Source organism: Oryza glaberrima, chromosome 12 (genome assembly GCF_000147395.1).
Source record: "Oryza glaberrima chromosome 12, OglaRS2, whole genome shotgun sequence".
Lineage (NCBI taxonomy): Eukaryota > Viridiplantae > Streptophyta > Magnoliopsida > Poales > Poaceae > Oryza > Oryza glaberrima.
Window position 1 is genome coordinate 4,088,871 of NC_068337.1, and position 125,878 is coordinate 4,214,748.

Below are 125,878 nucleotides of genomic sequence, written 5' to 3' on the forward strand. Positions count from 1 at the left end.
ACTATTTAGCAGTTTGAAAAGCATGCGCGTGGAAAACAAGGAGGAGGAGGTGGGACCTACTCCTAGCGAACGCGCGGAAAAGTGTTTGTTGGTTGATCATTTATTTGATTTTTAACGCAGAAAGAACTACTCCCTCTGTCCCATCCGGATATGTCCCATCCGGTTCTGTATATCCTGGATGGAGGGAGTAATTAACAGATAAATTTAATAACATCGTATAATTTGTACTTAGCTTAATAACATCGTATAATTTGTACTTAGCTCTGGCTTCTAGTCGTTTCGGACATCTGCAAGGTCTCCGATGCAAATATTTTATTATTCTTTTCCTAACTATGTCTATAAAACCTGTTAAAAATATAACCGTATGAAATTGCTTTTTATGAAAAAACTACCAATTTCCCTTTTTTTTTTCGATTTGAATCGATTCGTGCTCCCGTGAATGCGAAAGTTGTGAGAACAAAAATTTAGCACACGAAAAATCTACCTATTGTCATGGTCGGTGTGTGCAGCAGCCAAAGGAGATGCTAAATGACACCATGGTTCAGCAGTTAGCTGAGCTAAACAGGACTAAACTATAGTAGCAGACGTTGCATGGACAAACTTTACCGAATATATTCTCGGTTGCCTGGAGATTTGTAGCAGAGTGAACAACTAGTCGGACAGCCTACGGTGGCAGTAAAATTATTTTGTACTGATAGTAATCATTTGCATTCTATTAGCTGTAAATTGACATGAAGATACTGAAGTGAATAGATGGCTATGGCCTTATTTAGTTCGCGAAAAGAAATTTTTTAACTATCACATCGGACGTTTGACCAGATATCGGAAAGGGTTTTCGAATACGAATGAAAAAACTAATTTCATAACTCGTCTAAAAACCGTAAGACGAATTTATTAAGCCTAATTAATCCATCATTAGCACATGTGAGTTTCCATATAAACTATGCAATTAGTTTTTTATTTTATCTATATTTAATGTTTTATACCAGTATTCAAATATTCGATGTGACGTTCTTAGGAAAAATATATTGGGAATTAAACAAGGCCTATACTATTGATCAGATCTTCGAATAAGCAAACTACAGTGACTACTCTGCACTGGCAGTTTGGCAAGTACTCCACTAACACAATTTTTGCACCCAAAAAGAAAAAAAATAAAAGGAAAAGAAGAACAGAAAAGTAAACCCGGAGAAGGCGCTGACCACACAAGGCGCCAACTCCTCTACCTCCGCCTATATATTCTCGCCTCACTCCCCCGCCATTTCCACAAACACTCGAGCTCACACTCATCAAATCCTCCAACAACTCGATCCATTCGCAGCTAGCTAGCACTAGCTGCGAGCTCTGAGCAGCGGCGAGGTGTGTCCGACATGGCGTCGGGGCAGAAGGTGGTGAAGCCGATGGAGGTGTCGGTGGAGGCCGGGAACGCCGGGGAGGCGGCGTGGCTGGACGACGACGGGCGGGCGCGGCGGACGGGCACGTTCTGGACGGCGAGCGCGCACATCATCACCGCCGTCATCGGCTCCGGCGTGCTGTCGCTGGCGTGGGCGATCGCGCAGCTGGGCTGGGTGGCCGGCCCCGCCGTGATGCTCCTCTTCGCCTTCGTCATCTACTACACCTCCACCCTCCTCGCCGAGTGCTACCGCACCGGCGACCCGGCCACCGGCAAGCGCAACTACACCTACATGGACGCCGTGCGCGCCAACCTCGGCGGCGCCAAGGTCACCTTCTGCGGCGTCATCCAGTACGCCAACCTCGTCGGCGTCGCCATCGGCTACACCATCGCGTCGTCCATCAGCATGCGCGCCATCAGGAGGGCCGGCTGCTTCCACCACAACGGCCATGGTGACCCGTGCCGCAGCTCCAGCAACCCTTACATGATCCTCTTCGGCGTCGTGCAGATCGTCTTCTCGCAGATCCCTGACTTCGACCAGATTTGGTGGCTGTCCATCGTCGCCGCCGTCATGTCCTTCACCTACTCCGGCATCGGCCTCTCCCTCGGCGTCGTCCAGACTATCTGTACGTCCATTAATTTAATCCTTCTCGCACATGCAGATAATCTAGTTCTTGTCTTTGCTGCTCGAGATGCATATGCTAACCGTGATGAGCTGTGAATTTGCAGCCAATGGCGGGATCCAGGGCAGCCTCACCGGCATCAGCATCGGCGTCGGCGTCAGCTCGACGCAGAAGGTGTGGCGCAGCCTGCAGGCATTCGGCGACATCGCCTTCGCATACTCCTTCTCCAACATCCTCATCGAGATCCAAGTGAGTGAGACTCAATTTGCTCTGTTTTTTGTCTCTCTGAACGAACAAGTTTTGCTCATCGATCGCTGCTTGCTCTGTTTTGTTTTGTTGTTCAGGACACGATCAAGGCGCCGCCGCCGTCGGAGGCGAAGGTGATGAAGAGCGCGACGAGGCTGAGCGTGGCGACGACGACGGTGTTCTACATGCTGTGCGGGTGCATGGGCTACGCCGCGTTCGGCGACGCGGCGCCCGACAACCTCCTCACCGGCTTCGGGTTCTACGAGCCCTTCTGGCTGCTCGACGTCGCCAACGTCGCCATCGTCGTGCACCTCGTCGGCGCCTACCAGGTGTTCGTCCAGCCAATCTTCGCCTTCGTCGAGCGCTGGGCCTCCCGCCGGTGGCCGGACAGCGCGTTCATCGCCAAGGAGCTCCGCGTGGGGCCCTTCGCGCTCAGCCTCTTCCGCCTGACGTGGCGCTCGGCGTTCGTCTGCCTCACCACCGTCGTCGCCATGCTCCTCCCCTTCTTCGGCAACGTCGTGGGCCTCCTCGGCGCTGTCTCCTTCTGGCCGCTCACCGTCTACTTCCCCGTCGAGATGTACATCGCGCAGCGCGGCGTGCCACGCGGCAGCGCGAGGTGGGTCTCACTCAAGACGCTCAGCGCGTGCTGCCTCGTCGTCTCCATCGCCGCCGCCGCGGGCTCCATTGCTGACGTCATCGACGCTCTCAAGGTGTACAGACCGTTCAGCGGATGATTGGAACGTGACGGGCACGTGTGCTCGTTAAATTATTTCTTACTATCTCTGTACCAAAATATAGCAAACTAGTATAAATAGGACGAAATTTGGGTAGTTCTCATGTACGAATTCATCGTACTAGGAAATATCTCACATTGTATTAAGTTGCTATATTTTGGGACAGCATTAGTACAATATTACACAAAGAGGGGAAAAAAAAGAGAAGAAATGTAACATTTGGCGTTTTTCATTGGAGACCTTGAAAAATCTTGTAATTGCAGTAAACTGATTTCCCGCCGTTGTGATCATTGCATTTCCTTTGCGAAAAAAAAAAGATGTAAATAGATGGCTGGAGGTGCTGTTTGTAATGTCAAATGCAGTTGTAGTGGGGTACTATAATAATATAATTCTTTTTTCGAATGTAATCTTAATGTTGTTTTCACTGTACAACCTGTTGTGAGTACGGTGAAAAAAATCAAGAAAAATATGAAGAGGCCTAGAGGAGCGAAAACATACATATCCTTGTATTTGAATGTCTCAACCATCAAGCATGCCACTCTCGGATGCAAATCCTTTGTATTAATGTTGACGCTGATATATGAATCTGGACCCATACGTCAGTGTCTGCTATTACATTAATAATACTATTGACAATCCCCACTAGCCACTCTTACCTCTATAGTTTTGATAATTGCAAAAGGCACAACCTTTCATGCCTCCACATTGCAAACACACTGTACAAGAGTAGAGCTTGTTGTTAAAGCTCCCAACAATCCTCTCCATCCAAATAAGCCCCTTCGTACAAATTTTGAGTAATGGAAAGGACCGGACAGATAAATCTACTTTCCAAAGCAATATCAATGTTCGGATGTTCCAAACAAACAAACTCTTTTGGTAGAATTTTTAGCATGACAGAAAAACTACTACTTGTGAAATTATCCTTACCGTAAAGTTAGACGAACCCCATACACTATTCACCTACAATAATCCAAATATCTTTGAGATGCCAACAAGAACAGAATCTGTTGAGCTGATTTCGAATTTCACATGACACGATTCGACAACATACAAGTAGTGGGACATCGTCTTAACGATTAAAATGCTTCATCCTATTTCGCAACTTGCATTATTAGTGCCTTCTATCATCGCAAAAAAGATAAAGTATGACAACAAAATCCCAGTAAAAACTAGAACCCTTCTTCTAAAAAGAGCAAATCATTGAGATGATTCTTTTTTTTTCTTTTGCGAGGAAATCATTGGGGGATTTTGATTTCTCTTGACCATATATGCTACTGGCCTGTCCATGGTGGCACATCAAGCAAAGATGCCTAATAGCATGCCTAGATCTCTGGAACAAATCATTCTGGAAAACCCCATTTGCAGAGGAATATCTCCATCGATCTCTCTCAAAGTGGAGAATCTTAGGTATAGACAGATCGGTGATCATGATAAGCCTCTCTTTACATTTTCTCTCCAATGGAGGAAACGGGTGGTCAGACTAGTAGGACAGACAAATGCAGGTACTAGTCAGGCAAAGCAACCTCATCTCGACCATTTATGTTGCTTTCTCTTTGGACCCCTCTTTAGGAATTTTCAATTTTATGGAACATGATATTGGAAAGAACGGCTCAGCATAATTTTGGAAATCTTTGCCGATCTATGATATGGCATAATACATGTGGGTTTAGTTGTCTCCTTGTGAAGTTTCAGAAGTTTGGGTACTCGGAAATTGACAAAATTTACCCAATCATCTGATGAATTCGGATTTACCGTTGCGTGTCACCTTTCCTGTGATAGTAAAGTTACGCGTCTATATACTACCTATTATGATTCGATATAAATTTTTATAAGATTCAGGATGATGTATGGACACGCTTTTGCGCGTGTGTAGCGAGATGGTGGCTAGTACAAGCTTGCACATGCCACACATGCTAGGGTAAAGGGATATCATCGCAATCATAGTGATGGCAACAACAGCATCAATAAAACTCGCACCACTTCTTCTACTACTACTACTACTTCCACAGAACTTAGATAAGTCAAGGTTCACTTCATTATATTCCTTTACACAAAAAAGTGCACTAGTAAAATTAATTACTAGTACTAAAACATAGGCATCCCAAATTTCTAGTGATCAGATTAAATGGCACACTAGGTTAGCAAGGTTGCTAGCTAAGCTAGAAGAAAGGTATGGTCACTAATCGGTAGTGTGGTACCATTGCATGTGCCGGCAAACAGTGGATAAAAAGTGAGTGATCTCTATTCTCTCCACTCCACCGAGTTGCTTGCCATACAGGAGTGTCTCTTTTTGATTGAACCTTTGGCACTAGCTAGCTAGAATGCAGGAGTGGGGTTTTTAGTTCATATGGAAGTCAACCCCCATTATATATTACTCCCTCCGTCCCTAAATGTTTGACGCTGTTGACTTTTTAAAACATGTTTGACCATTCGTCTTATTAAAAAAAATTATGTAATTATTAATTCTTTTCCTATCATTTGATTCCTTGTTAAATATACTTTTATATATACATATAGTTTTACGTATTTCACAAAAGTTTTTAAATAAGACGAACAGTCAAACATATTTAAAAAAAGTCAACAGCGTCAAATATTTAGGGACGGAGGGAGTAATTGGTTTGCTCACCTTTCTATCTGTTGTCAACAGTCAACACGCCTGCTTGAGGAAATCATGGGTCAACGGGTAGTCCATTGCGAAGACATATAGAAGTCAAAATAAACCATGCCTATACTTGCCTAGGAGTGTATATGCGTTTTTAGTTCATGGAAATCAAACCCAATTATGTAGGAGTCAAAATCACTGCTGCGAGAGGTAATTTGTAAGGAACGTGGCTCAAATATTTTCGTCACATCAAGCTTATTGTTCTTTTAAGATTATTCACTGGATTATTGAATCCGGGTGTTCACTTGACGCTTTAAAAACACGTTTTCTCAAAAACTTAATTTCTTTTGTGGCACTTTTAGAACGCTTGTTTTAAATTATTATTTGTTAAGTTTATTTCTTCAATTTTTTTAATTTACCTCTAGAATCAAATAGATAATTCACACAAAAAAATCTAGTTTAACAGCAGCAATCCTATTAAAATAATTGATACGAATTACCATTAAAACTAGATCCCTCATAAAGAACTAATATAATGTCAAATATTTAAGAAAAAATATAATAACTATTTATACCTATAGTAATTTATTTTTACTTTTAGGAGATCCATGCTAACTAGAATTGGACAAATATATACTTTGCCGCTTCTTTGCCTCTCACAAAGCATGTATAGTAAAATTCCTTTCTCACAGTGGCAAAAGGTTAGTTCCTATAATCATCTGGCTTCTTTTGTTTTTTGTGAGAATCATCTGGCTTAATCTAGCTTATAACTATTCGAAGAACAGCATGCACGTAGAATATATTGAGTTCATCATAAGGGAATATTATAAAAAAAAGTGATGTTTTACAGGTTTGTTGATACTCCCCCGATTTTAGTCACCCAATTTGGCCATAAATAACGTTCATATAGGCATGTATGATTGGAATTCTCTCCCATCATTCATTAATTCCATTGGAACTTTTAATTACTGAGGAACACAGAACCGAGCTAAGCACCAACCGAAATTCAATCGAGCAAGGTAGCTAAGACACTAGCTAGGGAATGCAATTAGGCAATTTACGCGTGGATGCTTTCGAGTTCCACAAGTAACTAAAAGGTTCCACTTACATGCAACAAGCTAGCTAGCTAACATGAAGAATGGTCTATTGTCACAAAAACAAAAGTACTATTTGGAGCAAAATTAATCGTTTAGCCTACCACCAAATTAAGCTTATTCAATCAATTTGTTAATTTCATCCTCTTCCCGATCGATCGATCGAAGTGATTGATCCCAATTAATTATGCCATCGGATGACTTTTCTTGCAAAGCTACGTGTCCACCTGTCACTAGAGCCGTGCATGGTATACCCTAGCTCCATATAATCGATCGATCAGCTGCATGCACGCATGCATGCGCGTCGTCGTCGATTCTGATCTGGCCGTACGTCGCCGTCGTCTTCCTTCTCCGATGTCCCACCGGAATGATGAAATTAATAGAGCCCGCAGACGCCGCACGGTGGACCCCACCCCACGAAGCGGTCAATGATCCGTCAATCACTGCCTCTCTATTTTAATAGACGACACCATTAGTTTTAAAGACATATTTGATCATTTGTCGTATTCAGTATAATTTATATTTTACACATTTGTATAAAACTTCTGAAGAAAATAAATGGTCAAACATAGGTTAAAAACCAATAAAATGGAGGGAGTAATTGTTGATTAACCTGTCGCCATATTAACGCCATTGATTTGCTGGCGCGGGAAGAGAGATCAGCAGTGTACTCCGGTCAACTGCATGCGGCACAGTCGACGACCAGCGAGTCAAACGCGGACGCGGCGGCCGGATGGCCGCGTCGTTGGGGATTTCTACCGGATTCGGCAGGGATTCCGGCTGATTCGATCGATCGATCTCCTCGTCGTTTTCTTTCTCTATCTCTATCTCCCGCGGTTCGCGTGCCGTGCCGACCAACTGCACCACGTCCACCGCTGCACGCGCGCGCGTCCAACGCTACGGACCGAGAGACCGACCGACCGGTGATGTCACCGCACAATGTCGCGATCGACTAGCTACAGTACAATATGTACGTGTAACTGCCTCTGCTAGCTGCCTGCAAGCTGTACTCTACTCTACTGAACTAGCAGTAGCTATAGCTTATATCTAGCCGTGTCGTATTTTGTGGTGTGTTTGTTATGCCTACGCGTACATACACACTGCATATGCTCGCCTGGCTTACCCTAGATGCAAAGCTACGTCCTCGGTCTTAGAAAAAAACCAAATTTAATTTTGAAAATGGTGAATTTGAACAAACTCTTATCTAAGGCCTAGCTTGTTTATATCCAAAAAATTTTAACCAAAAACATCACATCAAAAGTTTGGACAAAAACAATTGCACAATTTACACGTAAATTGCGAGACGAATTTTTTGAGTCTAATTATGCCATGATTTGACAATGTGATACACAGTAAACATTTGGTAATAACGGATTAATTAGGCTTAATAAATTTGTCTCGCAGTTTACAGGCGGAATCTGTAATTTGTTTTGTATTAGTCTACGTTTAATACTAAATGTGTGTCCGTATACTTCAAAAACTTTACTCCAACGAACTAAACACACCTATTCTCAAAAGTTATCTCTCAAAAAGTTATCTCTGCTCTTAAGATAGAGGGCCCGGTAAGTAACGGCCGGCCTTCCATCGATTAGACATGCATGCATGTTTGATACTCGATCCCTCCGGTGTACATGTGCACCACCAACATAAAAAAAAAGTGATCCACCCGCTATTTTATTGTTTTGATTATTTGCCCAACTTAATTTGATACTCTCTCCGTCCCACTAACTCTAATAAATATTTTATTATATATTAAATTTTATTTTGTGAAAATAATATTATATGGTTGTCAACTAAATTTAATTTTATATGATTATGATTATGTGGCTACAAACATTGCAATATATTAGAAATTTAAAGTTGAAGATTAGTTTTTAACACTATGTCAATTTTGACCGTGACTTATTAAGTGGGATGGAGAGGGAAGTATCTAATCTATGCAAGGTAGTATTATTTTTTTCCACATCGATTGGCAAGGTGATTATATTACTCCCTCAACCCCAAAATATATACAAACATTTTTAGAGTTGGACACCAGCACTTAAAAAAGTAGGTGAAGAATGATTGAAAAAAATATTGTGATTGTTGGTCACTATAATAAAAACCTCTGTACAAACACTTTTGTAATAGCGATATCCAAATTTAGATATATGATGCCAAAAGTTATTATATTTCAGTACGGAGATAGTATTACGTATTGGAACACATGTAGCTCGTGGGATTAATACACTATAATTGTTAATTATTTTTTTGCACCGAATTAACAAGACCTTGCAGTTTCCACCCGAACTGCCCTAGCACCCGTTTTATCGGATTGTATATATATGGATCGTCATCGTGGGGATTAGGACGGCCATGACGGCGGCCAGAAAGATCACCTTTCTAATTTACGCGCTCGATCGACAATTAATTTAGCTAGTAGCTAGTAGGCACGAGTGTAAATTAATTAATTATCTAATAGAAAGAAAGGCACAAGTGTAAATTACAGTCGTGTGTGCTGTGATTACAGTCGTGTGTGCTGTTGCACACGCATGTAGCGCGCTTTACTTTGATGGAATCAGTGAGTAAAATATGTGCGCTTTTTTAGCTTTTAATGATTGGTTAATGAATTTAATTACTACCTCTTTTCCACAAGGTTTGCATCTTTTTTTGTGCTTTATTTTTGTTTCCACATATTATGGGGCTAGCTAGTGACCTATTTTGGGCTTTCTTACTAAAGAATATATGCGACTTATCGATCTAGTCGACAGCTGCAAGTTTTTTATATACTCTATCTGTGAAGGAGCTTGATCACTGAATTGAAGATGTAGAATTTTTTTTTTTTTTTGAGAAACTGAAGATGTAGATCACTACTGCATCTGCAGTGACGTACTGTTCCAATATCAACTGCAAACTAATCAATCGATCGATGTCTATCCTAAGTTCCACGCAACTTACAAAAAGCTACCTAGCCGCATTTATGTAATTGCGTTGTTAACTGAAAGCAAAATGATTGACCTTTCAACATTCTTAGGAAGTGAAAAAACAGCCGATCAAAACCAAATAGGAATATCTAATTAATTAATGCCCATTGCTGCCTTTTATTTGTACAAAAATGTGATTTCGATTCATTTTAGACATTGAACCCCATACACACATTTTTATGAAAGTTTTTTTTCTCGGGATCGACTACATTTTAGGATTCCTATAATTAATGCAGGAGGAATTCTTCATGTTAACGCTCCTCTCTGACTTACACTTATTAGAGTAGAAAAATTATTTACGATATTGAGTTATATACATTGACTAGTCAATTCACTCAAAAGATTAAGATTATACTGAAAAAACATACATAATCCACTAGTGTCTTTAGTTCTAGACGTCAGTTTCCGAAGGTGAATTCTAAACACTCGAGTGGATGTCTACTTGTTAAGTGCATGTCAACTAAATGATCATGAAAAAATTTAAAAAATTTTACAAGATAGATTGATATATAATATATCACTACACAAACATGCAACTCAAAATTCAACTTTTATAAGTTGTAACAAAAAGAACAAATTTAACTGTGAATATACGTATACTAATCAGAATTTGATTTGTTATTTTTGTTATAAATTGTAGAAGTCGAATTTGAACTTGCATATTTGTGGGGTAATATATTACATATAAATCTATCTTGTCAAATTTTTTGAATTTTTTTCATATCCATTTAGTTGACATGCAATAAATGAGTGGATGTCCACCTAAGTGATTAAAAGTGTTTCCGTTCAGTTTGAACATTTTTCCATATCAATGTACAAACAGGTTGCACAACTTTTAATCAACTAAACTCCACAAAGAATTCTACATACGGCACGACCGCACGAGGTCAATACGATGAAAAATAAAGTCCACACTTTATATCCCATTCATATACGCTAACTCTCATTTCAGTAAGGTTGTTGAGAACTTTAAGAGTTGGACAGTGTGCATGCATTGCTGTGCTAGCTATGTGTTCTTACAACTTTTCAATGAGCTGAACAAACTTAGTTAGATGAGATGTACAGTATCTATCTACGGCCATATGCAAATCAATACCTAACGTAGTACTCCCTCCTTCCCTAAATGTTTCACACCGTTGATTTTTTTAAACATGTTTGACCGTTCGTTTTATTCAAAAACTTTTATGATATGTGTAAAACTATATGTATACATAAAAGTATATTTAACAATAAATCAAATGATAGAAAAAAAATTAACAATTACTTAAATTTTTGAATAAGACGAACGGTCAAACATTTTTAAAAAAGTCAACGGCGTCAAACATTTTAGGATGAAGGTAGTATAAAGTTTTTTTTTTGGAAAATAAGTAATCGGCAACCACATGTAGTACGTACACCGGCATCTTAAAAAGTGCAAACTTATCTGGAGATAAATAGCGTTCAAAACAGCTGCATGCCAAGAATATATTTGTATATCGATTCGTCGATTAAGTGAAGCAGAGACAATAATACTCTCTCCATTTTAAAATGTTTGACACCGTTAACTTTTTAGCACATGTTTAACCGTTTGTCTTATTAAAAAAATTTGTGAAATATATAAAACTATATATGTACATGAAAGTATATTTAACAATGAATCAAATGATATGAAAAGAATAAATAATTACTTAAATTTTTTGAATAAGACGAATGGTCAAACACGTACTAAAAAGTCAACGGTGTCAAGTATTTTGAAACGGGGAGTATAAATATAATCCTGGAATTAAAAGAGATGGTTTAGAACTTTGCTGCTGGACCGTAGTGTATATGTACGCCCTGTCGCTTGTCATCGAAAAGGTGAGACTGATTGCTGGGAATCGAATCGTCAAAAGGTGACGGCAACTTGTCCGGTCTTGAGCTATATCATTGAGGAGACGATAATTAATCAGATGGAGCTAGCCAAGAACAAATTCGATGGTGTGATCCGTTTTCAACACACTTTAAAGTCAAAAAGTTATGGAGGACCATGCACTAATATATGGCCCTAGCAAGTTTGTACAAGTTTTCCTACCAAGAGGCACATCACAAGGATTTTTAGGTGCATGGCACCGATTTTTATTGACCCGTCGTCGCTAAACCCTAGTACATGTTATGTTTTGAAGACGATGTCAATATTTGGGAATGATTAGGTAGTAGTATTAAGTAGCAAGTTGTTTAATAGGGCCGGGTCACCTAGCTAGCTAGTGGCGAAGTTACCATGTTGCTAGTGTGGAGTAGTACAACATATTAAAGCGGGAGATGGCGATCTTATCGCTTGCCCAACTTAGTATGTACTACAAGCTGATAAAGAGATCCACCATCATATACATATCATATCCGACCTTGCAACTGGCAACTGGAACGATGGCGATAGCAATTACTAGAGTTCACCGCGTCTAGGTACACTCAATACATATGATTTAACTTGAGAACCGTATGTAATATTCCTATTATAAATAAATGGTTATCTGCAGATACTAGCTATGATAAAAGGTTTGCATATGATTTCCATTGACTACCTATGATTAAGCGTTTACACATGATTTTCTAGTAGTGTACAACCATAGTGATTTAGGGACTCAACCCTACCTAGTAGTATCGGGCTATATACTGTTGCTCTTGTCGGCACACTAAATTTGACCATTAACCATGTATGAGCATCACTGAGCTGCAAAGATCGTCGTACTTTTTGCGTTGTTCGACAACAAGAGTCAACTCCCGTTACCCTCTTCTGTTTGTTGTCGTCAATGCACAAGCTAGCTAGCTAAGACCCTATTTAGATGGGACTAAAACTTTTAACTCTCTATCATATCGAATGTTTGAAAATTAATTGTAAATATTAAACATAGACTATTAATAAAACTCATCCATAATCTTGGACTAATTCGCGAGACGAATCTATTGAGCCTAATTAATTCATGATTAGTCTATGTGATACTACAGTAAACATTCTCTAATTACAGATTAATTAGGCTTAAAAAAATTGTCTCGTAAATTAGCTTTTATTTATGTAATTAGTTTTGTAAGCAGTTTATATTTAATACTCTAAATTAGTATCTAAATACATAGACTAAAGTTAAGTCCATGGATCCAAACACCACCTAATACTGCTACTCCAGCTTATAAGTCGGGCAGTCAATAACTTGCCTCCAACAATATTGGCAAGGATTGGCATTTAGCTTATGTTTAACCTTTCTCTTATATTAGGCTCAAAGGCAAGGATTGGCATGTCAATTTTTTAAAAAACACTATAAAGGAACTTAGTTTTATAACCCTGAACCTTTTTTTAGAAAACTAACCCTGAACTTTTAACTCAGGGTTAAGTATCCAAACCAGAAGTTCATACTTATATCCAAATTTTAATCATAGATTTTATTTCGGGATCACAATTCCTCCTGAGATCGAAATTTTTGTTAATCCTCAGTCGATACTATGAACTCTTTGGGTTGTCATTGACATCTTTTTTCTGCATCCGTGATTGTGGATCTAATGGTAAAAAAAAGTGACTGAAATTTGCCAATTCTCAATCACCTGACACATAATCGTCAATCACTCCCTTTTTATCTTTCAAAAATAAGAATTTGAATGTAACATAGCACACCATAGCAACCATAAACGAACACTCAAATATTGCTTTAGTAACCAGTAAATTCTAAAATTCATTTTTTGGCTCCGGCTCAATTATAATACGCCAACCTCCATACAATCTGGGTTCAATTTTTTTCCCCTCTACATGAAGGAGCAAAATATTTTACCCCTCTGTACCTGTTTGAGCGCTACAAAATGCTCAGTAGTTACATCCCAGTATTTTACCCCTCCAAGGATTCTACTGCTCCCTTGTACAGTTGTACACACTTTTTACTGTACGTCCATAGACTGTAAAAAAAGAAAATTACTGTCCGCTTTTTACCAGTGGATGCTCTGCTCAAAGCAGCAAGAGAGAATCATCCGCTGAACGGTCTGTACACCTTGAGAGCGTCGATGACGTCAGCAATGGAGCCCGCGGCGGCGGCGATGGAGACGACGAGGCAGCACGCGCTGAGCGTCTTGAGTGAGACCCACCTCGCGCTGCCGCGTGGCACGCCGCGCTGCGCGATGTACATCTCGACGGGGAAGTAGACGGTGAGCGGCCAGAAGGAGACAGCGCCGAGGAGGCCCACGACGTTGCCGAAGAAGGGGAGGAGCATGGCGACGACGGTGGTGAGGCAGACGAACGCCGAGCGCCACGTCAGGCGGAAGAGGCTGAGCGCGAAGGGCCCCACGCGGAGCTCCTTGGCGATGAACGCGCTGTCCGGCCACCGGCGGGAGGCCCAGCGCTCGACGAAGGCGAAGATTGGCTGGACGAACACCTGGTAGGCGCCGACGAGGTGCACGACGATGGCGACGTTGGCGACGTCGAGCAGCCAGAAGGGCTCGTAGAACCCGAAGCCGGTGAGGAGGTTGTCGGGCGCCGCGTCGCCGAACGCGGCGTAGCCCATGCACCCGCACAGCATGTAGAACACCGTCGTCGTCGCCACGCTCAGCCTCGTCGCGCTCTTCATCACCTTCGCCTCCGACGGCGGCGGCGCCTTGATCGTGTCCTGAACAACAAAACAAAACAGAGCAAGCAGCGATCGATGAGCAAAACTTGTTCGTTCAGAGAGACAAAAAACAGAGCAAATTGAGTCTCACTCACTTGGATCTCGATGAGGATGTTGGAGAAGGAGTATGCGAAGGCGATGTCGCCGAATGCCTGCAGGCTGCGCCACACCTTCTGCGTCGAGCTGACGCCGACGCCGATGCTGATGCCGGTGAGGCTGCCCTGGATCCCGCCATTGGCTGCAAATTCACAGCTCATCACGGTTAGCATATGCATCTCGAGCAGCAAAGACAAGAACTAGATTATCTGCATGTGCGAGAAGGATTAAATTAATGGACGTACAGATAGTCTGGACGACGCCGAGGGAGAGGCCGATGCCGGAGTAGGTGAAGGACATGACGGCGGCGACGATGGACAGCCACCAAATCTGGTCGAAGTCAGGGATCTGCGAGAAGACGATCTGCACGACGCCGAAGAGGATCATGTAAGGGTTGCTGGAGCTGCGGCACGGGTCACCATGGCCGTTGTGGTGGAAGCAGCCGGCCCTCCTGATGGCGCGCATGCTGATGGACGACGCGATGGTGTAGCCGATGGCGACGCCGACGAGGTTGGCGTACTGGATGACGCCGCAGAAGGTGACCTTGGCGCCGCCGAGGTTGGCGCGCACGGCGTCCATGTAGGTGTAGTTGCGCTTGCCGGTGGCCGGGTCGCCGGTGCGGTAGCACTCGGCGAGGAGGGTGGAGGTGTAGTAGATGACGAAGGCGAAGAGGAGCATCACGGCGGGGCCGGCCACCCAGCCCAGCTGCGCGATCGCCCACGCCAGCGACAGCACGCCGGAGCCGATGACGGCGGTGATGATGTGCGCGCTCGCCGTCCAGAACGTGCCCGTCCGCCGCGCCCGCCCGTCGTCGTCCAGCCACGCCGCCTCCCCGGCGTTCCCGGCCTCCACCGACACCTCCATCGGCTTCACCACCTTCTGCCCCGACGCCATGTCAAACACCTCGCAGCTACTGCGAATGGATCGAGGTGTTGGAGGATTTGAGGAAGTGTGAGCTCGAGTGTTTGTGGAAATGGCGGGAGAGTGAGGGGGAATATATAGGCGGAGATGGAGGAGTCTGAGTTGCCGCGTTTTTTTTTTTTTTCGTTTCTGTCACTTGCTGCAGTACAGCACGACAGCACAAGTGTCCTTTTGGCGCGTGAGAGGATGGATGGATGGATGCACGAGAAATGTGTGGTTTTTTGTCTTGTGTGGTTAGGATAGGAGACACAATGTTAGCTACTTCATCCGTTTCACAATGTAAATTATTCTAGCATTTCCCATATTTATATTCATGCTAATGAATCTAGATATATATAGATATATGAATGTGGGAAATGATAAAATAACTTACATCGTAAAACGGAGGAAGTAGTTAGTACTGGTATTTTGTTTCACTTTAAGGCTTGGTTTGGGAGGCCTAATTCCCGGCCTATCATTCTACAATGGATTAATTACCAGTAAACTACATGATGTACCGGTGTAAAGAAAATGGCCTTTTCTCCGGTACCTACTCAAGGATCATAAAATCACATCAAGACTGAGAGGATGAAGAAGATTTTAGAGATGTTTGAAAGTGATAATGGATGAAACTGAGTTTATCACAATTATTAAATGGCACAAACGAAAAATTAAATGTTAGAAAGTTGTTTTGGAAAATGTTTTCTTACTAGTGAAGTGTAAGAAATGCTTAGGAGATTTTCCTTTTTTTTAAAACAGAGAAGCATAGTTTGGAAGTTTGGGAAGTGTGCCTATAATCATAAAAGAGAAGGCCTATGCTTAAGTGAGATAGCACTGATGTGGTTTTAAGTTGGCACTTTATATGTATAGATTATGCTTTCGGTATATAGCCACGCTTCTTACAAAACTCACAACACTATGAATGAACTGATTCATCAAGTATAAATGCCACTAAGTTTTGCTAACCACAGCTTCGCATCCATGGATATCACACATTTAATTTCCACCTATTTCTGTAGCTTTAATGATCAACCTGACAAAATGGAAGTAAATTCACGTGGATAATGTGCCAAAAGAATAAACAGAGTGACAGAACAACACAGCACAAGTCTTATTCTAGGACAAACAATGTCTGTACAAGGTACGACTTGTATGTTTCGATTTCACCCACAATCAATGTCACGTGCTAAGAGTTTTTTAAAAAAGGTCAGGTGCTATCACATACTCTCCCTGTCCAAAAATAAATCAACTTCTGAATTTAAACTTTATTTCAAAATAAATCAACTTCTACCTTCTCATCGAAAAATTTTATTTCTTAAATACCCCTTACCTATATATCCACCAATACCAATTTACTATTAATAAGGTGTATTCTGGTACTTTATCTTCTTTAATTTTGCATTGGAAAGTTAGGAGTTGCCTCTTTAGGGGACGGAGGGAGTATGTTCTCGCTTAAAAGTGGTTAAAAACTAAAGTAAAAAACTTGCTTGCTCGTCTAGCTTTCTCATGTTGTCATGGAGCTGAGACAAGCCGAGTCAAGCAACGGTTTTATACTCATCTCATAACAAGCCGATTATGACTTTGTAGTCATCTGGTTCATTTATTATTATGTGTCCTAATTTAATATATGGATTTAGATCTACAATAATATATAATAGAGCAGTATATCAGTCAAAAGGAAAATGAAGTACATATTTGTAAAATAAAATTAACCCTAAAAGTCTACGATAAAATAGACACAAGAGTGTTTATAAGTTATACCAGCTACTACCTTTGTTCACAAATATAAGACTTTCTAAAGACTGTCGGTAGTATTACCTATGCAGTAATATATAGTCACTGACGTATGAACCCGGTCCACATGTAAGTGGTTGCTTCTACACAAAGTACTGCAAATAATCCATGTCCGATCATCTGCCCACAAATATATATAAAATTTTGTAGCTTAGAGTATTACTTTTCACTCAAACCACCTCTCAAAAGTTCTTGTATTTGTTGTTGCATTTGGGCATAATCTTTCATAATTAAGTAAACTTCTAAGGGCATCAAAGTAATTTTAAATTAAACTTAATTTATGCTAAAACTCCAATTAAAGAAAGCCTTATATTTATATTTATGGATGGAGAAAGTAAATAAAAGCTGCATATATATATCTTGCGGCTGGCCCATACATATGCGTTAATTATTTCATTAATAATTCAAAAGCTGGAGACAAACAAAGTTCTCTAGCTTTTGATTTGAGAATCTATAAGCAGTAATAAGCACAGTTTTCTGTTTTCGAAAGTGCCAAAGCGAATATTAATTAGATGACAAGATTCGTTTATGATAAGAACCTTCAATTCCATAAATCCCATTTATATAAGACGTCTCATTCATTATCCATCAAGTAAATTATTTTGGCACGTTTAGTTTTATCCTTAGTTGGTGCGTGGGGCGAAAAAAGAAACCTTAAGATAATATCGCTTTTATCTTTTTCTTTACAGTCCACTTGAGTTTAGAGCATCTATACATAGATGGTAATATGGCAGGGTTAATTATAAGTAGCATCGTGCATTCGTGCTCCAAAGTAATTTGGATGCGTTATTCACGTGACTTCAATTCTACATGGCAGTTATAAGAGAAAATCTCTTATATGCCACTAGAATTTGACCAGTTTCTTTATATGCCACTTAAAATTAGCTTCCCTTATATGTCACTAGTTCAAGTTTTTTCACCCTTTTATGCCACTCCCACCACTATAGTGTTAGTTGACTGTTAGTGAAAGGTTAGTTTTTTCGTAAATGACCAATATGCCCTCTCAACTAAAAAATGTGTAAACTTCAAAAAATCATAACTAATTTATTTTAAATCCTTTTTGAGTGAATAAAATTTTGTTAGAACCAGTGAAAAATGCTCTTTATATTAAAAATATTGTTGGAAACTGCATGTTTCATGCTTACATTGAAAATTTATTTGTAATGGTAATGGCTATAATTGCATGTGATGCAAAAAAAAAATCAATTTTCATATATTGTATCCAGTAGCTATATTAGTACTAAAATACCTATTATTGGTTGTATACTAATTCTTAAGGGCAAATGCGCCTTTTTACAATGAAGTTAACGGTCAACTGACGGTGGACTGACGGCAATGGCATAAAAGGGAGGAGAAACTTGAACCAGTGGCGTAAAAGGGAGAAGCCAATTTGAAGTGACATATAAGGGAGCTGGTTAATTTAGAGTGGCATATAAGGGATTCTCTCCACTTATAATAATTTTTTTACGAGGACCAGAAAGTGAACAAAACTAAGTGAGGAGTGAAAGTGATTGGTACAGTCAGGAAATAAAATAGAGATGATTGTGATCAGTTAAGATAAAAAGTAAATGAAGAATAGATGTTTTATTCTTTTGGATAACAGTTTGGCTTGGGTACCCGACCAAAGAAGAAAAATCGGACACCTATGATATAATTGAGATTTTTTATAATATACTTAGGTTCAAACGTGTATTTTTTTTTCTTGAAACATGTTTTAATGGTTTGAACCAAATTTTTAGGAGCCTAAGAAAAAAAAAACTTAAGTTAGCACAACTATATGTTTCAACGTAAGTTATTGTTGTGTTTTATAAAAAAACTGAAATTTATAATGACTGATCTTCTCTTGCATCGTGTATAGCTTGATGTTTGGTCAACTAAAATAATTGAACGCCCATTTTCTCCGTATGGTTTGTACATTCCTTCAGGTTTTTCTTTTACAAATTTTTGAACGATATTTTGAAACGGTGGAGCAGCAATCATCGGTGCGGGCCCGGCACGCGCAGAAGTGAGAGGGTCCACCGTACGTCTGCCTGCCGCGTGGGCCCTAATGTCCCGTCCACCGGTTAGTTTCGCGTCACGTTGTCTTCCTCCGCGACGCGACGACGACTGCGAAACGCCGCGTAATCCTGTACGCACTCCCCCGTGACACAATTCGTCGTTTGCTTTGGTATCATTATTTTCTGAGAAAATTTTTTATATCTCACTGAAGTTTGGTATGTTTCCTTATACGTTATTTTAAATTTTCCCTGATTGTTTTTATTTAAAGTTTATCCACATTAAACTATATACATTCATAATAGGTGCATAGCACACATAATCACTTAGGCCATTTATAGTGCAACAAGCTGTCATTCGGCTAGAGCGGTCCACGTTGGCGAGTAGCCCAAATTCACCGCCACGTTACAGCATGGGCCTACAAAACTCAAGCGCGTGTAACCAAAGTTGGTCACCCGTTCTTCGACGCAATCGAGACTAGCGTGGGGAAACGAGGTCGTGGCGCATTGTCGAGACGTGGGCTTTGCCGTGCCATTCCTCCAGGTGGAAGAGGAGAACGACGCCGACGGTGGAGGTAGGGAGAGTGGCGCCGGCCGGCGGTTGGGTGCGGAGGTGGATGGCGAGGTCAGAGGCAGGGAGGTAACGGCAAAGGGAGAGGTCGGAGGTGGCCGCCACCACGAGCTGTCGGTCGGGGGAAGGGGAAGCTGCGCCCGCGGTGGTGGGGAAGGGGAGGAGAGGTGTTGGCCACCGCCAGATCCGCTCCGTCACTGAGGCCGCCGCCGGCGCCGACGCTTCGCCCTGGGCCAGATCCGCGCCGAAGAGGGAGCCTCGTCACCACCCTTGCTCGAGCCCATGCCGCTGAGCTCGTCAGCCCGCGGGCGCCGGAGGGGAGAGGCGGCCGTAGAAGCCGGCGGGGAGAGGACCGCGCCATAAGATCTGCCCCGCCGAGCTCCCGGGAGGCCGCGTCGACGCCGGAGGGGAGACGACACTGCTAGCCGCCGATCGGAGGAGGAACAAGAGGAGAGGTGGAGCCCACTCGTCGCCGGCGCTGCTTGGGCTGCGCGCCTACCGCTCCGCGGAAGAAGAAGAAAAGGGAAAGAGATTACTGATGCAGAAGTAAAAGTGAAGGAGAGATGTGGTGGGACCCACCGCTACATGTAACTTGCATTGTGGAGCATGTGGCTAGTATCGCTCTTCATCTATGTGACATTTGGTGGCGCATTGTAAATGGCCTTAGGCTGCGTTTGGCTTTTCTAGTTCTCATCTTCTCCTTCCTCGTTTTCCATACGCACGCTTCCCAAACCGCTAAACGGTGTGTTTTCTGCAAAAAATTTCTATAGGAAAGTTGCTTTAAAAAATCATATTAACCCATTTTAAAAGTTTTTTTAGCTAATACTTAATTAATTGTACACTAATCCATCGCTCTGTTGTCCGTACGGGAGGGTAAGGGTTCCCAACCATTACCTAAGAACACAGCCTTAACCATGTTTATTACTGGATCAATTTGAGGAAAAATATTTGTCTAGAAAAACAAATATAGCGAAGTGAGGGTGTGTTTAGTTCACACCAAAATTGAAAGTTTTGTTGAAATTGGAACGATGTGATAGAAAAGTTGGAAGTTTGTGTGTGCAGGAAAGTTTTGATATGATGGAAAAGTTGGAAGTGTGAAGAAAAACTTTGGAACTAAACACGGCGTGAGCGTAGCTCAACTGGTCACGTTTTCCTGTGATGAAATTAGTCCATCCAGATTCGTTTTAGACTTAACATGGGTTCTTGCATTTACGGCTAATTATTCTTTCAATAATATGTGACTACTCGTCGACAGCGAGACAACCATGGTGATTTCGTTAATCTCAAGATATGCTGATCAATCTTTCAAAGATGCTCATAGTTCGAAGGTGCTAATAGGGGTCAGGTATGTATGGATACAAGAAGGTGCTAATAAATATTTTTTATAGAAACAAGAAGTCAAGTTGTGTTTTGGATCCAGAACGACTTTCTTTATAAGTACGGAGGGAGTACATAAACAGCATATTTATATTTGCTTCATGGATAAAAGGCGCAGTTACAAAATACTAAATTAGTTTGACTACATGTCAAAGAAGAACTTAAAACGGAACATATTACTATACATATGTACGCAACCATGGAAATCGACATCGTCCATATCTGGTCAGTATCTCTTACGAGATGTCGACTGCTTGACCATGCATATAGAAAGTTGCATGAAAACAGACCAAACTAATGAGAAAAACAGTATAATACGATTAATTACGTTAATTATTATATGTACAAAACATGCCATACGCAACCGAGTATCATATATAAAGTGTGAATTTAAGATATATATAAGTCACCATGCTTGTGTTGATGCCACCAACACGATAAGATCTCCTAAAGCCTTGTTGTGTTAACAGGAGTCATCAACCATCTTAAACTTGAGAAGCTCCTGATCAAGATGGCTTTAGAAATTAAAACCGGATAGCAGTCAATTAAGATAAATTGGGTACGTAAACACCCGTGTCGTGGGTGAAACAGAAGATTTTCAGAATAAAACTACGAAGAGGATTCATGCTCTCGTGGCGAGGACGGACGACTCACAGCGCAAACCGATAAAGATGGATGAACTAGGCTAAAAACTATAGGGAAAAAGGTGAATGTGATATTGAAAGAATGATTCAATTAACTAATTATGTTGATTATAGATTGTGTAGTGTTCAATTGAATCAATCATAGCTCTTATAAAGAGATTGGTCTTGCCTCCACAGAGTTTTCCACGTCCTACTAAATTTAGAGATCAACTAGAACTCAGAAAACGTCGAACCCAAGTAAGAAAACACAAGAAACATCGTAATTGGACTCAGCCGGACTGACCGTATGCCACCGGTTGGACCGGCTTGTGAGGAAGGCTCTAATCTTTTTTCAAATTTAGCCGAAACTTGCTATACTTTTTTTTTCTAGATGTTAAATTTAGGTGTCAATAACTTGCACGAAACTTTCTATCTGTTTGGTGGATCCGTGGAAGTTGGCTAGCTTGTACGTTCGAATTTCCAATGAATATATCCATTTCATATATAGTGGCCATATAAATGGATGGATGGAATCTATGATGACCAGATAGTTAGATAACGTCTATCAATTATATAGGAATATAATGCACACGGGTGCACGTTCAACTAGGGTGACCGTGTTCTTAATTGAGGTGTTCAATCGTGCACTCTCCCCGTTTCCAGAACGTAAAATGTTTTTTTATTCTAAGTTAATTTTTTGTTAAGTTTAACCATGCTTATAGCAGCATATAGAAAAACGTATTAACATTATAGCATCAAAGTAATTTTATTGAATCCATAGTTCAACATATTTTTATACGGTTTTGCTATATTTGTGTCGCCACAAAATCTCGTCGATTACAGTCGATTTTTCAGCCCTTTGATTTGCTTTTAGATTGGCGCTGGATATTATGATTTGTGTATGTGTTGTTTGCGATCCGCGCCCGACTACCTGCAAGGCTGCAATCTATCATCAATGTATTACTGATCGAGAGCAAACACAAAGTAACGTGTTCAACTGATCAATGTATTATTGCCAAAGGTCCTATCATTAACGTGTTCAACTGAGCAAACAGGCAACTTTATTGCTGTAATTATATATTTATACAAATTTACACGGCAGTTACATCCTACTTACATACCACTTACATATGTAATTTTGGACTTACATATGTAATTTTAGGGCTTACATATGTAATTTTGGAACTTATATTGTAAATACACTAAAATTGCATATGTAATTTAGTGACTTACAATGTAAATACATGCTGACTATATTTTAGTAAAAAATATGGCGTCATAAATATAGTTACTCCCTTTTTATATTATATTAATTTGTTAAATTAGTTCTGAAAATGTTACTATATTTTACTATAAACTTATATAAACTAAATTTGGCTTAATTACAAAATCAAAACATCTTACATTCTGAGATCACAGGAATACAAAGTAACAAAATATACTCCCTAGGAAAAAGAATAAAAGATAAGTGCCCACTATCTTTACAAACGCATCTTTGGTCCATTATTGGTATGTTCATATCCACTCGATAGAGATAATGTAGCGAAATACTCCCTCGTATCTAAATATTTGACGCCGTTGACTTTTTTAAACATATTTGACCGTTCGTCTTATTCAAAAACTTTTATGAATATTATTTAAAAATTTGAGTAGTAATAGTATATTTAACAATGAATTAAATGATATAAAAAAATTAATTACTTAAATTTTATAAATAAGACGAACGGTCAAACATGTTTAAAAAAGTCAACGGCGTCAATATTTAGATACGAGGGAGTAACTAATTAAGATCGATTGCATGCACGTATATGCAAGCAAGCATATATCGTATGGTAGATAGATCAAGTTCAAGAGACTTGAAGCAGGTCCAACAAAGCTGCGCCCCAAGTAGGTGACGACGACGAGATATGGAAACAAATGGTTTAGAACTAATTCGCTGTTGAATCGTAGTTCGCTCGTGCAGTCGCTTTTCGTGGAAATCTGCAGCGATATGATGATAGATGGAGTAGATCGAATTTTGGTCAAAAAGGTTCATCACAACTTGCACCGCATGAAGAACAGCAGCACTGTCTCGATCTAGATAAACTAATTTAATTTAACTACTGGTACTAAATCACTATGTTTAGTTTAAATTAAGTTACTTTTCCTTCATCTTTGGTAAGGCAGCCTGCGAATTCAGCAGCGTCGAACCTACGTAGATGCATGAACCAATGCTCCAAGTCGTCCGTCCGTGTGTGAACGAATGACTGCATGGCTAGTTCCTTATCTTCCGTACCTAATCAAAGAACAATTTAACCCATCTTTATAGAAAGTTCATCATACAAATGGTTAGTTAATGTAAGTCGCACGATTAGGCTCTTCTTTAGTTCTAAACTTTTTCTTCAAATTTCCAACTTTTCAATCACATCAAAACTTTCCTACACACACAAACTTCTAACTTTTCCGTCACATCGTTCCAATTTTAACGTGAACTAAACACACCCTAGATATAGGCTACAAAGTTTTATTGATGACGTGTTTTGGCTAGAAAGTCATTTCAATCAGACTCGTACGGTCATGGCAAAAACCACTTCTTTACTAGCCAAAATTATCTAATTTAAACCAATTATATAAAAACATACTAATATTTCTAACACAAAACAAACATATTATCAATATATATTCAGTATTAGATTTAAGATATTTGCTCCGGTCCAGCAAAAAGTGCTTCGAGGTACGGTACCTCACGGTACTAAATCGTTTTCGATCGTTGGATCTAGCTGGACAGGACGGGCATTGTTAGTTTTAACGATCGGAAACGATTTGGTACCATGAGGTATCGGTATCTCGAGGTACTTTTGGTTCGACCGGAGCAAATTTCTAGATTTAATTATACTAATTTGATATTGATAGTGTTGCTAATTTTTATTATAAATTTAGTTAAATTTAAAAAATTGATTGAAAAAAATCAAACAACTTATAATATAAAATGGTGGGAGCACCACACATTGACTTCGTCTAAGAAAGAAAAAACAGTTAATGTGTAAAATATACAGGCAGTTGACATGGCACAATAATCTTGTCGGTAAGAAATACGCTCATTTCTAGAAAACTGATTGGCTAAAATAAGGGCCTGTTTAGCACAGCTCCGTCTCCAGTTCCACCTCTTTCGGAGCTATAGCCTAACCAAACAGTTTTAGCTCCACTTAAAATGGGAGCGGAACTGGGTAGAACGCTCTCACAAAATGAAACTAGAGAGGTGGAGTTGGGTCTAGGCAACTTCACAAGTCCACTCTAGACTTAACTCTTGGAGCTAAATTTAGAAATTGGAGCTCTACTAAATAAGCCCCTAATTATTTTGATTTTGTACACAAAAATTAAGTGTACTATAAACGTTGATATAACGTCCTTAAAATTTAAGTCACAAAGTTACTTATTTTCTCCGAAATAAAAATATGGTACTCCCTCCGGGTTGATAATACTTGTCGTTTTGGACAAGGACACGGTCTCCAAAAAATAACTTTGACTATTATTTTTCATTATAATATGTATAAATTTGTTAATAAATATATGATCTTATTAAAGTACTTTTTATGATTAATCTATACATGTAGTCACCATATTTGAAAGATAAATATTTTAAAAATGATTCATAATCAAAGATTTTAAAGTTTGATTTCACCCTTATCCAAAACGACAAGTATTATCAGCCCGGAGGGAGTAACATAATATAAGATATGTCACATTCATCGTAAAATATGATGATATGATATAAAATGTCACATTCTAATACTACTACTCCCTCTTTCTAAAAATCTGAGACATATTTCATTCTTTGGTTTCTCCAAAAATCTGAGTCATATTTGTAGCCACTCTGTGTTAAATTAAATTGGTAATCGGAAACCAAGAAACCATTCTAGCAACAATTGGTTGCATGTTCATTGGTTTTGCTACATAGTAAGTGAGTTAATTGCTTCTCTGTTTTGATGAAAAACTAATAGATATTAGATTTTTGGAAGGAGGGAGTACGATAGAGATTGTACGCAGGAAATATATCGATAACATTCGAGAGCGATGAGAGTAGAGTAATACAGGATTATATTATTATAGAGATATAAGATGCAATAATTGTCCACGGACGAAGTGATGATGCGGTAGAGCGACGATAATGACGTGGTGGGGCATGCGAGTCTCACACGGACCGATCGGAATTCTGGGTCAAACCGAGTCGCCTTTTTGCAAGTCAAACGCGTCCACATCAGCCAGCGCGTGGTGCAGTGTACCGTACGGTGGCAGTTACTGCCATTGTCTACCAGCTTGACGTCATTGCTCTCAGCCGGTTTGCAACTTCTTTTTTCCCTTTTCAGTGTACAAGAAAACCCCCTAGGTATATAGTAGTACTCTATTTTGTTGACAAACGACACGCTAAAAAAAATTCAGACGGTAGAAAATGAACACATTTCTGAAAATCACTATAGATTATATTCATAGTGAAAATATCATCGTACCATCAAATCTGTTTTCTTTATATCCGCATCTCAGGGACTCGAGACGATCAGATCTACACCCTAGGATCCCACGGCGCTGGATCTGGCCATCACCTTGCCCAGCGTTGCCCCATAATCATCGTTGCCCGTGATCATCGTCATCGTGGGCAGCGCCCTCCGCTTGCACGTGTGGATGCCATTGGCAAGGAGCGTCGCCCGCGTGTGGGAGGAGAGGCTGAGGAGATGATAGGATGAGACATGGGAGGAGGAGAGGTAGAGGATAAGAGACAAGTGAAGGACGGTGACTATTACTCCATCCATTTTAGGTTATAAGACGTTTTAACTTTGATCAAAATCAAACTGTTTTAAATTTGACCAAGTTTGTAGAAAATAATAATAATATTTTCAACTCAGCACAAATTTGTTATGAAAACATATTCAATTATTGATTTGATGAAACTAATTTGGTATTATAAATATTACTATATTTGTGCACAAACTTAGTTAAATTTGAAGTAGTTTGACTTTAACCAAAGTCAAAACGTCTCAACCTGAAACGGATAGAGTATTTTATAGTGCATGACATTATTTTCTATGGTGGCTGAATAAGAAAATCGTTTGAGAAAATCTATTTTTACAAGTGGTACTCTTAGACTATACACCATGAAAATAGTGTTATTCTTACAAACGGTTTTGTTAAGATGATCGCTTGTAAAAATAGATTTTTTACAAATGGTTACTAACCATGAATCTCCAATTGTATTTTCATTTCTTATTTTGTCTGTCAGGAAGAAAAATACGGTAACGTCAGGAAAATCATTTTCTTAAGATAGTTTAAGCTAGCTACTCCGGATCACTATGAATCATGGTTGATTTAACTATTGGATCCTCCAACTGTTAAAATACACAAAGTATAGTAGGGCCGATCCATCGGTTCAGTTTTGGCATGGTTGCGCTGGAGCGAATTAATCCAATCCAGTGATATTATCTAGAAAAAAAAAATCCAATCCAGAGATAACTTTTTGTGGGTACACTTCATTATTATTGCCACGTCACAAGGTTCTTTATCAAAACACGGGAATCACTTCACTAATTATTTTCAACATGGTGACATTACTTAAGCCGGCCAGATCATATCATGACCATTAATTTTGATTGTTCGATTCTACCTTTGCGTTTTTGCAGTAATTAAGATTAAATTGCAACGTCCTTCTCCCTCCACTCATAAAAGATTGTAGTTTTAGTCTAAATATTTATTAAAAAAATACATTTTAGAGTGGGGCGTACTACTTGTTTAATACTACTTCATCAGGTTCTTTCTTGCTTTTAGTCGTTCGATAATATTCTTTCCTCGTTCTTTACTTTAGTTTTACAAACCAAGGGAGTATGGTTAGTAAGCCATATGTAAATAAACATAACACGTGCATCAGAGTAAAAGGAAAATCTAGAAGTAAACCCATGCCTAATTATAGCTAATTAAGGTGATTGCTCAACTAATTAAAGAATTAGCACACCCACTCCATGCTTATGGACATATATGGTTGTCCATTGGCTGCATCTATTCTAGCTTCCCTTTTCCCCTGCCTTATCTTACACAGTTAACATCCAATACTACCACATGTTAATGCCTAAGATTATTCATGCTTATATGCTTTATATATTCTTTATGATCTTTAAAACCCTTTTACTGTTCAGAAGACGCCATTTATTTAAGGATTACTCGTGTATCACATTGCCAATACATATGTGGGGACATATATATATGTGCATAAAGTGATTAAAGGCACTAGATCAATCAAACTCTGGCTGATTAAGCTAACTAGGTTGACCAGTTGACCCATCCGATGACCTGGCTTGACTTCTAGGTTAGGGTTGACATTTTTTCCCTTTTTAATTCTTTTTTTCTAGTGGCAGATCCAGCTTTTTCGTGGACACTGTCTCATTTTTTTAGACACCCACAGACTTAACCATGTTACTATGTAATTAATACGCATTTGTGTGCCTCGTCTACGTGTGCTCAACTGAAAACTCACATCATGGATATAGGTAATACTCCCACCGGTCATAAATACTCCGTATTTGACTTTAAGGACATATTTTATTTTATTTTATTGAAACTTTGTTAATAAAATCTAAGAGTACGATAATACTCAAGGCAAATCAATGTGTACTACTTTTGCTTTTAAACAAGGGCATTCGAGAGATTGCTCTTTTTTTTCAACAAGCATTTGAGATATTAACTGTAGTTAATGTTTTAAAATTTTAACCAAATCTTATTCTAAATGTCAACTGTTTATGAGTGGGAGTATAAATAAAATATAAGTTCAATAAACATGAGCACTAAAATTTAGAACATCGGAGTTGCAGCTATCGTAAAAAAGCCAAGCTGAGCTGAGGTATCGGCTTTCTTCGCCCGCCGTTCATCGTCGCTCGCCGGAGCATATATGCATCATAATGCATTCCTATATACTCCGTATATATGCTTCATCATCTTTAAATCTTTTTCGGCCTCTTCATGAAGACGACAGTTATCTAAGAAGTGAACTCCCCACAAAAAAAAAATCTAAGAATTGAACAAACTCGTGCATCACATTTCCAATAATACATATGTGGGGACATATATATGCACGAAATGATTAAAGACACTCATCAAACTATGGCTAAGCTGGTCGGTCGATCCAGCCTACCACTTGCACCAGCTAAGCTGGCTAGGTTGACCACAGTTGACTTGATTTTACCTCTTTTCTTTTTCATTTCTTTTGTCCTGTAGCTGGTTTTTTCAAAGATCGATCGTGTCTCATAATTTTAGACACCAACTTAACCATGCATGCCATTGGGTATTTACACACATGTACAGTATACGCATGTTCTACTGGAAATTTGTTAGGCACACAACACACATGGATATGTGTACAGCTGTTTTCTGGTCATAAATATTAAGCATGTACTTGGACAATATTTGATCAAAATTTTAAAACTTTAATAGTTAATTTTAGGGAAAGTCCACTTTTAACCTTTAAAGTATTTTCTTAAAGACCATTGTTCACCCTAAACTACGAAACTGATTACTATTCACCCCCCCAACTTTAACAACCAGGCACATAACACTGCAAACCATAATTTATAGCAATAATAATGGTATTTTTATAACATGAGCTTCAAACTTAAGTTTTATGGTTGTAGAACTAATTAAGGGAAATTTACTCACTATGTTTTTTATCTGCTGTAATTGAACTAATGTCATATAATAAAAATGGAAGGGGGTACATCAACCAAATATGCATAATAAGAATATAAACTAGGAAAACCACTTATTTTCAAACAAAACCAGAAAAAAAAACTATCCCAAGATTTTTTTCTGTCCAATTTCAAAAGTCGAGGGTGAAAAATAATTGGTTTTATAGTTCAGAGTGAAAATTGGACTTTGGCCCAAGTTCAAGGGCTAAAAATTGACTTTACCCTTAACTTTATTAGAAGTTTATAAAATCTAAAATATTTTATGATATTATGATGATACTTTTCAGAATAATTCTGTTGTTACTATTGTTCTCTATTTTTGAACAAAGCATTTTAGGAGTTATTGATGGTCAAAATTTGATCAAACCTTGTGTTAAGTATCAACATTTGGCCCAAAGCCACTAGCCCATCAACATTTGCGATCCAACAAAGCACTTGTTTTTCTTAATGTCGATTTACTGCTTTCTTGATTACTTTGCCAGTTTTTCTTCTGAATGCAGGAGTTCGCTTGCAAAATATCAGAAGCATGGCATAATTCGGTTGCTACTTCAATTCTTTCGTGATCATGCATTGCTTTTGATGTAGTTAATGATACACAGAGATATCCATCGAGGGAGATTGTAATTTCTACACGCTGCAAGACACTGTTCAGTGTTCATATGCATCTGTTCACCATGCAAGTTCAGAGGAGCTAATGTGCAACTGCAAGGCAATCCAAGAGCTCCAAATGTTTGTATCCAGACGAGTTAGATCTTTTACATACCTAAGGGTTTATGTTTTGTTCGACTGGTTTATCACTGCATTTCTTCTGTTCATCTGTTAGATTTGCCGATGTGTCCCGACCTGATCGACTGTAATATCGAAACTGATTTTCTGTCATGTCAACTTCTTGTCGTTTGTCATGTGAACTGCATATTTGGGATCCTCCGAGCTATTAAATAGCCCTCCAGAATCTTGCTATTTAGGAGTATTAAACGTAGATTACCGACAAAACCGATTCCATAACCCCTAGGCTATTTTGCGAGACGAATCTAATGATGTATATTAATCCATGATTAGCGGCTGATTACTGTAGCATCACTGTAGCAAACCATGGATTAATATACCTCGTTAGATTCGTCTCGCAAAATAGGGGTTATGGAATGTGTTTTGTCAGTAATCTACGTTTAATACTCCTAAATAGCAAGATTTCGGGGGGCTATTTAATATGATTATGCATCATTTATCTAGCTTAGACACTTGATTTAACTTGTAATACACTAATGCTTAGGTTGTATTCTTTAGTTGGAGTTGGGAGCTCTCCCTCCAAACACGCAAAATAGAGCGGTCCATTAGCGTGTGATTAATTAAGTTTTAGCTATTTTTTTTAAAATGAATCAATATGATTTTTTAAAATAACTTTTGTATAGAAATTTTGTGAAAAAAATATCATTTAACAGTTTAAGAAGCATGCGTACGAAAAACGAAAAAGGTAAGTTGGTAAAGCTAAAAAAAACTGACTTAATATGGTGTGAATCATGAGTACTTAGGGTGTTCTTTCCGGGCTCCGGCAGATGGTTTTAAGCTAATAAGCTACATGTAAAACAATAAACATTATTAACATATGATTAATCAAGTATTAATCATTAAAAGAAAAAATATTTTATTTTTAAAGTATATTCTATATAGAAAGTTTTCAAACAAGACATTTCGTTTAACGATTTAAAAAATGTGCTTTGTAGCTAAGCTCAATTACCTTTTTAGAACGAGGAGTATAGCACCAATGCTGTATTATCCTTATGTTTATTGAAAGAATCGTTGTATATATAGTATTTGTATAGCATATAAACCTTTATTTTGTTTGTTTAGTGGGCCGATTACTAACCGGCCCACTAATAGAGGTCACGCAGGGTTGAACTTTATCAGATTTTTGATATATTCAATGTGTTTTGCCCTCAATTTCAGGTTCAAACTGTACAGATTTTAGGCTGTGTTTAGATCCAAAGTTTGGATCTAAACTTCAGCCTTTTTTCATCACATTAACCTGTCATACACACGCAATTTTTCTGTCACATCATTTCTAATTTTAACTAAAATCCAAACTTTACGCTGCTCTAGTTTTTCATAAATTTATAGCTCAAGGTGGGAGTCCTCCATTTTGAATTTATAGAATGGATCCTCCTCCTCCACGGCGCCGCCACTCGCCGGAGTTCGATTCCCTCCTCGTCGCCGGCCCGCGCCTCGGCCCGCTCAAGCAGGCCCACGCGCGCCTCGTCGTCGCCGGCCACGGCGGCTCGCTCCCGCTCGTCACCAAGCTCGCCACCCTCGCCGTGGCCGCCGGCGCCGCGCCCTACGCGCACCTCCTCGCGGCGTCCCACCCCGCCTGCGACTCCTTCCTCCTCTCCTCCCTCGCCCGCGCCGCCGCGCATCGCGGCCTCCCCGGCGAGGCCATCGCTTTCTACGGGCGCCTCCTCGCCGCCGCACTCCCTTTCTCCAGCTTCGCCTTCACGGCCGCCGCCAAGGCCTGCGCCGACCTCTCCGCGCTCCGCACTGGCATGGCCGTGCACGCGCACTCCGTCCTTCTCGGGTTCGGCTCCGACCGGTTCGTGCAGACGGCGCTGGTCGTGCTCTACTCCAAGTGCGGCCAGCTACCCGTTGCACGCAAGCTGTTCGACGCAATTCGTGACAGGAGCGTGGTCGCTTGGAATGCCATGATTTCTGGGTATGAGCAGAATGGGCTTGCTGAGCGTGCGATTGAGGTGTACAGGGAGATGCAGGTGGCTCAGGTGGTTCCTGATTCGGCAACGTTTGTCACTACGCTCTCTGCTTGTGCGCAGGCTGGTGCTCTGGATTTGGGACGTGAAGTGGAAAGGCATATCGTCTCTGACCAGATGGACGTGTCTGTGTTTCTTGGCAGTGCTCTTGTGAACATGTATGCCAGGTGCGGTCTTGTGAGCAAGGCTCGCGATTGGTTTGACAGGCTCCAAGAGAGGAATGTGGTCACATGGACTTCAATGGTCGCAGGGTATGGAATGCATGGCCATGGTTGTGAGGCGATCAAGCTGTTCCACTTGATGAAACTCGAGGGGCCAACACCCAATGATGTCACTTTTGTGGCTGTCTTAGCTGCGTGTGCGCATGCTGGGTTAGTTAATGAGGGTCGCAGTGCTTTTGATTCCATGAAGAGGGTCTATGGACTTGTCCCTCGTGCCGAGCACTACTGTTCTATGGTTGATATGTATGGAAGAGCTGGACTTCTTGATGACGCAATGCAGTTTATACGTGATTCCATACCAGGAGAACCAGGACCTGAAGTTTGGACAGCGATGCTTGGAGCGTGCAAGATGCACAAGAATTTCAATCTTGGGGTGGAGGTGGCTGAGCGATTGATTGCTCTTGAGCCTGAGAATCCATCCCATCGAGTGCTGCTTTCGAATATATATGCTCTTTCTGGTAAAATGAATCACGTCGAGAAGGTGAGGAATGTCATGATCAAGAGAAGATTGAAGAAGCAAATCGGATACAGCTTGATTGAGCTAGGAGGTACTTCACATTTGTTCCGCATGGGCGAGAAGTCTCATCAGCAAACGAGAGAAATTTACCAGTACTTGGAGGAACTGATTCATAGGATTAGTGATGCTGGCTATGTACCTGAAACTGACTCAGTGCTGCATGAGTTGGAAGAAGAGGAGAGGGAGGTTGCACTGAGATATCACAGTGAAAAATTGGCAGTAGCATATGGCCTCATGATGAGCAGTGGGAGCACCACTCCAATCAGGGTAATAAAAAACCTGCGGATATGTGGTGATTGCCATCTCGCAATCAAATTCATGTCATCAGTGGAGAGCAGAGAGATAATTGTCAGGGACAAGCACCGCTTTCACCATTTTAAAGATGGCAAGTGTTCCTGTTTGGAATATTGGTAACTCTCCCTGGCTGTTCTTAGGTGCAATTCCCAGGTACTAAATTGACATAATAGTTTCTCAGGATTGAATCACTTCACGTAAAAAGTCTACTTTGCTTTTGCCAAACAAGTTGCCTATCATTGTGTACACTACCCAACCAGGACCTTTATCATCAGCGTCATCTTGTCAATATTTTATCACCCATGGCACAAGGTAACTTCTTCTGGGTTGTCTAATTCAATAAGTAGAGTAATTTTTCCTGATTGATGGGTTCTGTTGCTTCTCTGTTTGGTTATTTGTGGGCTCTGGCTTGTTGGTAAGTGTGTTGGATTTGGAGAACTCATTTTCTCTTAATATGCTAACCCAAGTTTTCAGCTTAGTTACATTACATTTATCTTTCCCCAAAAAAAAAACAAGACACATGTTTGTATACGATTAACCATTTATTTATTTTTATTTTTTCACTGGCATTTCGATTGAATTCAGCATAGTTCCTAACGATGATCTTAATTGTTGTCAGTTCCCTATTTCTACGTTTTGCTAGCAAGTTTGTATCAAGCTCCATCATTGTTCTAATTTTGCTTTATTTTATAAGAAGCCAGAATCCTGGAATCATGAAAATGGCTGTAGGAAGGAAAAGATGTCACTCTGACAAAAATGTGCTGCAACTGCCGTTACTCAAGTGTTCGAAGTTGCAGGTCAGATTCTAGGATATGTGTGGCTGTGGGCTTGGATACAGTGCTACACTGCAATAAAATTCTTGCCGATGAGGATGAGAGTTAACCGGATAATACAGAAGCATGGTGATAATTACAAGGTATAAGAAAATATTCGAACTGCATGAAGTAGCATCATAGATTGACAAGTTAAATTCTGATTCTGAACATGCAAACTAGTAAGAAATATCATATTCGCAGGTTCAGACTAAGTTGAACAGCATGCAAAAGCTCTGGAAGAGATACATGTTGGTGACGAGAATATTGTAGCATCATACAGACATCTGGAATTCAATTTTACAATTTACTTTACTCCTAACCTCACACTAATGAGGAAGAAATCGCTGACAAGAAATATGTAAGCTAATGGCAAGTGTATAAAAATGGACTTGTGGACTTGTTGGCTGTTGGAGAGGATGGATTGCTAGCAGTCACCTTCAATTTGGAACAAAATTAGGAACACACAAAAAAAGTCAAAGTTCTTCTGTATTTTTATCTAGGGATCTAACTATGGATTCAGCAAATTTAATTGTTATTACTCACATCTGATAACAGTGAAAAGCTTATGTGTGGTTTTAGGTTCCAATGCCCCATGATCAATTCTTTTATTTGTTCATGCAAATATTATTACAAGGGTATTTTCACTATCTGGCTATTATGATATTGGAGTTAGATACTAATTCACAGTCAGGCTTTCATTGGTAGATATCCCTCTCCTGATGGAGGCAAATCAATGAAATATGTTGAAAGGGAATACATTGCCTACAGACTGAGAAAACAAACCATTTGCTTACCTACTGCTGCACAATCTCATAATAACAGCTAGGGGTACAGTACCATTTTAAGGTTAATCTAGAATCATACTCCATGGCTCCATGAGTACATTGTCCATCCATGAAAAGTATGCCTACACTAAACAAACACCAATCTTGCAGAACTCAGTCTGTTGGTTAATCTCTTCATGAATCATGACATATCTACTCTAACAACCAGGCTACACCATGCATGATTAATTGTACTTCCGATCAGCTTGTACTCGTTGATTGGCCCCAATTGATTTTCCTCATGGGATCACTTGCATTTCCTATCATCATCCTGAGTTCCAGACACTGCACAAGGAACACAACCTTCCATACTGTCAGGTAAAAGATTGGCAATGCTGCAGTACTATCATGACCAAGTGTTCTTTCAAAAAAAGAAGAAGAAGAAGAACTGGAGTATCATGATCAATTGATTCCTCATTTGGCTTGTGAAGTTTTAATATGAACTTGTGAAGTTTTATGGCTGATGCACCATGCTTATCTAAAGTTGTTGTAGAAACATATAATCATTGTACAAATCAAAGCAAGCTTAGCCATAATATGTTACATCTAACTGTCAATCTGTCCTGTCTCTCACAATTTGTTCCAGATTTTCAAACACAATGCAACAGTAGTAGATTCGTTTTTCAAATGCTAAAAAAATGTCTGACAGTAGTTGCATCAAACAATGTTACCACCAATTATCATAATCAAATATCAATGACATAATTAGCTTAGGTCTAAGTGAAGATTGATCACCTGTATATACATGGATAATCAAGTCAGTTCATCGTGACGAGGGCATGGATTGGGCGATCGGCGCCTCGCTCTCATGCGATGACGTCGCCGACGAGCACTCCTTCTCCTCCTCCTCCTCCACCTCCTCCACCACGGCGGGCTCGCCGGCGGCCTTCTCGCCGAGCACGGTGGAGTCCCCGAAGTGCACCCGCCGCGTGCCGCTGTGGCTGTAAGACCCCATGGCCGACCTCACGGCGCTCTTGAGGTTCGTGCTGCTCGGCAGCGGCGCCACCGCCGCCGGCCTCGTCGACGACGACGGCTGCCGCTCCGCCGCCGCGTTCGCCTGCTCCGGCGACGACGACGACGAGCAGCAGCAGCAGCAGAGCCGGTACGCGCACGTGGCGATCCAGAACGCCCACGGGAGCGCGACGAGCGAGAGGCCGGCGACGGGCAGCCATTCCGGCACCTCCGCCGGCGGCAGCGCGAGGTAGAACACCAGGCACCCGCCGCCGGCGAGCACGGCGAGGAAGAGCACCGCCGCCACCGCCCACACGCACGCGCCGCCCGCCGCCCGCCCGGCCTGATCCGCCGCCGCCTGCCTCTGCTGCCCCATTCGATCGATCAAGAATCAAATGGCAATTCACAACCAAGAACGCTCAAATTATCAAATGGCAATCCAATCAAGAACTCAATTGGGAGAGCCAAGACAAGACGATCAAATTTGGAATCTCTTCTCCTGTTCTTGGTGTTGTTGATCGCGAATTTCGCAATGGAAGAGACAGAAGTTTTGATCTTTCTTGGTGTTCTTGCTCTTGCGGTGTGTGTTCGAGAGGAAGTTGGGAATGTTCAACAGATTTGGCAACTGAAAAGTAGGGGAGGCAGTTAACGAGGACGCCCCATAATAGCATGATATATGTACAACTGCATGGGAAATATGAGATCAATTCACAATTCTCTACATAATAAAACTATATAAAATTACATTAACATTTAGACAATGTAGTTCATTTGCTTCATTCTTGGTCAAAACTCAAATTATATAGACACAGATACATACAAATTAATTATTTTTTTTGCTTGGCATCACAATTGTGAATTATTATTTTTTGCTTGGCATACAAATTAATATATGAGCACTGCTACGTGTACTAAATTTTTACATACAATCACTTAACCGTTTGATTTAGATATATGGAAGTTATAAAAAATCTAGATGCATTTAGCATGACACGTCAGTGTTAGTAAGAATTTAGTAAGAAAAAATTAGTGCGTATAGCCTTTTCCTTAATATATTATGTCATGTTTCTCACAATTTTACATACATATTAAAAAATACATTATTATTTGTTACATAATGTACATTTGCTTCATTCTTGATCAAACGGTACAATTATTTGTTGCTTGACATCAAACTAATTATTGTGCTAGCTTGGCATTTACTTAATTTACAAATTAAATTACACCATAATCATCTGACAGTCAGACATGGTTACACAGAGTCACGAACACTGAAAAAAAAAATAAGACCAATCAAGTGCTTATTAAGCACATAGCTACACACAGATTAAGCAAGTGAAAGATCAGATCACACTGATCAGCTAGCTTAGCCTAAGCAAGCTGTAAAGCTCCTTCATGTACAAGCTCTCCTTGTCCTTGTTCCTCTTCTTCCTGGAGAAGATGATGCCATTGATGAGAGGAACGATCAGTGGCACGATCGGCTTCTCCTTCTGCACCTTCCTCCTCGCCGCCGCCGCCGCCCTTCTCTGGCCACCGATCACCATCTCGCCGCCGCCGCCGCCGCCGCCGCCGACGACGTCGGCCTCGCCGAGCCTGAGAAGCTCTCCCAGCGGCTGCCGCCTCGCCGTCGCCGCCGCGTGGGCGGCCGCGGTGGCGACGCCGCGCCGCCGGTCGCCGCCGCCGGACGCGGCCCAGACAGCCAGCGCCATGTCGCGGCCGTCCCTGCGCTGGATGCGCGCGCGCTCCGCCGCCGCCCTGTCGGCCTCCATGTGCGCGAGCTTGGAGAGCGCGCGGTGGAGCTTCGCGCTGAGCGTGGCCATGGCGAGCTCCGTCTCGGCCAGCCTCCGCTTCAGCTGCACCACCTCCTGCCTCGCCCTGGCGGCCTCCTCCTCCACCTTCCTGATGGAGCCCATCACCATGGCGTCGCTGGCGGAGGCGGCGGAGACGCCGTCGTCGTCGTTGGCGAGCGACGGCGACGACGCGAAGAACGGCGGCGAGGATGACGGGACCAAGTACATCGCCGGCGGCGCAGCATCCGACGCCACTGGAAGCTTGGCATTGACACCAATGGCGTTCGGCTTCGAGTGGTTAGAAACCCTGACACCATCTCCTCCTCCTCCTCCTCCCTCGAGCTTCGCAAACGAGGCGGCAATGGCCAAGGTGTTCGACCTGGTCCTCCCCTCCCTACCAGCACGGCGGTCACCGCCGCCATACCCACCACCGCCGTTCCGGTTCTCGCCGACGAGGATGCGCTCGCCGAACACGGCGACCGCCTCCTTCACCGACCGGAACGCGCTGGAGGTGTCGACCTCCGCTCGCGCGCGTTCCGGCGAGGCGGCGGTGGCGGCCATGGCGCCGCCGTGCAAGGTTGGATGGCTTCTCTCCAGGCAGCAATGGACACACAATCTTGGAGAGATATATATACATATGAAGGTGAGATCATGCAGAAACAGTTTGCTTTGCTTACACTACAAAATGGAGGCACATTGGGAAGGCCAGGAAGCAAGACACAAAGACTAGCCACCTAATAGGATCCTTCAAGTAGAGATGAGGGACAGTACAAGTTCAGCTTATACAGGAATGCTTTCACTGCAAAAATGAATGCTTTCAGTGCAAAAAATACAAATGGATGAATGCTTTCAGTGCAAAATACAGAGGATGGTAACATGTGCTGCCCCCATTAAGGTACACCGTACATCATGTCAATATTTCAGATACTACTACTAAACACATTGGCATCATGACAGTGGTTGCATAAATCATGGCCCTTCAACAGAAGTGTGGTCCATTTTCACTGATCTTGTGAACATTTCATTACACCTTCCAACTTGTAATTTTCACTCAAGTGCACCAACCAAACTAGTAAATTTTCCTGAATGCGTTATTTGGGCTAAGAGTTCAGTGCACAAATTCAGAAGCCAATGTTGCACCAAACATACACAAGCTGTAACACTGTTTCATTTCGTTGTATTCAGGGCATGGATCCATTGTACATCGAGCTCGACAAAATAAAAAATCAGTCTTCCGGTGAAAGGCAATATGTATCATACTCGGCCCCTATCCCAATAAAATTGTAAAAGCTTATTGAACAAACCAATGATAAGAAGGTAACCAGCCAGTGAAGTTACCCCATACCAACATAGGTGACAGCTTAAACAACTAACTTACATGACCAGAAACACATGCTACACATCTACGGGGAAGCATATCCTATCGCAATTGCCTCAGGGAAAAACAATTGCTGGATGTGTCTAAAATGTAAGGTCCTTGGGATCCTCAATTATCTTGGAAAGAGTTTGCAGAAAAGCGGCAAGATCAGCTCCGTAAATAACCCGATGATCAGCAGTAACATTGACCTAAGATGTATTGGTCAGGTGAGAAATTAAGCCAAAAAAAAAACCTCATAATTGGCTTGTGAGAAAGAAAGTGTGGCACAGCTATGATTAAATTTACCTGCATTTGGTTCTTGATCCCAATACTACCACCTTTTGTACCAACAAGTGTTGGTTGTGATGATCCAACGGCCATGATTGCACCCTGTTTTCAGCAATAAAGATAATAACATAAATCATGCAGCAAGCAGCATTGAATGATAATAGAAATTAAAAGATGGAAATTTCGTCTTACAGTTCCAGGTGGCAAGATTGCATCAAATCTGTCAACTCCAAACATACCAAGGTTTGAAATAGTAAAGGTGCCTGCAATTTGAATATGAACAACCATTAGCATAGATGTTAGATAGTTCATACATACATGTTTTCTTCTGCATTTCATCAAATGCACTATAATGAGTCTGTAGTTTAATCAATACGCTGTCAATTTTCACATACACTAAAAACATGAGGAAACACATGATCTGAAAACTCAAAATTAATGAAATTCTAAAACATTTGCTCGTCAAAATATGAATATGCATGGTTCCAATACTTTCTATGCTGAGTTGAATGAAAAAAACTAAGCCAGAATCACCATAAACAAAAATGAAAAAAAAAAGGTGTGCATGTCTCCGTCATCAGCATAGCAGCATCATATTATTTTAAGATTTAGATTCTAGAGCAGGCGATAGAACTAACAGCCATACCAAATGAAAGAATCAAGGACTACCATTAGATGGGAACATTACGTCTTTTGCTTTAAAATGTACAAATGCTTATAACAAGAAGGAGCACTGAAAGAAGCTCAGTCAAAAGTACAAGCACTATTAATAAAGTCTGGCACATGAGATGCAGTGCATCGCGCTGCTTGCCCTTCTCTCAGGGGCATATCCTGTGAAAATAACTTAACTTTCCAAATTCCATACAAATCAGGGAAAAAGTTTTTGGGAATTGAGTACCCAGGTTGGGATCCTCTCCAGCTTGAATTTGGGTGCCTTTTCTTCTTAATAAAAAGGACGCATAGTAGTTCTTCCTAGGTGTTTTCATTTTCTTTTAAAAATTGTAATGAATTAGAAAGAAGGGGGAATTTACAGCCACGCAAAATTCCACTCACTCCGTTTGACATTCCTTCATGTTTTAGCATGTGGCACAAGAATTAATATGTAGACAAACTCTACCCTAATTGTTTTCCCCTCAAGAAAAAAGAGAGACCCACTCTAGCCCTCTTAATTTTCACAGGCCCATATTATTTCATGAGTGAGAGCATTGGTCTAATGCATCCATACATGCATATACAGGCAAAGATATACTACCGCCGTCCCAAAATGTAGTTATTTCTAGCACAGAACCTTGTCTCAAAATAAAGCTATTTCTCCACCTACCTCCTCCTCTCAACCAATCATAACCATTCCCTTTCATCTACTTCCTCTTCTCAACCAATCACACACTTCCTCCAATCATACTCACCTACTTTCTTAATACTCGTGCCAACCTCAAAAAAATGTTTACATTTTGGCACGGAGGAAGTAGCTCCTAAGCTCCCAGCTCACAGTGTGTCAATTAGGTTGCTTAAATGCCTGGATGACAAGTGTAAGTACCTGAAGAGCATCTATTGGGGTGGGTACGAGTATTTAAGAGATTCATGAAAGTGACGGTATAACAGGAGTTCTTGTAAAATACTGTCCTTGGTAGCAAAGAACGTTGTATATTTACGAAGGGGACTAAAATAACATATATTTATGACAGGAGGGAGTGACACGAGATTTAAGACAGTATTAAGCAAATTACAGCTAAGTGCCAGGTCATATAATAAATTGAAATTAGGTTCATTCAAGGTCTCATACTCCCACGTAAACAAATGGTGGTATGGAATGTGATATCTCAATAGTCAGTACATGCCAGGTTTTAGGGAACCTATCTTCAGGGTGAAGTTGAAACCAGCCAATTTAGTCCCACAAAAATGGCCCCTTTTGTATTCCGAATTCCTTTTTTAAAAAAAATGACCCTATATGTTTCCACACAGGTTGTGATTAAAAATGTCTTGGATGAGAGCTAAAAAAAACTGGTTGAATAAAATTATATGGTTTGTTACTTGGTTCACAATTAAAAAAAAACTAAACCTTGGCACATACCTCCAACAAGATAGTATTCTAGTATGGAGCATGCTCACAGGTGTCATACCAAAGGTCCAGGGATCAACCTATCTATTAATCTAGGAACAATCCTAGAACTACAGCAAATGGATGATTTTTTTCAGGACTATTAGTGCATTACAATATCAAATGAGCACAGCTATGGAAACCAAGTAACCAACAGGTACTCCTCCGGATATCATGACACAACTAAGACAATGGATACCAATATGGGAGAATTTCAGGTACTAGAGCACCTGTGTAAGTGTTTATCCATATGTAGATTGGATGTAGATTTTAAATTTTGTGGTGTGAACTAGCGAATGTGGTGATACTGTGATGGATGCCACGAAATAATTTCTGATTTTTTTTCCTAAACATTTACATGTATTTTTGTTGGTTTGAAGCTTAGGTGCTCCCGTGTTCCATGGAGCACATGAAATTCTCCTATATTCAGAATTGCAAGTGCTCCATAAGAATCTAAAATAGGACAGTATGGCAGGAAGGCAAACTAGAAGTGTAAAAAAAAATGAATACAATAAGTACCTGAAATAAGGCAATGACATGTTTTAGAAATGGTAGTATTTATTTCTTACAAAAAAACTGTATATGCTGTGAGCTGCATTTTGAACTTCAACATACAACTCTAAGCAAGTTACCAAGTTCTATGTGGAGGCTGCTAACTTTTAAAAACCTTACCAAAAAATTTGTATGGAATGGAATAGTTTTGATCCAACAAATAAAATTAAGGACACAACTAAAGGAACCTATACCACATTCTGTTGTTCAGGCCTCATTGGCATGGATTCACCAAGAACAGTTGATTCCTTATAACCATCTCAGATAATATATAGAAAATTGAATATCAGTGAGCTACACATTTAATTTTGTGTACGGACAAAGAAAGTACCAGAATTGTATTCATGGGGCTGTAGCTGCTTCGCTCGAGCCTTATCGACTAACTCCTTCCATTTCCTCGACAAAGAATAAATGTCGAGCTGCGTAAACCAACAATTAACCATTTTCATCAAGAGACGCCATCATAAACACCAATTTTAAGTATATGCAACAATTACAAGCACTGTACCTTATCAGCATCAGGAAGCACTGGCGTAATCAACCCACCATCGATGGCCACTGCCACAGCGATGTTTATGCTGCTGTTGTAAGTGAAGCTCTTCCCATCTCTGCAGCTGGAGTTTATAACCGGGTGTTGCACGAGCGCCATTGCAGTCGCCTTCGCCAACAGGGCCGACATTGTCACACCCTTCGGCTTAATCTGTCATAACATCACTCATTTACACAACCATCCCACTACTGCATAATAGTACTAATCTAAGAGAAACAAGAATTGCAGAGGCAGTCACCTTCTTGTAGAGTGCATCCAGAGCATCGGTTGTGAAGGTGTAACCGACTCTGAACGTCGGCACGGCGAGGCTCTCCACCATGTTCTTGCTGACGGCACCCTGCATTGTCGTGAATGGCACCGTCGAACCCAACGGCACATCGGGCCGAGCAGCCGCCACGGGCGCCGCCTTCTTTGGCGCAGCCGCCGCCGCCTCGACGTCCTTGGCCACTATCCGCCCGCCAGGGCCAGAGCCGGTAATGGAGTTGAGATCGACGTTGAGGTCCTTGGCTAGCTTTCTGGCGTACGGCGACGCGACCACGCGCAAGCCGCCTTGCGAGGCTGGGGATGGAGGCGCGGGAGCGGAGACTGCTGCTGCTACTGGCGCCGGAGGAGGTGGCGGGGGAGGGGGAGGGGTTGATTCTTGGGGAGGCGGAGGTGGTGGAGAGGAGGAGGAGGAGGAGGAGGAGAGGGAGGCGGCCTTGGACTGGGCGGCGGGGATCTCGTCCTCGGACTCGGCGAGGAGCGCGATGGCGGAGCCGACGGGGGCGGACTCGCCGGCGGGGACGAGGACGGCGGCGAGGAAGCCGTCGTGGAAGGTCTCGACGTCCATGTCGGCCTTGTCGGACTCGACGACAACGACGGGGTCGCCCTTGGCGAGGCGGTCCCCCTCGGAGGCCGTCCACGACACGATCTTCCCCTCCGTCATGGTCGAGCTCAGCGCCGGCATGAAGATCTCCCGGATCTTCGCCTCCACGCGGAAGCACGCCCGCCGCCGCCGGCTGCTCCCTGCCGGCGCCACTCCGCCACCGCGGCGGCGGAGGAGGAGGAAGGAGGGCGCCGCGGCGGCGGAGGACTGGAGGTGGAGGAGGGCGGCCATTGCGAGGTCGCGCGGGGGTGGGGCGGGGCGGAGAGGGGGAGGGAGGGGTGGTGCGCCGCGGCGCGACGCGAGGCGAGGCTTTGAGGAGTCGCGGGTGCCTCGGGAGTATCGGAGGCGGGGGGGGCGGATTGGCCGAGGAAGAAGATGGTGGTGGTGAGGTTTTGGGCTTGTGTTTTTAGCTTTTACTTTGGTCCAAAGTCCAAACCCACTGACCACTAAGCCCAATGTTTCTTCTTCTACCTTTTTCCTCTTTTCCTTCTAAGTACTCTCTCCGTTTTAGATCGTAAGAATTTCTAGCATTGCTCATATTCATTTAGAAGTTAACATCTATATGAATATGGGCAATACTAGAAAATCTTACATTATGAAACGGAGGAAGTAGTATTCTTTTTCATTGAGGATATTGTAAGAGTGCTAGCTTCAAGTTTGACACTCCACCCCCATAAATTATTTTGTTATAAATGCTCACCCAAATGCTCAGTTTTATTGTAAAAATCACCCCACTGCGTACGTGTTCAATTGGATCAGCCCATTTATCGCTGATGTAGAGGTGCCGCATGCATGTTAGGGTGGTCTTTACAACAAACAGAGTATGTAGGTGAGCATTTTAAAAAAAATGACATATGGGGTGGAATGTTAAACTTCAAGTAACTTATGAGATGATTTTTGCAAATTTCCATTTTTCATTACATAAAAAAAAAACACGAACATACACACCATGATATATACATGCTCGTAGGGTTCATGAAACCGATCGGTTTTCATGAAACCGCTTGTCATCGGTTTGTAGAAGCTAACCAGTGTTAACTGGTTTTCGTATTGCGTTGACTGAACGTCATCGGTTTTTACTGTTTTTTTTAACCGGTTTTGAGTAAATCGGTGGGAGCGGTTTTCACTTTGAAAACGAAAAGGGTAAATCCTGCATGCCTGTGAGTAAACCTTGTTAACACATGTTCAAATAAATGCATCCGGTAGTTAATCTCTAGCCTCACTAAATTCATGTCAAAAGTAATGGTATAGTTCATGTTGATGCAATTTTTTCTTATTTTTTGGCTGGGAGTTTCTTCAAGACCTATAATTCCTACTACTAGGAAGTGAACATACATACTGAAGTGTTGAAGTGGTTAGAGAAAGTTTCAGAAAGGTTTAAAAGCAAAACAATGGGAGCTAAATTCCTCATTGCATGTTTCACTCGAACTTAGGTTAGTGGTTCTGGCTCTCGTCCCCTTAAAAAAAAATAGATCAGTGGCTCTTTGTTAATACCGAGTAACACTGTCAAAAAAAAAAAAAAGCTTTGAACTGACATGCAAAAGGTATGCTAATAAGTAATAACAATTTATATATATGTTTGTTAGATAATGGATGTCAATCCGGCCTCGACATCCCACATGGATGTACACAACCAACCATTTACGAATATGATCATATAGCACAGAAGAACACAATTCCTGATTCATTCCAAAACAGATATCTGGCTTCTAAATTGTTCAGGGATATATATCATAGTCTATCTACTGTTCTACCTTAACTATGGCTCTATTTCACTCCTATTGTTATATGGAATTGCCGTGTACAAGGTATGCTAATAACCATGTGTGAATATATGATGATACAGCATAGATAAACCCATCTCATTCATTCCAAAATAGATACCTGAATACTAAATTGATCAGCCATATCACAATCTACTACTCTACCTTGAACTATGGTTCTGGTACTATACAAGGACCCTGTATACTGATTGCTGACATCCACAAACTAAGCAAAATGATCAAACTCCATTCAGAACCTACCTAAGCTACCAAAACATATCATGCCGGATCACTTTGCGTTGAATAGCATCCTCAAGACACTGCGCATCTTCGGTCGAGCATCTGGAGAGAATGCGACACAAGCAAGGGCGATGTTCAGGACCGACAACATCTGGCTGTGAACAGCAGCTGAAGTTCTTGAGACCCTGGTGTCAAGGATCTGCTCTCTCTGATCAGGACTACCTGAAAGACTGAGAGCCCACTTGGCTAACTCGATGCCGTCACTGACCGATGGTTTCCCAGTCAAAAGCTCCAGTAAGATTACTCCAAAGCTGTAAACGTTGCCAGCCATCGTCAACCTCATCGTGTATGCATACTCTGCAACATAGTTCAACAAATATTAGCTTCAGTATAAATCTCATCTCATATAGATCTCGGAAAGCGTCAAATCATTTTGTGCTAGTGTACTGAAGGACAAGATCATAGAAGCTAGGTTTTTTATTAGATTTGTCAAAAGTAGGAGATGTGCTTATTTTGGATGATACTACAAATGTAGTAGACGACACCCCATGGGAAACAAAGCAATATGTTTTCTCCAGAAATTCTGAAAACAAAACTAGCATAGGAGTGTAGACAGTATTGTGGTCAATTGAAGAATGCAGGTAATGCAAACAGACTTGCCTCAAGTAAATTACTTGAAAACATAGGTATGAACTAGAAATAGACCAACTCAACAGAGAGCAGTAAATAACCACTATCAGCAGTTTCAGTTTAACTGCTTAAGTTGATAATTATGCACTCAAATTGAACCAGAATAGTCCATTACCTGGTGGAATATAACCAACTGTACCAGCAATGGTCGAAAGGCTCCCACTGCTCTTCAAAGTATCAACAATTTTGTAAAGTTCAACATCTCCAATCTGAGGTTCATTCATTGACTTCAAGTGGACAGTCCTTGTTGACAGATCAAGAAGCAGAACTGGCTGAGTGCACCCATGAAGAAATGTCAGCCCTTGGGCTAGCCCAAAAGCTATGCTATACCGTGAAGGCCAGTCCAGAACATCTGATCTTCCAGCATGAAGGAAATCGAACACCGTGCCCTTGTGCACATGCTCATAGATGATGTATGCATTGTCTTCTGTCAACACATAAGCCAATGGCACCATGACATTGGAATTGCTCAACTTCCCAAGTACCTCAAGTTCATGAGCAACCTTCCCTTGGCTCCCAATTTGGAATATCTTGTCACTACAATTAATCTGTTTTACAGAATAGGTTGAGCCATTAGGCATCACAGCCTTATAGTAAGTGCAGAACCTTGTCTTCAGAAAAATGTTGCTGTGATTGGAGACTGCTTCCATTGCTTTCGCAAAATCAATTGCAGAGGTGTGGATGCTGTTCATTGTTATGAGGTGACCATTGATGATGCGAGCAACAACCTCCTCAGTTGATGGTCCTTCATCTTCAACACGATAGATTCTCTTAGAATATGAAATTGTAACAATAGCAGCAAGCAAGCACAATCCAACAAGAGCACCAACAATAGCAACGACGATGATGACTGTATTGTGTGTCCTTCTCTTACCACTTGTAGGGGTGTTGTCACTATTTCCTGTACCATTTGTAAGATCAGGATTTCCATCAGTAGTAATATCCACGTGTTGAGGAAATTTAGGAATAGTTCCAGAAAGGTGATTATAAGAAAGCACCAACTGTGTCAAGCTTGGCATATTCACAAGCGAGGCTGGCACCTCACCGGACAAGTCGTTGTATGAAAGATCAAGTACTTCTAGATCACTTAATGAGCCAATATTTGAAGGAATAAATCCACTGAGATGGTTGTGGCTAAGATTAAGAACAGCACTTAATTTGGCCGGCATTGTTGGGATGGTACCAGTCAGGGAATTGTTCCCCAGACTGAGCTCAATCAGAGAAGTTAATAAGCTGATTGAATTGGGAATGCTGCCGCTGATCTTGTTGCCTTGCAAATTTAAAACAGAAAGCTTTGTCTGCTTTGACAGCTCGCCGATTTCTCCAGTGAATGAATTCTGACTAAGATTCATTGTGCTCAGACTTGCTAAACCAAAAAACGCACTTGGGATGGGTCCACTGAGATTGTTCATTTGGAGTTTCAGAACTACCAGTTTGTCAAGGCTGCTGATTGCATCAGGCACTGGACCCTGGAACTTATTTGATGCCAGATTCAACAAGGACAAGTTCTTGCATTTCCCAAGTTCTGATGGAATGCTTCCTGTCAACTGATTGCTATCCAACTCCAGATAAGCCAAAGCCAATGCATCACCAATGGTGCCTGGGATGGTTCCATCGAGAATGTTGCCACCAAGCCTCAACCGATAGAGGGTCAAAGACAAGTTGCTGGGGATGGGCCCTTCAAGTTTATTGCTGGTGAGATCAACAGTCTCCAATCCCCGAGGACTAAGAATGTCAGAGGGAATCACACCACTCAGATTATTGTAACTCAGATCCAGCATCTTCACATTCTTGGTGATATCACGAGGAATAAAACCGGTAAAATGGTTCTGATTAGCTGCAAACCGAGAAAGACTAGTAACATTTGACAGGGTCACAGGTATAGTGCCAATCAGCATATTACCTGACAAGAGCAAAGTCCTGAGCTTGGGCAGCTTGAAGAACTCATCCGGTACATCACCAGTTAGTTTGTTCTGACTAAGATCCAGCACGGTAAGATTTCGATAACTGAACAAAGCTATTGGAATGCTACCACTGAAATTGTTGATGGACAACACCAATTCCTCCAAAGACGGGGTCATGCTTGTAGGAACATCACCAGCCAAGTTAGTGCTACTAAGATTCAAGCTTCTCAGCTTGAGCAGAGAACTCAACTGGGTGCTGACATCACCAATGAAAGAATTGAAGGACAAGTCAAGAACCTCAAGAAGGGGAAAACCAGAGAAATTACTAAGAGGCATGGATAGCTGGCTGTTGCTGAGATTAAGTGACCGCAATCCAGCCTTCATGGAGCAAGAAGAGGTGAAGAATTGCTCTACCGAATTGGTGAAGGAATTCTTAGAGAGATCAAGGATTTGCAAGGTGTCAAGAGAGCATATGGTTGCAAATATGGTGGAGTTGGACAAACCATACCCAGACAAAGTAAGGTTGGTCACAACTGATATGGAATTGGAGCTAGAAGAGCAACTCACTCCATCCCATCGGCATGGATTCGAATCGCTCGTGTTCCACTTGGCACTGGCAGTAACCAAGCCAGAAAGCTCCTTCATGATCGATACCTGAGTCGTATTTAGCGGTGCCGGCGCCGACGCGGCAGTGGCGACCATGGACGAATCAAAAAACAAGAACAAGAAGAGGAGAACTTGTACCAGCAGCAGCAAGAAGCCATTGTTGCGACCGAAACAAGGCCGCCTCTCCGCCATGGCCACCTGTTCTTGGCCTCCCATTGATTCCTGTATCTCCTTCCCTGAATCCCCTCCCTTTACTCCCTGATGAACTTCACAGGCTCAACCACCACCCAAGAAAATCCATTATTTTCCTCTCTTTCTCTAGGTTTTGGGGCTCTCGGTGTTCTTGGCCATGGCTCTCTTCTCTCTTCTTGCTCCTCCCAGACTCCCAGTGCTTCGGCGTTGGGAGTCCAGTCTTTTAGAGAGAAGGAAAGGAGGATTTTTTTTCTCTCGCACACACATACCTCTTGGGGTCCAGGGTTGACTGACTGAAACGTATATCTTGTGTGAGTGACCAAAACCTGTGAGAGAGGGGAGCTGAAAACACTGAAGAAAGCAGGTTGAGGCCCTGTTTAGGACTAAAACTTTTTAAGTCCCTATCACATCGAATGTTTGGATATTAATTATAAATATTAAATATAGACTATTAATAAAACACATCCATAATCTTGGAGTAATTCGCGAGACGAATCTATTGAGCCTAACTAATCCATGATTAGCCTATGTGATGCTACAGTAAACATTCTCTAATTATGGATTAATTAGGCTTAAAAAATTTGTCTCGTGAATTAGCTTTCATTTATGTAATTAGTTTTGTAAGTAGTTTATATTTAATACTCTAAATTAGTGTCTAAAGACAGGGACTAAAGTTAAGTCCCTGGATCCAAACACCACCTGAGAACAGTGATGATGAGAACCTGAATTTAGGCTGAGTTTTAGGGAAACTTTGGCAGCTTTGAAGAATGGTCTTTCTGTTACTATTCAAACAACAAAAGAATGGTCTTTATGTTACTATTCCAAAGAAAAAAAAAAGATCTTTTCTGTTGGTAATTTCTCAGTTATATCCATGGATGCCAATTTTTCATATATGCAAACTGACTGGAATATACTTGCTGTCCAATTTGTTTTTGGTGATTTATGAGTATTTAAATTCAACTTAAAAAAAAACATAGACATGTTCAGGATAAAAGATAGTGGTAAATGAAATTATAAATAGTCTTTTTGAGTATTTGAACTGCCTCTGGAACAAGTTCTTGCTTCTGAGTACCTTTTCAAAAGAAAAGTTTAACATTTTTATTAAGAGGCAACTAGCCTTCGCTTTATTAGTGTACCAAGAGAATCCTATGCCGTTGAGCAATGTGAGGGCACCATTCAACATCTGCAAAGCTGTTTCACTAAAACTACTAGTAGATTAGTATCCAGAAACACCTTGCATCTTGCAGAATAGTATACTAGTAATACACTAATACTACAATCTAAAAACTGTCACTTTCAATTTCAGCTAATTATTCTGAAGTAACACATGTCATTCTCTATTACTAATGCAGACATGTCATTCTCTGAAATTAATGCAGACGAAATAGAGGATCCCTCCCAGACCATCAAACTGAGACTTGAAAAATAAATGTACTAATTACCTTTTGTAGATGCCGGGTCAAAGAAGCTGGAGCTCACCAGCTACACCAAAACCATCTGTAAATTCTTACCTTTTCCCTGAAGAAGAAAAGCTTCTACAAATTCTGAAAAGGACTAGCTAGTGCTAACCAAAATTATGATCAACAGATTCAAGTAGGAAAGGTAATCGAGATTGTTGAAATGTGCCAAAGTGATTAAAGTTAGTCTACGAAACAATCGTGGGTCCTTTGCCCGGGAAAAGGACGACGTGTTGGAAATAACAGAGGAGCTTGACCAAACGAAGGCTTTGGCTTATCTAGCTTTACCTCAAACACAGACAGGCAGGGAGAGAAATAGTTAAGAGCACACAAGCCCATGTAGAATGAAATTGTCTTCAAGTGTACTGGTTGATCAAACAGAAGATTAAAGGAATTAACAGGTTCAGAAATTTCATCCAAGTGGGCTTTTCACCAGATATGCGGATAGAAGTTTTTGGTGTGGTGTGTTTCAGAATAATAATTCTTGATTCACTAGATTAACAAAGATTGATATCATACTATTCCACAATTAAATTGTACATTTGAATTGCTGTAAGTCATCACGGACGCCTTGGTATTTTATTTGTCTCCATACAACTGAGGATATATGTATTTGAAAAATCAAACATTGTTTTCTTATTTGATTTAATATATACAATTGAAGATATGTGCAAACTTTATATAATTTCCTTCAAATTTCACATTAATATATACAACTGAAGAGATGTGTGAATTTTACCTTCAAATTTTACATTTTCATTTTCTAAAGAAAAAATAAGAAAAAAAAACATGTGTTCCAAATAAACCATAAATGGAAAATTTTCAAATGTTTCATGTGGACGCTTTAGCCCTCCATTACCAACACCCCTGAAGAAAAAGAATGTAAACCAAATAAAAGCTGTGGTTAGTGTGGAATATGGAGGTTAGGAAAGTGGAAGGTTGGAATTGGGAGTGAATGGTCTCATCTCATCCTATGCTGTTCCTTTCATCTCATCTGGCCTACCCCACACACTTGACGAGGAGACTTTGAATGGACTTCACCTCACCTCCATTTGCCTCTCACTCGTTCCAAGATCTATTTCTTCTGTCCATACCTGTGTTCTGAAGTTTACCTGCAGCTTCTCATTCAGGTCCTGGAGCCCTCTCTGGGTTGCATCTGCATCAGTTTCAGACTTGGACTGGTCCACTGTCTTTGCTTGCACCAAGAGTTCAGTCCAATACTTTTACACCTATTTGCTGCAGAATTAATTGTTCTAAAATTTGGATATTTTCTTAGATGGATTAAATTTTAGTGGTTACTGCATCAAAGCTAACATGGTCTCCAGTGTGCAATAGACCATAAAGTAGTTTGCAGCTGAATGTGAATGCTACTGAATGCAAAGGATTGGTCCAACATCATCATATACTGGTAGAAAACAAGATGATCGTACCAAGTAGGCAACATGATTAGGAATAAAGCTAAAGGGAAAAAAAAGAAGGCAAAGGTACCAATTTGTCTTTGTTTTTGCGTCAGAGACAGGCCGTGTTTGAAGGAGAGGAGACGGAGAAAAAGTCATCTTTTGTACTCCATGTAGACTCTCTCTCTCTCTCAAGTCTCATCAGGCTACAATATTATCCTAACTCTCGCACTCCAGCTAGCTAGCTTGGCGTTTTGGGTCTCGATAAGCATTTGTCAAACTCAAACCCTCAAGCAATCACCTTTGGATTATAGTTCAAGCACAACATTAGTATTATTTAAGTTTGTTGATTAATCTTTCATTCCTAAGTGGCTATGGCTCCACTCCAGGTATGATCTGAATGCTAAAACAGTGACAACAACCAAGCTTGTTGTCCAGGTGCAATGCACTGTGGCAAAAGCCTAGTAGCAGAAAAGGACCTTGTGAATAATTTAGCTGTAATCTCGATGAGCTCACCCTGTTCGAGCTCTGTGAAAGAGCATTAATATAATAACTTTTCTCAAAGCAAGCAGAGCAGTGCTGATTACATGCTTCTATTTATAAGTACATGTAGTAGTACTGAAACAAGAACGTTTTCTGTCTCTCTTGCAGGACTTTAGCCAGATGGCATCATCACGGAAGTTTGCCGAATTAAGATTTCTTAATTTGCTAGTGTGATTAGCTAATCCACTGGTTTGGAGCTAAGTGTAAGTGTTTTTAAATTGCAGTGACGAATGGTTAGATGAATGCCCACGATATACGAATTTCATATTGTCAGTATTGAACAGTGGATGCACATGAGTACAAAATACTGAGAAATTTGTCAGAGTAAACACAACAATTTGAAAAGAGTATATAAGTATATTGATAGGTGTCAGTTGATCTGAGTCATGATTCTTATATAAACGCATATCCAGGTAACTAACTGAGTGACTGAATTGTCTTAAATTGGTCATTATCTGCAGTTAATTGATCTTTATTTGCTTTTTCTAACTACAGTGGACAGATGAACTGATCGGACACTTACTACAAACCAATCAAAATATTTTTTAGTTTCAGACTCAGCCAATGCAATATGAAAACTCGAATTAAAGCCGATTTGCATTTCCATGTGATTCAGACTAAGACTATTTTTATAGTAACTATGGAATTCCGTCTAGCCCTTCTTGAATTCAGATTTCAGAATCAAACAAACCTAGGAACCAACAATGGTGGCAAGGGATCGAAATATCGAATTGACTAACCTCCTCGAAGAAACTGCAAGCCTGCAACTCCCCCAAACTTGATACGTGCTCCTACACTGCATCAGCCTTGGGGGCCGGCGGAGATCGTCGCCTCAGCCTCGAACCACCCCCCCCCCCCCCCCCCCCCCCCCCCCGCGTGCTCGCCGCCACCGCAGCCGCGGCGACGGCGACGGTGAGCTCCCCGCCGCCCTCGAGTCCGCTAGTACAGAGAGGGGAAGACGAGGCAGGAGTGAAATGGGCCATGAATTTTGGGCCCGGAAAGGTTGCGGCCCATATATAGTGGCGTAAGTACGGCCCAGGACATACATAGTGGGCCAAAACTATACAGCGGCTTACGAGCGGCCACACTTTATATTGGGCCGGATAAGGAGTGCAGAGTACGTGCGGCCCATAAATGTTGGCCCGGATCGGGTCGTAACGTTCGGCCCATAAATGTTGGGGCCGGAATTGGGCTACGTCGAACGTGCATTCTGGGCCGAAAAGGCCCAGCCAGTTTTTCTCTGTCACAGTTCTTCGCCAACGATTTAGTTGGTTGATTACCAGTTGGATGGATTTGTCTGTCTGATTTGGTTGGTGTTATCTCTTACTCTCTCCTGTTTCATAATTTTTTATACTTTAAACAATGATATGATATCTAAAATATATTTTGACCATATTTTTTCTATTATATAATAAATATATATTACACTCCCTCCGTTTTCAGGTTATAAGACTTTCTAGCATTGTCCAACATTCATATAAATGTTAATGAATCTACATACATATATATGTCTAGATTCATTAACATATATATAAATGTGGGCAATACTAGAAAGTCTTATAATATGAAACAGAGTAAGTAGGATATAAAATAAATCTATAGATGTTATTCTAGTGTCTTTAAACTAAATATTTTTAATATTATTAATAACCGTGTCAAGAATTATAAAACAGAAAGAGTATCTGACACTAGTACGTACTAGTACTGTAATCTGCAGAGGAAGCTCTATAGATTTATCAGACAACCTCTGCGCAAAGTTGATTTACAGAAAGATCAGATCGAGACAGCTCTCTAGCTTCAGACAAATGCAAGAAACGAAACATGCTCAGTTGATCGCTCAACTCAAGAGCCAACACATTTTGAACTTCTAAACACTAAGCTCCGGAAGAGAAAAAAACACTGCACCTAACAAACAGCCAGACGAAGCACAACGGTACTGAAATCTCGCTTTCAACGGAGTACGTTGAGCCAAACCAGCCAACAGCAAGTCCACTACATATGCTACTATAGTACTCAGTACTCCCTCCGTCCCAAAAAAAGACAAACCCTGGTTTTCGTATTCAACGTTTAACCGTCCGTCTTATTTAAAAAAATTATAAAAAAAATTAAAAAGACAAGTCATGCATAAAATATTAATCATGTTTTATCATCTAACAACAATAAAAATATTTATTTGAAAAAATTATAAAAAAAATTAAAAAGACAAGTCATGCATAAAATATTAATCATGTTTTATCATCTAACAACAATGAAAATACGAATTATAAAAAAATGTCATATAAGACGGACAGTCAAAGTTTGACACGAAAACCCAGAGTTTGTTTTTTTTGGGACGGAGGGAGTAGTTGACAAGGACTAGATTAAGTTTCATATTGCATATTCAAAACAATTTGTTTTTTTTCTGTCGATTTCATATTCTTTGTAACGTAATATAGTTTTATCTTAAATTTGAATTAATATATGCTACTATCACATTGACATTTTTTTTGAATAGTCTGGACCAACGGCTAACAGGTGGCAACCCCCAGCACTGAAAGCTACTGCCACCTCATATGCTGACAAGGCCATTGCAGCCGCCTTTACTCTTTCTTTTGCAAAAAAGTAGAGGAAGAAAGGGAGAGATGAGTTCTTGAATTTGCAAGCAACATTTTCAGAAACTGTTCTTTAGCAGAAAGGCACAGGCTGCAAAAAGCACTGCCTGTCTGCTGCTTGATGCTTCTATGCTCTTCCATCCTCCCTCCAAAACCATTCAAAACAACTCACAGCTTGACTTTGCTTTTGAATATAATCACCATACAAAACATTACAACAGCTAATCAATTGTTTACATTTGCCTTGCTGAATGCTACTACTGATTGATTGGTTAGTTCAGAATTGCATCTTTATATTCCTTAACACCAGAAGTTACACCTTAAACTATTAAGGCTATCTCTTTCTAGAACATTAAACTATTGGGCTCTGTTATGTCTGAACTGGACACTGTTTAGGAGGTCATTCCATTTGATATGGGAGTAAGCTTTAGCCCTTGGACTTTAGCTGTATATAATGACCTTTTAATTAAACATTAATAATGTTATTAGGTCCTGCCTCTTAGTGCTTTCCTGCTTGGCATCTCTCTGATGGACCAATCTAATCACCCAAAGCATCTTACCAACCACCACAAATATTGTTGTATAATAATACTTCCATTTGCCAACCATCACTTGAGCTTGGGAGCTTAAGAAAACCATATCACCTTCTCTCTCTTCCTCCTCTCCCGTTCTCTCTCTAGCTATTTCTTGAGGTAGATAAAAGAAGACAGACAGAGGCTTCCATTTGATAGTTCAGACTTCAGAGTTCAGAGTAGAGAGAGAGAGAGAGAGAGAGAGAGAGAGAGAGAGAGAGAGAGAGCAATGCAAGGTTTCAGCTTTGCAGCCATGGAGGAGTTCACGTTCCCCAGCGTCGCACCGGAGCGATGCAACGCCGGCAAGAAGCCGCCTTTCTCCCCTCACTTCGCCACCCCGGCGCCGTGGTTTGGCGGCGGCGGCGGCGTTGTCGTCGACGCGGTGGTGTACGATCACCGGAGGAGCTTCTCGGCCGTCGAGAAGGGGGAGGAAGAAGACACGGTGAGAGGCGGCTGGTACTATTGCTACGACGACGGCGGCTGCGGCAATGTCTCGGCGAGGTTCGCCGGCGGCGAGGAGACCAAGACGATGGACATGCTGTGGGAGGACTTCAACGAGGAGCTCTCCCGGGCGGCGGCGGCGCCGCCGTGCCCGCTGAGCAAGGAGTGGACCAAGGAGGCGTGGCTCGCCCGCGACGGCACACCCGAAATGCGCCGCCATGCCGCCGCGGCGGCGGCGGTGGCCTCCGGCAGCGTGGTCCGGCGGAGGCGGCTGAGCTTGCTGATGATGCTGAAGCTGCTCAAAAAGCTCTTCTTGGCTCACAAATCCAATGCTGCATCAAGAAAGGCACCACCAATCTGAAAATTCTGATTGACAGTCAGAAGAAGCAGTAGATGATTGCATGCATGATATACCAGGTGTATATATCGATCGATCTATACATTTTTCATCCTACCAGAATCCAGAGTTTGATTCATAGTTAATGGCTATGATTCTTTTCTTTTTTTTCTTCTTCTTCTCTACTTTTGATTTTCTGATGAATGTTCAGGCCTTCAGGGTTTTGTCTCTTTTGTTTGTCTGATGAATGTTCAGGGTCTGATACTCTCTGATCCCGCTCGTCTTTTTTGTAATGCCATTGGATTTGGCGTCTGTTTGATACTACTTGATTTTAGCTGCCGAAGAACATACTGAAATGAAGGAACCCATTGGGTTTCTTGTCTGAATCTTTTGTTGATTCTCAGGACTACGCATGATGATCAAGTTCATTGTGCCTCTTTTGTTGATTCTTTCGGGTAAAACTGCCATGTCAACTTCAAAGATGCAGCGTTGGAACCACAAGTTATTCTGTCAATGGTAAGCAAGACACTTACTTCATCGACCACCACTCCGGCGAATACTGGTCCTAAAGCTTAAAGTTCACACATAAATGCATGATTGCACACTACAAGTTACAGAAATCATGGCAAAATTGATGATCAAAGTGGCCAATCCATATTAAAGAAAATTGGCATGTTTAAATGGGTTTTCATAATCACATAGTTGAAATGCATTCATGACTTCACTTGAAAACTACATCTATTACTAAAGGAGGCTTTTGATTTTGGAAAGGCAAGGTAAAAAAATCTTGGTGCTTACTTTAGTTCTAGCTTTCCTCGAGTAAAAGAAGTTCAGACAACTTTAAAGAAATAAAAGTATAAAACACACTTTCCCTCCTTCAGTAAATTTACTTGACCCCGTTGAATGCACCGTGCAAACTTTAAAACCTCACATTGCTCGTCAGACTTAACAACGGTAAACATCAACAGTATCATTTCAAACTATGATAAAACAATAGTCGTCAAAATGTGTTTAATGCAATCAATTTGGTCAAGTAAAAGTGAACAAAAGAGGGGATAACTTTAGCTTTCAGCCGTTTAGATGTCGCTAATTTGTTGTAAAAGAAAAAAGAAGCAGCTTTAACGAATAAGATCTTTATTGTTACAGGTGATAGTCTGAATATGCATACATGGCCCTCTTGTGCATATATAATGCTTGACTACATTATCACTGTGGCATCTATCCAAGATTAGCAGCAAATTAAGGAACGGCCATGTGAAGACATACCAACAAACTGGTTGGTCCCAAGTAGACAGCAAGAATTAGTTGTTGTACAGAATGTAGTGTACATGTCAGCTTGATGTCATTGCATACCAATCTGCACTCACTTGGTAGGTAGCATCACAAAAGATAAAAGAGCACACTTTCAGAAGATATGGTTGTTGGTTATGCAATACACAGTAGATAACATGGCAGAATACTTCAATCCCTCAACTAGAGTACTTACAAATGACCTGAAACTAGCCATAAATGCTAAGCAATGGGATTGTGACTTCACAAGTTCATATAATTTCACAGATTATCTTCTTGACAGCATACCTAACAATCTTAACAGGATAATTTTTTGAGATGATTGAAAGGCAGGTCGAGAAAAAAACTAACTGTTTTATTTTAAACCTTCTTTATGTATGATGTTCGCCTAAACTTAACTTTATTACTGTAGAAGATATTGTAAGGATAAAAAACAGCGCACTGAAAAAACTTACACCATCATAATGTGCATTAATGAAATTCCAGGTGAACACTTATTATACTTTGAAGGGAACATGAGATCACATGTCTACAAGAGCATGTAGTATGAAGGGCACCACATATACAAGGAATTAGGGGTACTGGTATCTATCTTAAAGTAGCGTCTATCTGTTGACCGATTAAGCACAAAACAACTCAGCCATAAGAACACCATTCATCTTCTTCAGGCTGAGGACGGGTTTGTTACTTCCCCCTGAGTCATCTGGTATGTTGGAAAAAAATAATAATTCAGCTAATCAAACAGAGGAGCATGTGACTCTCATCATAATAGAATCAAATGGAACTCAATAGATAGGTTCAGGTAAAAAGGACACAATAAAAAAGCTAAATGGAAGTATAGTCTGTACCGTACCATGATGCATAAGAAACTCGGTTATCACTCTCAATCCTAAGCAAACCTAAAAGAACCTGTAAAAGAAAATTATCTGTCAACTAAAATACAATTGCACTCAATATATAAATGGCAAAAATATCTATATGGGTAACGAAAATTAGCACAGCGTTTTGTATAGAGCAGTTAGTGGAGTGTATGGCATGGTTGAGATAATGCTTGTCCAGTATCAAAAGAAAAGTCAATGCTAGTATGAGGTTGATCTGCCTTCCCAATCTGACCAAGTGGAACCAACTACAGTTTATAAAAACAATATGGTAAGAACAGAAATAAAGCATACTTTTATTTGACAGCTGCAGAGAAACATGTCTGTATTGTTTCATCACTTGGAAATGTTTTTCAATAATCCAGTCAAAGAACCGCAGTGTGTTGATTTGTACTCGCACTGCTCACAGCAGGATTGAAGTAATTGGATAACTCTCACACATCTGGGAAAAAAACAAGCATAAATAACAAGCTGAGTCATATATATCCCATTAACTTACACAGTAAGGTGATTCTAAAATCATACACACAATATTACCTTGCAGCACCGTTTAAATGTTCAATCATACTAACTCCAATCAACTTTAGACAATAAAAACAGTAAATAGTTCATTGCTATTGTTCTAGGTTCCTAGCAACGGATTAATGTTTGGTATAGTATAGCAAAATGGTAAAAAGCCAAAGGTTCCAGTTGTATGGTCATAAACAATGACAAGAACCCAATGCTTTATCCATATATGTAGTGAACACGATAATGAAAGGAATCACACCACAATAAAAATTAAAGCAGGGGAAATTATGATAAATTGATGCTAATGTACTCTGTACATATCAATCAACAGCATGTGTAATATGTGTATTAAAATATAACAGCAAGGTCCAATAGAGGAAACACAAGATTTTAACATCCATCCTAGACTAGAAATTTCTTTATGACAGATAGATGCTATTAGCATCCAAGATTGCTAGTCATGAATAACTAACGGTGAATTTCACAGACAATTCTAATGTATTTCAATCCAATAAACAATATTATGGAATTCACATCCGTGAACAGTAAACAGGAGAAAAGCCCCGATTCATGCTCAAATTGCGACAGATTAGCAGTTTAAGATTGAAAGGCTAGCCCATCCGGGCACCTATGAAACTGACTAACAGAGTAACAGTAACTCATTTCCTGAAGGCACACAGGGCCACATGCTGGATATATTCAGAAATAATACTGTATCATCTTGCTGGATATATTCAGAATAACAGAAACTTATCGCATGATTGAACAAGCGGACCAACTAAATCAGCTTGCTTCACCAAACACCTGGAAGCAAGCATCATCTTGCTGCCACGACCACCACCCATAAGCATCACCCACAACTTCCCCAACAACAAAGCCCAACTCCTGCGCCCTGACACTGTCCTGGCAGCTGGTAAATACTATGAATCCATAAACCTAACATTAGATCGAGATAGCCACTAAGCCCTAATCCGATGATTCCCCATGCCTCTTCCAGTCCCCCACAAAACCTAGTCAATGCGTCGGCAACCCACCTAAATATCCCAAGACCTCATCAAATTCCTTACAGCCGCATCCAAGAAATCGAGAGGTATCCAACAATATCGCATTGCAATCATCAGAATGGACTAAAAGAACTAAGAAGAAGAAAAGCTTGGAGATGGAGGACACTGCCGCGTACGTACTTCTTGGAATCGAACATGTTCTTGGAGAGGCAGGCCTGGATGTCGCACGCCTCCTTCTTGCACGGCTCCTTGCTCTGCTGCGCCATCTCCTCCTCCTCCTCCTCCTCCCGCCGCCGCCGCCGCCGCCGCCGCCCGGATCAAAGTTGCGTCTCGGAGTTGACACGCACGCGGCGAGCCAACAAGAAGAGGACGCCCATGGCGGCGTCGGCTTCTTTCCTTCTAGAAGAGGAGGGATTCGTCGCAAACGGGCCGGATGATTCGGCCCATTTCTCCAATCGGTCCATATGGGCCGCAGTGGGCTTGGGATGACCGATCCGGCCCAATGTAGTGGCTGCTCATTTGGAGAATTTTGCGCCTCTCAAAAAAAAAAAAACCGGAAAAAATGCAATTGTTTTCGCTAGAAAAGAACACGAGAAGATAGCGAAAGCTTGGGGGTGAAATCCTGTGGTGTTTCATGGACCAAGCTACTCGTTGAAGAGATAATTTCCCTTGTTTTGTATTTTCTTTTTCCGATTAAGAGGAAAGAACCAAGCAAAGAGGTGGTAGAGGAGAGGGGATTCAGTGAGGAAGGGAGAGAGAGATAGATCCCTGGAGGTTTGCAGGAGGGGATGGAACAGCTGTGGGTGCCATCGCTTCCGATTCTTGGAGGTAGGTGAAACTACCTCGTTCTTGGGTACATCACTTGCCGATTCATATTTCTTGAGCTGCCAATGGTGTCTTTATTAGATTTCAGCCGTGTCCACCATCTGTTTGAGAGATGCCTTGGTTTCGTTTTGTGGCATCGTAATTCGTCACTTTGTTTGCAGTCAGCATTCCACTTGCTTATGATTAGTCCCACACTCATATAAACTAGATTCCAGTGGGTTATGTTGTTTGATTAGTCTTTTGGGCCAAACATATTACAGTAAACAAATGGTTTGAACAATATCTTGTTTTTTTAGATAAGACAAGATATGGCTTATTTCCCACAAACGTGAAATTTGAGGTTGAAATTACACTCAAACTTAGGTGGTGGATTCACAATCTTATGTTGTCGCTATTGCAGCCTAAAAGAGTTCTCATGCTTTATTGCTCTGATTGCATAAGTTGCTTATTGACATTTTACTTGCAAAAGTGATTTGAGTATGTCCTTGGCTACTACTATAATGATTCTGTCCTTTTCGTTTCATTTAATTTTCCTTAATGAGCACGGACCATTTTAATAATAGAACAAATGCCATTTTGTCAGTATTTCTGAATTGGTTTCCTTCTCAATCTACTATTTTTGACATAACATAATTGTTGCAGAAAGTCCTTTTTTCTTGTTTCAGGGTATAATATTTTTGTTCCACTTAGTTTAGGTATTTTACTGCTCTATGCTCATGTGTTACTGATTTATCTAATCTGCTTTTACTCAATAAATGCAGTAGGTATAATTTGTGTTTAACATATTTTGGGCACTGACTTTTTATTTTAGGAAGGATATTGCCTATGCTCAGGCACTACTGTGGCTTTGGAAGTCATCATCCCTTAACCTGGAGAAGCTTACAAATTACTGGAAGAAAACAGAAGCATAATGGGTGTTGGATTGCATACTGCTTACCAAGCGATAATGGAACTTCTATTTCAGACACAAATGGTGTTCGAAAAGACTTAGCTTTGCCTGACAATTTGCTTCGTGATGCTCATATTCTCTATTGTACATCTCCTGCCATGGGTCATAACAAGGTAAGCTCATTTCAATGCTTTAATTCAGAGCAGCTTTCAGATATGGTTTTCAAGTGTGATGAGCTTCTCTGCATTCAGCAACTTAAGCATCCAAACCTCACTTAAATGTTTATAACTGATAACTTAGTACTGATTAGAAAGTGCATCCTATATAATTGTTACTGTCTTACAACTGTAATTTCTCTGCATTCTTTATTTTTAGTGTAGACTACATTCCGTTACCATCTTACTGTATAATTATATGCTTTTGTGTGCAAAATACTAGGCTTGAAAGAGAAAGTGCTCCGCAAAGTCATGATATGCTAAGATGCCTCATCTAATCAATATCACTATTGTGCTTTTATCCACTGGTATGCAGGAAGCGCATCCAGAAACTAACAAAAGAGTTCCTGCAATAGTTGATGCTCTCGAAAAACTGGAGCTTACTTCGAAGGTATATATAAGTAAAATAACACTGCCCTTTCGTAAGTTTTAAAATGTTCTATATAACTGAGGCCTTACTGTCTGTACCTTCTAAAATGACTGCACATCAGTTAAGAAAACATGTTCTTTCATTCTAGGCTGAAGCGTACAGAACTACCAATAGATAAACATATTAAAAAAAAGGACAAAAGAAATGCTTTCTGTTTCTCTTGAGTTGGACATTCAAAATGTTCACATATGAAAAATAAGTGTTTTACTCCGTGCTTAGATAACATCTTATTTGTTTTGTGTCCAGCATCGTGGTTCACAGGTTCTTGAAATTCAAGATTTCCAACCTGCTTCACTTGATGATATTGCACTAGTTCATTCAAGATCATACATAACTGGACTTGAAAAGGTATTTTCATCACAGTGGTATTATTTTTGGTATTGACATGTTTTAGATAGAACAGAATGGAGCAGCTGCTTCTTATCTACGTTACCTTTTCTCTACTGATAAAAGGATTGAAATATTTTTCTTCGAAAAATGCACCACTCAGATTTTTGGATTATGCAGCTGTTCTTTACATAATATTTGGTTGAACGGTTTGTTTAGAGTGGTCATTTTTGCAGGCTATGAGTAGGGCTTCAGATGAAGGTTTGATATTCATTGAAGGAACTGGACCTACATATGCTACCCAGACTGTAATGATCTATGCACATTCCCTCTTGTTTTTTTCCCCCAATGCTTTTCTCGTTGGAAGGTTATTGAGTACAGTCTTCTGCGCATTATTATTTCATCGATGCACTTGCCAGTCTTTGGTCAGCAGCTATATCATTAAATCTTCTATTTCTAGTTTTCTACCATTCATATGTTGATCAATGGGCCTGGACTGACTAGTTACTGCACTAATTTCATTTGTATCAAATCAAGTAAAACCCCAGAAAGCCCTTTATAAAATGGAATAAAATTCATTCCTCAAATTATTCAGGGACTCATGAGATGAATGGCAAAAACAATTAGTTCAAGTGGTTCATCAAATTTTATAGGAACAGCTGCAGGGCTTCTACACTTGGCAACTCAGTTATTCTAATACCTTCTACTGCAGGCTAAAACTCACATTAGGGCAAACCATAGTTCATATTGTGTACCAGATAACCAGATCTCTTTATAACAAAATACTTCCACCATATGTGTATTTGGATTACTACTCAAGAATGCTTCCATCTTTACTTCTTTTGTCGATGGAAAATACTAGAACTCGAATTATGAAAGTTTACATATCGCCTCTCTTTAAATAATTTATTTTTCTTCACAGACTTTCCAAGAATGTCTCCTTTCTGCTGGTGCTGGAATTACATTGGTTGATTCAGTGGTAACGAGTTTTTTCTCAGTTGATGTTTTATCTTCTTTACTTTTCTTGCTTGTATTTTATGGTTCAGTATATTTTCCTTTGCAGTGCCCATTTCCCGAGAAATGTTCTATGTTTTCCTAGGTTGCAGCATCAAAGTTGGGCCCGAAGCCACCGCTCGGCTTTGCCTTAGTAAGGCCACCAGGACATCATGCTGTTCCTGAAGGTCCCATGGGCTTCTGTGTCTTTGGGAACATTGCAGTGGCAGCTCGGTATGCTCAGAATCAACATGGTTTAAAGCGGGTCATGATAATAGATTTTGATGTTCACCACGGTAACGGCACATGTGACGCCTTTTATGATGATCCGGACATATTCTTCCTCTCAACTCATCAGGTTTGTTACCTCATCTTTAAAACTTGTCACCTTACAAATCTAGTGCAGGAAAAGTAATCTGGGCTTGCAACAACATTACAATGAATTGGTGTATGTAGCTTGGAAGCTATCCTGGCACCGGTAAGATCCACCAAGTTGGCCAGGGCAACGGCGAGGGCACGACGCTCAACCTGCCACTACCCGGTGGCTCAGGCGATTACGCGATGAGGTGCGCGTTTGATGAGGTTATTGCCCCAGCTGCCCAGCGGTTCAAACCTGACATCATCCTCGTTTCAGCCGGGTAGGTTCATTCCTCCCACATTTCATCTTTCAGAATAGAACCATGCTGAAACAGGTTCACATGATCCTGAATGAATTTTTGTACATAGCTTCTGAATCTTAATGCTGCCAATTATTTCACCAAGCCGAAAAGAACCAAAGATCCTGAATCAAAAAACCATACCGAAAAGATATCGACATGATCCCGAATGAATTTCTGCGCATAGCTTCTGAATCTTGACGCCTCCAAATCACCAATCCTAACAGAACCACGCTAAACATGCTGAAATAAGTTGACATGATCCTGCATTGTTTGTGCATAGAAACACATCACCTGAATCTTGATGCTGCCAAACAATTCACCAAGCTATAGAAGCAGAAAAGAAGTGATTACTAACATCCATCATGTTGTTTTTGCAGGTACGACGCGCACGCGCTGGACCCGCTGGCGGGGCTGCAGTTCACGACGGGGACGTTCTACATGCTGGCGGCGAGGATCCGGGAGGTGGCGGCGGAGCTGTGCGGCGGGCGGTGCGTCTTCTTCCTGGAGGGCGGCTACAACCTGGAGTCGCTGTCCAGCTCAGTGGCCGACACCTTCCGTGCGTTCCTCGGCGAGCCCAGCCTCGCCGCGCGGTTCGACGACCCGGCGATGCTCTACGAGGAGCCCACGCGGAAGATCAGGGAGGCCATCGACAAGGCCAAGCACCTCCACTCGCTCTAAGCGCGGCGCCCAGAAGATTGCAACAGTATCTATACTTGGCTGCTGAAACTGCTTGCTGATGCTGGTCAACAACTCAAGATCATATTCATGTCTTGTTAGCTTTTGCACTTTCCAGTGTAGCATTGTACATCGGAAAAGCACGGCATAGTCATTTACATCTTAGTTGCTGTGAATCAGATACATTCGATCGCAAGCTTGTCAATAGTTCAATACCAGTTGTGTAGATTAATACCAGTACTACTGCGATTACTTGCATCTTTCTACTCCAGTTAGTGTCCAGTGGAACCTGTCGAGCTATCAGCATTTTGTTTTATAATACAAAAGCTGACATTTTTTCCCCATATTTATTAGTCACCTTAATTTGTATAACGTTTAGTCTAAAATTGCATAATACAAAAAGGCTACACCTTTAGTATAAACCCACCACACAATTTTTAGTTTGATCTTTTTTTTTCTGACTACATGTGTTTGTATCCTTAACCTTAGTACAATTCTCTTGTTTCATATTATAGAGTATTTGTGCTAAAAGTACTTTTTTTTTCACTTATAAGGATATTGCTTTGTTTTCATTGCAAAAAAAAAATGTTCCAACCCCATAAACATGTGATTTTGACTGTTGATTTAGTCGAAAAGTGTTTGATAAATAGAGAGAAAAGAAACTAGATTTTTGGTATCGTCTTTTTTTTTGGGAAAATGTGATCAGTAGTGGGAAAAGAAAAAGAGATTTTGGCCCATAAGAAGGCAACGGCCCACTGTTGGCCCAGCCCATTCCTGCCTGAGCGAAGCAGTCCCCGCTCGATTTTCCTTCTCCGGGGAGTCCACACGCTCTCGCCGCCGCCGCCCCCTTCCCCTCCCGTGAGGCGCCTCGCCGCCGGCCGCCGCGCAGCGCCGCCGCCTCCCCTGCAGTCACTCTGCCCCGCGCTGTCTCCCCGCTGCTCCAGCCTCTAAGCGGGAGGAGGCAGGCGCCGGCCACCCCGGTCCGGCGGTTTCCCCCGTCGCTGTCGATCCGGCGATCCCCCATCCTTCCATCCTTGCCAACTTCCGAGGTGGGTTCGGGAGGTAACCCGCATGGAGCATTTAGTGTTCTTCAGTTGATCCTTGGGAAGTAACCCTTACTCATCATGTGGTAGTAGCATTTAGTGTTTTTTTTTTTTTTAGTTGATCCTTGTTCATGGGAGCTGCAGTTGTTTACGATGAGTTCATGGTGTTTGGTATGTCACACATGCGGCATGTATTGGTCATTGATGCATCTGAATAGGTTGAACAGATCTTTACAACTTGGGTTTGCTGTGTGAACTGGAATCTTGGAGCAACTCAGTTTCAAAATGTGCAATAGATTAGATGGATAATTCTGATTGGTACTGTAATTTGTAGTACTGTGTCCGAATAAAATTTGAACTACTAAATATGATCCTTGTTGGCATGTTCCCTGCTGTAGGCTGTAGCTGCAGTCTCGGTAGTCATCAGCTAGGCTGATTATTAGCGGCCACAAATCTTACTGTTCATCTACACTCCATAATTAATCCTTAACTTGTTTGTCTATGTTCAGTCACCATATTTTTTCCATAGTTCTCTTTAACTACTGAAATGATTTGGTGTCTACTCATACTCAATTGTTTTCTAAGTAATACTGTATTTATCAATAAAAACATATCTACCGAATGAACAGCCACATCACCGGAAGCTGAATTCTTGGTGGCAATGATGTGTGGGCTGAGCTCTGGTGGGGCTGCTATGTTTAGTCCTTTTATGATTTATTATAGTGTGAAATTTTAAGTTTATAATTCAAGCAGCCGCATGTCTATGAAGGTTTCTGTAAATATCATGCTCTGCTTTGTAAATTCTACCCCAATCTGATGACTTTACCTCTTCATTTTCATTATCTCTCACCCATGGATGGATCTTGTAGTTGCCATCTCACTGCAAACTGCTGCTACAACATTTTCCAATTTTTGTTGTGGAGACCATGTTGTCTGCTTCTCTAAGCAAATGTGCTGATCTTATCTCAGGGCTAGAGTCACATTATGGCTTCAGAGGAACTGAGAACAAGCTTTTCAGATTTAGTGGTGGGTTCTTCATCTCGGACAGACAGCCAAGTTGAATCTTCAGGTGATCCATCATCTGAGGGAGGTGTGCAGGTTACTTGCTTCACTGAGGACCTGCATGATGTTATCCTCCATTTTCAGATAATAAGGTTCTCTAAGCAGGTAAACATGGTTTCCTGGTTCCAAGTTATGTAATTCCAAAATATAAATTGTTCTAGGTAACAACTTTTTCTAGAGTTTTCAGATGTTGTTTGGATCAAGTTCTCCATAAAAAAGATCACTTCATCTGAGTTGTGCTTGTGATAATTGATTAAAGAGATGCTGCTAGTTGATCAATAAAGATGTTCTTTTTTTTTTTTTGGTTTGCTCCTCCAATTCCTGGCTTTGGCATTGCAGCAAAATGTTAGTCAAGTGATGCATATCTGACTCTTAAGTCTTAATTGCACAAGTTGATGTGCGTTATATGAAAATACCGTAAATATTGAATATGTATACGTTATCTTAGTTGTACATGTATGTCAGAACATGAAGCATGCTCTTTTAAGCTTGTTTTCCATGTGATTTAAGCTTTCAATGTTCATGTTGTTTGATTCTCGTTGTACTTGCTTGCAATATATTATGCTCTTTGTGCTGCCTTTATTGTGTACCATGTTCCTAATATCTGCAACATATCTGTTTTGAGAACATGAATTTTCTTTAACTGATGGTTAGCTCCTTCAATTCCTGGCTTTGGTACTATCATCAAAATGTTACTCATCAATGCATAGCTGACTCTTTAACTGATGTAGTTAATGGCATTATATGGAAATAGTATACATTTGAGTATGTTTATATTACCTTATTTGTATGGCAGAACTCAGAACATGAAGCATGCTCTTTTAAGCATGTTTCCCAGGCGATTTAAGCTTGCTCTAGATGGTTTTTACACCATGAATATGATAAAGAAATGCTTATGCTACTAATTCAATATCTCTAAATAACACTTCAACATAGCTTGTGCTCTCCGTTGCTAGTTATATAAGGAAACACCGTACAATGTTTTTGATAGTAACCATGGCCTAGTGCTATCTAATTTAGGTATAATTTTGATGATCATTTTGTTTGAATCTCCTCATGCTTGTTGCAACACGTTATGCTCTCTCTGCTGCCATTGTTGTGTACTGTGTTCCTAACATTTGCAACATATATATTTTGAGATATGGGAATTTTCTTTTTAATTTTAGATCTATGCTTGGGTTGGATGCAACACAGCAAAGTTTGGCCATCTATACGCTGCTGCAAGTACTCGTCCGGTAAAAATTAGAGAGTAATTGTGTTCTTATGATTTGAGGTATAACTATTGCAGAAACTAATATTTCTCCCATGTTACCTCTTCATGGTCATTGCAGGGTAATGGAGTGAGTGTCACCTCTGTACTAGGAGGAACATCTGATAACACTGGTTCAGGCATGGCCCGTCGCTTAGGTACTATTTCTGTTAATAATTGGCCTACGTTCTTAGTTGTATATTGAAAAACAGAAAGCTTATATACATGTCATTTGTCAGTGCTGAAGACAGGTTTGAACATAGTTCTAGCATGCAACATTCCAAAAGACAGTCCCATGCTCGAGGTATGAATCCGCTCATCTTTATTATGTTACAATGTACTCTTGACTGAAGCTATCAATCTCATAGGATCATCATGGTTTCAGGCTGCTGCAGAGAGGAAGCTGATAGAGAAGTTGAGAGGTTTAGGTTATGTCAGACCCAGAGCAGGAGAGGCTAACACTTCCACGGCACAATAATGAGTAACTTGTGAGCTCTCGGTTGGTCAAGAACAGAAACCTTGTGATCCCGCCCTAAATCTTTGCAGGTGATCGTTGGCAATCGCGACTTGTTCATGGATTGATCAGACATCATCTATATGCAGATCATTCTTCAGTACCTAAAAACTCATTGAATCCTACATTAAGGCATTTGCTCCAAGACTTCTCTTCTGATTTTATCTCTTGAGAGGTTGTTAGAGGTTGTCTGGGATGTGATTCACACGTACTTGTACTGTGGATTGTCAGGTACAAGTTGGACCAAACTGAAGCTCCAAAGATTTATGTTAGTGTAAGTACCATTCGGCGAGTACATGCATGTAACAGGAATTCAAAGTCATCGATACAATCCATTTGCAAGCTCTTCAATTCTGGGCAAAACGGGTGGAACTTCCACCTACTTTGCTATGATCCTGTCACTGTCGACTATAGAAACGACTGTCTGCACAACTTTCATAATTGCTATCTTCCCTTTTCATGTTGCTAATCCTGATTGTCACATCACATCCACATCTTTCTTATTATCGGAAATGAATAAGGAAAGTCCAATTCGCTATTGACACATCATGCACGCGCGCGCAAAACCCGTGAGTGTCAATAGTGAATTAGATGGATGAAGGATCAAGCAAGGGATGCTTAATAACACTACATATCAACAAGATATAGCATTCATAAGATAAAACTCCGAGGGATGGTTATGTCACAATCCTAAATCCAACATACTAGCAAGATAAACTCTAAACAAATTACTAGTGTGGCTTATCCGCTCATGTGACTTTGGCTGGAGGCACTTGCTTCTTCGTGTTACTGGATTCGCTAGCTTCCTCTTAAGCCGGAGAAGGAGGCTTCATCCTTATTTTACTACAGTAATCATGCACGTGCAAGACACGTTATGTTCAATATATAAATTAAACCCAATATATTATAACCCAATATTCTGAAAGAAGAATAGGTAAAAAGGAAATAGATGATAAGAAAGAGGATCTGCTTCAATCACACTTGAAGCTCTAACTATTCCCTACTGACTTATGCACAAACTGCACAATTTTCATAAAGTGCATGCATATATGCATTCTGATTTTCATATTAGATACAAGAATTTGCTCAAAAATAAATATGATCTTCAGCCAATGTGCAGAGGTATGCATAAGCCAATGTGCAGAGGTAATGTCTGAGAAAACAACGGAAGAACATTAGATTGATATCTCAAAGGAAGAAGATACATAGCACAATAAATTATTGAAATGGAAGTGGCCACTGACACTAATTATATTTCATAACAGCAAACACTACATAGCATAAACCAAAATCCACACTATGATATCGGTGCACATTATTTAGGGGCAATATCTTAAAATTATTGAGTTGTGCACATTTTGTCCTATTATTATTATGCCTAAGGGGTGGAGGGTATACCAATGACATCAACTCCTGGAGGGATAGTTTATCCCTTGTTGCCAGTGCGCTTCTTTTTTGGCAATGGCTCAATCACCACTTCATCATCTTCAACTATCACCACTTCTGGTTCTCCTGGAGCATTATTTTGTTCTGCCGGTTGCAGTAGCTCTTGGTTCCTAAAGTTCACACCAATCTTAATGGCGTCATGCAGGACTGGTTCTTTGAACAGGGAGTTTCTCACCTCTGCATCCATTAGAACAAAGATTACAAACAAAATATGCTAGAACAACAGAAATAACAATGTCCTAATCAATATTAGTTTTAGAATTGCACTCAAAAATAAATTGGAATTGACTTACTTGGAATCCATCAAAGCGACCTTTCTAACACTGTTTGGAAAATTTGCATAATGGTCTACAGGACCGACATCACACACAACGGCAGCAACATCTGTACAAATGTAAACATGTTTCAGAGTTAGTTTCAGCAAGAAAAGAACAAACACAAAATACACTTGTGGTTCGATATACCATACCAACAATTGCACCATTAGGCAGATTGAAAACTTCAGCAAAAGTCATAGCTGATTCTCCGAAGAGAGACCTTACTAATGATCTATGGAAGAGGAAAGATGAGAAGAAATGCAGTGGCTATGTACTGTACCGAAGTAGTGGGATTGGGGCTAGCTTAATAGGGGGGATGGATTGGGAGTAAACAGCGCCTTGCGTCCGCGGCGCTCCAGTGATCCGTTGGCCAGAAACGATGCTTTCCTGTTTTACAGTGTTGATAACAAACCTTCCGCTGATGAACACTTCTTGAAATACACAATTAGATTGAACCCCCAAAAAACGCAAAGAGTAATTTGATATTACAAATTGATTCCATGGGATATTACCAGGTGTGGAGGAAGACATAGGTGTGGAGGATTGTCACGCCCAGAAATTCCCGAATAGAATTCCAAGCAGAATGTGCATTAAAATCCCCGTCCAGGACCGGCCGGGGTACACAAACGACAATGTTGACATTCAGATCCACGTCTTACAAACATCATAAAAGTCTTACATAAATGCAGCGGAAAAACGAAAGACAACAGGAGCTAAGCCTTGACTAGAACTGCAGCGGGAACACCACTCCACAGGCATCCTCGACGGCACGGACGAAGCCTACTCCTCGGAGAAACCTCCATCTGACACATACTCGTACTCTGGGGTTGGGAAAAATAGAGCAAGACTGAGTACTACCCACTGTACTCAGCAAGTTATACCGGAATAGGGGTATGATGCAGGGAATTATCAAAGGAGAGCTAGAGTGGTTCATTTGCATAAAGCGAGCATTTATAAACAGAAGTTGAAAGAATTAAAAAGTTGCAATAATTAATTAATATTGATCATCCGCTGTCCAACGCTATCCCCCGTTGCAACAGGCCCAACCATCCACCTATACTATCCAATTTCATTAGACTAAACTAGGGTAAGACTAATCACGGTGAATCTGGTTGACCGCCCATAACCGCGGGCACGGCTATTCGAATAGTTTTACTCTGATCAGAGATGTACAACTGTACCCACAAGACACAGCCCCACGACACGTTTCCGTGCGCCGACATGCCACCATGACATACCGGAAAGAGGCCGTGACAGGACCCTTCGCATAACCCCCTCTAGCCAAGCACACCACACCTCAGGTTTCACCCCCGTCCCCAGCGGGCGACGGGCAGTCCCCTCTCGTGCCTAGGTGAATCCGGAAGCCGCATAGGCCGTCGCAGGGCCCATCCAAACTCCATCACGCCCACCCTTGCCTGGATGCGTCAGCTAGAGAAAAGCTACACTACAAGCCCAGCCGTTGCCCACGCTGGCTTGTGGTAAGTACGATAAGTTCTTCCAGGGCATCCCGCGAACCGGTCCTTAATTGCCATGGGCGCGACTAGCAAAACCATGCACCCACAGCCCACCATGTGATTCATTTTATTTAACCAACACCAGAGCGGTGATACTAATCCAACATTATCATATAAACCTATAGTCTAGGTTTTAAATGAGATTTCCCCATTGTGTGCTAGTTGAACTAAGCATGACTAAGCAATTCCTAGTCCAAAGTCTAATCATGTTATAACCCAAGCTAACAAAGGAGCATGGTATCCAAAAAGCATGGCTGTAACAATAGGTAACCATCCCATAGTATAATTGCAAAACAAATGCGGTATTTGAAAGAAAACATTAGGATATTTGCAATATAGGATCAATATGATCAAGTGACAAGCATGACTTGCCTTGCTCTGCTACTGGAGGAACCTCGGTGACTATCTCGAAGTACACCGGAGCGTCGGAAGAACCGGAATCTAGCGACATACAAGGCAAACATTGCAAACAGGCTATAAGACTACTGAAACAGAGAACAAACCCATTTTTAATGGATTCTACACATTTTTCTTGATTTACTGAGACTTGAATGGGCTTAAACGGAGCTCGGATGAATTAGTTATGAATTTTAGAAGATTCACTGTGTTTATTACTATAACAAAAATCCTTAAATAATTTATTGCGCAATATTTTCCAGGGCTGATGTCAGCATGGGGGGAGGCGCGGCGCCGACAGGCGGGGCCCACCGGTCAGCGGCTCGAGAGAGAGGGAAAAGGGGCGCCGGCACACGGGCCCCACTCGGCAGCGGCTCAAAGGGGGGGGCGGTTCACCGTGGACCAGGACCACATGGGTGGTCCACCGCCAGTCCACGGGACCGACGGCCCAGATCGCCCTCGGGGCCGATCGGACGGGCGGTGATAGAGGCGGCCGCCGGGCTCGGCTCGGCATCAAAGCCGGCCGGCCGGCCAGGGCTAGCGGCGACGTCACACGGCTAACAGCGGCGGCGACCGGTGGCACGGGAGGTGGCGGCGGCGGCCGAAGGCGACGGCGCGTGACTTGAAGCGGCGGCGCGGCACTAGGAGGGGAGGAAGGGGAAAAGAGGGGAGGGATGCCTCACCGAGGGTGGCCGGTGCGGAGGAAGACGACGGCGAACGGCGACGACGAGCCACGGGAGGACGACGGCAACCGACGGACGGGATTCGGGGTGCCCTAAGGAAGGAGAAGAGAGAGATTAGAGGGAGGGAGATGAACCACGTCGACCGGCATTCATGGCCGAAGGTGGCGGTAGAGGTTGAACTCACCGAAGCGCGAGGGGATGCGAATTCCGGCGATGAATCCCGACGGGGAAGGGGCGGCCGGGGTGGAGCTTAGCCTCGCGAACCCGACGGCGGCGACGGCGCGGTGCGGCGGCGACCCTAGCGGCGGCTAGCGGCGGCCAGAGTGGCGGAAACGGCGGCGGCGGGTGGTTGCACGGCGCGGGAGCGATGGGGAGCACGAGGGAGTTCGGCGAGATGGGGAAAAAGCGAGAGGGGGCGACGGGGAAGCTTAAATAGGGGAGAGGAGCCCCGGACGTGGTCGGTAGGGCGAGATTTTGCCGGCCAACGTGGGGAGTGGGGGAGGAGAGAGAGGCGGGATTCGAAAATCGAATCCCGGCCATCTCGGGCGCGGGCGCGAGCGCGAGAGAGGGGGAAGTGGGTGCGGGAGATGCGGCGCACGCGCGGGCGTGGCCAACACGGCCCGGAGAAGGCGGAGGCGTGGGCGCGGCGGCGGTTGCGGGCGCGGCGGCGCCGGCTGGAGGAAGGAGACGGGCTCGACAGGTGGGGCCCATCTGTCGGCGTCCCGGGGAGAGAGGGAGGGGCGGCTTGGGCCGGCCCACAAGGAGGAGGGCGCGCGCGCGGCGGGGTGGACTGGGCCGACGGCCCAAGAAGAGGAAAAGGAGGGAAAAGGAAAAAAAAGGAGGAAAAGAATTTCCCTGGGATTTAAAATATTGCATGCTCGATTTTAATTGGTTAAAATTATTTCGAGAGCTCTGAAAATTCCACTAAAAATCTTGTTAGTGAATTTCGACATGTAGAACTCAAGAAAAATTCCACATGCCAATTCCGATTGTTATTTGCATTGATTTAATAGGGTTAACTCTTGCTTTGCACCGGTATTTTCTTAGGGTCTCTTATTATTTCGATTTTAGGCTTAGGAGGAGAACTTCAGGGTGTGACAAGGATGGCACAGGCTGAAATGATGGCTGACAATTTACAGTTTGGCTTCCTTCATGCAAACTCTGATTCAAAACTACAATCCAATTGAATGTGCCCAGGTTTTAGCATTGTTTGCCATAAAATAAGCTTGACCATAATAAGCATCGAATGAATATATCATCACCTGTGCCTGATGTAGATGCAGAATTCTTCCTCTCCCTGTTTTCACGGTTCCTTTGAACCAGCGCAGCCTTCTCCTCAACGCTGAGTGCCGTGTACCGCTCTCGGGCTCGCTGACTTTTTAATTCCTTCGCAGTTAGTTTAGGAAGGCCGTCCATCGCAAGGATGTACAACCTTGAAGAACACACCATGAGCATATAAAAGCAGTTTTAATATGCAACAGGTTTTCGTTAATATTGATGACAGTCCGCTAGCTATAACAAAATCCCAAATCCACATTTTCTAAGCATCAATTAGAACCTACATGTTACAGAATAACAGGACCTATTGAAGACTTTTCATTTTCTAAGAATCAATTTGAACCACGTTAATCAGAACAACCGGAAACAAGTTTTTCAGCTTCAAACTGGAACAAAAATATTTACCAAGGTAGCATAATGGTCCATAATTCACATTTCTTGTAGAATAAAAGAATCAACGATAGTATTGTACCTGAAAACAATATTTGCTCGAAGGAGTGTGTGAGTTGCTCCCAAGTCCCAATAATCAAGCAACTTATTAAGTTAAATGAGATAAGTACCTGAAAACAATATTTGCTCGAAGGGAGTGTGTGAGCTGCTACCAACTAAATCCCTTGTGTGAAATTGTGAAGCTTCTTCCTGCACAACAGTATAGCATCACGCCTGAATCTGTACGAAATATGAGCACAGTGATGTATGTGCAGTTCATATTAATTTTGCTAAAAACAAAGAGAGGAGAACCATGAAGCAATTATAACCTTGCACTGCTGAAACTAAAAACGTTAAGACAAATGGAAATCAAAACATAGGCAGTCTGTTAGTATATTCTATGAGAACTTTTACGGTGTTTGCATTCCAAAAAGGGTAAAGATCCAACAGTTCTCAATCACAGATACTATGTAAAAGGTATTTAAGTATTAGTATAGATACTTAGGTACTAAGGATAAAAATATAATTTTGTTAATAGAGCAAAAAGGGTAAAATTGTCCTCCCCCCCCCAAATTATAATAGGTACTAAGTAGGTACGACTGTACGAGTTAACATCTACCTGGTACCAGCGTTACATGTTCTTATTTGTGTCACTTTTGCGTGGTTTTCCTGTAGATTTACGTTGTGTTCGAGTTAGGTCATTTACACGGCACTAGCGTAACAGGTTCTTAATTCATTTTCTCTAGATTTACTTTGTATTGTTTGATGTTCTCTTTTACGTGATTTTCTTTAGATTTACATTGTGTTCTTATAACATGCTTCTGGCCTTGGGCTAGCAATTGGTGACGAACGTACTCGAAATCCATATAATTTTCATTTTCGTCATCTATGAAAGCCTCATTTTCATCACCAATCCCAGCTTCAGTAGTATCCATGTCATCGTCATTTAGGTCATTTGCTTGCTCATGAACTAGTTCTCACAAGACCAACGAAGCAGATGGAGTTGCAAAGAGAGGACCTTTCCGTAGATCTATAGCACATGCGTGAATTGCACTCGCAGATTTGGTCTCCACATCCATGTCTAGCGGCAAGCCGGTGAGTGCCATTAATCTGGTCGTTAGCGCCATGTCCAACCTGGGGAAGAGGAAGATGGCAACGTACGGGCCTTCACCGGCACTAGCGATGGGAGAGACGCAGGTTGCACTGCCGCACCGGCACCGGTGTGGGTGATGGGAGGAACTTTAGGTGGCAGCAGAGGTGGCTCCGCTGCTGGCAACAACGTCGGAGATGAACTGGTTCAAACCCTAGAGCACAAACGAACCAAAGGGAGAGAAGAAAGGAGACACGATTTACTTTTTGATATAATCGAATCAATCCCTAAATCAACGGAGTATCCTTGATTTACTTTTTTCTCTACAACGATACCAATAGCTACTACGATACACCGACCAATGGAAGGAGGTATTCAATTCAAATGTATTGCCTATGTTTTACTAGTTAATTACTCAAATGCCATCATGTTACAATAATTTTATTCCGTACCTTGCCCCCCTCTTGATCAACGGTGCACATTATTCCACCTCTAAATACCCCACAAACACCGTAAAAGATCTCATATTCTATGGCCTGAACTACTAAATTAAGTTCATACTGTCCATTTTTAGAGCTGACATATATGGAGGACAAACAGAAAAAAAAAATCCATACTACCCACATCGTGGGGAAAATAATGCAAGGCCCATTGCAAGCACAATTTCAGAGAGTAATTTTGTAAGCATTGCAAATCCAAGAACAAAAACATTGATATTTGAATGGCCAATCCATATATTGCATAGCCAAGCTCATAATGAACACAGTGATGTATAGAATGGTGATGCTTTACACAAACCACACAGCAGAGGGAGAGGAGGATGGCAGTGAGCTGAAGGGGAATTGTTTGGCAGTCAACAAAGAAAGACCATCAAATTGTATAATTGAATGATGAATCGAAGCTGCAAGATAGAGTCTGATTACCTGTACGTCTCAACGATGTTGAGATTCCCTCCTGTTGTTCAGCACCTAGGGTATAGGCACATTGGCCAAGTACAGTAGCATGACAGGAGATGGGCAGCGGAGTGAGGCAGCAGAGACAACGTTGACGATGGCGATAGAGACTGCGGCAGAGGCGGATGGGGAGGACGTCGGCTCCGGCTGCGGCCGATGGGGAAGAGGCCGGCCGCGGCGGTGGGGAAGAAGGAGGAGGCGACAGCGGTGGAGAAGAAGTAGGATCTGGCGGCGGCGTCTCCGGCGAGGATGCGGCGGAGCGGTGACAGAGCTCTTGCGAGGATGTGGCTTTAGTACACATGGGGAGGAGGAGGAGAAGCGAGCGAAGTCTGTGCGCGTGGAGGAGCGAAGTCTTCGCATCCTGCAGTGGGGAACGAAATCGTGCGGTGGTGAATGAAATCGCACGGATGGACAGTAGGGATTCATCCAAGTGATTTGGGTCATACAATTGGAAGGTGACAACTCCTTTTTATATTAGCATAGATGTTGCAGTATTATAGGTTTGCTATGGAGTTATGCGTCTTTTTATTGATTATAGGTGTTCTGTCGAATCCCGAGAGTATATAGCCATTTCCATGAGAATATGATGATTTGTCATTAACTGCATGTAGTTTTGGATTTTTTTTATTGAAAATTGTCAACTTATTCGATGCCTTTGAATTATTTCTTAAGATTCAAAGACCTTTCATAATATACTATAATCTCTCCTGGTTCCCAAAATAAATCTTAAGATGGCCTTGGGTGGATTCGTCTCAAAAGAAAAATAATAAAATAGTGAAGAGACCTTTCTGAGAAATGCTGTACAATCGCAAGAGCTCATAACGCCCGCGTACTCACCCTGTGAACGCGCGCACACACATCCTACCTCTATAAACACCTCCGGAAAACTAAGGCGGCATTTCTTGTGATTGATGAAGTCATCACGAATGTCTCGCTGTTGACATGTATGTTGTCTATCACTGAAATAATAATTAGCATAAATACGAGCATCTATGTCAAGTGAATAGACCTTTTATCGAAACAGTTTTGAATTCCACGAAATCCGAATTTCTTCGGAATTTTGTCATCCACCCAGAAACTACCTGTGTGCGAAGTGAACCAATGTCTCCTTCCAAAGTTCCAAGCCTTTCTCCGTCCGTCCATCGTCACCGGCATCATCGTCGTACTACCAAGCAGGCGACATTTGTCACCTATCTCTTTCCTACCCCCACGTGGTCCTCGCGCCCATTATCCGGGCCCACACGTCAGCCTCTCCCGTCCACTGTCACCGACGTGTGGGCCCCACTCCTCTCCACTGTTATCCTCTCTTCTCCAGTGAGCCGTGCCCGTCTGCTCCTCCTCCAATCTCTCCCATGCCGTCTCAGCTCAGCTGCCTATAGCTACTAGCTGAACTAAAGCTAGCTCGCGCACTTGGGGGTGTTTAGATCCATAATGTAAAATTTTGATGTGTCACATCGAATATTATAGAATATCTGATGTTCAGTCACTAATAAAAATTACTAATTATAGAATCCGTCAGTTAACCACGAGGTGAATTTATTAAAACTAATTAATCCATTATTAGAAAATGTTCACTCTAGCACCACATTGTCAAATCATGGAGTAATTAGGATCGTCTCACAAATTAGACGCAATATATATAATTAGTTATGTTTTAGGCTATATTTAATATTTTATATCGATGTTAAAACATTCGACGTGATATGGTGTAAAATTTTGATGCTGGATATAAACAAGCCCTTATCTTTCCAACTCACTCTCGCGTTCGCGTCGTCTCCGGCCTTTTCTTGCTCTCCTCGTCTTCTTCCTCCCCCATCTTCCGGCTGATGAATGCAGATGTCATCTCATCTCATCTCATCTCTATCCAATTCCAACACGGACACCTATAAGAGGTTGGTAACTAGTAGCTGGGCATTGTCACTTCTTGTTCTTGGCAGCGAGCGCCATTTCCAGAGGATTTCTTGGGTTCTATAGGTGAGGTTGGAGGCGCAGCTTCGTCGTCGTCTGATGGCGCCATGGCGTGCGGCGGCGATGGCGTCGTCCCAGCTCGCGCGCCGCGCGGCGAGGAGGCTGCTTTCGTCTCAGCATCGCCGTCACTGCGCCGCGCCCGCCTGTCCCTGGCTCCTGGGCTCGGCGCCGCCGGTTCTTGCGCCGTCTCCGGTGGCTGCGGCGGCGGCGGGAGATCGTCGGGGATTCTGCTCCGTCCGGCGTTTCACCGGGGAGAGCAACGCCGCCGCCGCCGCCGCCGTCGAGGAGGCGGAGAACGGGTTGGTGGCCGGTGGTGATCAGGTATGTAGACAGCACACGTGCCTTACTGTCCTTCACCCATTCTTAGTATGCCACTGCTCGTACGAATGTTCAGAATAATCTTGTGTCTGAAACTCTGAATCATATACAATTATTCTTCGATAGTTTTAAGCCAAATTGATGTCCTTTTGGGATCTGGATTCTGCAAGGATCATATCCTGAACTCTAGATGAAAATAACATAGGGGGTGTTTAGATTCAGGAGTACAAAGTTTTGGCGTGTCACACCGGATATTATATGGGTGTCGCATTGGGTGTTCGGGCACTAATAAAAAAACTAATTACAGAATCTGTCAGTAAACCGCGAGATAAATTCATTAAGCCAAATTAATCCGTCATTAGCACATGTTTACTGTAGCACCACATTGTCAAATCATGGAGAAATTAGGCGTAAAAGATTCGTCTCGCAAATTAGTCGCAATCTGTGCAATTAGTTATTTTATTAAGACTATATTTAATACTTCATATAAGTGTCCAAACGTTCCATGTAACCGGGTGTAAAGTTTTGGGGTGGGATCTAAACAGGGCCATATTCTATAGAACTATGCTCCTTCAAAAGTTTATTAGGGACTCTCTCATCCTAAAATATAATCACCTTTAGCTATGTATATGGCACAAGGTCACTTTCAACTATGAATCTGGACAAAAGTTTATCTATGTTCATAGCTACACGGAGATATATTTTGGGACGGAGAGAGTAGTAATCAATTCATGCCGTCTCTAAAAGCAAAGGTTGGAATGAACTAATCCATTTATCTTAATAAAAATGGGTTTATTACATAACAAGAGAAAATGGTTTCTTTCTTACTTTTTCGGTTTGGTAGGACACCATTTGTCATTTTCTTTCACAGCATCTCTGTGCTTACTCCCTGGGCTGCAAAGTAACCATAGGCCAAGCCGTCAATTCCTCCCCTGAGTTTTCATGAAAGGAAGAGAAATTTGGTTGAAAGAAAAGTAAGCACAGAACAATTGTGAATTGAATTGATAACAAGTGATGAATCAATCAGATAAGGATGGAGTGACGTGTGGTTGCGTCAATGAGTTGGTGTGATTGGCTTCTGTTTGGTAAGCTCACAAGGATTGAGGAAACGTGTGATAATCCTACTATTATTTAGTTTTAATACACCCGCCCAAAAATTATTTAGTTTTAATACTTGCTGTGCTTTCGGTGTCAATGGATGAGGTCAATGATTAGGAGTCTCATCTGGTCTTCTACGTGTAAGGATGCTGACTTTATCATGATAGATTAATTAATAGATAAATTAGTCCATTACCTTCAAGACCAATGTCAGACTGATATTGATTAGCCTTTCCAATAATTCAATTCAAGTTCTAGTCTAAAAAATAGTAATTCACTTCAAGTGGAATTCACTTTTGGTTTTGGTGGCCAATGTTGAGATAAATTTATTTTTCCCATGGGAAATTCAGTTTTTTTAACTATTTCCACAGCAGGCAATAGATTTCCCTGGAGGAAAGGTCTCCTTTGTTGCTGAAATGAACTTCCTTCCAGAATCTCAGAGGGAAAGGATCAACTGTTACCGTGTTCTTGACGATGACGGCAGAACAATATCTGGAAGCAGATTCCAAGAGGTATGGTAGTAACATCCAAGGCTCCATGAGTTATTTCTGAAACATGTTGTAAAAGATGGTTCCGTTCTGAAGTGTGTTCCGTTCTGAAGTGTGTGTGGCTCACTCTTGTCAGGTCAGTAAGGAGCTGGCTCTGAAAATGTACAGTGAAATGGTCACCCTCCAGGTCATGGATACAATCTTCTTTGAAGCTCAGAGGCAGGGAAGAATCTCATTCTATCTCACTTCACATGGTGAGGAAGCAATCAATATAGCCTCTGCTGCTGCACTTACTATTGATGACATTGTACTGCCTCAGGTATATATCAGTTACTCCAAAACTTGGATGATTAAGCTAGCAATGTTGCTGACAAGTAACTTACTGTCATTCTCTTGGCTGGAAACTATGGAGCTGAATGCAGTACAGGGAACCTGGTGTTCTTCTATGGCGTGGCTTCACACTGCAAGAATTTGCAAATCAGTGCTTTGGGAATAAGCTGGATTATGGTAAAGGGAGGCAGATGCCAATACACTATGGATCGAACCGTCTGAATTATTTCACGGTGTCATCGCCTATTGCGTAAGTCTGAAATATCTCTTCCATGTCCACACCAAATTCATGCAAGCCAAGGGCAGGTTCATCATTCTTTGATGATTCATCAGTACACAGCTCCCTCATGCTGTTGGAGCTGCGTACTCCTTGAAGATGGACAAGAAAGATGCATGTGCCATCACGTATTTTGGCGATGGCGGCACAAGTGAGGTAGATTGATGAACAACCACTGATCATGCATCAGCCACTACATTGTTACCCAGCATTTCTGACAGATGAAAAATGTTCAGGGAGACTTCCATGCTGCACTCAACTTTGCAGCAGTTATGGAAGCGCCGGTGATCTTCTTCTGCCGCAACAATGGCTGGGCAATCAGCACCCCAACTAGTGAACAGTTCAGAAGTATGACATTTTTCTTGATCATGCATCACAATTACAATTTACAGGTGATCTGTACAACAACTTGAATTCTACTGCTATTGCAGGTGATGGAGCTGTTATCCGTGGTCAAGCTTATGGAATGCGCAGTATCAGAGTAGATGGAAATGATGCTCTTGCTGTGTACAGTGCAGTTCACACAGCCAGGGAAATGGCTATCAAGGAAGGAAGGCCAATTTTAGTTGAGGTGAACAATTTTTCAAGTCACAGCAACATAAAATAGGTTTGATGTGAATACTGAACATTAAACTTTCAGGCACTGACTTACCGGGTCGGCCATCACTCGACATCCGATGATTCAACCAAATACAGGCCGGTCGATGAGATCGAGCACTGGCGAACAGCGCGAGATCCGATTTCCAGGTACAGAAAATGGGTTCAGGGGAATGGCTGGTGGTGTGATGAAGATGAATCTGAACTCAGGAACAATGTGAGGCAAGAGGTAACGTTTCTTTAGCAGAATGGTAGTATGTCTGTCTAGTTCAACATCATGCATGATATCTGAAATTGCCGGTTTAATTCTTCACAGCTTCTGAAAGCCATTCAGGTGGCAGAAAGAATGCCGAAACCGCCGCTCGCTGAACTATTCACCGATGTTTATGATGAAGTTCCTTCCAACCTAAGAGAGCAAGAGCGATTGCTGAGGGATACAATCAAGAAGCACCCTGCAGACTACCCAGCTGATGTGCATATTTAGTTGTATTGGGTGACCAGAGGTTTCCATATTGTAGTAACTATTGATGATTTAGGTTCATAGCATTGATAAATAATAACAACAATAATTCAGGCAATAAAATGCTGATCCAACAGTTATAAATCAAATACAAAAAAACATTGTTGCTATGAATCATAAATATAAAAGGAGTATATGAGATAATGGTACAGCAAGAACACAGGGCAAACACTTATATTGCACACAAATTGAAAACAGCATCACAATTATCATTTTTTTTTCATCTGATGCACGAGTGAATCAGCCTAGTATTCCTTCCTCCTTCATAGCCTCTTGGGCAGCTTTTACAACTAATGGCATCAAATATTTATTTGTTGCAATAATGCCAGCATCACGATCAAGATATCTACCTTTGGAGAAATCCAAATCGTTTCCTGAAGCATCTTTTACCAAACCTCCAGCTTCTGCAAACATGAGAAAAAAAAACTTACCGAACAATGTTTATTTTATTTGAGAACAGAACGATACTTTAGTTGAATTCATTTTTTTTTGTGAATATAGTTATTATATACCTGTGACAATAATAGACCCAGCTGCATGATCCCATACTGCTTCTTTGGAACGTTTGTGTGGAAATCGCCAATAAATGGCGCCATCACCTTGGGCTACAGCACCATATTTTGCTTGGCTATCAATTCTAACTGGAGGAGCTTGAATACCAAGTTTCTGCCAAGCATAATATAATCAGATTTACTTGTGTGATTATTCATATCAGAAACAAATTAGGTATGCAACTTTTGGGGACCAACCTCTGCAATGGAGGAAGTGCAATCACGCATGCAGTGTTTTCTTTCATAAGATTCAAAGAATGAGGCATCCACTGGATTGCTGATAGAACAGACACTGATCTAAAATTGGAAGTTAGAAAACAAGATGGTAAATAAAAAGATAATATTATTCAGAGAAGGGAATAATCTAATCCACAGATAGTTCAGGAGAAAGTGATAAATTACCTTTTGTGGCTGAGAGCCCTCTAAGGACTCAACTGTAGATCCACAGCCAATTGTAGCAGAAAAGAGGGCACCAACTTGATCTCCCGAAGATCCACCATTGTGATCTATTGATTTGAAAGGAAGATTTGGGCATGCCATTGCTCCCAAAACTACTTTGCCTTCGTCCAATAATGCAAGTCCAATTGCATATTGGTCTCCCCTTATGAAACTGCATTAACACAAATGTTGGGATTATAAAGGAAATTCCTTAGTGAATCATGCCAATAGTAACAAAAGGTTTTGCACAGGACACTACTTTTTATCAATAATTGGAATATGGAGTATCTGAAATCATAATATACCTCTAAAAATTAGTATAATTTACACATCTTTGATGTTTTCAGAATCATTTGTTAAAGAGGTGAAATAAGAAAATTACTGCCAAATATGCAAACTTACAAGAAAAATAGACCCTAGGTCGATTAACACTTTACTAGTTTGTTTGTATTGCATTGTAATTATATCTCCTAGAACCACCAACACTTATACACCATGGCTGTAACATGTTTGAGTATAGTGTTCTTCCATTTCAACTAATTTATTAAAGACATGTGGTATCATGGCCTTTTATTATACTAATTCAAAATGCATGAATATTATTTGTTTCATTTCCACATTTGATGAAGTATAACTTTATGATGCTATTATGCATTGAAGAGAAAAATAAACAAAGTATTATAAGGAAGCATGATGGGCACATTGCACAATCGATGAGTGGACGACGTTGAAACTTGAAAATGGCAGGGCCAGGTTCGAGATATTTAACTATTTGCCACTTTTACACGTGACAATTAACTATTTGCCACTGGACCCACATGTTATCGACACATGTGGACCCACGTGTCATTGACATATCGGTGGCAAACAGTTAAATGCCAAATCTAAAAGTGGCAAGCTTCTTGGTATAGTGGTCGTGCCGACGAGCCAGGTAACCTGGCACTCTGCCTCGGTGTTACGACAGGGCTTGGTTGCTTCGCATCTCGATCTAATGGCCAGGATGCTTCATCCTCAACATTTCAGCTGAACACTTGTAAAGTTTGTAATTTTTTTTTTCTTCCCCTCCTTGGTACAAGCTCGGTCAGCGTGCTTCGCCGGCCCGGTGAAAAAAATTATTAATATGTACCGTTGTTAGTTCGTTACACATTGTCCACATTTATACAACACCAACAATAACAACCACCACCTTTAATGCTAAGCAAGTTGGATTGGACCACAGGATTGAGATAGAACACATGTCAAGCCAAGGGAACCAAATTAATTGTACTAGTAAAATAAATCACCAATTTCCACCAAAAAAACTGAAATATCACCATGTTCATCCACATCTAAAGTAGGGATTCTGTGACTTGTGTTTGTGCTAGAGCAGCTTGGACTAAAACTAACAATTCAGGTATGGCTAATGTACCTTGGGATGATCTATAATCACAGCTAAATACTTGCATTTAATTTTCTAGCAGTCGAACATGATACATAAAAACTTACCCCTTAGTTCCATCTATCGGATCCAATATCCAATATCGCCCAGAAGGTCCACCCTCAGATTTTCCACCATCGATTGCTACCAGCACATCTTCCTTAGATAATGTGATGCTGTACGAACCATCATTTATGATGGTTTCGTTCACAAGTTTGGTGATATGTCCCAACATTTCTTGAGCTCCATCTTTCCTCAAGTCTTCAGAATCCTTTATAAGTCAACAAGTAATGGAAAAAGATGCTTCTCTGTGTGATAACTGAACAAATAAGGCGAAATGTATACTATTTGTAAATTACCTCTTCAGCCACCATGGAAAAGGAGTTAGAAGGTAATTCAATCTTCAGGACCACACTTACCAATACCTGTGATCCTTGTAATGGAATGTAAACTATTTCAGAAGTTCATATCTAGCACAAGTTACAAAACATAATAATATATCCATTTTTTTAGGAAATAAAAATTACTTATTTTGAAAAATCATTCATATATTATAATAGAACAGATGAAGAATATCGTAAAATCGTATCAACAAATACCATAATCGGCGACTGTCACCGGTGTTCTGTCAGCCTTAGTTTGAACGTCCAATTTCAAGAGGTCCTGCTGCACTTTCTGAAGAAACAAGAAGACACAAAACAAGAGGTAAGTACATCCAAGCAGCTGCAGCAATTTCAGTCAGAAATTTTCATCTCAAGATCAGGTAAACAAAACCCCAGATCAATGGCCACAGCTAACACGACCAGAAGTCAATGCAAAACCTCATCCATCTCAATCCCAAAGCTGATCATAGAAAGAAATAACAAGGGGAAGAAACGAGAAATAACCTTGCAGAGGCGGGCGGCGAGGGCGACGGCCTTCTTGGCGGCGGCGTGCTCCGCTCCGTACTGGTTGCCGGCGGCCGCCGGCGGCGGCGATGGCAGCTCCGACATGGCAGAAACTGAGGCGTGGTGGAGAGCAGGTGATGCTTTTAGTCAGAGTGAGAGTGGAGTCAAACTGATAATGTCCAGTGATTTAGGTATATCAAACTAATCACGTCAGTGGATTAGGTATGAGTACATAGTATATGACATCGGTTGCACAACCTGAGATCATTGCTACTATTAAAATATTTGTCCTACCGCAGTAGTTGGAACTCACATAGCAATATTGCCCCGAGTTAGGGAGAATCAGGCCAATTTAATTATTTCTTCTGAATCCAGATGAAAGAACATTCATGTGGTGCCAGCTCACCCACCAATTAGATGCAGAAATGTGCAACAATAAGATACTGAATTTGCAGCAGCAACAACAACAAAGTGGTGCTGTACACACATTTAAAGTAATGTTGATGGGGAAGCAGCACTGCAATTATTATTATATGGAAACATTATGACATTTGTGGATTGTGGATTGAGACAGCTACTACAACGGGGAAGCAGCCTGGTTTTGCTCCTTGATGGCATCTTGCACAGCCTTCAGGAGTGAAGGCATCAGCTGCTTGTTCGTCGCGATGATCCCTGTGTCGAGATCAAGAAATCTCCCTTTGGAGAAATCCAAATCGTTTCCTGATGCATCTGTCACCAGACCTCCAGCTTCTGAAAACAGCACAAGCAGAATATCAATCTAAAATGTTTCAGTTGGTTTCTACGTTTTAGCACAAGCAGAATATCAATCTAAAATGTTTCAGTTGGGTTCTATGTTTTTTTTTCAGGTTGTTGGGTTCTATGTTTTCAATGTTCAAAAAGAGAACCTTCATACCTGTCACGACGATTGACCCAGCTGCATGATCCCAGATCTTCTCTCTGTAACCTTTGTGTGGAAAACGCAAGTAAATGGCACCGTCACCTCGGGCTAGGGCACCGTATTTTGCTTGGCTATCAATTCTAACTGGAGGAGCTTGGACACCAAGTATCTGCCAGCATTCAAACACCAGATTACCCAAGTAACTCTCGTGGACCTGTACTAGGCAAAGAATAATTCAGGACAAACCTCCGCAATGGAGCCTGTTAAATCACGCAAGGAGTGTGCCCCTTCGTAGGACTCAAAGAATGAAGCTTCGACTGGATTGTCGATGGAGCAGACACTAATCTGGAAGTGAAAATAACCAAAAGCAGATTAAAAAATTAGTTCCATTCTCAAATAGGTAAAAGTAAGTCAAAGTTATAATATGAAATAAAAGGAGATGTAACCTTTTGTGCTGGAGAGCCCTGTAAAGACTCTACTTCAGCTCCACAACCAATAGTAGCAGAAAAGAGAGCACCAACTTGATCTCCCGAGGAGCCACCATTAAGGTTGCCTATTGATCCCAAAGAAAGGTTGGGACAAGCCAATACACCCAAAACAACTTTACCCTCATCAAGCAGAGCCAGGGCAATAGCATATTGGTCTCCCCTTAAGAAACTGAGTAACGTTGTAAAAAAAAAGTGAATTTGGGTCAGAAGTTTGAGATATGCACATCACAAGAGTACTAATTTGACAGGATGCCTTTTACATGGCTTTTAATTTTATGACCTCTTATATATGTTGCATGCAACCTAGCAGATGAAAAGAAAATGAAACATGCAGTATCAACTAACCTAGTGTGTGTTCAGGGTCATGCTATATTAATTAGTCCACTTCAGTGCAGCTTAGAAGTTTGAAGCATCTAATAAGAGAAGACTATGATAGGCTTCTGTTCTTTCAAAGTGGGGAAAAAAGTAGTGCCATTTGCTGCACTATGCTCATTACAAACAACCGTAATAAAGAAGCAGCATGAGTTCTGATCGTGCAGTGAATGGTGGGGATGAACTGATGTTTTATGTTTTGACTGCAGCAGCATATTCTGCAACCCAGAGATTTAGGTCAGCAAACTCACCCTTTAGTCCCATCAATTGGATCTAGCACCCAGTGTCGCCCAGATGGACCTCCCTCAGACTTGCCGTCGTCAATTGCAGAGAGGATACCTTCCTTAGAGAAGTAAATGCTGTATGTACCATCATCTACGATAGTTTCGTTTACGAGCTCGGTGATATTTTCTAAAATTTCTTCCGCGCCTTCTTTCCTCAATTCTTCCGAGTCCTACATGAGTACATATCCCAATCAATTGTGAAAGACTTGTGCGCTGTCCATCGAAACCAGTAGGCAGAAACAGAAACAGATGATAATTACCTCCTCAGCCACCATAGAGAAGGAAGAAGAAGCTGGTGCTTCCATTTTCAAGACAAGGCTTACCAATATTTGAGACCCTACATGAACCAAAAGAAAACTAGAGGTGAATGGTGAGCTGCGATAAAGCAGAAGCACCATGTAACAATGAACAGCAAAATTGTCCTATCAGTCCTTTACATTCCCTAGCAAACAAAGATGCAGTACGAAAAAGATACTCTATGAATTCCAAATTCTGATGAGTACACATGTCAATAATTCAGTTGCAAACATCAAAGGAAGAAACCTTGGCAACAACTGAAGAGATGAACAGATCGTACCATAATCGGCAACTGTCACCGGACTTTGATCCGCCTTAGACTGAACACCAGACTGCAGAATGTCCTCTTGCACCGCCTGTAGTGGAAAAAAACAAGGATTAACATAAATGAATTCCACCTTCAGAACCAAGCATCCAAACATTCACTGCAAAAGGAACATTAATCCTGCACCCAAGCATCCAAGCTTGTTTTCTTTTTCCCCCTAGTGGAACATTAATCTTGGTTATGACAGCTATGACTAATTTGACTACCCACACAGTCTATGTCACCATTTCCATTCCAGCTCTGAAGCCGAATCGTAGCACTGGACACGTTCTCACAGTCTTGGTCTACATTACAGTCCGCGCATTCGGCCTTGTTCCCCGCTGAAGCCGAGCAATTATTCAGACCGACGACGAGATATGGTCTGGTCCTAACAGCGCAAAGTAGTGGGGAAGCAGAGAGGGAAAAAAAAAGAGAAGAGGGCACCTGGCAGAGGCGGGCGGCGAGGGTGACGGCCTTCTTGGCGGCGGCGAGCTCAGCGGCGTAGGGGTTCCCGGCGGCCTGCGACATGGTGGCGCTGGCGCGGAGTCTCGCGGCAGCGGCGGAGGAGGGGCGCGGGTAGTTGGGGGGGAAGGTGGGGAGGAGGTGGTGGTGGTGGCGGGGAAGATAAGGGGGGAGGCGGAGGCGAGGTGGGCGCAGCGAGGGGGAAGAGCTGGAGGCGTGGAGCGCGTGCGAGACGGAGACGGAGACGAGGCCCACGCGCGCCGCAGCCATGCATGTGTATGGGTGGGTGCCGCTGCCCGCCGGTGTCGGTGTGTATAGGCTGCGGCCTCCGCCGGAGGAGGAGATGGAGAGAGCCCACTCGATCGATGGGTTAAAAGTTGTATTGGGCCGCTTGAGTTACTGGGCCTGAAATAGGTCTTCGAGTTTGTGGATGGCCCGTCCATCTCGCGGGCTGAAGCAGCGCATTCGGATCTGGAAAAAGTACACCTAAGGTCCCTCAACTTGACACCGAGTTACAGAAACGTCCTCAAACCGCAAAACCAGATATCCGGCGTCCCTTAACTAATCAAAACCGGTCACTTTAGATCCTCTGGTGGTTTTGACACCGATTTTGTCCTACGTGGCAGCTGAGTCAGGGTGAGCCCCACAAAGGCCCCACATGTCAGGTGTCCACTTCAGCACCTCTCTCTTCCCCCCTCTCTCTCTCTTTCTCTTTCTCTGTTTCTCTCCTTCCTTCCTTCCTCATTCTCGCGAGCTTCCCCCAGGTGGCCGACGAGCTCAACCGCGTCATTGGCTGCGAGGCGGTCGGAGACCTATGTCTTGAGCTCGCGCCGCCTCGAGCAAAAAGAGTTGGACGAGGAGGCGGCGGCCATGGGCCAGCGTCCACGGAGCAGACGCTGGACGCGGCGTCGTGGTGGTCGTCTCCATCGTAGCGGCAGGGGATTTGGTGGTTCTTGGCGTCGTGGCTATGTAGCTGCTACTGCTACCGGTTCGCTCAAGGGACGAGACGAGCTGTCTCGGCGAGCCGCCGAGACGGAGCCCGAGAAGTAGCTGGCTTCCCGGAGCGTCCGCGGGTTCGGCGGCGACGATGACGGTGGAGGACGGTGTGCCGGTGGCCGAGTGCCTGTATCGGCAGGATGCCGGACCGCCCGAACGGCGTGGCCGCAACTAGCATGCCAGATCACGGGGTCTTCTCCCCCAAATCTCATGTGCCAGTCGCTGCCGCGAGATGGACACGGCGGCGTCATCCTCCTGCTCCTCGCCGGCGGCGGCTACGGCAGCGGATGCCTCGTCATCCGGCTCACCTGCTTCTTCGAGGAACGCTCGCCATCGACAGCGTAAGGGGGTCCGGCTCCGGATGCTGCGACGTCGGGGGCGGCAGCCTAGCCGCTCCGGCGGCATCGCCGATGTCATCGCCTTCAGAAGGAGGACGGAGGCGAGGGTGTCGAGGAAGCCGCCATTGTCCTTGCCGAGGATACGGCGCAGGGTAGGCTCGGATGGCTTGAGGGAGTAGAGCACGCCCAGGGCCTCCTCCTCCGGCGAGCTCGTCGACATGTGGGAATCGATCACCGAGTCGAGCAGGTCATCGTCTGACCTGGCCGACGTGTAGGTGGAGGCGGCGGCGTGGCTCTGGACGACGACGGAGACGAGGAACTTAACGGCACCGGGCGTGGCCTCGACGCAGCGCTTGTTGCGGTCGCTCTCTGTGGCTATGGCCTTGATCTCCCTGAGCGCGGCGAGCTGCCGCTGCCTGCCACCACCGCCGAGCATCGTTGTCCCCTCGTCAACGAGCGCGGCGACGCGGCAGGAGTCGACGGGCGGGTGCGGGGTGGGGAACCGCTCGAAGGAGTGCGCGGCGCACCACGCCTGGATGACCCCGCCGCAGCGTGTGGTTGGGCGTCGCCTCCCGCTCTGCCAGCGCCAGCTGCCGGGTGATCTCGCGCTTCCTCTCGGGATGTCCTTCGCCACCGTCCTCGCGCAGGTGCGTCATGGCGGGTGGATTTCCTTGGTGCTGTTCGTGATCCTCTCAGTGATGTTCGTGCCATCAAATGTACACCCAGTCCACGACGACGAACACGCGGCGCACCGTGTAGAGCAGCGGCACCAGTGCCCTCACCGGTGGCAAGAACACGCCGCGCCCAGGGTGCAGACCATGTTCTCGGTGAGATCTGGCACGAGAGGAGAAACAGAGAAAGAGAAGAGGGGAAAGAGAGAGGTGCTGACGTGGACACCTGACATGTGGGGCCCGCGTAGGTCCTACGCTGACTCAGCTGCCACGTAGGACAAAACCGGAGTCAAAACCACCGGAGGACCTAAAGTAACCGGTTTTGATTAGTTAAAGGGTGCCGGATATCTGGTTTTGCGGTTTGAGGACATTTTTGTAACTCGATGTCAAGTTGAGGGACCTTCGGTGTACTTTTTCCTTCGGATCTTGCACAGGTGTGGGTCTTGCATCTCGTGGGCCTTCGTGTTGTTAATGGGGGACATTTAATTTAGGAATAAGATCACTTTGACTCCCTCAACTGTCCACCGAATCTAAATCGTATCCCTCAATCGCAATACCAGAAATCTTGACCTCCGAACTTGCAAAACCGGTGCAATTTGACTCCCTTGGTGGTTTTGGAGAGTGATTTCGCTGACGTGGCGCACACGTGGTAGTGTTGACCTGGTGTTTGTCCCACGCGGTATTGATGTGACGCTTATGTGGCATTAATATAAAAAATATATATGCGGGCCCATTTGTCATTCACCAAAAAAAATTTGTGGGACCCACTGACATGTAGGTCCCACATGTCATCATCTCTTATCCCTTCCTTCTTCCTCCGTCTCCCCCCTCCTCTATCTCGCCGCCTGCATCTTCCTCGCGGGCTCCGTCCTCACGGGCCTCACCCCCAACTTCGCCACACTCCTTGCCGGCCGCTGCGTCGCTGGCGTCGGCGTTGGCTCCCTCGGTGTTCCTGCACCCGACGCCGCCGGTGCGGCGCATCGTCATCGCCGTCCTGGGGATCTACTTCTTCCAGCACCTCACCAGCTTAGAGGCCGTGGTGCTATACGACCCAAGCATCTTCAAGGCGGCCGGCATAGCTAGCCGCAACTCGGTGCTCGCGACGACGATCGGCGTGGGCGTCACCAAATGGCGTTCATCATCGCCTCCCTCGATGCATCTCAGGCTGGCGTCCCCGGCCACCGTCGCCCACCGCCGCTCCGCCTACTCCAGCAGCGCCATTAACGACACCCTCCCACCGTTGTCGGAGCCGTGTATGGAGCAGTGACCGTCCTTGTCGACGTCAGAAGCGGTGTCCTTTGAGGACGCCGGAGCCATGCCGCTGAGAAAGGAGTTTCCTCAAGTCCGTGTTGGTCGGCGTGTGAAATTTGGACAATTTGTCGTGGCTTATTTTGTTTTGTTTTTTCAATTTTAAATTTCTTGTTTCGAGATGTTGAACTGATGTAGTGGTTTTAGTTTTGAGCATTGTAGGATCTATCGCCATTGTTTAGCTGTGTATAGATGTGTCCCAGCACTCCTTTGCTTTTGGCTACTGCCCAGCGGGCAATATTTGTCCTCTTCCCTATCCCCCTTCGAAGCAAGGCACCCTCTTCGCCATGGTTCCCCTTCCCCCGACGCGGCCAAACAGATAGAGCTGGAGCGCCCACGCCGCCGCCGAGGGACCCGAGCTCCCGCGTCCTCCTAGTAGCCAGCCAGCTCTGCCTTGGGCCTAGGCGGCTAGCCCTGTTGAGATTTGTGAATGTTTGGTCTCGTCAGTGGCTAGCTCCCCGGCGACGGTCGGCAGCACAGCGGCAGCGGCCATGGTGTAGTCTATCGGGAGGAGGAATGAAGCGAGGGGCATATCTAGCCTCCAGATCCGCAACTCCAATGGCTGCCCGCCCGCCCTCCCACCCGCCACTGCCGCTTCGTCCATCGCCCCCCATCGCCGCTGCCGATCCAGACGCCACTCCCCACGCGCGAAGAGAAAGAGGGAGAGATAGAGAGGGCGGAGAGGGAGGAGGACGAAGGGATAAGGGAGGATGGCACGTGGGATCTACCACAAATATATTTGGGTGAATGACAAATGAGCCCCGCATATATATTTTTTATTTTAATGCCACATAAGCGTCACGTTAATGCCACGTGGGACAAAGACTGGGTCAACACTGTCACGTGTGCACCATGTCAGCGAAACCGCCTTCCAAAACCACCAAGGGAGTCAAATTGCACCGGTTTTGTAAGTTTGGGGGTTAAGATTTCTGGTATTGTGATTGAGGGATACGATTTAGATTCGGTGGTCAGTTCAGGAGTCAAAGTGATCTTATTCCTTTAATTTAACTAGGAATAAGTACACTTGAGGTCCCTTAACTCGTCAACGAATCCCATTTTCGTCCTTCAACCTAAAAACCAGATACCCTCAACTATCAAAACCAGGCAAAGTAAGTCTCTCAGCGGTTTTGATGGTGGTTTTAGCTGACGTGGTGCCTACGTGACCGGTTTGACTTGGTCTTTATCTTATGTGGCGATGACGTGACACTGGAAGCAAAATATAAAAATGAAAAATAAAAAAAATATAGGGCCCACATGTCAGTCAGACAAAAGGAAAAAAGAATGGGACCCACCATCCTCTCTATCCATGTACGAGTGGACGACGAGGGAGGGAGCGACCGGCGCCTCCTCTTTGCTCCCGGCATCCTTCCTCGCCGGCCGGCAAGGGGGGCAGAGACGCCCGTTGGCCGCCGCCCACTGCGCCGTACTCTTCGGCGGGTTGCGACGCGGAGCTAGGCTACCAGGGTTGCAGGAGTTGGAGGGCGGCGGGAGGATGGCGTGGATGAAGGTGAGGAGGGTGCGGACGAAGTAGTACGGGAGGTCGGCGATGGAGGCGGAGTTGCGGCCAAGGAGACGTGGGGGGACAGCAAGCACCGCCTTGCCATGTCGCCGAGACGACGGTGATCTTCAAGGACATCGTGCAGATACGGGACGAGCAGTGGTGGCGCGCGCTCACCTCCGGCTACGTCACGCAGTGGGCGGCCATGCACCCGCAGAAGGTGGACGCACTCTTCTATGCGCACTCGCTCAGCGAGGTCCACGCGCTGGCGCTGCTGCTAGAGCGGTTCTGCACCACCCCCGGCTGTAAGGCTTACCTCGTCGTGTCCGGCGGTGGGCACTACCCCTGCAAGGAGGCGGCGGCGGTGCTCAAGTGGCCCAAGGTGGTGTGCAAGGAGAGGCGGTTCAAGATCTTCGACCTCGCCGTCGGCGCGCTCTCCGGCCCATCCCACTCCGAGGTGCTCGTCCTCCAGGCCGTCTACTCTAGCATGCTCGGCATCATCCGGATGCACAACCCGAGCGTCATCGTCGCCGTCGCCAACGTCGACGCCAAGATCAAGGACGCCTTCCGCATGGCCGCCGACTCCGCCATCAACCACATCGCCTTCGTCCTCCTCCCCCGCAACTCCATCTCCAAGGTTCTCTGGATGGCCACCCTCCACCCCACCTCTCTGCCCAGTAAGCTTCTTCTACCTCAAAGTTCTCATCCGCCATTGTTGCAACCAAAAACTACATCAAAGCTCTAACCGATCTATGGATTTCACGCAGACTGGAACAGGATGCGGATCTCGGGGAACATCATCACGCAGAACCGTGCCAAGTCGCTGCGGCGGCTGCTGGCGTCGCTGCGGAACATGTACTACGTCAGCGACGAGGTGCCGATCAGCTTCAACATGGACAGCCGCGTCGACGCGGCGACGCTGAACACCGTCAACTCCTTCGACTGGCCGCACGGCGGCAAGACGCTACGGCGGAGGATCATCCAGGGCGGGCTGATCCGCACGCAGCAGGCGGGCGGCCAGCAGCTCCGCCCCCCTCGCCGGTTGACGCCTTTTTCCCTCTCCGTGTGCGCTCGCCGGCCGGTGAGGAAGGATGTAGGGAGGGAGAGAGAGGAGGCGTCGGTCGCTCCCTCTCCCGTCGTCCACTCGTCCGTGGATAGAGAGGAGGTGGGTCCCACTCTTTTTTCCTTTTGTCTGACTGACATGTGGGCCTCACATTTTTGTTTTTATTTTTTATTTTTATATTTTGCTTCCAGTGCCACGTCACCGCCACATAGGAAGGGGATCAAGTCAAACCGGCCACGTAAGCGCCACATCAGCCAAAACCACCATCAAAACTGCTGAGAGACCTGCTTTGCACAGGTTTTGATAGTTTAGGGACCCGTTGTATCTGGTTTTTCGGTTGAAGGATGAAAATCGGATTCGTTGATAAGTTAAGGGACCTCAAGTGAACTTATTCCATTTAACTATATTTATGAACGAGTTAATTTGCTTTTGGTCCATCAATTTGTCGTCGAGTTTGAAGTTCGTATCACCAAGGTCATAGGCAGTATTATGCCTGGTTTTACGCTTTTAGCTGACGTGGCAAACAAGTCAGCGTGGGACCATACACCCTCACATTTCAGTGGCTAGCACTATCTACTCCTCTCTTCCCAGTACCATCCAAGGCAGCCAGCGCGTGGCTGGCCGCCACATTTCCTCTGCGCGCCGAGGATGGAGGCTATGGGGGACAGAGCGGGGGACAACGGGAGCGGCTTGGTCCTCCTCCACGCAGAAGTGTGGGCAAGGCGTCGACAATAGTGAAGGGGCATAGATGGTGGTGTGGGTCTGCACGGTAGCGAGGCGCGCGGAAGGCGTTATCGATGACCATGTCATCGTCGAAGAGCTCTAAGGCACTGTCGGCATCTCCGTCGCACTCGCAGATGTTGTGGAGAACGCAACATTATAAGGAGCTAGGTCCCAATCTTCTGATAGTTGCTGATATCTCTCGATTTTGTTGGAAACCCGATACACACAATTCGGCTTCTGGTGGCAGGTCTTTCCTGCCAAACAAACCTGATCCGAAAATGGCACACAAATTTTCTGGCGGAAGAAAAATCGTGCACGTTTATTACAAATTAAGATGACCAATAAGTGCATGCAAATATAATATTTCGTGTTTACTACTACTATAGTAGTACATCATCTCACTTGTTAATTGGATCAAACTTCCAGATGGCATGAATAGAGTGTGGCTCCGCATTGTAGATGCCCACGACCGTGCCTTCCTTGACAAATCCGTTGATGCCGTTGAGAGTCATGGAGAGGTCACTGAGCACCCTTACTTCGCTGTACCCACCGGGGAGCTGCACGCCCTGCGACTACAGCATCGACAGCTTCACGCAATCGCCGTAGGGAGCCATCTCCAGCTGCCTATTATTCTTTGTGCTGATCAGCACGGCTCTTCTCGTACCGCCTAGGTTATTCACCAGGGCGAATGCCCTACGGCCCTGGTCATCCGTCACTCTCCCCACGGAGTAGTCCTGGATCCAGTGCTGCTCATATGCGTGCAGCATTTGGAAACACGCACAAATTATAAAAAGTTAATGGAACAAGTCAAATGACGAGTAAGATGATGAGATGAGAGAGCATCGGTTATCATTTAATGATCATCAATTAATGATCAGATGATGATCAATGAGACGAAGGTTGTAACTATTTTGGCCCTAAACATATAGCACATGAGACAAGCTGTTAATTAAGTCATCCCACACTACTAAAAAATAATTTTTCTGTACGAGGCCCCATCATTTTTCCATGCGGACCATAACTACTGGCGTCTGCAAAAATCGAGGGTTATTTTCCCATACGGTTGCTTAAGTGGCCCGTATGGAAAAATCGATTTTCCCATACGGGCCTCTTAAGAGGGCCACATGCAAAAATGAGCTCATTTTTGCATGCGGCTCACTTAAGCGCCCGCATGGAAAAATCGATTTTTCCATACGGGCCACTTAAGAAGCCGTATGCGAAAATAAAATTTGAAAATAGTGTATCTCACTCATATGAACTCTAAATTGGATGATTTTTTTTCTAAATGTTTCTAAAATCATGCTCTATCATGTTAATGTTATTGTGTTCTTATTGGTATTATTTTGGCTATTTTTTCTTGTGACTTTATTTTATCAATTAAAAATTTGAATTTCAAAACTTCAAATAATATTTTGAAGAGTAAATGATTTCATCTAAAAAAAATCATCGATAACAAAGTTGTATAACTCATCAAGATCTATAACTTCTATTTGGGTCATTTCTTCATCCGATAAAGTTATTTGTAAGATTGTTCACAAAATGTACATCTCTTATGTAGTTTCTATAAAACTATATAAGAGATGTACATTTTGCGAATAATGTTACAAATCACTTTGTCGGATAAAGAAATGATTAAAATAGAAGTTATAGATCTTGATGAGTTATACCACTTTGTTATTGATGACTTTTTCAGTTGAAATCATTTTGTATTTGAAAATGTTGTTTGAAGTTTTCATATTTTGAAAATTCAAATTTGAACTATACAAACAAAGCCATATAGAAAAATGACCAATACAAAAGTTGTAGATCTTGATAAGTTATACAACTTTGTTGTTGACAACTTTTATATTTGAAATCATTTACTATGTGAAAAAATTATTTGAATTTCATATATTATAAAGTTCAAATTTTATATAGTTAAATGAAACTCGGATGGAGAAATGACCAAAAGAAATTGTTAGATCTCAACGAGTTCTACAACTTTGTTTTTGACAACTGTTTCATTTGAGTTCATTTAATATCCTAAAATTGGATTTGAAGTTCTCATATTTTGAAATTAATTTTTTAATAACTATTTTCGCATGCGGTCCACTTAAGGAGCCGCATGCAAAAAGCTCCTTAAGCGGTCCGCATATAAAAATACCACCCCAATTTCATCTCCCTCCGCTCTCTTTTCCCTCCCACCACTTCAAATTTTTTTAACTCATCTCCTCTATCTCCCCCTCCTCTATTTTTTATCCTCCCCCCCTCTCTCTCTCTTTCTCTCCTCTCCTCTCTTTCTTTTCTCCTCCCCCTCCCCCTCTCCGAGAGTGCCGCCGGGCGGCGATGCGTTGGCGGGCAGCGGATCCGGCGGCACCGCCCTCGGGAGGGCCGGATCCGCCGCCCTAGGGAGCGGCTGCGGCTATGGCGATGGCCGGCGCGCAGCGGGGGCGGCGGATCCGGCGAGTGGGCGGCGTCGGCGACCTAGCTCGGCGGCGGGGGTGCGGGTGAGTGGGCAGCGTCCACGATGGCGGCGATGTGGTGATACGGACGGCGTCCACGATGTGGCGATGCGGGCGACGGCGGCGATCCGGCGAGTGGGCGGCGTCCACGACGGTGGCGATGCGGGCGGCGACGCGGGCGATGGGCATCCTCCCGCCCGGATCTGGCGGCGGGAGCGGTCGGCGATGTGGTCGGCGGCGACGGACCTCCTCCCGTCCGAATCTAGAGGCGGCGGGCGGTGGCGGATCTGGAGGCGGCGGGGCTGGCGAGCGGCGGCGGATTTGGAGGCGGCTGGGCTGCCCGGATCTGGAGGCGGCGGGGGTGGGGATGGCGGGCAGCGGCGGGGGTGGCCGGCGGCGGAACCGGGGTGGGTGGCGGCGGGAGCGGCCGACGACGATGCGGGCGGCGACGTGGTCAGTGGCGGCGGGCCTCAGGCCACCGGGATCTGGAGGTGGGGGCGGGCGGCGGCATAACCGGCCGGCTGGCTAGGGTTTCCTTTTTTTTTGAATTTTATTTTTTTTCACGATTTTTTTCTCTTTGCATGCGGTCGGCTTAAGCGCCCGCATGCGAAAATCGCATGCGATTGCCCTGGCCGCATGCGAAAATCGTGATCTTTACAGACGATTTCACACATGCGGTCGGGCCAACCGCATGCGAAAATCCTTTTCGCCCGTATGGAAAGTCCTGTTCTGTAGTAGTGCCACCTAACTTTGTGTTGACAGAAAACACGTGGCCTGGGAGATCTGCTTAACTCCAGTGCAGGTCCAAAGCTCGCCTTCGGATGTATTAGCATGCTAGTTGATTTGATCCTGTAATCAACAAGAAATAGAAGCAAAGAAACCGTAGTTAATTCTATAAATGATAGCCGATCGGCTAGATGCCGATGACATATCATTTATCTTTGGGCCGATGTCATTCATGTATCGATCGACAGTCATGAATAGGTAAAGAAGAACTAAATCTACTCGATCGGCTGTAGATATTAACAATATATAATCCTTATATCGATATATACTTAAATCAAGTGATTGGGATAGATCGGTCGCCATGCCGAGACAGTATAAATCACTTAGATCGAAATATATATTAATAATTAGACTATATACGTTCATAGCATAGCCGATCAGATAGATCTAGCATGTATCGGCTAATACTCCGATACCACTCTATGTTAAGATGTTAAAACAAGTAGAATATACTAAACAAAAGCCTAATATACTTAAATGTGGCAAGATCTTAACGCAAAGGGCAGATTTAACATGTCAATCAAGCATATAGGATAAAGAGTAGTTAAATCAGATACGATCGGCTGAAACTCCGATGCTATTCTAATCGGCAACTAGAAGGCAGGCTAGGGATTGATATTCTAAGCACGACTTAATAGATCAAACTTAATTGATGCAGCATTAAGTATGAAAAGAAGAACAATATCTAGACAATCAAGCCGCTAGAAGTCTCATAGAATGGTAGATGTCTCATATAATCTAGACCAATATCAATATTTAACCTAATCGGCTACCCTCTATTGACAGATATTAACCGACGGCAGGTTAGATGATGATATTGCTAGAGATTATGTAAGACATATGATAACTCGACGAATTACATAAACTAGATTAGAGTGTCATAAAGATGGAAGCACTAATCCCGAGAACACAAGCCGCCATAACAAGTTTACCTCTTGTTGAAGATCGAAACCGATGCAGCTTAACCTGAAAGCAAGAACTCGTCGAAATAAAACGAAAGTAAAAAGGGTGGCGATGTGCCGAGATTGTATTGAACGTGTGTGTTTTATTACATAGGGCTCGGGGTCTATTTATACCCGAGGATTATAAGATATGCCCATACCGGATACAACCATTATCTCTAACAAACTCTAAGATACCACAAGTCTTTGCGGTAGAGTTTTGCCCACACTTATCTATAAGGAATTCACATAAAATATCCTAGTTAATAGATACAATTGCCTTCCCAGGACTCTATCCATGCGTGGCAATCATCTTGAAGTACATTAACTTGAACCCGATGTCGCGCACAAGTCGTATTGTCGGAATCGGCTATATCGGCTTATTTAGCTCGACTCAGACTCAGCTGATCTTGTCGTAGCCGATCTGGACTTTAGCCGATTCCTGCCCTGTTTTCAAACTCGATCTCCGCTTCCGACTTTGCTTCGATCTAATCTTCTCTCCGATGCTGATGTTACCAAATTTAGTTGCTAACACTTTGACGAAAGAAATCACGCATTTAATAATTTCCTACCTATGATATTCTTATATATATATAGAGTGAGTTGAATACAAATAGTGAATTCAATACAAAGGTCCCGTTCTTTTCTCTAACAAAAGTTAGATGAAGATTAAGATTTTCGTGACACGCTTTTCAAATTGCTAAACGGTATGTTTTGTGTGAAAACTTTCTATATGAAAGTTGCTCTAAAATATTATATCAATCTATTTTTCAAGTTTATAATAATTAAAACTCAATCAATCATACGTTAATACCACCTGGTTTTGCGTAAAAAAACTTAATCTTCATCTTTAGGAGAAAAGTGTTACGGAATATTATCTCCTGGGGAGATAAAGATCCTTTCTTGTGGACCAATCCGAACCGGAGTAGAGATAAGATCTATCTCCTCCTAAGACCCCTATATATACAGGGGCAGGGTGTGACATCTAATGGCTAATGGCTGGCTTGTACTCCAGATGAGATCTATAATGAAGAGAGAGCTCCACCCTATATCTGTGTTCATTGTCTACTTCTGCAATGTTCTTGAGGGCAAAGGGATGGGCGCGGGTGTTTTACATCATCTCACGCCTCTACTGCTATGGGAGGGACAGGGAACGGATCCGATGATCCGCTAATAGGCGCGTTGGTTTACAACACGTTATCAGCAGCTCTACCATCTCCGATTTGTCGTTCCAATCTAATTGTCGTTATTAGATTGTTAATCACATATTGATCTTCTGTGTTTTTCCTGTATGATTGCATGTAGCGCAGCCGATGGGCGAGCCGCCGCCGTGCTCGTGTTGGCCACCGTCCGTTGAGCGGCACCTGCGCGGCGTCTCCTCCACGTGACGCGCGATGCCGATTGGTCAAGTATGGCCGGCCGATCGCCTCCCCGTGATGGCAGTGGCACGTCGCACGCGTATCTGACGATGCAGCCAGGAGACGAATTGTCGTCCGTGGCTGCTTGACCGTCCACGGAGGACCTCGCGACCGGCCGTGGACGGACGGCGTTCCGGCCTGCAAGACGTGAGCCGCCGTGCGATGCCGCTCACGGCTCCGCCGCGTGCGCATCGATTCTCGCCGTCGTCTGCGCGCGAGACTTCAGGCCATGGGCTGATCGGCATGCGCGCGTGTTGCCCTGCCGCACGGAGCAGCCACATGCATGATCAATCTCATGCATGGCCCGAGTCAGTCGGGTCTCCACCAGGCGGCCGGTCGGCCAGCCTACATGCACGTCAGCCACAAGCACATGCGATGCGAGGCTTGGTTGCACCTGACATCTACTACCAAGAGATAAATACGTGCTCTTCATCAACCACGCTAATCACGGTAATTAGTAAGATTAGTTTCTAAACTAATTTACTAATTCATATATAGATACATCCGGGCATGTGTCTATTGAGGTATGCGGTCTATATATGTTTTTATAGATTGATTATATATATTTTCTCGTTTTTATCATATTATGGAAGCTTTGCTTGCAGTAGATTTGATCCTGCTCTTGATCCAGCAGTAGATTAATTTTCTGCTTTTGATCTATATGCATCTATTTTATCTAATGAAAACTGGAGAAAACCGTGTAAGAGAAATCACTAAAATTGATGGGATACCTTGGACTAGAGACGTGCCTAATTTGGCTGGGTCGAACCGGCCGTCTCGCCCACCCTCCCTCGCATCTCTCTATTTCTCTCTCTCTCTCTCTTTCTCTGATGACGCCACGCCGGGAACGCGACGACATATTCTCAGTCTGTGTAGTCGGACTTGGAGATATGTCAACTGTCGTTCGCCGTCGCTGTTGGGTACACCGAGGCGCCGCCGCCGTTGACCTCCCATCGACGCTACCGTCGAGCCGTGGTGGGAGGATGATGGGTCGTCGGCTGTCTGCTACCGGATTAACCTCCGCCGAGACGATATGGCTGGATGCAATTTGGTTGCCATTGTTGGGGTCTCAGTTGCCGTCGTTGAGTTCACCTCGCCGGCGTCATGAGGATGCGCGGGTCGACGCGGAGCTCCGTCGTGTGCCACCGAGCCGCCACCGCACCAAATCGCCACACGGGAGTAATGTCGTCGCCGCCGTCCTGCCAATCGGGATAGTGGATGGGTCGTCGATGACCTCCTCGCCGTGCGCCGCCCTAAATCCCTTCAAAGTCGACAGTCGACGGCCTCCAACGCCGCCGCCGTGCCTGAGGGGCCGGTGCGCCGGGCGGTGGATGTAGTTGCGGACAATGAATGGGAAAGGGGAAACCCTAATTCCCCCCCCCTTCCCTCTCTCGGTCACTTAGGCGAACCGGCTGGGCCGGTCTGCCTCCGCCCGACCGAATAAAGCCCAACAGTAATGAGACAGCCCAAACAAATTAATAAAAATAATAAACCTGGAAATCCTCATGGGCCTAGAGTTTCGGAAATTCGGCCCATTAGGCATTTTGGGCTACACTGTGCTTGCTAGCCCAAATAAGATCGTGGCCTGAACGGTAATTCGGCCCGATTAATTTCGGTTTATTGACAACTTGCATTTAAGCCCCCGGAGTGTTGGGTTTTTATGCTATAGTTCACTGTTTAATGCAATTTTACAATTTGAACCTTGTAATTAACAAGAGATTATATTAATTTTGTTACTGTGGCTATGTCTTATTGCTTCGGCCTTGTATAGTTTGGTTTTGCATGTGGGTCTCCAGACTCGTAAATAACCATGTAATGGTGTTTTTTAAGTATTGCTTTGCTTTTAAAATTGATGCAATTCCAACTAAATAATCTAGAGATGGTTTTCTAGGTTATGATGCTTCCATAAATTGTGTACACATAGTGTAGAATTCCCCCCTTGGAAGCATTATGATGGGCTTATTTTCCTGCATTTATGTGTGATGGTTTTCTGTGTGGCATAAATATTGGGAATATAATGCCAAATAAGACCAAGTAAATAACAGAAAATCACCTAATGCATGGAAATTATGGGAAATTAAATATCCATGGCTATGGATAAGACCACTCTTTACTGATACACTCCTCCATACATAAATGGTGATATCGATGTGTCTACGAGATGGAGTCACGTATACTAGTTGTACGAGATCCATGCTTTTGCCGAATTCACTGTGCATATCGTCCATTTGCGTGTTGCGTTCTCTGAGAACCGCATGAAACGATTCGGATGATAGTGTGGGTGATTTCACGTAAAGGCCTTCAATGACTATTGTATGGCTTTGCGCATTAATGTAGATCACTCTATCCCTATGATCACACTCAAGAATGGGATTCTGAGTCATTGAAATGTGTGAAATTAGACAATGTGTTTAGGATTCATTGTGCCTTTTCCCTAGTGGCTTAACATCTCAATCAGAGTATGGTCGGACTACGGTCGACATTTTTTTGCTTTCCCAAAGGTTGAGAGCACGCTTTTCTGATTTGGAGATAAATGATTATACCTCAATTTTCTGGCAACGTGGAGTTGCGAGGTTCAATAATTTGAGATATTTTTCACCTGGCCCGGTGAAAGATGTAAAGTGTTTTCCATGTGGTGGAATGACACTGTTCGTATGGTTGCCCTTGGTGTGCACATATCTTCTCAATATTATTTGGAAACTAATGTCTTGCGAGGACACCAGAAAAGAGGAGGCAAATATAGAGGAATAAGCCCAAGGGTAGATGCTGTAAATAGGCATGATTCCCACTTCACTATAGCGCCAACAGCTTGACTTGGGTGTTGACTCAGTCTCGGTCCTCGTGTGGATCTAGCGCTAAATGGCCCCCTCTGGTTGTTGACCAATTGTTGGTAGTGTTTGTCTAATAAAGTTGTTTTGACAACGGGAGTTGTATGGCTAGTTTAGAGCATGTCCTAGGAGGACATTGGTCGACTATACTGTTGCCAAGCAGTTTATCTTTTGCTTAGTTTGGAACTTTGCATTAGATCGATATTTCTTAGATAAATAAAGTTCTTGGTCTTTCCTGTTCTATTCTAAAGCTTATCTTCATGCTAGAATTGATAAAATGCTTTAGTTTAGAAGAACAATTAGTGTATAATCCGAGGAGTTACAACCACTCACACAGTTCGACGTAACTGTATTTCAGGCAAATGTTGGCTATGCACTATTGCGTGTTATCGTGCTCTCGTAGTCAATAACTACTCCCAGGTTGTGTTGGTTGATCACCCACGGGTTGATGACCATGTTTGTCGCACACTGGCATTTTTCGCGTGTGGACGTGTGCCAGCCATGCAAAGGTTCGTCATGTTGCATGCGTTGAGCTCGTTATGCCAACGACGGTTGCACCGACACATTCCACTATTTTTGTGGATGTCTGAATATAATGGTTTTATTGTGAATATTACCATTGTCGGAGGTATTGATTATCTCCTGATGGCTATGTCCAGGGGACATTAGCAAATGTGGTTTGATAATTCGCTCGTGGATCGTACCTAAAAACATGCTGCTTAACTATGACCCAATTCTAGAGTTTGGTATAAGTAATTGAAGTCAAACTTGGGCATTAGATGAGCTGGACTTTAACACAACTCTGCACCACAAAAATCTGCTTGGCAGCGCAGGCTAGTGGCCACGCACTTTGCTATCATACTCCTTGTTGAGCGCATCGGAATGCGTTTTGCCACCATAGGTTGCCTACTTAAGCATATGACATGGGATGTCTAATGCACGTCGATCCGGAATCGATTGTGAGTTTGAATGGCACTATGTGAGCATTAATCCATGGAGAGTGCATTTGGCTAAAGTATTTGCATGTTGGTTGCATATACATTTGGTAGCAATGGTGGTTTTTGCAGAATTGTATATCCTAACTAGGAGGTTGAGGATAACCCTTAGGAGGAAGGAAGGATACAATATTCATGCCATTGTATCGGTATATGTCCAGGCTCACTGCATATAAGGGAAAAATCTCTCCAATTAAAGTGCGTAATATTTCCCAAATATATCACCACCAAAGCATACATTCGTGGGAGAACATTTGTGATCGAGGTGAAATTCCTTAATCCTATGCGACGATATGGGGATTGGTAGTATGCTATTGCAAGACATCTCGGCATTAGAGGGAGAGAAATGCCCATTTTGGAATGCTTGGAGATTTCTTTGAGTGAACGCACTAAATGAGCTGAACTTGTATGTTTAGTTCATATTCCTGGTTGCTTAGTGCACGGAGTTTTTGCCAACAAAATCATATGAGGAACAACTAGATAGTTGTTAAAAAAGAGTAATGCTCCCAATTGTGGTAAATGTGGATAGACTCGGGAATAATATCGTATCCAGGTCAGACTTATGGCATTAGATCATGTTGTGCAGGGACGCCTGCTAACACGGTTCGTAGGCCTTAGTCAAAGCATAAGAGTTCTCACTGGATGTGAGCATACTCCTCTGATTCTCCTAGTGGAGAATTCACCTTTGGAAGGTGATATACCTCATAATGGTTTTCGTCGTGGAGACGACATTCCTAGCAATGCGCGCATATTATGTTGCTAGGAATACGAAACAACCATGGATCGATCGTTTTGGGAAATGACGAAGATCTGGTTAAATGTGTAAGTGGGAATAAATGTGTCGACACTATGTCGCCTCTTGCTAATGATTCTCTCTAAGAGAACCCGGATCCGAAACAAGTCCATGGCATGAGCATACAGTGCTCAAATCGGGTCAAATGGAAATGCAGTTGAGGTTGAACCGAATCGCCAATTGAAAATCGCGAACGTTGTTCGGATTTTTATGGGTCATTATTGATATAATGAGGTGGTGATGTGCGATGGTTCAAGTAGGTCCTTCATGAGACCTCTCCCACGTGAGTTGAATGTTCCGCTAAATAAAGGTATTGGCAAAATGGCATAAAATTAAATATGCAGTTAAGGGATTTGGGAAATCCATGAGGATGTCTTGAATAGACTCCATAGTGAAATAGCAGCATGCAAATCTCGTACCAATAGGTATTTCGGTAAGAGTACCATCTCCCGTTGGGAGAAAATCTCATTGATGGAATTTTCTCTAACGGGGAGACCTCATTGATGAAATTTCCTCTGAGATACAAAATAATTAGTAAGTCTGAGCACACCAATAATTGTGTAATCCCTTGGAGGGATGAAGACCTAATTGTGACCTGATAAGATTGCAATGAGGAACCTGATGAGATCAAACAGATAGGGTCTGTAGGCACATGTGCATCTCGTGATTATCATTTTGGAGTGTGTACACTCGTGATATCTGCTCCACCCGGTGGTTGGAATAGTGGTGTCCTCTAATACCTATTGAGGTATACTTGGTGTTGTTGGCTGTGTGTTATCCCCCACAGTGCTTAAATTTTCAGACTAGCTAGTTACTCTGATTGTTACAACATGTCTTTGAAAGGCTTGTGGTTGATCTTATGGATCCCCAATTGTTGTTGGTACTGTCAGAGAGAGTTGTAATGATCAAGACCTAGTTCTTGATGGAGTCACGCCGAGGAGGTGCGTGCCGTTGCGACTTATTTATCCCCATAATCCTTCTGAAGGATGAAACAGATTGTGTTGCACAACAGTGTGCTACTGTGGTATATGATAGTGATGAAATGCATTACTCTCTATGTTCCCTATTCTCATTTTAGCGGTGAAATGAGACAAGTTTTTTAAGACTAATAGTTTGAGGATCTGAAGGATTCTTGCCTATGCATACATCTGAGAGATGTTTAATGCTATGGGAACATGGTCTGTGACAAAGGTTGTCATCAGGGGGAGTATGTGCTATGTGTTGATTGTCGTTTGCGAGACATTGAAATGTCTTAGAGTATGCTCGGGGCATTGACTCGATGATGATCACTTAGACCTGTTTCTAAGGTCATATCATAGGAAGATCTGTCTTTATTGACCGACACTAAATACAAGTGGGCTACCTCACAGACTCCTGAGGTGAGGTGAGGTGAGTAGCAATTCAAGTTGAGTGATAATCTAGAGGATTGATCACCTAGTCTTTCCCAACTGTTAGTTCTCGGAAGCTTTTCCGGAGAATTGGGATAAGAAGACTTTGATGTTTGCTAGGTTCAGGGGGAGAGCACCCAAGAACATGACCCACAATATGGACTGTGTAGTCCTTAGTGTTGTACTCTTTTTCCCTTGAGTGAGTGGAGCTGTTGTTCCTCATATAAGGTTTTTAACGAGGCAACAATGTGCAATGCATGAGCGATAACTATGTACTCTTTCTCCTAGCCTTTTTCCCACTGGGTTTTGGTAGGAGTTTTGACGAGGCATGAGTTAGTCGCGGATAGGTCCAAGGGGGAGTGTCACGGAATATTATCTCCTGGGGAGATAAAGATCCTTTCTTGTGGACCAATCCGAACCGGAGTAGAGATAAGATCTATCTCCTCCTAAGACCCCTATATATACAGGGGCAGGGTGTGACATCTAATGGCTAATGGCTGGCTCGTACTCCAGATGAGATCTATAATAAAGAGAGAGCTCCACCCTATATCTATGTTCATTGTCTACTTCTGCAATGTTCTTGAGGGCAAAGGGATGGGCGCGGGTGTTCTACATCATCTCACGCCTCTACTATTGTGGGAGGGACAGGGAACAGATCTGGTGATCCGCTAATAGGCGCGTTGGTTTACAACAAAAAGAACACCACCAAAATGTTCGATTAAACTCATGATTAAAATGACGGGCAGTGCATCTCTATATATTTTTAGATAATGGATAGAATCCCGGCCTCAAGTATATAGCTAAAAGTTACACGAGTATATACACCCCTAATCTCATAACTAAGATAAATAACAAACAACTGAAAAGAAGAAACTAATAGACTAAGCTTACAAGTCTATCCTCCCTCCTCTTTTCCCTCCTCATCACTTCAAAATTTCATCCTTATCCTCACCTCTCCCTCACTCTCTCACTCCGTCTCCTCTCGCAGTCCAGTGTGGGCGGCGCGGCCAACGGCGGCGGGCGGCAAGCGTGGACGGCGGTTGGCGGCAGCGAGTGGCTCGGTCAATGGACGGTGGGCAGCGCAGTCGACGGCGGGCAACGGCGAAGGCGGTGGCTCCCTCGCCCTGCCCCGCGCAGCTCCAGCGGCGGGCTTGAGTAGGATGCCGGCAGGGCTCTCCCCCGCCCTCCCCGAGTGGATCCGGCGGCGGGCGGCGCGGTGGCCGCCACCGATGACGAGGAAGAGGAGGAGGAGGCGACTGGGAGCGGCGCCGCCAGCCCCGCGCGCCCCGGCTAGATCTGCGCCTCGGGCAGAGCGGCAACGATGACGGCGGGCACGGACTCCGGACAGCTGGCTCGAGCGGCGGCGAGCTAGCTATGGATGCAAGGGGAGGGGAAGGGTTGGCAAGGGGAAGGGAACTCTATTATTTCATCGCAGCACGAACGTCTATAACAAAATTTTAGTCTTCCACAAGCAATATATATAGAGTAAATTTCAGAAAATTGCAACTTTAATGACAAAACTATCAGTTTGCTATAACATTAGCGACATGTTTCAGTTTGCTACAATGATAGCGTGAGAAATTATCACAAAACTGCAACTTTTACGTTATATGCTAGAGAGAGAAATGAAGACAGCATTCCACATAAATCGTGCAAGAGGACAATCAAAGAAAAGATGTTGTATTGATTCATTAGAATCACAAAAACAGCATTTAACACTACCTTTCCATTTTCTCTTGACCAAATTGTCTTTTGTTAGGATTACTCCACTTCTTAAGTACCACAAAAAAATTTTAATTTTTAGCGGTACCTTGAGTTTCCAGATCATATCATTTTTTGGAATGATGTCCCTGTACATGATAGATTTATACATCGAGTTAACAGAAAAGAGCCCATTTTTCTGTGCCTCCCACACGAAGCTATCGTTCTGATTTGTTAAACTTACTAAAATAACCTCTGCAACTACCTTTAACCAATCTTTTAGATTCTTTCCCACTATAGCCCTCCGAAAGGAAACATTTAAAGGTCTTGTACTCATAACACCTGCTACTGACTCATTCTTGTTCCTCGCTATGCTATACAACTCAGGAAAACGTGCAGCAAAAGGACTAATCCCACTCCATTGGTCTTCCCAAAATCTAACCTGAGTCCCGTTGTGGACCCTTAAAGATCCACATGAAAGGAAGGTATTTTTAACTGTTATTAGACCGGACCAAAAGTGAGAATCCCCTGGTTTTTTTTTGACATGAGTCAGAGTTTTCTTTGATAGGTATTTGTTTCTCAAGAGAATTTGCCACACTCCTTCTTCATTCATAAGCTTATATAACCATTTGCTTAACAGACATTTATTTTGTAATTCAAGATTTTGAATCCCGAGACCCCCGCATTCCTTTGGTTTGCACAAAATGCTCCATTTGGCCAACCTGTACTTCTTTTTATGCTCTTCACTTTGCCAAAAGAATCTAGACCTATAGTCTAGCTTTTCGAGAATACCTTTAGGTACCTCAAAAAAGGAGAGCATAAACATAGCCAAGCTGCTGAGCACTGAATTTATCAACACAAGTCTACCACCTACCGAGAGATGCTTCCCTTTCCAACTACTCAGCTTCTTTTGAAACCTTTCCTCAATTGCGAACCAATCTTTGTTTGATAGTTTTTTGTGGTGCATTGGAATTCCTAAGTACCTAAAAGGATACTTCCCGGAATCACACCCAAACATTAAGATATAATCTTTCTCCACCTCCTTAGCCTTACCATAACAAAACAATTCACTTTTATGAAAGTTGATCTTTAGACCCGATAATCTCTCGAATGTACTTAGTACAAGTTTGAGATTCTTGGCCTCTTCTAGATCATGTTCCATAAAAAGGATCGTATCATCCGCATATTGGAGGATAGATAGACCATTATCTATTAGGTGTGGAACTACCCCATGAAAGCTACCTTGCTCATTTGCCCTTTTAATCAAAATTGCCAACATGTCAACCACCAAATTAAAGAGAATTGGTGATAACGGGTCCCCTGCCTTAGTCCTTTTTTGTTTGAAAGAAATTTCCGATTTCGTCATTCACTTTGATTGCCACACTGCCTCCTCTAAATATTTGATCAATCCAACGACACCATAAAGGAGAGAAGCCTTTCATCCTTAGAGTTTGTTGTAAGAACCTCCAATCCACTTTATCATAAGCTTTTTCAAAGTCAAGCTTAATAACCACCCCATTCTTCTTCTTCCTGTGCATCTCATGAATTGTTTCGTGCAAAATAACAACACCTTCCATTATGTTTCTCCCGGGTAAAAAGGCCGTCTGTGAAGGTCTAATGATCTTTTGAGCTACTAGAGCTACTCTATTTGCTAGTACCTTCGTGAAAATTTTGAAGCTTACATTCAATAAGCAGATAGGCCGGTATTGTTGAATTTGTTTGGCCTCCTTATGTTTGGGTAGAAGAGTTATGATACCAAAATTCAGGCTGTGTAGTGGCAATTCTTCTTTATGAAAGTCATTGAACATGGCCATTAGGTCCTTTTTAATGACTTCCCAAAACACCTGAAAGAACTCTGCAGGAAATCCATCGGGACCTGGAGCCTTGTTGTGTTCCATTTGGAAGATAGCCTGCTTTACTTCCTCCTCTGAGAATTCCTTTGTTAGGATGTCATTTTCTTCATTTGAGACTTGAGGAATGTCCTCTATTCTAGACTCCCTCATAGAAAAATTATTTTCATCTGGGGGTCCAAAGAGGTTTTTGTAATATTTTGTAATGTACTTTCTCAGCAGTACGTCACCCTTGATTACACCCTCCTCTTGTTCCAACTAAAAAATTCAAGTCTTCCAGTGCTTTCCGTTAGCTATCAAATGATAGTATTTTGTATTTCTATCACCATCCACAATTCTTTTTGTTTTCGCTCGTTGGTACCATTTTATCTCCTCTTCCCTTAGCAAAAGTGCTAATCTATTTTTTAGATAGTTCTTGAGGTTTAACTCTTGTTCTGATAGACATTGCATCTCAGCCTTCTTGTCTAACTCATCCGCTTTTGCTAACAAGTTAGCCTTCTCTTTCTTGTATGCTCCACTTGTATTTTTCGCCCATCCCCTCAAAAATTGACGCACCCGACATATCCTATTTTGCCATCTTTCCAACTCAGTCCCCCCTTTAACTTCCTTTCTCCATACATCCGCTACCATGTCATAGAAGCCATCTCTTAACAACCATCCAAGCTCAAACCTGAATATTGGTTGTTTAGGAGTATTAACACCCGTGTCCAACAATAGTGGTGTATGGTCGGAAAGTTCCCTACTCAAAGCTCGATTCGAAGCTAGAGGATACTTATGTTCCCATTCGGTACTCATCAAAATTCTATCTAGCTTCTCAAACGTTGGTTTTGACAAGGAGTTAGCCCAAGTGAATTTGCGCCCAGAAAGTTCCAACTCTCTGCGTTAAAGAGGAAAGGCCACTTCTCATTGAAATTATCATTGTTCTTTTCAGAAGGATTTCTAATAATGTTGAAATCTCCACCAAGCAAAATAGGTAGTGACTCCTTACTGCAAGCATTAACCAACTCAACAAGGAAAGCTTCTTTGTATTCTTCTTGGGCCGCCCCATAGATTGCCACGAGGATCCATTGAAAGCCATCATCCTTATTTTTAATGTGGAACTTAATATAAAACTCGCCTTCATCAACGCTAGAAATGTCAAAGACCGCATCATTAATTCCTAACAAAATACCTCCTGATCTTCCCCTTGGTCTTGTCCAATGCCAAAAGAAATCTTGGCCTCCACAAAAACTCTTAAGACTAGCGTTGGAGAAATCATTTTTACCTGTCTCTAAAAGGGCAATAAAGTCTAGCTTTTGCTCTTTTGAGGTATCCGAAAGAAATCTGAATTTAGCCAAGTCTCCCAAACCTCTGCTATTCCAGAAAATTCCCCTCATGATGCCCTCTTTTTGCGAATAGCGACTCTAACCTTCCTCTTTCCCCTCCTTATCTCAGCATTTTTCCTGTTAGATTTATTGGAGAATTTTTGAACACCACAACTTAGGCTGAATTTTTTACATTTTGGTCCTTTTTGAAAACTTATTTTACAAATAGACCCCTGGAAAAACTTAAACCTAAAATGGTCCTTTTTGGGGCGCCAGAGTTACTGGCGCCGTACCCCAACATGGCAGCGCCAGCCATACTGGCGCCGTGCCCGTGCCACCGTGGCCCTAGGGCTGGCGTGGAGGAGCTGACTGGGCAGAAGTGGGGCGCCAGCCACACTGGCGCCGCCCCTCATACCACGGCGCCAGCATGGCTGGCGCGCCCCTTCTCTGTGGGCCGCCCCCCTAAACCCCGTGGGCCCCACCACCTTTCTTCTCCCCACTCCCATTTTCGCCCAAGCATCAGCCCGAGCTGAGCAGCAGCAGTTCTTCCCCACTCTCTCCCCCTCACCTCCCCACCTCAAATCCACTCCATTTGAACTTGTTTTTCGCGGGATTTTTTGTGGAAATCGAAGAGAAAGGTAGACTCCTCCATTCCCCCCTCTTTTTTTTCGTTTTTATTGGTTGAATTTGTAGATCGAAGGGTAACCCTAGAATCCCTTTTTTGCCCAAATTTGTGATTTTTAGCATTTGTTCTTAGGATTTACTTGTTGTAATGCTACATGTTTGCAATGTACTCATTGGTGTCATGATTTTTTTAACCATATATGTGGTAATGTTAATATTTGGATTGTTTGGTTGGATGGATGGATGAAAAATTATGGTTGAGGCATGAAAGTAATTTTAATTTGATGGACTTGATGCTAGAGCCTATAGGTTAAACTTTTAACCATTAATTATATGAAGGGGAGAAAATTTTAGTTGCATTATAGAAATTGATTATAGTTAATTAGAACTAGGTTGGGTTGTATGACGGAGTATTTGTAATATTTAGATGTGTAATGCACTAGTAAACTTGTTGATAGTTGTCGGTAGATTAAATATTTTTTTTGGAGTAGTAGCTTTGGGATAAATTAAGTTATGCATTGGTTATAATACGTCGGTTTGGACTACGTTTAGGAATGAAGATTTAATTTATGTTGCAAATTTACATTTGATTTTTTGGTGTAGATGGATAGAATTGTTCGTGTTTACTACGGTGGTAGAATGGTGGAACCTTATGTTGGTGCACATGTTGAGTTTGAGGATATGTCATTGAAGACCATTTTATTTCCCACCCACCCAACTCTAGATGAACTAAGGTCACGAGTGAAAGAAGTTCTTGGATGGACCGAGGATAATGTGGAGATTTGTTTTTATGGGAGATACGATGTTGGTCAAGGGCATAAGTATATATTAAATGTAATAGGTCAGTTGGAATGGGAAGTTTATTTTGATTTGGTAAAAGAGTCTCAGTTTAGATCTCTAGAGGTGTTTGCATCAAAGTTGGTACGTACCGTAGAAAATTTGGATCTAAACAAATCTCCTTCTTATCATTACATTGAGAAGAATTTTGTGACATATTCTTCTCGTCGTGGAGGGGGTGCAAGTAAGACTGAGTTGGTACGAGAAGACTTGGAGGGGGAAGAAAATAAGAAGAGACCTTTGCTTGGAAATGATTTAGGGGAGGTAGGCCCATCAAAGAGACATTGCGGTAGTGATGATGTGGATGCAGCGAGGGAGATGAAAAGGGAGTTAGTACAAGAGGGGCTTGATCTAAGTGAACATTTGTCGGAGAGTGTGCATTGGTCGTTGTACGGAGGCAACCGTGAATACACGACGGAAGTAGCAAGCCAATATGTGAATCCAGATGATTACTTTTATGTCGAATTGAGTGGTGGTCACGATTCTGTCTCAGTAGAAGTCAATAGAGAGGAGGTTGACGAGGAGGCAAGTGTTGAGCAATATGATGTTGAATTTGCTGAAGACTCTGATGATGACCGTCCATTTCCTCCACTAACTAACAATGACAAGTTAGCATTAGAGGAATGTCGTGCGTTTGAGAAGGTGTTTGGGAGGAAGCCGGACATTCCTGAGTTTAGGGACCTAACACATGCCCATGGTGCAATACTAGATGGCGGCATCAACCTAGATCAGTTGCCAGAACCATTCCAGGTGGATGGTCTCGGAAAGGGTTTGGAGTTCCCATCCATGGTCGCATTGAAGCTATGGCTTCAGGAGTACGCCATCGTGCACCATCGTCCATACCGTGTTGTCAATTCTGCCGCAAACAGGAGGTACACTGTTAAATGTGAAAACCCACGGTGCAAATGGAAGGTCCATGCAACTAAGAGGTCTAGTGGCACGTGGAGGATATCACGGGTTGGTAAGGACCATAGTTGTGCTACTGCCGAAGGTTCAGGGAGCCACCGGCAGCTGACATCTAAGTTCATAGCAAATAGGTTATGCAATGCCATAAAACTGCAACCTACACTCTCTGCTTCTGCGTTAGCTTTGTATATATTTGAGGTTTTCCAGTATAGGGTGAAGTATGGCAAGGCTTGGAGGGCACGAGAGGAGGCTATGAAGCTCATTTACGGTGAATGGGGTGAAGCGTACGTCCGTTTGCCCACTTTGCTGCAAGCCATTAAGCAGACAAATCCCAGTATGGTCTACCACATCGATACTCATCCTGATCGGGTTGTCAACGTTGATGGAGTGACCAAGAAAATTTTTATGCGTGCATTCTGGTGCTTTGGTCCTTCCATAGAGGCTTTTAAGCATTGCATGCCAGTACTAGCTATAGATGCAACCTTCCTAACTGGGAAATACGGTGGTGCCTTGATGACTGCATTATCAGCTGATGCGGAGGACCAACTTGTACCTTTAGCTTTTGCCTTGGTGGAGAAAGAGAATTCACGAGACTGGTGCTGGTTTATCGATCTTGTCCGACGGGTTGTGGTTGGGCCGCATAGGGAGGTTTGTATTATCTCAGATCGACATGCTGGTATAATGAATGCCATGAGGACTCCTGTTCCAGGATTGCCACCGGTTCACCATCGATGGTGCATGAGGCACTTCAGTGCTAATTTCCACAAGGCCGGTGCGGACAAGCATCAAACAAAAGAGCTCCTAAGGATATGTCAGATTGACGAGAAGTGGATATTTGAGAGGGATGTTGAGGCACTAAGGCAGCGTATTCCCGAAGGTCCTCGTAAATGGCTTGAAGATGAGTTGTTGGATAAAGATAAGTGGTCTCGTGCATACGATAGAAATGGCCGCCGGTGGGGTTACATGACAACCAACATGGCCGAACAGTTCAATAGCGTGCTAGTTGGTGTTCGTAAGCTTCCAGTGACGGCCATAGTATCATTTACGTTTATGAAGTGCAATGATTACTTTGTGAACAGACATGATGAAGCAGTGAAGCGAGTCCAGTTAGGGGAGCGTTGGTCCACCAAGGTTGATAGTAAGATGAAGGTGCAAAAAAGTAAGGCGAACAAACACACTTCAAGGTGTTTCGATAAGCAGAAAAAGACATACGAGGTCACAGAGAGGGGTGGTATAACGCGAGGCGGTGTTAGATTCGGCGCAAGAGCCTTCAAAGTTGAAGGTGAGGGGAACTCATGTTCTTGCCAAAGGCCATTGCTGTACCATATGCCTTGCTCACATCTTATCCACGTTTATCTGATTCATGCAATTGATGAGGAATCTCCCAACCGAATGCCGTATCATTTCTCTTCAAGAGCCGTTGTGAACACATGGGCAAGTCGCTTTGAGCCATACCTCGACCCCACACAGTGGCCACCGTATGATGGTGAAGAATTTGTTGCTGACCCAAATTTGAAGATTAAAACAAGAGGGAAGAGGAGATCGAAGCGATTTAAGAACGAAATGGACTCGGGTCTTGGTGGTTCTGGAAGGAAACCACCTTCATGTGTTCAACTTGATGGTGCGCCGGTGCAAAATAGATGCTCGTTGTGTCACCAGGAGGGTCACAAGAAACCTAAGTGTCCTAAGCGTCCAAAAAAGAAGAAGTCCAAAAAAAATATAAGTGTTACGGAGGTAAATATTTTGTTTTCCTACTTAAGTCAATGCATGTTTTATTCTTGTCTATGTAATGTCTATTTATTTATTTTGGATTATCGCATTCATTTTCTTTTAATGTATGTCATATTGGTAACTAACGGTGAATTTATTACTTTGTCATGTAGGATGGCCGAGGAGGGACAACCACCGACTTACCCAGCCTTGGAGGCGTACTACGAGGCCCGTCATCGCGGGGCTGCGATCGAGGCGGGGAGGGTATGAATCGACATTAATTCACTTGTACACAAGTATCGGTAGCGTGTGTTTGACATTATATTAACTAATTGATTTACAATTGCTATTGCAGGTACTTCAACCACTCCGAGTTAGAGCTCATGCCCCCCCAGTGTTCGACGATAGGTACATCCCGTACCTAAGGGCGGCCGGGTTGCTCGGGGTGGCCTTGGTCGTGAGCAGAGGAATGCCAGTGTTCAACGCTCCTGCGTTGACAGCACTTGTGGACAGATGGAGGCCTGAGACACACAGCTTCCACCTCCCCAGTGGTGAGATGACCATCACTCTACAGGATGTGGCTATGATCTTGGCCCTCCCATTACGGGGGCATGCCGTGACAGGCAGGACAGAGAATCCTGGATGGCGTGCACAAGTGGAGCAGCTGTTTGGCATTCCACTGAACATTGAGCAGGGGCAAGGGGGCAAGAAGAAGCAAAATGGAATACCCCTGTCTTGGCTGAGTCAGAACTTCTCACAGCTTGACGACGACGCTGAGCCATGGCGTGTTGAGTGCTACGCCCGTGCATACATCTTGCACTTGTTGGGAGGGGTTCTATTTCCTGATGCTGGGGGTGACATTGCTTCGGCGATATGGATTCCTTTGGTCGCCAACCTTGGTGATCTGGGCCGTTTCAGTTGGGGCTCAGCAGTGTTGGCGTGGACATATAGACAGCTCTGTGAGGCCTGTTGTCGCCAGGCACCATCGTCCAACATGAGTGGTTGTGTGCTATTGATTCAGCTGTGGATGTGGTTAAGACTACCGGTTGGAAGGCCTAAGTGGAGGCAAAGCTCCACTACTTGGCCCTACAATGAGCCAGACATGGAGAAGACAGTGGCCTACCTTTTTGAGAGGACAGCCACTGCACATGCTCACCGGGATGTGGCATACAAGCATTATGTCAATGAGATGGACTGCTTACAGCCTCAACATGTAAGTACTTCCAATATCACTTCTAGTTAGACATTTACTTCTTTAATTGAGATACTAACCAACGACATCTCTTCAACTTTTGCAGATTGAGTGGTTACCATACCACACAAATGAGGCTTCAAGCCTGACCCTGAACTCGATGTGCAATCGAGACTCTGACTACTTCATGTACCAGTGCCCATTGATTTGTTTCTGGGCAGTTGAGTACCACCTTCCGCACCGTGTCATGCGACAATTCGGGAAGAAGCAAGACTGGCCGGTTGAGGACATCTCAACTGGAGTTGAATTACACAAGTAAATATTTCTTATCTTTGTTTTGCTTTCATTGTCAATGTTCAATTTTGTACCATTTAACCTTTGTCGATGCTCACTCTTGTTTCATCACCTTCCACTTGTCTAGGTATGACAGGGTGAGAACAAAGAAAGTGAAAGACTGGGGGCTTGAGCATAACAGATACATTGATGAATGGAGGACAGCCGGAAGGAACGACAGGTACATCGAGAATATACACCAAAATCATTTTTTCTCAGAGTACCTTCGTTGGCTACATAGGACATATAGACTGTTCCTCCGCCCTACTTGGACGGAAGCCGACATAGAGGATGACCGCGATTCCGATGAGGGGCGGAATCCCTATGATGTCCGGACTAGAGTTGGATATCAAATGGAGCACGCCCCACTTAGAGACAGAGTCGTAAGTTTTCTTGCATTTGTTAAAGTTATTTCCATTTACACCCTAGACCCTAACATATACATTCTCACGCTTTCAGTCGAGAGAGCTCCTCAGGAGTGTGAATGAAATGGGGCATGCCCTCCAAGCTCCGAGGGGTGGTGAGGACACAGAGAACACACTCCGCAATGTTTTAGAGGTAAAATTTATTTAGCACTTTGCATTACTTGAGTTATGCCTAACAAACTTCTTTTTTTTAAAATGCAGAAAGTTCGTCAAAGGTGCCGGAAACTTGCAGCAAGATTAGGTTGCAGGTCGGTTGGATTGGACGACGTGTACCAACCGCGGAGACTACCACCACCACTACCTCAATCCGCGCGTCCAAGTACCGCTCGACACTCCATCAGGATAGAAGAGCGTGAAGAAGTTGGTGGCTCGTCATCGTCACGCATTCCGCAAGGGAGGGGAAAGGGGAAGGCGCCGGCTCCACCTAGCAACGACGATGACGACGACGACGAGGAGGATGAGGACTACGTCGCACCAGACGCTGAGGAGATAGACATGTCGCAGCTTCCCGACGCGCCTCAGGGGACGCAACCCACGCAATACAACTTGCGATCCACTCGGGCAGCGAAAAAGAGGTAAAATGAGCTTACCATTCTCAAATGTTATTTGATTTCCCTCATTTTGTTTTTAAAATGTTTTAAACACTGGATTTTCAAATGTAGGTACACTCCGGGCTCGCAAGCTATTCGGCGCCAACGGAAGAAGTGATTTGTATGAAGTTAATCTATTTGTTGGTAGTATGACATGTGTGGTGCACTATGTGATATAAAATGTGATGGACTATGTGAGGACTATGTGATGGAGTTTTGACATTGTTTCATGTGTGGAATATGTGATGGACTTTTGGCATTGTTTGATGTGTCGAATATGTGATGGACTTTTGGCATTGTTTGATGTGTCGAATATGTGATGGACTTTTGGCATTGTGATTTGTGCAATTGGAACTTGTTTTAGTCTGTATGATACTGTGAATTGTGATTTGAATTGCGAACTGTGAATTGGTACATTTGTGCAATATATATCTTCAATTTGCAGGGAGGCAGAGGCGCCAATCATCCTGGCGCCGCGGTCGGGGAGGGCGGCGCCAGCCGTAGCCCGGAGGCAGAAGGGTTTCGGTGGGGGACGAGGGCGGCGCCAGACACCCTGGCGCCGTAGTCCAAGAGGGCGGCGCCAGCCCGGGCCCGGAGGCAGAAGGGTGTCGGGCGAGGAGGAGGGCGGCGCCAGCCACCCTGGCGCCGCGGTCTGGGGCTGGGCGCCAGCCTTTGCCCGGAGGCAGAACAGACTTGGCAAAAAAAATTTGGGGGGGGAGAAAGTTGGGGGGCCGCAGAGGAGGGGCGCGCCAGCCATGCTGGCGCCGTGGTATGAGGTGCCGCGCCAGTTTGGCTGGCGCCCCCGTTCTGCCCAGTCAGCACCTCCGGACAGCCCTAGTGCCACGGTGGCACGGGCTCGGCGCCAGTGTGGCTGGCGTCGCCATGTTGGGGTACGGCGCCAGCCGCTCTGGCGCCCCAAAAAGGACCATTTTTGGTTTAAGTTTTCCCAGGGGTCTATTTGTAAAATAAGTTTTCAAAAAGGACCAAAATATAAAAAATTCAGCAACTTAGGTGGTCTTTCTCCTCATCCATAACCTCTTCTACTAAATCACCACATAAGTGACGAAGAACAAGGTTATCTAACTCTTCTTCTCCTTCTGAACTAAATCCCTTATTGTTAACCTCATTACACAAACAATTCGACAAGGGTAAACTCTTAGAAATTCTATCTTCTTCTACTTTTCTAAGGCTCAAAACTAGGAATGTTGCTAGCTTATTGGGTAATTGGCTAAGGGGGGTTCAACCTAAGCTAAAAACTCAAGTCTTTGGAGGGGTCGCAGCGTTGTGTTGGGCGGTATGGTTGTGCAGAAATAATGTAGTCTTTAACGGCTCCAACACTAATTTCTTGTTGCAGGTGATTTTCAGGGGGACTTTTTGGGCAAGACAATGGTCTTCGTTGCTTAAGGAGGAAGATGGCCAAAGAGTAAAAGATGGTTGCATGATATTGGAGAAGAGAGTTTCTAGTTTCTTTGCAATGAAAGGGTGGAACTTAAGAAGAAGATTAGAAGTTTAATGCTCTCTCTTTTTTGCACCTTGGGGTTTTGTTGTCTTAAGTACTATTTTGGCTAATCTCTGTCATTGTCTAAGTGTCCGTTTGTGGTCACTCGAATTTGTGTTAAACCTTTTGTAAGGGTGTGAGCCTAAGTGCTCATGTAAGAGACTTTTAGGCTGTGTACATCCTTTGGGTGTAGAGGCCGGTTTAATCCATTATGAGAGACTCCTGAGCCACCAGCTGCTACTTTTATTTAATTAACAAGAATGCTCCGGCCACCAGCTGCTACTTTTATTTAATTAAGCAAGCAAGGACTACAACTCGAGATCTCCAAGTACTGATACCCAATCGCGTAGCGCACACTAGCTAGATATGCAATATAGTACTAGTAATAATTTAATTCATTTGTACGTACGACTCCAACAGTAACCATTATTGCATTGGAAATGGCCGTGTCCAACCTAAGACTCCAGAGCATCATCAGACTCGCTGTGGCTGTGCGGCTCTTGGTGGCCGACGGGAGCAATCTTCCAGACGGCATAATCAGCCGTGGGCTGCGAGTGATAGATGGCGACGAGCGTCCCATGCTCGGGGATCCCGTGGATGCCGTTGAGCCTGTACCCGCCGTCGACGAACCCGTGGACGCCGTCGAGGGTGTACCTGACGTCCCTCAGCGTCCTGATCTCCATGAACCCGTCGGCGCGCGGGTGCCCCAGTGACCACAGTACCGAGAGCTCCACGGCGACATGGCCGCTGTAGGGAGCCAGACCCAGCTCGAGGTCCCCGCCGTTCACCAGGGCGTGCCCCGTCGTCCTGTTCACCAGCGCGAACGCTGGCCGCTCCTCGTCGTCCGTCAGTTTCCCCACGCCGTCGCACACCTGGAACCAGTGCTATGTTCGATCGTGTGCAGACCAGACGTACGTACATTGCCGAATCCACGCAAATTAAAAACGGTAGTATAATATCACACAACGGTTTATACATGTAATTGCAAAAATTAACAGCTTCGACATACTTTCTTCTACACTACACGTCGTAAATACTGATGATTTGAGGCAAAATCAAGCAACCAAAGACCAAATTAGAATATGCAAATTAAATAGGATCCTAGCTGGGATTGCTAGCTTTTGGTACCTGGGATTCGTCGTTGGGGTCGTCCCGGACGAGACGCAGCTCGTTCCCACGGACGGCCACATTCAAGGTTGTATCTCCCTTGCAGTATATCCTTATTGGCTGTCCCCCTTCCATGGTTTTTAGTCCCTCTGCTGCTGCCTTGCGCTACCCTGTGGTTTATATGCCTTGGAGCAGTGAATCTGGACCATCGGATCAAAATTAATTAATACAGATGGCCCTGATTGCTTGAGTTCTTTATTGCGCTGTACTGTTGTTAGTACTCCGATCTCCCATTGGTACATGGGATGCCTATCTGACCAAACATTATCACGGATATTTAACTTGACTCTCTCCGAACGTCCTTGTATAATGTGTGACTATTAGGCGTTATCTGTCATGGATATTTAATTTGACCTTCTCGATCTGAATGTCCTTGTATAATGTGCGCCAGTTAGGCAGCTAGACATAGTTTTTTTTCTTTCAAAATATATGTTTTTTTTTCTTTCCAATTTGCATGAATATGTTATGTCGGAGTCCGGTACTCCTCTAGCAGGGAAGCTAAGTACTCCCCTTTGTGAGTTTGGCCTGGGTGCAAGTTTTAAGTGTGGGTCCCGCTTCACGTGCAAGAAGAAACAACAAACATGATCAAGTATACAGGTTCAGACCATATGGATGCGGCGTAATACCCTACTCCTGTGTGGTGGACTTTGGATGGGTGGAAGGATTACAAGGTTTTGTGGGAAGAAAGACTAAGTGTGGAGGAGAGAAGTTCCTTACTCACTTAGTGTTTGGCTAACGTAGCTTCAACGAGAGTGCGAACCCTTTTTTCGGTGGTATGGATCCTCCTTTTATACGTGAAGGAGAGTCCACATTGCCATCGCATGCATGCAAGAGTGGGGCCAACTCCTCTAAACTTCATATGCTTAGTATTATCGCTGTCCCTCCTAGCCGACCGACTAGATATGACAAGCACACCTACTGACCAACAAGTGGAATGGAAAGTCAAAAGTCCTCGTTCGAATTGTCCCCGGGCCCATCAGTTAGCGGCCGAAGCCAATAGAGGTTGGCCCTAGTGATGGTTGATGAGGACGCGCCACGCCGTTTGGCTCGTTCTCTTTGGGCAACGTAAGCATGCAAGGGGTTGCATGCACTACCACGTCTCCCATGTAAGGCATGAGTTGTACGCCATGCTTGAACCACATCACAATTAATGCAAAGTGGTCGTTTTAAGGGTGATGACCAGTCCTGAGTACCCCTCCTTAATGGAGTGAAATCCCCCTTAAGGACTGCTCGGGGCACCCTCGGGGCCCCAGGGTGTAATAAGTGCTTTTCAATGGCCGGCCATCGTGTTCGGGTCACTCTGTGTCCTCAGGTCACCCCCGGACTTTTCTTGAAACCTTGAAAGCTTGGCGGGGCCCATAGTGCCCGAGCCCTCAGGAAGGAAGGCTGAATGGGTCCCACAACGCCTCGATCTCCTAGGGGGAAAGGTAATTCCTATTCCCGTTTCTCCTACAGTAGCCCCATTGCTGGGCTGAGAGCCATCGAGGTCGGGGATGGGGCTTCTACTCGAAGTTACCGAAGCACAGGATAACATGGGCCCCATGTGGTTGCAGGAGGATGTGACGGGGCACTGGTTAACCTTTCCCATTATTGGCCGTCTTCAGTTTCCGAGGCTTCAGGTCATAATTACCCACGACCCTAATTTTTCTCCCAGTCTCCGATAATCGTATCGCCATGGTGGAGTGGGCGAAGCGTCGCGGAGGGTTTTCAAGGCATAAAACCCCCCGCCAAACTTCAGCATGTACTTCATCTCATTTGTAATGCTGCTGCCCCACTCTTCTTCATTTCGCCGCCTTATTGCTTCTTCTCACGCAGCGCACCACCTCCGATCCCTCCTTTGACAACCCTGCCGCCTCTGCCTCTCCTTAGCCAGCAGTGATGCCTTGCACCAATCGACTTGCGAGGCCCCTAGATGGGAGTGCCCTTCCACCATCCCGCCTAAACGACAACGGGTGGATAGAGAAGACGTATCTCCTTATATGCCGACCTCAAATCGGTGAAGGCTGGCGGTCTCGGTGATGTGCGGAGGGTTTAGACCCCATCCGAATGAGCCGATGGAAGTGGTGCACTTCACTGACTATGCAGCGGACGGACTGGTCCCCCCTTTTTGGAATTCTTTATGCAGATTCTAGAGGTGTACCAGCTACAGATGATGCACCTCGACTTTGTGCATTTCTACGACATGTTCGTCAGCATCTCGTCATCAATGGAACTATTCTACTGGTACTTCACCGTGTGGCACGCGCGGGATGCGTCTACTTCCACGGGCGCCCCGTCATGGACTTCCTCCCACATTGTTGAAGCATAAGTGGGAGCAATGGCGCGAGAACTAGGTCTACATCGGCATAGAGGCTTACGATCGGCTCCTTTTCCCGCACATAGCCGTATAGCCTAACCAGCCTAGGCCTCCCATCACGAGCTCCACCCGCGTCGCTCGAAACCCTAGTAGTTTCTCCTCTTCAATCGCCTCATTCTTCCATCTCAATGCAAAATTGATAGGGCAAATAAACTGCACTAAACCCTCTTCATTTTTCCTTTAAAACCTTGCTTGATTTCACACTAATTCACTTTGAACATATGCTTTAACCTACCGGTGCTATTAACGCTGAACGGCAAACCTCTTATGACCATTACCGTCGGTATGGCGGAAGACCCAATCATCCTCCCCCCACCATGTCACCCTGCACTTAATGCCTTGCTCTTCTATCGTCGTCACGTCGCGTTCGTTCCATGTGCCACCGCCGCTGCTTTGCTTCTTGTTGGCTGCTAGGACCTTGCCATGCCTCGATGAAGTCATTGTTCGCTTCACCATCTCCCCCTGCCGTGCTATCTTGAGGCTAGACCTTGACCTTCACCATGTTGTCTTGAGATAAAGAGAGGAGAACTCGTCGACATGGCAGAAGAGGAGGTCATCCATGTCCACCCCACCAAGGTAGTTTCCCCTTTATGCCCTAGCATCGCCGACATGTGGGTTGTCATTGATCCAAATTGTAACATGCGAATTACTTTTCAAAAAATAAGGAACGTTGATGTGAAACTAGAAACCCCATTAGATTTCAGTCACTTTTGGATGGCTAGGATTGCATCAACATTTGTACATGAATAGTAACCTATCCTCTCCCATTTTCATCTTCTCTCCCGCATCGCTTGATAGAACAAGAGGAGCGAGCTCGTCGGCGTTGTCCCCACCTCGCAAGTGCCTAAAGGCGCGAATGGCGTCAGCTAGGACCACCCGACCATCGTCCTCCCCCGCCTCACTTGCCTAGCCCCGCCTCCGACACCAAACCACCGTCCTCCATCCCCATGGTTTTGGCACTATTGTCACCGCCTTGCCGCTTGTTTGTGTTGACCGTCCATCGCCGAACCCTAACTGGTTAGGGTCATCGCTGTGTCGCCGGAGCCAGAGGAGAAAAAGAGGCCGGCATTAATCTTAGAGCAAATCTAATGGTCCAAAATTTGACAGATGCCTCCCCTAATTATTACCGGCTAAGTTAGGTGATCGTCTCTGTCGACGTTTGAGATCGCGACTAGGGTATTTGTATGGTATGGGGATCGTTGGTTCTAGGGTATATGTGATATTGCGGTAAAGGAGATGGAGACAGGGATTTTTATACAGGTTTGGGCCCCTTATCTGACAGGTAATAGCCCTACATCCTGTTGGCCGAAGCCGGTGTTGCTCTTTATTCATCTGGATCATACAAATACAATATTTGGGATAACCTATCTAGCTGTCGTCGACTTAGCGGCTAGATAACCAACTCGTAGTCAACGACAGGGCATTCTTCCTCCTCGAATATGAACTCGTCAAGATCAGAGATGGCGCTAGATCCCTCTTGCCGGCCTTCACAAGCACCGAATGGGGTATGCCTAGGCTAATCTTTGTTGTCGAGATCTGGTGGCGTATTGGCTTGTGTGTATGTTGTGTCTTGTGGCTTCGTAGATTGTGGTGGGTCTCTCCCCTCTCCTCCTAGGGGGGCTCGTATTTATACCCATAGGTGCCCCCTTGTCTAAGTAAATCTAGGGAGATAAATATGGATACGATCTGAGTAGTCCCTATCGTTTCTATGTAGAACTCTTCTTATCCTTCCTTATCCGGAACTCCTTCTATATACGAGATTTGTTTCCGTATAAGTCATGGTATGTGGTGGGCCCTGCAGTGTTTAGTCAACTACTATTAGGTATGTGGTATCCATAACCATGACAGTCTCATTGGTTGGACTTTATAATCTCTTGATTGTTTCCACTGACATGTGACATATTTTGAAGGGAACAAAGTGGAATGTATTCTAAACTCTCAAGGGGAAATCCCTCATTGTTTGCATGTCATCCAAATGATCATGAAAAAAATAAAAAAAATCAAAAAGATAGATTAATATGTGATAAATCACTTCAAAAACATGCAAGGTGAAATTTAACTTTTATAAGTTGCAACGAAAAAACAAATTTGAGTGCGAATATACGTTAACTACCCGTAGTTTAATTTGTTTTTTTTGTTGAAACTTGTAGAAGTTAAATTCTAGAGCAATTTTATAGTCCTTTAGGAGGTACCGTGAGGTACCACTTTCTCTATTGTAAATTTAGCACCTCTTGGTAGGAGATATCAAATTTCGCACTAAATTTTTGAGACATTCTTAAGGACTGTAAAATTGCTCTACATTTTAACTTGTACTCCCTCCGTACTCGTAAAAGAAGTCGCTCTGGACAACGACACGATCTCCAAAACACAACTTTGACTTCTAGTTTCTATAAAAATATTTATTGAAAAGTGATATATGTATACTTTTATGAAAGTATTTTTCAAGATAAATCTATTCATATATTTTTTATATTTTCAAACTCAACAACTTGAGAGTTATTAATGATTTATATTTCCAAGGTTTGACTTAAACATTGTCCTAAACGACTTTCTTTTAGAGTACGGAGGGAGTATGTTTGTGAAATGATTTATCACATATTAATCTATCTTGTTGAT

The 125,878-nt window shown here is 43.3% G+C and overlaps 15 protein-coding genes and 2 long non-coding RNA genes across 35 annotated transcripts; 7 read left to right on the forward strand and 10 right to left on the reverse strand.

Moving 5' to 3' along the window:
- The first annotated feature begins 1,275 nt into the window (after positions 1-1,275).
- Positions 1,276-3,286, forward strand: LOC127758120 (amino acid permease 3-like). Its single transcript, XM_052283745.1, has 3 exons — positions 1,276-2,019; positions 2,123-2,265; positions 2,361-3,286. The coding sequence occupies exons 1-3, from the start codon at positions 1,371-1,373 to the stop codon at positions 2,994-2,996; spliced, it is 1,428 nt and encodes a 475-aa protein (XP_052139705.1). The 5' UTR covers positions 1,276-1,370; the 3' UTR covers positions 2,997-3,286.
- A 10,017-nt stretch (positions 3,287-13,303) lies between these two features.
- On the reverse strand, positions 13,304-15,316 carry LOC127758196 (amino acid permease 3-like). Its single transcript, XM_052283815.1, has 3 exons — positions 14,595-15,316; positions 14,349-14,491; positions 13,304-14,253 (listed from the first exon to the last, which is right to left on the reverse strand). Exons 1-3 carry the CDS (start codon positions 15,241-15,243, stop codon positions 13,618-13,620), a joined length of 1,428 nt encoding a protein of 475 aa, XP_052139775.1. The 5' UTR covers positions 15,244-15,316; the 3' UTR covers positions 13,304-13,617.
- Positions 15,317-31,461: 16,145 nt separating this feature from the next.
- LOC127756696 (pentatricopeptide repeat-containing protein At2g33760) lies at positions 31,462-34,523 on the forward strand. 5 transcript variants are annotated; one of them, XM_052282064.1, is made up of 3 exons: positions 31,462-33,408; positions 33,791-34,012; positions 34,113-34,523. In XM_052282064.1, exon 1 carries the CDS (start codon positions 31,462-31,464, stop codon positions 33,214-33,216), a length of 1,755 nt encoding a protein of 584 aa, XP_052138024.1. In that variant the 3' UTR covers positions 33,217-33,408; positions 33,791-34,012; positions 34,113-34,523. The 5 variants fall into 5 exon arrangements, with proteins under 5 accessions (XP_052138024.1, XP_052138025.1, XP_052138026.1 ...); XM_052282065.1 differs by having other exon boundaries at positions 33,794-34,012; XM_052282066.1 differs by having other exon boundaries at positions 33,798-34,012.
- A 111-nt stretch (positions 34,524-34,634) lies between these two features.
- LOC127756697 (uncharacterized) lies at positions 34,635-36,291 on the reverse strand. Its single transcript, XM_052282068.1, has 2 exons — positions 35,471-36,291; positions 34,635-35,020 (listed from the first exon to the last, which is right to left on the reverse strand). The coding sequence occupies exon 1, from the start codon at positions 36,060-36,062 to the stop codon at positions 35,499-35,501; it is 564 nt and encodes a 187-aa protein (XP_052138028.1). The 5' UTR covers positions 36,063-36,291; the 3' UTR covers positions 34,635-35,020; positions 35,471-35,498.
- A 593-nt stretch (positions 36,292-36,884) lies between these two features.
- Positions 36,885-43,540, reverse strand: LOC127757378 (dihydrolipoyllysine-residue acetyltransferase component 5 of pyruvate dehydrogenase complex, chloroplastic-like). The gene is made up of 7 exons (XM_052282877.1): positions 42,560-43,540; positions 42,280-42,471; positions 42,103-42,190; positions 39,314-39,384; positions 39,140-39,223; positions 38,944-39,042; positions 36,885-38,154 (listed from the first exon to the last, which is right to left on the reverse strand). Exons 1-7 carry the CDS (start codon positions 43,415-43,417, stop codon positions 37,048-37,050), a joined length of 2,499 nt encoding a protein of 832 aa, XP_052138837.1. The 5' UTR covers positions 43,418-43,540; the 3' UTR covers positions 36,885-37,047.
- A 1,286-nt stretch (positions 43,541-44,826) lies between these two features.
- On the reverse strand, positions 44,827-48,857 carry LOC127757704 (leucine-rich repeat receptor-like tyrosine-protein kinase PXC3). Its single transcript, XM_052283270.1, has 2 exons — positions 45,995-48,857; positions 44,827-45,546 (listed from the first exon to the last, which is right to left on the reverse strand). The coding sequence occupies exons 1-2, from the start codon at positions 48,603-48,605 to the stop codon at positions 45,239-45,241; spliced, it is 2,919 nt and encodes a 972-aa protein (XP_052139230.1). The 5' UTR covers positions 48,606-48,857; the 3' UTR covers positions 44,827-45,238.
- Positions 48,858-54,941: 6,084 nt separating this feature from the next.
- On the forward strand, positions 54,942-57,402 carry LOC127756542 (uncharacterized). Its single transcript, XM_052281889.1, has one exon. It carries the CDS (start codon positions 55,371-55,373, stop codon positions 55,941-55,943), a length of 573 nt encoding a protein of 190 aa, XP_052137849.1. The 5' UTR covers positions 54,942-55,370; the 3' UTR covers positions 55,944-57,402.
- Positions 57,403-57,676: 274 nt separating this feature from the next.
- On the reverse strand, positions 57,677-58,123 carry LOC127756543 (uncharacterized). The gene is made up of 2 exons (XR_008013239.1): positions 58,063-58,123; positions 57,677-57,912 (listed from the first exon to the last, which is right to left on the reverse strand). It is a non-coding gene; the product is annotated as an uncharacterized LOC127756543 (long non-coding RNA).
- A 2,069-nt stretch (positions 58,124-60,192) lies between these two features.
- On the forward strand, positions 60,193-65,010 carry LOC127756576 (histone deacetylase 10, chloroplastic). Its single transcript, XM_052281932.1, has 9 exons — positions 60,193-60,429; positions 61,238-61,488; positions 61,847-61,921; positions 62,207-62,308; positions 62,524-62,595; positions 63,210-63,266; positions 63,387-63,638; positions 63,737-63,918; positions 64,317-65,010. The coding sequence occupies exons 1-9, from the start codon at positions 60,390-60,392 to the stop codon at positions 64,615-64,617; spliced, it is 1,332 nt and encodes a 443-aa protein (XP_052137892.1). The 5' UTR covers positions 60,193-60,389; the 3' UTR covers positions 64,618-65,010.
- Positions 63,849-64,406, reverse strand: LOC127756577 (uncharacterized). The gene is made up of 3 exons (XR_008013242.1): positions 64,295-64,406; positions 64,081-64,200; positions 63,849-63,963 (listed from the first exon to the last, which is right to left on the reverse strand). It is a non-coding gene; the product is annotated as an uncharacterized LOC127756577 (long non-coding RNA).
- A 377-nt stretch (positions 65,011-65,387) lies between the features above and the next one.
- Positions 65,388-68,833, forward strand: LOC127758211 (uncharacterized). The gene is made up of 6 exons (XM_052283835.1): positions 65,388-65,663; positions 66,627-66,824; positions 67,886-67,954; positions 68,051-68,126; positions 68,208-68,272; positions 68,354-68,833. Exons 2-6 carry the CDS (start codon positions 66,642-66,644, stop codon positions 68,444-68,446), a joined length of 486 nt encoding a protein of 161 aa, XP_052139795.1. The 5' UTR covers positions 65,388-65,663; positions 66,627-66,641; the 3' UTR covers positions 68,447-68,833.
- A 111-nt stretch (positions 68,834-68,944) lies between these two features.
- LOC127758212 (uncharacterized) lies at positions 68,945-76,933 on the reverse strand. Of its 10 annotated transcripts, none has more exons than XR_008013658.1 (6): positions 76,559-76,932; positions 74,677-74,755; positions 74,101-74,270; positions 70,222-70,312; positions 69,881-70,105; positions 68,945-69,325 (listed from the first exon to the last, which is right to left on the reverse strand). XR_008013658.1 is itself a non-coding variant. In XM_052283836.1 (4 exons), the coding sequence occupies exons 1-4, from the start codon at positions 74,530-74,532 to the stop codon at positions 70,066-70,068; spliced, it is 312 nt and encodes a 103-aa protein (XP_052139796.1). In that variant the 5' UTR covers positions 74,533-74,590; the 3' UTR covers positions 69,642-70,065. The 10 variants fall into 10 exon arrangements, 1 of the variants encoding a protein (XP_052139796.1); XR_008013656.1 differs by lacking the exon at positions 68,945-69,325 and adding an exon at positions 69,361-69,635; XR_008013657.1 differs by lacking the exon at positions 68,945-69,325 and adding an exon at positions 74,522-74,588 and having other exon boundaries at positions 69,642-70,105; positions 76,559-76,933.
- Positions 76,934-78,352: 1,419 nt separating this feature from the next.
- Positions 78,353-82,294, forward strand: LOC127757145 (2-oxoisovalerate dehydrogenase subunit alpha 2, mitochondrial-like). 3 transcript variants are annotated; one of them, XM_052282582.1, is made up of 10 exons: positions 78,353-78,480; positions 78,563-78,877; positions 80,344-80,484; positions 80,597-80,779; positions 80,883-81,040; positions 81,124-81,223; positions 81,304-81,415; positions 81,499-81,638; positions 81,708-81,893; positions 81,981-82,294. In XM_052282582.1, exons 2-10 carry the CDS (start codon positions 78,596-78,598, stop codon positions 82,146-82,148), a joined length of 1,470 nt encoding a protein of 489 aa, XP_052138542.1. In that variant the 5' UTR covers positions 78,353-78,480; positions 78,563-78,595; the 3' UTR covers positions 82,149-82,294. The 3 variants fall into 3 exon arrangements, with proteins under 3 accessions (XP_052138542.1, XP_052138541.1, XP_052138544.1); XM_052282581.1 differs by lacking the exon at positions 78,353-78,480 and having other exon boundaries at positions 78,511-78,877; XM_052282584.1 differs by lacking the exon at positions 78,353-78,480 and having other exon boundaries at positions 78,511-78,877; positions 80,347-80,484.
- On the reverse strand, positions 82,234-85,716 carry LOC127757148 (3'(2'),5'-bisphosphate nucleotidase-like). Of its 3 annotated transcripts, none has more exons than XM_052282586.1 (8): positions 85,478-85,716; positions 85,190-85,265; positions 84,950-85,023; positions 84,659-84,861; positions 83,138-83,345; positions 82,934-83,032; positions 82,697-82,850; positions 82,234-82,588 (listed from the first exon to the last, which is right to left on the reverse strand). In XM_052282586.1, the coding sequence occupies exons 1-8, from the start codon at positions 85,580-85,582 to the stop codon at positions 82,425-82,427; spliced, it is 1,083 nt and encodes a 360-aa protein (XP_052138546.1). In that variant the 5' UTR covers positions 85,583-85,716; the 3' UTR covers positions 82,234-82,424. The 3 variants fall into 3 exon arrangements, with proteins under 3 accessions (XP_052138546.1, XP_052138547.1, XP_052138548.1); XM_052282587.1 differs by having other exon boundaries at positions 84,950-85,015; positions 85,478-85,516; XM_052282588.1 differs by lacking the exon at positions 85,478-85,716 and having other exon boundaries at positions 84,950-85,015; positions 85,190-85,418.
- Positions 85,717-85,799: 83 nt separating this feature from the next.
- On the reverse strand, positions 85,800-88,856 carry LOC127757147 (3'(2'),5'-bisphosphate nucleotidase). Its single transcript, XM_052282585.1, has 8 exons — positions 88,565-88,856; positions 88,097-88,172; positions 87,780-87,856; positions 87,487-87,689; positions 86,822-87,032; positions 86,622-86,720; positions 86,391-86,544; positions 85,800-86,227 (listed from the first exon to the last, which is right to left on the reverse strand). The coding sequence occupies exons 1-8, from the start codon at positions 88,850-88,852 to the stop codon at positions 86,055-86,057; spliced, it is 1,281 nt and encodes a 426-aa protein (XP_052138545.1). The 5' UTR covers positions 88,853-88,856; the 3' UTR covers positions 85,800-86,054.
- Positions 88,857-93,201: 4,345 nt separating this feature from the next.
- LOC127757379 (uncharacterized) lies at positions 93,202-94,668 on the forward strand. The gene is made up of 4 exons (XM_052282878.1): positions 93,202-93,402; positions 93,482-94,070; positions 94,161-94,486; positions 94,648-94,668. The coding sequence occupies exons 1-4, from the start codon at positions 93,202-93,204 to the stop codon at positions 94,666-94,668; spliced, it is 1,137 nt and encodes a 378-aa protein (XP_052138838.1).
- Positions 94,669-120,007: 25,339 nt separating this feature from the next.
- Positions 120,008-120,983, reverse strand: LOC127757255 (ricin B-like lectin R40C1). Of its 2 annotated transcripts, none has more exons than XM_052282740.1 (2): positions 120,868-120,983; positions 120,008-120,611 (listed from the first exon to the last, which is right to left on the reverse strand). In XM_052282740.1, the coding sequence occupies exons 1-2, from the start codon at positions 120,979-120,981 to the stop codon at positions 120,195-120,197; spliced, it is 531 nt and encodes a 176-aa protein (XP_052138700.1). In that variant the 5' UTR covers positions 120,982-120,983; the 3' UTR covers positions 120,008-120,194. The 2 variants fall into 2 exon arrangements, with proteins under 2 accessions (XP_052138700.1, XP_052138699.1); XM_052282739.1 differs by having other exon boundaries at positions 120,008-120,623.
- Positions 120,984-125,878: the final 4,895 nt, after the last annotated feature.

Coding starts and splice junctions, on each gene's coding strand:
- LOC127757255 (XM_052282739.1), bottom strand. CDS start 120,981: ATGGAAGGGGGACAGCCAATAAGGATATACTGCAAGGGAGATACAACC. Junction 120,624..120,867: donor ACCCCAACGACGAATCCCAG/GTACCAAAAGCT, acceptor GATCGAACATAG/CACTGGTTCCAGGTGTGCGA.
- LOC127758120 (XM_052283745.1), top strand. CDS start 1,371: ATGGCGTCGGGGCAGAAGGTGGTGAAGCCGATGGAGGTGTCGGTGGAG. Junction 2,020..2,122: donor CGGCGTCGTCCAGACTATCT/GTACGTCCATTA, acceptor GTGAATTTGCAG/CCAATGGCGGGATCCAGGGC. Junction 2,266..2,360: donor ACATCCTCATCGAGATCCAA/GTGAGTGAGACT, acceptor TTTGTTGTTCAG/GACACGATCAAGGCGCCGCC.
- LOC127756697 (XM_052282068.1), bottom strand. CDS start 36,062: ATGGGGCAGCAGAGGCAGGCGGCGGCGGATCAGGCCGGGCGGGCGGCG.
- LOC127757148 (XM_052282586.1), bottom strand. CDS start 85,582: ATGTCGGAGCTGCCATCGCCGCCGCCGGCGGCCGCCGGCAACCAGTAC. Junction 85,266..85,477: donor TCGCCGCCCGCCTCTGCAAG/GTTATTTCTCGT, acceptor TTGTTTCTTCAG/AAAGTGCAGCAGGACCTCTT. Junction 83,346..84,658: donor CCGATAGATGGAACTAAGGG/GTAAGTTTTTAT, acceptor GTGTTAATGCAG/TTTCATAAGGGGAGACCAAT.
- LOC127758196 (XM_052283815.1), bottom strand. CDS start 15,243: ATGGCGTCGGGGCAGAAGGTGGTGAAGCCGATGGAGGTGTCGGTGGAG. Junction 14,492..14,594: donor CGGCGTCGTCCAGACTATCT/GTACGTCCATTA, acceptor GTGAATTTGCAG/CCAATGGCGGGATCCAGGGC. Junction 14,254..14,348: donor ACATCCTCATCGAGATCCAA/GTGAGTGAGACT, acceptor TTTGTTGTTCAG/GACACGATCAAGGCGCCGCC.
- LOC127757704 (XM_052283270.1), bottom strand. CDS start 48,605: ATGGGAGGCCAAGAACAGGTGGCCATGGCGGAGAGGCGGCCTTGTTTC. Junction 45,547..45,994: donor AGTTGGTTATATTCCACCAG/GTAATGGACTAT, acceptor ACTATGTTGCAG/AGTATGCATACACGATGAGG.
- LOC127756542 (XM_052281889.1), top strand. CDS start 55,371: ATGCAAGGTTTCAGCTTTGCAGCCATGGAGGAGTTCACGTTCCCCAGC.
- LOC127757378 (XM_052282877.1), bottom strand. CDS start 43,417: ATGGCCGCCCTCCTCCACCTCCAGTCCTCCGCCGCCGCGGCGCCCTCC. Junction 39,043..39,139: donor GGATCAAGAACCAAATGCAG/GTAAATTTAATC, acceptor AATACATCTTAG/GTCAATGTTACTGCTGATCA. Junction 38,155..38,943: donor AGGATCCCAAGGACCTTACA/TTTTAGACACAT, acceptor TCCATTTTGTAG/TGTAAGCAAAGCAAACTGTT.
- LOC127757145 (XM_052282582.1), top strand. CDS start 78,596: ATGGCGCCATGGCGTGCGGCGGCGATGGCGTCGTCCCAGCTCGCGCGC. Junction 80,485..80,596: donor CTGGAAGCAGATTCCAAGAG/GTATGGTAGTAA, acceptor CACTCTTGTCAG/GTCAGTAAGGAGCTGGCTCT. Junction 81,416..81,498: donor AACTAGTGAACAGTTCAGAA/GTATGACATTTT, acceptor CTGCTATTGCAG/GTGATGGAGCTGTTATCCGT.
- LOC127756696 (XM_052282063.1), top strand. CDS start 31,462: ATGGATCCTCCTCCTCCACGGCGCCGCCACTCGCCGGAGTTCGATTCC.
- LOC127756576 (XM_052281932.1), top strand. CDS start 60,390: ATGGAACAGCTGTGGGTGCCATCGCTTCCGATTCTTGGAG. Junction 61,489..61,846: donor CTGCCATGGGTCATAACAAG/GTAAGCTCATTT, acceptor ACTGGTATGCAG/GAAGCGCATCCAGAAACTAA. Junction 61,922..62,206: donor AACTGGAGCTTACTTCGAAG/GTATATATAAGT, acceptor TTTTGTGTCCAG/CATCGTGGTTCACAGGTTCT.
- LOC127757379 (XM_052282878.1), top strand. CDS start 93,202: ATGTACGAGTGGACGACGAGGGAGGGAGCGACCGGCGCCTCCTCTTTG. Junction 94,071..94,160: donor CCACCCCACCTCTCTGCCCA/GTAAGCTTCTTC, acceptor GATTTCACGCAG/ACTGGAACAGGATGCGGATC. Junction 94,487..94,647: donor GCCGGCCGGTGAGGAAGGAT/GTAGGGAGGGAG, acceptor TTTTGCTTCCAG/TGCCACGTCACCGCCACATA.
- LOC127757147 (XM_052282585.1), bottom strand. CDS start 88,852: ATGGCTGCGGCGCGCGTGGGCCTCGTCTCCGTCTCCGTCTCGCACGCG. Junction 88,173..88,564: donor TCGCCGCCCGCCTCTGCCAG/GTGCCCTCTTCT, acceptor TTTCCACTACAG/GCGGTGCAAGAGGACATTCT. Junction 86,545..86,621: donor TAACAGGCTCCATTGCGGAG/GTTTGTCCTGAA, acceptor GAATGCTGGCAG/ATACTTGGTGTCCAAGCTCC.
- LOC127758212 (XM_052283836.1), bottom strand. Junction 70,313..74,100: donor TGCATCTACATCAGGCACAG/GTGATGATATAT, acceptor ACATTTGTACAG/ATGTTGCTGCCGTTGTGTGT. Junction 70,106..70,221: donor GTCGCTTTGATGGATTCCAA/GTAAGTCAATTC, acceptor TAATGGATGCAG/AGGTGAGAAACTCCCTGTTC.
- LOC127758211 (XM_052283835.1), top strand. CDS start 66,642: ATGGCTTCAGAGGAACTGAGAACAAGCTTTTCAGATTTAGTGGTGGGT. Junction 68,127..68,207: donor AGGCATGGCCCGTCGCTTAG/GTACTATTTCTG, acceptor GTCATTTGTCAG/TGCTGAAGACAGGTTTGAAC. Junction 68,273..68,353: donor AAGACAGTCCCATGCTCGAG/GTATGAATCCGC, acceptor TCATGGTTTCAG/GCTGCTGCAGAGAGGAAGCT.